The sequence below is a fragment of the Musca vetustissima genome, unplaced genomic scaffold, assembly GCF_032173495.1.
Source record: "Musca vetustissima isolate MV318-11 ecotype Yass unplaced genomic scaffold, APGP_CSIRO_Mvet_v1 utg63188, whole genome shotgun sequence".
Taxonomy (NCBI): Eukaryota; Metazoa; Arthropoda; class Insecta; order Diptera; family Muscidae; genus Musca; species Musca vetustissima.
In genome coordinates this window covers 31,257-171,401 of record NW_026874872.1, presented here as the reverse complement: position 1 = coordinate 171,401, position 140,145 = coordinate 31,257, and the positions used below count along the sequence as shown (strand labels likewise).

General features: G+C 34.9%; 4 protein-coding genes across 5 annotated transcripts; 3 read left to right on the top strand and 1 right to left on the bottom strand.

Moving 5' to 3' along the window:
- The first annotated feature begins 548 nt into the window (after positions 1-548).
- Positions 549-12,722, top strand: LOC133337369 (opsin Rh1-like). Of its 2 annotated transcripts, none has more exons than XM_061545600.1 (6): positions 549-567; positions 649-715; positions 2,812-3,302; positions 3,364-3,511; positions 3,578-3,855; positions 12,550-12,722. In XM_061545600.1, the coding sequence occupies exons 1-6, from the start codon at positions 560-562 to the stop codon at positions 12,671-12,673; spliced, it is 1,116 nt and encodes a 371-aa protein (XP_061401584.1). In that variant the 5' UTR covers positions 549-559; the 3' UTR covers positions 12,674-12,722. The 2 variants fall into 2 exon arrangements, with proteins under 2 accessions (XP_061401584.1, XP_061401582.1); XM_061545598.1 differs by lacking the exon at positions 12,550-12,722 and adding an exon at positions 3,938-4,176.
- Positions 12,723-18,601: 5,879 nt separating this feature from the next.
- LOC133337371 (opsin Rh1-like) lies at positions 18,602-21,975 on the top strand. Its single transcript, XM_061545602.1, has 6 exons — positions 18,602-18,609; positions 18,682-18,745; positions 18,967-19,457; positions 21,308-21,455; positions 21,513-21,790; positions 21,849-21,975. Exons 1-6 carry the CDS (start codon positions 18,602-18,604, stop codon positions 21,973-21,975), a joined length of 1,116 nt encoding a protein of 371 aa, XP_061401586.1.
- Positions 21,976-25,806: 3,831 nt separating this feature from the next.
- LOC133337367 (mitogen-activated protein kinase kinase kinase 15-like) lies at positions 25,807-52,984 on the bottom strand. Its single transcript, XM_061545596.1, has 9 exons — positions 52,793-52,984; positions 44,791-44,985; positions 33,653-33,813; positions 32,694-33,588; positions 32,090-32,632; positions 30,484-31,085; positions 30,298-30,423; positions 29,097-30,227; positions 25,807-26,150 (listed from the first exon to the last, which is right to left on the bottom strand). Exons 2-9 carry the CDS (start codon positions 44,848-44,850, stop codon positions 25,832-25,834), a joined length of 3,837 nt encoding a protein of 1,278 aa, XP_061401580.1. The 5' UTR covers positions 44,851-44,985; positions 52,793-52,984; the 3' UTR covers positions 25,807-25,831.
- Positions 52,985-60,971: 7,987 nt separating this feature from the next.
- LOC133337368 (CD82 antigen) lies at positions 60,972-119,198 on the top strand. The gene is made up of 5 exons (XM_061545597.1): positions 60,972-61,055; positions 114,627-114,821; positions 115,670-115,849; positions 118,683-118,898; positions 118,957-119,198. The coding sequence occupies exons 1-5, from the start codon at positions 60,990-60,992 to the stop codon at positions 119,104-119,106; spliced, it is 807 nt and encodes a 268-aa protein (XP_061401581.1). The 5' UTR covers positions 60,972-60,989; the 3' UTR covers positions 119,107-119,198.
- The last annotated feature ends 20,947 nt before the right edge of the window (positions 119,199-140,145 follow it).

Sequence of the window (140,145 nt, the reverse complement as noted above, 5' to 3'; positions counted from 1 at the left end):
AAAATCGACCCCACCTTCCACACTAATATAATTGCAGCATTTAAATCTTTTTGTCCGACTGTCTGTCTGTCCGTCAACACCTTTATGTTGTTGTTGTTTGTGTTGACATTTCTTTAAGCCACCTTGAATAATATTCATATTTTGTATATGGCTAAAAGAAAAACACGAAAAGAAGCCCTAATTAAATTGTCTGCCGACGACTATTCGATGTCTAGCCGACCGTTCATAAGCTATAAAAATACCTATAAAACTTGCAGCGGTCTCAAGAAATTATCGCAGATGGTAAATAGCCGCGACGAAGATTCGAATAGTCCGAGCCGGTGAATTTTACCAACCAAAGTTTCGTGAACGTAGGGGCGACGAACATCAACATTAATTTACAAGTGGTCCAGAAAAAAAGCTATGAGATTTTATTTATGAAAATAATTTGCTAACTTTTTTTCACATGTAAATTAATCGCGACGTGATTTTCTAAAAAATCAATCCCAAAAAACCAACAACGTAGAATTTCAACAACCAAAAGGGACTTCTAAAACAAACCCAAAAGAGAACATCCAAAATGGAAAGGTGTGTTAGAAAGTGTTTTAATTTTTATTGGAGCTGATGAGGTGTTAATCATATAATATGTATGGGTTCTCATTTTCGCAGATTCGCTGAACAGCCCCCAATGGGACCACACTTTGCTGCCCTCGGCAATGGATCGGTAACAGATAAGGTGGGTATTGTGATAAAGAAAATCGAATACATTGGGAAAAAGAGGTCCATCGAAACAAAGACAAAAAAAAATAATCTACGCCTTGAATAGCCCTGAAAAAATATTCTGTAACAAATCTAAGCAAACATTTTTCTTTAAAAAAATCTACTTTCAGTCTAGGCCTAAAAAAATATTCTTTAAAAAAATCTACTTTCAGTCTAGGCCTAAAAAATTTTTCTTTAACAAATCTACGCCTTAAAGATCCCTGAAAAAAATATATTATTCTAAAATCTAAGCCTTGAATAGCTCTGAAAATAACATTTTTTGGAATATTTTTAAAAATTGCACTCAATGCGCACTGGAAAAAATTTTCTTTAAAAAATCTACGCCTTGGCTAGGCCGGAAAATTTTTTTTCTTAAAATAATCTACGCCTTGGCTAGGCCGGAAATTTTTTTCTTTAAAAAATCTACGCCTTGGCTAGGCCGGACAATTTTTTTTCTTAAAAAAATCTACGCCTTGGCTAGGCCGGAAAAAAAATTCTTTAAAAAAAATCTACTTTCAGTCTAGGCCTAAAAAAATTTACGCCTTGAATATCCCTGAAAAAATATATTATTCTAAAATCTACGCCTTGAATAGCTCTAAAAATAACATTTTTTAAATAATCTACGCCTTGACAAGTCTCAAAAAAATTCTTTAAAAAATCTACACCTTGAATAGCTTGAATATTCTTAAAAATTGCACTCCAATGCGCACTGAAAAAATTTTTCTTTAAAAAATCTACGCCTTGGCTAGGCCGGAAAAAAATTTTCTTTAAAAAATCTACGCCTTGGCTAGGCCGGAAAAAAAATTTCTTTAAAAAATCTACGCCATGGCTAGGCAGGAAAAAATTTTTCTTTAAAAAATCTACGCCTTGGCTAGGCCGGAAAAAATTTTTCTTTAAAAAAATCTACGCCTTGGCTAGGTTGGAAAAAAATTTTCTTTAAAAAATCTACGCCTTGGCTAGGTTGGAAAAAAATTTTCTTTAAAAAAAAAATTTTTTCTTTAAAAAAAAATTTCTTTAAAAAATCTACGCCTTGGCTAGACCGGGAAAAAATATTCTTTAAAAAAGAAGAAAGAATATTTTATTAAAAATCTACACGTTGTATATCCCTGAAAAAATATTCTTTAGAAAATCTACCCTTGGATAGCCCTGAAAAAATATTCTTTAAAAAATCTACGCCTTGAATAGCCCTGAAAAATATTTTATTTAAGATCTATTTACGCCTTGTATAGCCCTGAAAAAATATTATTTAGAAAATGGCCGGAAAAATATTCTTTAAGAAATCTACGCCTTGAGTTGGCCGGAAAAATATTCTTTAAGAAATCTACGCCTTGAGTTGGCCGGAAAAATATTCTTTAAGAAATCTACGCCTTGAGTTGGCCGGAAAAATATTCTTTAAGAAATCTACGCCTTGAGTTGGCCGGAAAAATATTCTTTAAGAAATCTACGCCTTGAGTTGGCCGGAAAAATATTCTTTAAGAAATCTACGCCTTGAGTTGGCCGGAAAAATATTCTTTAAGAAATCTACGCCTTGAGTTGGCCGGAAAAATATTCTTTAAGAAATCTACGCCTTGAGTTGGCCGGAAAAATATTCTTTAAGAAATCTACGCCTTGGATAGCCTTGAACAAATTCTTTAAAATATCTATGACTTGAATAAGTCTGCAAAAATAGTATTTAAAAAATCTACGACTTGAATAGGCCTGCAAAAATAGTATTTAAAAAATCTACGCCTTGGATAGCCCTGAAAAAATATTCATTAAAAAATCTATGCCTTGACTAGCCCTGAAAAATTTTGTTTCAAAAATCTACCCCTTGAATAGCCCTGAAAAAATATTCTTTTGAAAATCTACGCCTTTAGTAGCTCTGAAAAATATTCTTTAAAAAATCTACGCCTTGACTAGCCCTGAAAAATATTCTTTAGAAAATCTACGCCTTGAATAGCCCTCAAAAATATTCTTTAAAAAATCTACGCTTGATTAGACCAGACCAAATATTGAAAAAGCCTACGCTCTAATATAGTCCTGAAAATTTTCCAATATCGATAATTCCATAATCTATTATCTCCCACATTACAGGTAACACCCGATATGGCTCATCTAATCCATCCCTATTGGAATCAATTTCCCGCCATGGATCCCATCTGGAGTAAAATTCTAGCTGCCTACCTCTTGACCATCGGTATTCTGGCATGGATCGGTAACGGTACTGTTATCTACATTTTTGGCACAACAAAATCTCTGCGTACACCGGCCAATTTATTGGTCATCAATTTGGCACTTTCCGATTTTGGCATGATGATTCTTAATACCCCTATTATGGGTATTAATTTATATTTTGAGACCTGGGTCTGGGGGCCATTGATGTGTGATGTATATGCTGGATTGGGTTCAGCATTCGGTTGCAGTTCAATATGGTCCATGTGCATGGTTGCCTTGGATCGTTACAATGTCATTGTAAAGGGTATGGCCGGTCAACCGATGACAGTGAAATTGGCCATATTTAAGATTATTTTCATTTGGCTAATGGCCAGCATATGGACATTTGCACCAGTTTTGGGATGGAGCCGGTAAGCTGACAGAGAAAGGAAAAAAATTTATTTAAAAATACAAAACAATGTTCCATTGCAGTTATGTGCCCGAGGGCAATCTAACTTCTTGCGGTATTGATTATTTGGAACGTGACTGGAATCCACGTACCTATTTGATCTTCTATACCATCTTTGTCTATTATGTGCCATTGTTCTTGATCTGCTATTCTTATTGGTTCATCATTGCTGTAAGTATTTGGAGAGAGGGGGAATTTCTACTTGAAAAGATTTTGATTTTTTTGAATCTGCCCTAGGCTGTATCTGCTCACGAGAAAGCCATGCGCGAACAAGCCAAGAAAATGAATGTCAAATCTCTCCGTTCCTCTGAGGATGCTGATAAGTCTGCTGAGGGCAAATTGGCTAAAGTTGCCTTGGTCACCATTTCCCTGTGGTTCATGGCCTGGACCCCATATCAAGTCATCAACACCTTGGGTCTATTCAAATATGAAGGTTTGACCCCACTGAACACCATCTGGGGTGCCTGCTTTGCCAAATCGGCCACTGTCTACAATCCAATTGTATATGCTACTAGGTAAGAAATAAGCCATAAAGAAATATATATATACTCACGTTGTCTCTTCCTCAATTTTCTCTCTCTCGCTCTCTCATTACAGCCATCCTAAATATCGCATTGCCTTGAAAGAGAAATGCCCATGCTGTGTCTGCGGCAATGTTGATGATGGCAAATCGGGCAGTGATGCCACATCTCAGGCCACTGAATCCGAATCCAAGGCATAAATTTCCAATCGCACGGAATAACTACTACGGCTTCCTTCGACCACGATCTCCACGATTAATAAATTAATTAACTAACCACCAACCACCTCTCTGTATAAGACACAACAATAACAATTTAGAAACAAAAATGAGAACATATATATTTGAAGAACAAAAGAAAATTGTAACTTGTAACTAATACTACTCTACTATATATAAATACAATTACAACTACTATTTTTTTTTTATAAATATACACCTCGGAGATATACAATGTGACGTGTGATAGATAGACAGTTAGCTACATGGCATCCTGGCTTTTACCACAACTCAAAATCAAGGAACTGATAATTATTGTTAAAATAATACGGAAATGGAAACTGCAGCAACAGAACGAAAGCTTTCGCATAATAGTAACGAATTATGTACTTAAAAAAAATATTTAGTAATTTTATTCAAAAAGTGTTGTATTTGTTATAGGAAATTATTAAACAATTTATTTTTTTAGTTTTGATTTTTTGTGTTATATTTGAATTTTTAGTTCGAAGAAAAACTCTGCAATGTCACTAAAGACGAAAAAATACAAAAAAAAACATTCAAGAACAAGAATATAAAACATTACACACGAAATTTGAAATAATATAGAAGAACATGCATACAACCACTTAAAGATGGTCAAGCAAACGAAAAATAATTTTTAGAAATGTGTTTTATTTAAGAAAAAAAAAATCTGAAAAAATATTCTTCCAAAATATTCTTTAAAAAAATCTACGCCTGAAAAAATTTTCTTAAAAAACCTAAGCCTTAAATAGCCCTGAAAAAAATATTCTTCAAAAGGCCCTAAGAAAATATCCTACGCCTTAAATAGCCCTGTAAAAAATATTCTTTAAAAAATCTACGCCTGAAAAAAGATCTAAGCCTTAAATAGCCCTGTAAAAAATATTCTTTAAAAAATCTACACCTGAAAAAAAGATCTAAGCCTTAAATAGCCCTGTAAAAAAAGATCTAAGCCTTAAATAGCCCTGTAAAAAATATTCTTTAAAAAATCTACGCCTGAAAAAAGATCTAAGCCTTAAATAGCCCTGTAAAAAATATTCTTTAAAAAATCTACGCCTGAAAAAAAGATCTAAGCCTTAAATAGCCCTGAAAAATATTCTTTAAAAAATCTACGCCTTGACTAGCCCTGAAAAAAATATTCTTTAACAAATATACGCCGTTACTAGCCCTGAAAAAATATTCTTTAAAAAATCTACGACTTGAATAGCCCTGGAAAAAATATTCTTTAAAAAATCTACGACTTGAATAGCCCTGAACAAAATATTCTTTAAAAAATCTACGGCTTGAATAGCCCTGTAAAAATATTCTTTTAAAAAATCTACACCTTGACTGGCTCTGAAAAATATCTACGCCTTGACTTACTTACTTAGCTGGCTTGTGACAGAACTTACGTTCCATAAGCCGAGCTTAAAAAATATTTCCAGGCACGTCGGTCTTTTACGAAGTTTTTCCAATTTGAAAGACCATTTTCGGCAATGTTGTCTTCGATTTGATCTTTCCATCGTATTCGTGGCATTCCCCTTCTGCGTAAACCATCAGCTGGTTCGTTTTATATGCCTTCTGAGCTGGGAATCTTCATCCATTCTCACAACATGGCCTAGCCAACGTAGTCTCTGCAACTCAATACGTCTAACAATGTCGATGTCCGAAAATAGATGCTACAACTCATGGCCATTCACCGTCAACGCAGATCGGCCCATAGATCTTTCGGAGACTTTTTCTCTCAAAAACACACCAAGAGCTGTCTCATCTGATTGCGCAAGTACCCATGCTTCAGATCCATATAACAGCACGGGTGGTATCAGCGTCTTGTAGAGTGTGAGTTTGTCTGGCGGGAGGTGGCCTTGTTTTTGAGTTGTTTGCTCAGACCATAGTAGCATCGGTTGGCCATCACTATCCTTCTCCGAATTTCAAAACTGATGTCATTCGTTTTATTTATGGCGGTTCCAAGGTATATAAAATCTTTCACTACCTCGAAACTGTAGTTCTCAAGTTGGTCCGAGTCTACTGGACGTCTTGCGCGTTGATACCATCAGCTTGGTCTTCTCGCCGTTTACTGCCAGACTCACTTTGGCAGACTCCTTCTCAATTTGTTCAAAGGTGGCTATTACCGCTCTCAGTGTTCGACCCATTATGTCGATGTCATCGGCGTAGGCGAGTAACATGTATTGTTTGGTGTACAGAGTGCCATTTCTGTTCACTTTTACCTCTCGTTCACTTTTGGCCTTTTCCAGCAGGATGTTAAAAAGTTCACACGACAAACTGTCACCTTGTTTGAATCCTCGTTCGGTATTAAAGGGCTCCGAGAGGTCCTTTCTGACATTAACTGCTGATCTTGTGCCAGTTGAAGTTATCCTGCATAGCCGAATTAATTTTGCAGGAATGCCAAACGCAGACATGGCTTTATACACCTCTGAACGGATAGGGCTGTCGAATGCGGCTTTATAGTCGACGAATAGGTGCAATGTGTCGATGTGTTTTTCGTAGGTTTTTTCCAGAATTTGGAGCAGAGTGAAAATCTGGTCAATGGTGGATTTGCCAGGCCTGAAGCAGCATTGGTATGTCGTCGTTCACACAGTACGCTGCATAGCACTTTATATGCGATGGGAAGGAGACTTATTCCTCTATAGTTAGCACATATCGTCTTGTCTCCTTTTTTTGTGCACGGGACACAGAATGCTGTGGTTCCAATCATTGGGCATGCATTCTTCTAGCCAAATTGTACTAATCATCTGGTGCATGTTCCTTACCAGCATCTGACCACCAGCGGTACCTGCTGTTTTATTATTCTTCGGCCGATTGATTGCTATTCTGACTTCATCTTGGCTAGGTGGTATACACTCAATACCGTCATATATTATTGGTTCTGGGGTATCCTCTTCACCGCTACTATTTGATACCAGAAGTTTTTCAAAATGCTCCTTCCAGATCTTCAACACGCTTTCTGTATCTTTCACCAGGTTTCCTTCTACATCTCTACAGGAGGATGTACCTGCACCAAAGCCTTCGGTTTTGTGTTTTACCCGTTGGTAAAATGTTCGGACTTCATTCTGACTTCTGTACATCTCGATTTGCTCACGCACACGTTTTTCTTGTTCTTTCTTTTTTCTGAAAATACGTTTCTCCTCTCTCCTATTCTCCCGATAGTTCTCCATCGCATTACGTGTTACTACTGTCCGCAGGGTTGCCCTATACGCTGCGGTTTTCATATCAGTAGCATTACGACACTCCTGTTGCTTTTGCTGCAGTTTGTAGGGAGTTGGCAATTCTCTGCCACTGAGCTTCTATATTATTATCGGGCCAAGAGGTGCTTTCGTCTAGCAGTTGGGAAAGTTGTGCGGAGTAGGCATCTGCTATCTGTTGTTTTTGCAGCTTTTCGATGTCAAGTTTCCGTGTTACATTAGATCGCACCTTTGCTGCTACATTAAGACGGGTGCGTACCTTGGGTGCCACTAGGTAATCGTCCGAATCGATATTCGCTCCTCGGATCGATCGGATGTCAAAACACTGGTTGAATGCCTTCCGTCTATCATAACATGATCGATTTGATTTTTCGTTGTTCGATCGGGAGAAATCGAAGTGGCCTTGTGTATATCGAGATGCTAGAATCTGAGGCTGCTAACTACCAATATTTTTTTGCTGTCGCGAAGTCAATCAACCTCATGCCGTTGTCTGATGATTCTTCATGGAGGCTGAATTTTCCGACAGTGGGCCAAAGATATTTTCCCTTCCGATTTTGCATTAAAATTTCCTTGCATAATTTTAATGTCATGGCCAGGGCAACGGTCATATGCTGTTTCTAGGCGCTCGTAAAATATGTCTTTGGTCTGCTTATTTTTATCTTCGGTCGGAGCATGGGCGCAAAAGAGACTGATGTAGAAGAACTTCGCTTTTATACGGATTATAGCAATTCGCTCATCTACAGGAGTGAATCTGGAGACGAGGTATTTTATTCTCCTGTTAACCATAAATCCGCAGTCAAATTCACGTTTCGTTTCATGGCAGCTATAACACAGCCAGTCCCTTTCCATCGCATTTCCTGTAAGGCAATAATATCGGCTTTGTACTTCTTGAGTACATCCGCCAAAGCGAACACTGCGCCTGTTCTGTACAACGCGCGCACATTCCAAGTGCAGATTCGCAGATCGTTGTCCTTTATACGTTTGCAGGGGTCGTCAACATTGGGGGGTTTGGTTTTCGTTTTCTTTGCTTTTTCATAGTAGGTTCGGTTTTCCGAGTGTGGGCAACTAACCCGACGCCTCAACCCTTTTTTTATAGTTCTTATGGGTGAACTCGCTGCACATATTAGCTCATGTCGTGATGAAAATAGCTACCCCAGGTGGCACCACGGGGTCAGTGTCCACAATTGAGATGAAAGAGGGACCAAGATAAGCCTGGACTTCGACACGTTAATCATATTAATCTAAGCTCTGGCTAGCTTAGAAAAAATATTCTATTCTCTGTGACTAGCTTTAAAAAATATTCTTTAACAAATCTACGACAGTCCCTGATAAACTATTATATTATGGGACCACACTCATATAATTGCAGCATTTAATTCTATTTGTTAATCTGTCTTGAATTAACATTTCCTTAAGCCACCTTGAATATAATTTGTATGTGTTTGTTGTTGTTTTTGTAAATGGCTAAGAAAAAGATAAGAAGCCTTAATTTAATTGTCTTCGATTACAATTCGTCTATCTAGACAACAGTTCTGAAGCTATAAAAATACCTATAAAACTTGCAGGTGGTTTAAGTAATTCTTGCAGATGGTAAATAGTCGCGACGAAGATTCGAATAGTCCGAGTGACTTTCTTTTAGGCGGGAACGACGAACATTAACACTAAACAAGTGGTCGCGGAAAAAAAGATATGAGATTTTATTTATGAAAATAATTTGCTAACTTCTTTTCACATGTAAATCAAAAGCGAAGTGATTAAAAACCTATAAAACGGTCAACAAGTATCCCATTAAAGAGTCTTCTGTAAAACCAATAATAACGAATCCTCCAAAATGGAAAGGTGTGTTAAGCAGTGCTCCCTTTTTCAGGAACTGAAGAGACGATAAACATAATTTTGTTTGTATTTTCTAATTTTCGTAGATTCATCGAACGGCCCTTAATTGGACCACATTTTGCTCCCCTTAGCAATGGATCGGTAACAGATAAGGTGGGTATTGTGTCAACGAAAATGACATATAGAAAAAATAGCTTTGTCTAGACCTAAAAAAATATTCCTTAACAAAAACTACGCTCTGCCTACTCCTAATCTACGCCTTGAAAAACTATTCCTTAACAAAATCTACGCTCTGCCTACTGCTGATCTACGCCTTTTCTAGCCTTAAAAAATATTCTTTAAAAATACGCTCTCCCTACACCTGATCTACGCCTTGTCTAGCCTTGAAAAATACTTTTTAAAAAATCTACGCCATGTCTAGCCTTGAAAAAATACTGTATTCTTTAAAAATCTACGGTCTGTTGGGCTTTAAAAAATTATACAAAAAATCGTCCCAATAATAAACCCTGAAAAAAACATACTTTAAAAAATCAGATCACCGATAAGACTACCAAAAACATTTGGAACATTTACATCTACGCATTGATGGGCCCTAAATAAACTTTTTTTTACAAAATTGACATTCTGATGGACTCTAAAAAATTTTCTCTGCAATAAAATAAAAATCTTCGCTCTTATAAAAATATAGTTTTTTTTAAATCTCCCTTGGAATCACAATTGTATAACTCTATAATCTCTTGTCTCCTCCACTTTTCCTCCCTTACAGGTAACTCCCGATATGGCTCATTTAATCCATCCCTATTGGAATCAGTTTCCTGCCATGGAACCAATTTGGAATAAAATTCTGGCTGCCTATCTCTTGACCATTGGTATTCTGGCATGGATAGGCAACGGTACTGTTATCTATATTTTCGGCACAACAAAATCTCTGCGTACACCGGCCAATTTGTTGGTCATCAATTTGGCACTTTCCGATTTTGGAATGATGCTGATGAATACACCAATGATGGGTATTAATTTATATTTCGAGACATGGATATGGGGACCGTTGATGTGTGATGTATATGCTGGTTTGGGTTCGGCATTCGGTTGCAGTTCGATATGGTCCATGTCTATGGTTGCTTTGGATCGTTACAATGTCATTGTCAAGGGTATGTCGGGTCAACCGATGACAGTGAAATTGGCCATATTTAAGATTATTTTCGTTTGGGTCATGTCCAGTATATGGACATTTGCACCCGTTATGGGATGGAGCCGGTATGCTGAAATACTGAGAACAAAAAATTATTTTATTTGAAAATTAATTGTTTTTTGCAGTTATGTACCTGAGGGCAATTTAACTTCATGTGGTATCGATTATTTGGATCGTGACTGGAATCCACGTACCTATTTGATCTTTTATACCATATTTGTCTATTACATTCCATTGTTCTTAATTTGCTATTCGTATTGGTTCATCATTGCTGTAAGTATTTGGAGAGGGGGAAATTACACTTGAATAGATTTTGATTTTTTAATCTGTCCTAGGCTGTATCTGCCCACGAGAAAGCCATGCGTGAACAAGCCAAGAAAATGAATGTGAAATCTCTGCGCTCATCTGACGATGCTGATAAATCGGCTGAGGGCAAATTGGCTAAAGTTGCTTTGATCACCATTTCGCTGTGGTTCATGGCCTGGACCCCCTATCAAGTCATCAATGCAATGGGTCTATTCGAATATGATGGTCTGACTCCATTGAACACCATCTGGGGTGCCTGTTTTGCCAAATCGGCCACTGTCTACAATCCAATTGTCTATGCCACCAGGTAAGTGATAACTAAAACCAGTAAGGAAAGTAGTAAAGTCGAACTGGGCCGACTATATGATACCCTTTACCACTTTGGATATATTCTACTTATGTATCCTAACAGACGACGCGTTTTGGTAATATATCGATATTTGAAACGATTTCAGGGAAACTTGCCAGAGACTAATTTATATTACTTCAGTACGTTGTGTCAATCGGTATGTCTATGGATCTTTTCACGAAGCTTAGCAATATCATTCTAGACTTAATACAGTACCCTATATCAAAATTCGTGAAAATCGAACGATATATAGGGACTTTAGTACACCAATTACATAAAATCGGACGAAAATATATATGAGAGCTATATCTAAATCTGAACCGATTTTCACGAAACTTTGTACACATCATTCTAGACTTAATTCAGTACGCTATGCCAAAATTCGTGCAAATGAAAAGATTTCCAGGGACTTTGGTGCACCAATTACCTAAAATCTGGCGAAACTATATATGGGAGCTATATCTAAATCTGAACCAATTTTCATGAAACTTAGTACACATAATTCTAGACCTATTTCAGTAGGCTATACCAAATTTCGTGCAAATCGAAAGATATATAGGGACTTTGGTACACCATTTACCTTAAATCGGGCGAAACTATATATGGGAGCTATATCTAAATCTGAACCAATTTTCACGAATCTTAGCACACGTCATTCTGGACTTAATTCAATACGCTATGCCAAAATTCGTGCAAATCGAATGATTTTCAGAGAATTTGGTGCACCATTTACCTAAAATCGGGCGAAACTATATATTGAAGCTTTATCTAAATGTGAACCGATTTTCAAGAAATTTAGAACACGTCTTTCTAGACTTAATTCAATACGCTATGCCAAAATTCGTGCAAATCAAATGATTTTCAGGGACTTTGGTGCGTCATTTGCCTAAAATCGGGCGAAACTATATATGGGAGCTATATCTAAATCTGAACCGGTTTTCACGAAACTTAGCACACTTCATTCTAGACCTAATTCAGTAGGCTATACCAAATTTCGTGCAAATCGAAAGATATATATAGACTTTGGTATCCCTTTTACATTAAATCGGACGAAACTATATATGGGAGATATATCTAAATCTGAACCGATTTTCTCCAATTTCAATAGGGTTCGTCCTTGGGCCAAATAAGTGACATGTGCCAAATTTAATCCAAATCGGATCATAAATGCGACCTGTACTTTGTTCACAAAAATACATGGACGGACAGACGGACGGACATGCATAAATCGACTCAGAAAGTGATTCTATGCATATTCTCAAAAGGAACCATGGGTCTATCTCGATTATTTTTGCCTGTTACAAACATATGCACAAAGACATAATACCCTGTACCACAGTATGGTGAAGGGTATAAAGAGAGGAAATGAAAAAAATATATATTTATATGGAACTTACCCTATATGGAACTATACCCTTAAAATTTGTTGAAACATTGTTATATTAAAAATCCAAGGTCTTGAGAAAATATTCTATAATAAATCCACTATCTGAGGACCTAAAATATGTTCCTAATCATTTCCTTTCTATTGATTATCACAATAGTCACCTTGTCTTTGTCCCACAATTTTCTCTCTCTCTCTCTTTACAGCCATCCTAAATATCGTGTTGCCTTGAAAGAGAAATGCCCGTGCTGTGTCTTTGGCAATGTTGATGATGGCAAGTCGGGAGGTGAATCCACATCTCAGGCCACTGATTCGGAAACCAAGGCATAAAAATCAAATCTCACGGAATAACTACGGCTTCCTTCGACCACGATCTCAACGACAAAGTAATGAGCGATCTACCGACCGAATAGCACCGCATCTCTGAATAAGACTCAATAATTACAAAAAAGGAAAATATATATTTTCTTTTGAAGAGAAAAAAGGAAACTATAACATGAAACTAATACTAATTTTTATTAATACAATTGCAACTACTATTTTTATACACCTCGGAGTTATACAATGTGATGAGAGATAGATAGCGCCTGGGCATTAACTACAACTCAAAATCACGAAACTTATCAAGGATTATTATAATACGGAAACTATAGCAGCAGATACGAAAGCTTTTGCATAATTGTAATGAATAGTACTTCAAATGTACTCAAAAAAAAAAAAAGAGAAAAAAAACGTACACACACATAAAAAGTGTCGTATTTGTTATAGGATATTATTACAAAATTTTTATTTTATAGTTTAGTTTTTTATGTTTTATTTTATAGTTTAAACAAAAACTCTGCAATGTCATTAAAGACGAAAAAATACAAAAAAAAAAAACAAAAACAAGAATTATAAAGAAAACTATATACACTAAATTTGAAATAATAAAGAAGAACATGCATACAACCAAAGATGGTCAAGCAAATGAAAAAAATTACAAATGTGTATTTTTGTAATAGATTTTGAGAAATATTCTTAAAAGGGTCTAAAAGGAAATGAAAAAAACAAATCAAAATAGCTGGCTCTATAATAACAAATCTACGTTTAGTTGGTCCCTTAGAAATATTCTTTAAAAATCTACGCTCTGACTGGTCTAAAACATTATTTTTTATACCCTACACAACTATGTGTTCAGGGTATTATAGCTTTGTGCAGCCCCAAGAGTTTGTAACGCCGTGAAATATTGGTGCTAGACCCACATTCAAGTATACCGATACTTGAAGGTGGGTCGACTAGCTGAGTCGATCTAGACATGTGTGTCTGTCCATTATAATTTGTAAGCACGATACAGGCCACAGGGGTCTTCATTGGGCAGAACCCATCCTACATGCAAAATTTCGTGAAGATTAGTCCATATCTTCACGAAATTTTGCATGTAGGATGGGTTCTGCCCAATGAAGACCCCTATTGTTTTTGGGAAAGACCGGTTAATATTTAGGGGATGAAATTGACCAAATACTTAATTTTTTCCGTTTTTCTGGTCTCTTCAGAGGTCGCAATTATGGCCCAAACATCACATGGAGAAGGGGTTTGGGCCAAAGAATAAGCATGCCTGTTTTGATAAAGATCGGTCAATATTTAGCGGGTCAAATGGACCCTGAGTTTTGTGTGAAAAATTACAAAATTTGTAATCGATTGCGTGTATATTTACCTCTGAAGGATATAGACCCGAGAAGTTGATAGTATATCCAAGAGGAGTGGTTGGCCTTTAAATTGATATCAATTATATTGTCGTATGTACTCGGATGTGAGAGTTACACTTAAATATTCACAGGTGCTTACGTATTCAGATATTATTTAGTAAACCATTACCACACTGGAGGGCGGAAATATAGCGCTGATCGCATTGAAATCTTCCATGATGTTCTAGTTATGATCAAGGACAAGGACAACGCCTGTAATTTTCGGTGATGATCAGATAACAATTTTGGGATGAAGTGGACCAATTTTTTATATATAGGCCACAATTGTAAGCCGAACATCACAACACAATCCACGATGAAGGAAATATGGACAAGTAATTAGAAAGACTGTACTGAATATGAGTAATATTCGGGAAATAAGTCTGTGTAAGTCTGTATAAGAGGGTGAAACTATCGATATATTGCCCAGGCTCGGAATAAAAATCCGCAGAAAGTTACAGTTCCGTGGTTGTAATCTACCTTCATATCCGAAATAATATTTGGCCCAAGAACGAATCCTAATGAAATTGGGAAAAATCGGTTCAGATTTAGATATAGCTCCCATATATAGTTTCGTCCGATTTTATGTAAATGGTGCACCAAACTTCCAATATCGGTCCGATGTAGACAAAATTTTGCGCAGATTACTGACTTAGGTCCAGATTGATGTATGCGAAGTTTTGTTGAAATCGGTTCAATGGTTTATATAGCTCCCATATATAGTTCGTCCAATTTTATGTAAATGGTGCACCATACTGCCAATATTGGTCCGATTTAAACAAAATTTTGCAAGAGTACTGACTTAAGTCCAGATTGATGTATGCGAAGTTTTGTTGAAATCGGTTCAGATTTTTATATAGCTCCCATATATAGTTCGTCCGATTTTATGTAAATGGTGCACCATACTGCCAATATCGGTCTGATTGAGACAAAATTTTGCACAGAGTACTGACTTAAGTCCAGACGAATGTATGCGAATTTTGTTGAAATCGGTTCAGATTGTTATATAGCTCCCATATATGGTTTCGTCCGATTTTATGAAAATATTGCACCATACTGCCAATATTGTTCCGATTGAAACAAAATTTTGCACAGAGTACTGACTTAAGTCCAGACGAATGTACGCGAAGTTTTGTTGAAATCGGTTCAGATTTTTATATAGCTCTTATTTATAGTCTTGTCCGATTTTATGTAAATTGTGCACCAAACTCCCAATATTGGTCCGATCTAGACAAAATTTTGCACCGCGTACTGAATTCAGTCCAGTTTGACATCTGTGAAGTTTTTGTTGAAATCGGTCCAGATTTAGATATAGCTCCCACATAAAAGTTTGGCGGATTTCATACAAATATTACACCAAACATTTAAGTCTTCCCGATTGACATGCATTTTTTATCTATAAAAAATATACGCTTCGATTAGCGTAGAACAAGATTCTTTAAAAAATATACGTTGTGTTTGGGTCAGAAAAAAATATTCTTAAAAAAATATATGCTCTGGTATGTCCAGAAAATATTACTTAACTGGTTTATTACAGAACGGTTGTTCCATAAGCCGTTCTGTAATAAGCCAGTCTTGTAAGGTGTGAGTTTGGTCTGGCGGGAGGTGGCCTTGTTTCTAAACTGCTTATTTAGACCATAGTAGCATCTGTTGCATCTATCCTTCTCAGATTGTGAAAACTGATGTCATTCTTTTTATTTATGGCGGTACCAAGGTATATGAAATCTTTAACTACCTCGAAGCTGTAGTTCTCAAGTCCCACAGTTGGCCCGAGTGTACTGGTAACATGTGTTATTTGGTGTACAGAGTGCCATTTCTGTTCACCTTTGCGTCTCGTATGAGCATATCCAGCAAGATGTTAAAAATATCACACAACAAACTGTCACCTTGTCTGAATCATCGTTCGGTATTGAAGGGCTCCGATAGGTCCTTTCCGACTTTAACTGCTGACCTTGTGCCACTTAAAGTTATCCTGCATAGTCGTATTAATTTAAGACATGTCTTTAAACACTTGTGAAAGGATAGGGCTGTCGAATGCGGATTTACAGTCGACGAATAGGTGGAATGTATCGATGTGTTTTTCGTGGGTCTTTCCCAAGATTTGGCGCATAGTGAAAATCTAGTCAATGATGGACTTTTTAGGTCTGGAGCCGCATTTGTATGGTCCAATAATGTCATTGATCATTGACTTTAGTCGTTCACACAGCACACTGGATAGCACTTTATATGCGATGGAAAGAAGGCTAATTCCTCCTTAGTTGGCACATATCGTCTTGTCTCCTTTTTTGTGCACCGGACACAGTATGCTGAGGTTCCAATCATTGGGCATGTATTCCTCTAGCCAAATTGTACTAATCAGCTGGTGCATGTTCCCTACCAGCATCTCACCACCAGTCTTGAATAGTTCGGCTGGTAACCCATCGGCTCCTCCTGCTTTATTGTTCTTGAGCCGATTAATTGCTACTCTGACCTCATCTTAGCTAGGTGGTATACAATCTATACCGTTATCTCCTATTGGTTCTGGGGTATCTTCTTCACCACCACTATTTGATACCAGAAGCTTTTCAAAATAATCCTTCCAGATCCTCAACACGCTGTCTGTATCTGTCACCAGGTTTCCTTCTTCATCTCTACAGGAGGATGGAGTCTACTGGAGTGAATCTGTAGACGAGGTATTTTATTCTCGTATTAACCATAAATCCGCAGCTAAATTCATGTCTCGTTTCATGGAAGCTATAATACAGGGCGTAATCATCTGATTTACTTACGCCAGTCCCATTCCATCGCATTTCCTGTAAGGCAATACTTTGTACTTCTTGAGTACATCCGCCAAAGCGAACACTGCGCCTGCGCCAACGTGCGCACATTCCAAGTGCAGAGTCGCAGAACGTGATCCTTTATACGTTTGCGGGGTAGTCAACATTAGGTGGGTTTGGTTTTCTTTGCTTTTTCATAGTAGGTTGGGTTTTCCGAAAGTGGGCAACTAACCCAATGCCTCAACAAATTTTTTATAGTTCTTGTGGGTGAACTCGCGGCACATATTAGCTCACTATTTCATCGGGTGATGGAAATAGCTCCCCAGGTGGCACCGCGGGGAGGTCAGTGCCCACAATTGAGATGAGCCAATCAGAGCCGTTGCTTGGTATCTATCATCCCCTACGCCACTCCGCTCTGATAAGCTTTGAAAAAATATTCTTTAAAAAATCTACGCTTTTATAAGCCTTGAAAAAATATTCTTTAAAAAAATCTACGCTTTGATAAGCCTTGAAAAAATATTCTTTAAAAAATCTACGCTTTGATAAGCCTTGAAAAAATGTTCTTTAAAAAATCTACGCTTTGATAAGCCTTGAAAAAATATTCTTTAAAAAATCTACGCTTTGATAAGCCTTGAACAAATATTCTTTAAAAAATCTACGCTCCGACTAGCCTTAAAAATTTACGCTCCGTCTAGTTCTGAAAATATTCTTTAACAAATCTACACTTTAACTACGCTTTGACTAGCTTCGAAAAAATATTCTTTAAAAAATCTAAGCTCTGATAAGCATTGAAAAAATTATCTTTAAAAAATCTAAGCTCTTTTAAACCATGAAAAAAATCTATGCTCTGACTAGCCCAGAAAAAATATTAAGAACATTTTCTTTCTTCAAATAGAATAAAATTTACCTTTTCAAGTTCAGCTGCTACGTATTCAAGAAAGAGAATCCCATCTATTAAATTCAACTATTGTATCTTGGGCAGAACGATTCGAAATTTATTTACTACTGAGGTTTACTCTCTATTTGCGCCTTCTTGTTACTACTGTTGGTCTTACTCAATTATTTCTTCGGATATACACATAAGAATCAGTGTAGCGTTTCAATTTGTTGACGAGATTTTTTCTCTAATCCTCTTAGGTCGGTGTGAAAATCAAAGATAATCTCTTATTGCTGATAGTAAGCCCAGAATGGTAGTTGTACATTAGTGTGGAGTAAAAAAGTTCAGAAATATTTTCAAACGTATTTAAAATTATAAGCCTTCAAAAAATATATTTTGAAAATCAACAACGTTTTTCTGGCGCTCCTCAAAAGCATTTCAAAAATATTTTTTAAAAATCGAAGTCCTTAGAAGTAATGAAAACGTCTACATAAAAAATATTTAATAAATCAACGTCTTTAAAAGTATTCAAATGTATTATTAAAAAAATCGATGAGGGGGTCTTCGAACAAATAATTTTTATATTTTTTTAAACCAACCCTTATCAAAAGTTGTTACCCATGTTAATATCCAATAATTGCTTAGTCAAAAAGGTCAAAGGCAAAAGATTAAACACTAAAGGCAATGAATTAAATCCCCTAATTAAATTTCCAATCACAACAATTGTTCGGAAAAGTTTGTCATGCTATAAAACTTGTGGATTTGCCAAAAATGTTCATCACAATTGTCGGTCTTTTGGATATCAAAGAATACACAAACTTATTCGTGGGCTGGCAGTACAAAAATAAAACGGACAAATGATTTACTAGTTTAAGGACCAATTCCAGGAAGATTGGTCAATATGGAAATGTAAGGATAACCGGTAGATATATCATACAGAAAATAATATTTTCATTTCAAATTAATTCATTTATTTTCTAGATTTGCCGAACAACCTTTTGGACCACGTTTTACACCTTTAAATAATGGCTCCGTAACGGATAAGGTATGTAAAAAACATTAACTTGGAGGCATTGGGTCGTATAAATAACAACGTTACTTATACGCCACGAAACCTTTCAAATGTGGACAATAAATTTTCTGTATCCAGGAATTGTTTTTGTTGAACTTTGGTTCCTTAACTTTAAATGCAAATATGTCAAAATTGTCGATGTGCTATAATTCATTTTTTTATTTACTTGTTCTGATTCCATTGCTCAATTCCAGGTCACCCCCGATATGGCACATTTGGTCAGCTCATATTGGAGTCAATTTCCCCCCATGGATCCCATTTGGAATAAAATCTTAACCGGATATCTAATAATTATCGGTTTAATGGCATGGTTTGGTAATGGTACAGTTATATATATTTTTGCCACTACAAAAGCGTTACGAACTCCAGCCAATTTATTGGTTATTAATTTGGCAATATCGGATTTTTGTATGATGATTTTGAATACCCCATTGATGGCAACAAATTTATATTTCGAAACATGGGTATGGGGACCAATGATGTGTGATATTTATGCTACATTCGGTTCGGGTTTTGGTTGCAGTTCCATTTGGTCAATGTGTATGATTGCACTGGATCGTTATAATGTCATTGTGAAAGGTATGGCGGGGCAACCGATGACAATACGTTTGGCAATCTATAAAATAATATTTGTATGGGTCATGAGTGCTGTGTGGACATTTGCACCGATTATGGGTTGGAGTCGGTGAGTAGAGAGGATAAAACTATTAGAAATACTCTTTTAAAAATTAAAAATATTATTTTAGAAATCTATGCCCCTATAGCATTTGAAAAATTATTCTTTTAGAAATGTACGTTCATATAGGCTTTGAAAAAATATTCTTTAAGAAATCTACGCTTCTATAGCCTTTGAAAAAATATTCTTTAAGAAATCTACGCTCCTGTAGCCTTTGAAAAAATATTCTTTTAGAAATCTACGCTCCTATAGCCTTTGAAAAAATATTCTTTTAGAAATCTACGCTCCTATAGCCTTTGAAAAATATTCTTTTAGAAATCTACGCTCCTATAGCCTTTGAAATAATATTCTTTTAGAAATCTACGCTCCTATAGCCTTTGAAAAAAATTATTTTAGAAATCTACGCTCCTATAGCCTTTGAAAAAAATTATTTTAGAAATCTACGCTCCTATAGCCTTTGAAAAAATATTCTTTTAGAAATCTACGCTCCTATAGCCTTTGAAAAAATATTCTTTTAGAAATCTACGCTCCTATAGCCTTTGAAAAAATATTCTTTAAGAAATCTACGCTCCTGTAGCCTTTGAAAAAATATTCTTTTAGAAATCTACGCTCCTATAGCCTTTGAAAAAATATTCTTTTAGAAATCTACGCTCCTATAGCCTTTGAAAAAATATTCTTTTAGAAATCTACGCTCCTATAGCCTTTGAAAAATATTCTTTTAGAAATCTACGCTCCTATAGCCTTTGAAATAATATTCTTTTAGAAATCTACGCTCCTATAGCCTTTGAAAAAAATTATTTTAGAAATCTACGCTCCTATAGCCTTTGAAAAAAATTATTTTAGAAATCTACGCTCCTATAGCCTTTGAAAAAATATTCTTTTAGAAATCTACGCTCCTATAGCCTTTGAAAAATATTCTTCTAGAAATCTACGACCCTGCAGCATTTGAAAAAATTTCTTTTAGAAAGCCTCTAAAAAAATGTTGTTTTAGAAATCTACGGACAAATGGGCTCTGAAAAATATACTTTTAAAAATCTATGCTCTGATGAGCTCTGAAAAAATATACTTTTAAAAATCTACGCTCTGATGGGATCTAAAAAAATATACTTTTAAAAATCTAGGCTCTGATGGGCTCTGAAAAAATATTCTTTTAAAACTCTAGGCTCTGATGGGCTCTGAAAAAATATTCTTTTAAAAATCTACCCTCAGATGGGCTATGAAAAAATATACTTTTAAAAATCTACGCTCTGATGGGCTCTGAAAAAATATACTTTTAAAAATCTAGGCTCTGATGGGCTCTGAAAAAAAATCTTTTAAAACTCTAGGCTCTGATAGGCTCAGAAAAAATATACTTTTAAAAACCTAGGCTCTGATGGGCTCTGAAAAAATATACTTTTAAAAACCTAGGCTATGATGGGCTCTGAAAAATATACTTTTATAAATCTACGCTCAGATGGGCTATGAAAAAATATTCTTTTAAAAATCTACCGTCAGATGGGCTATGAAAAAATATACTTTTAAAAATCTACGCTCTGATGGGCTCTGAAAAAATATACTTTTAAAAATCTAGGCTCTGATGGGCTCTGAAAAAATATTCTTTTAAAAATCTACGCTCTGATGGGCTCTGAAAAAATATACTTTTAAAAATCTACGCTCTGATGGGCTCTGAAAAAAATTCTTTTAAAACTCTAGGCTCTGATGGGCTCAGAAAAAATATACTTTTAAAAATCTACGCTCTGATGGGCTCTGAAAAAATATACTTTTAAAAACCTAGGCTATGATGGGCTCTGAAAAATATACTTTTATAAATCTACGCTCAGATGGGATATGAAAAATATTGTCCTCCCTATTAATTTTAGTTACGTTCCCGAAGGCAACTTAACATCCTGTGGCATTGATTATATGGATCATGACTTGAATCCCGTGAGCTATCTAATAGCCTATACCATATTTGTGTATGTGTTACCACTATTTCTGATTTGCTATTCCTATTGGTACATCATTGCGGTGAGTTATCTTCCTGAACTCTTCAATAAGTATTGAAGAAACTATTTTTCCTTTCAGGCCGTTTCAGCACATGAAAAAAACATGCGTGCCCAAGCCAAGAAAATGAATGTGAAATCACTGCGCTCTTCAGAGGATGCTGAAAAGTCAGCTGAGGGAAAATTGGCCAAGGTGGCTTTGGTAACAATTTCACTTTGGTTTATGGCCTGGACACCGTATACAATTATCAACTGCATTGGTTTGTTCGGTTATGAGGGTCTAACACCATTGAATACGGTATGGGGTGCTTGTTTTGCAAAATCAGCAGCGGTATATAATCCCATTGTTTATGCGACAAGGTAATAAATCGTGATCTAGAAAATTTAGAATTTGTTAATACTTTGTTCATGGTTCTAGTCATCCCAAATATCGTCTGGCCTTGAAAGAAAAATGTCCCTGTTGTATCATTGGCAAAGTGGATAATGATAAGGTGACTGGAAGTGATTGCGGTTCTCAGGTGACTGAAGGAGAAACAAGGACATAAACAACTTCATGGAATATGAATTTCATATATTTCACGATTTTCGGACTATGAACATCACCTATTATTTGTAATTATATAAACTTGTTAAAGCAATGTCATTAAAGACCAAAAATCCAAAAAAAGATATATAAGAACGTCTAAAAAAAGACACGAAATAAAATACAATTGTGTGTGCAAAATGAGTTTTATTGATATATACATGTTCGGATGAGTGGTCAAGGAACTCGACGAAGGCTTGGCAATCTTCATTTAAAAGAGTGGAACTCATGTTGTCCGAAATCAACATAAATAGGTACCACATGCAGTGTAGTCCTAGTCCACTGGGCATGTGTTACATATCGATTCTTCCCCAATAATGTTACATATCGATTCTTCCCATCCTAATATTAGACATGCTAAGAAGGATGGTCCCTGAGTATAACATTCCTACGATCTCGCTCTAGATCAATAACAATTCTCCTGAGGTGTTCTGGCGATGAAAACTGGTAGCTCGTGTTGTAATTTTTGGGTCTGATTTATAAAAGCTCAAAAATAGCTCATATCAGCCGCCCAGGTGTTGAACAGTGTGGATTTGTTGGCGGACATTTTCATATTCCTGAGAGCTAAGAAACGTACAAGATCAGCTATGCAGATATTTATCCTCTCATATATGCTATCAAAAAAGGGTCCGGACGCCATGATCCTACAATGATCCCCCCATTGTGGTTGTGGAAAATCGGAAAGGTAGAGATTGAACAGTTCAGGAGAAATGACCCCACTATGCTCAAGCTGAATTTTTGAGTTTTATGACTTTTTAGGGCGAAGGATCATTCATGTAAAGGTTTTTATTAATTTACATGATCGAAGTTGCAATGAATTCCTTTTTTCATAACGTTTTCGCAGTATTTTGCTACACTTCTCCACATTTCTTGCGATTCCGACGTTTCCTTTTTTATGTTTTCTCGAGATACCTGGCCAATTTCTGTTTGCAGTCTTCCTTAACCAGATCCCAATCGAAGAAAGTTTGATGGCATTTTCAATACAACTTTCACCTTTATAATATACACATAAGATACATGTTAGCATGTACAGATATTTTCGGAAATACTAGTGTTCGGATAGCAATTATTTAAAATAAAAATTACGCTTTTCTGCCTCCTACTCGTCCATTTTCTCACATCTGGTATGAGCTTTAGGGCTCACCTTTCTCTGCTTTTGTTTTCCCATCGTGTTTGCCATTTACTCATAGTTTCCGATCATAGCGATCTGTCCATCGGTTCCAAGAAAATCCAGTTTTTGCCATAATGTAAACAAAGTTTTTCGCAGTTCCGTCATGAGATCAATGGAGATCACACCCGCTTTTACCGAAACTGCCCGTGCTGACACTGAGTGAAATGACGACGCCACTATTAGTGTAAAAGTTCTGCGAATAAATGTCATGTGATGTGCTACACTTTTGAAGTTTCTCCCCAAATAAAGAGAGCTCTCTGAGCCATAAAGAAGGATGCGCTTATTAACTGGCTTGTGAGCTTAAAAAAGATTTCCAGGCGCGTCGTTTTCCACTTGATTTTTCCATTGAATTCGTGGCCTTCGTCTTCTATGTGAACCATCAGCGAAGCTCGCTTTTATATGGCTTTTGAGCTGGGCATCCTCGCTGCAGCTCGATGTCCGAGAATAAATGGTACAACTCATGGTTCATTCGACGGTGATATTTACCTCACGCATATCGGCCCATAGATCTTTCAGAGAATTTTTTCTCAAACACTCCAAGAGCTGCCTCATATGCTTGCGCAAGTATACATGCTTCTGATCCATACACCAGCACGGGTAGTATCAGGACTTGTAAAGTGTGAATTTGGTCTGGCGAGAGGTGGCCTTGATTTTAAATTGTTTACTAGACCTGTATCTGTTAGCCAACACTATTCTTCTCCGAATTTCATAACTTATGTCTTATTTATGGCGGTACCGGGATATAAAAAATTTTTGAATATCTCGAATCTGTAGTTTTCAAGTTCCACAATTGGTCCGAGTCTACTTGCACGTTGATTTTTCCATTGAATTCGTGGCCTTCGTCTTCTATGTGAACCATCAGCGAAGCTCGCTTTTATATGGCTATTGAGTTGGGGCATCCTCGCTGCAGCTCGATGTCCGACAATAAATGGTACAACTCATGGTTCATTCGACGGCGATATTCACCGTCGACACAGATCGGCCCATATATCTTTCGGGGAATGTTTTTCTCAAACACTCCAAGAGCTGCCTCATCTGCTTGCGCAAGGACCTATGCTTCTGATTCATACACCAGCACGGGTAGTATCAGCGTCTTGTAGAATGTGAGTTTGGCCTGGCGAGAGGTGGCCTTGTTTCTAAATTGTTTACTTCCTTCTCCGAATTTCATAACTTATGTCATTAGTCTTATTTATGGCGGTACTGGAATATATAAAATCGTTGACTACCTCAAAGCTGCATTACTCAAGTTCCACAGTTGGTCCGTGTCTACTGGACGTCTTACGCGTTGATACCCTCAGATTGGTCTTCTCGCCATTTACTACCAGACCCACTTTGGCAATATCCTCAATTAGTTCAAAGATAGCAGATACCACTCGCAACGTTCGACCCATTATGTCGATGTCATCGGCGTATGCGAGTTACATGTGTTGTTCCTCAAGCTACAGCTTGTTCGAGTCTACGGGACGTCTTGCGCGTTGATACTATTAGCTTGGTCTTCTCGCCATTTACTATCAGACCCACATTGTAACATGTGGTGTAGAGAGTGTTAACCGTTGCCTCTAGTATGACCGCATCGTTTTTACATCCTACTAGAAGGATGGGGTTGCATGACACAATTAAAATATGATAATATACTCACGAACAATTCGGTTGATACAGTTTAGCCTGATATGCAATACCCTTCCGAATGGGAATCTATTCCTTCTGGAATGTAGATCCAATTATTGTGAAAGATGCGAAGAGTTTGGATGACTTTGGAGTGTAGGTCCAAATGTTTTAATTTATTTTGAGGATCATCCATTGAAATTATAACTTTAAATGCAAATATGTCAAAATTGTTTCAAATTGTTCTTCAATCCAATTGAAGTGGTAGATGATTCTCCAGCTAAAACTGCAATTAAGAAAATAATACTCAAAAAAAGTATGTGTGAGAAACAAATACAAACATTTAATAACAATTAAGGCCATTACTATTTTTTAAGGTAACAATGTTAATAGAAATTTCAAATTTTCAATTTTTTTATTATTTTTTTTATAAATTTGTTTGTTTTTCAAAAACAGTATTTCATTCAAAATTGTATCATTTATTATTACTTTAAACTTAACAGATTTTTTTGTTTAGATCAGCTTTAACTTCTGTCGAAGGCACAAAGTCAATATGGGGCAGGGCAGGGGGTGATAGGGAAGCGGGCATGGAAGAAAATTTATATTAAAAAAAATATATAAGTTTTTTTTTTCACAAAAAGAAAAAAATTAAATAAGCATTTAAAAAATAATAATATAAAAATTAAATTAAACAATTATAATGTTAGGCAAAGGGGGAAGGAAAAATGTAGTAGAAAGTTGGGAAATAATTAATTAATAATAATTTAACAATTAAAACAAAAACAAATAAGAATTATTATTATTACTTTCAGAGTTATATCCTATTTTCTTTAATAAAAATAAAGAAGGAAAAACTAGTATTGTTTTATTAAATGTGCGTTGCATTTTCTTGTAATTTCTTTTCATTTTTGTATTTTTTAAATAATTAAAAAAATACAAAAATAAACTTAAAAGGAAAGTGAGGTTAGGGATAAAAAACAAAAAAGCTTTTTTTCTTTTTTAACAAAAAAAGAAAGAATTGTTGTTGTTTTTTGTACAGAACTTATTCACTACACGAATCATATTCACTGTCACAACGTTTGCTACTGTTACGTCTTAAGGAGCTGCGTGTTGGTTTATGATTTAAGGCCACAGAATTATTATTATTGTTGTTGTTATTGCTGTTTGTTGTTGTTGTAGTAGTGTTATTGTTATTTAAATTATTTAACATGGTATTATTGCTATAGGCAATATTATTATTTACATAGGAAGTTGAGTTTGTCAATTGCCGTTCATCTGTCGAACTACTGCCGATATTCATTGGCACTGTTTGTGCCCGAATTTGTGTGATTAGCGACCATAGGCGTACTTCAATACCCAATCTGAAATGAGAAATTAATTAAAAATAAAATAAGTTCAGATAGTTTTCTTTTACAGGTCTTATTTAAAAAAAGAAGATGAATACAAAGACATATTTCATAGTTGTAGATAATCATCTGTAGTTCTCATTTCAGAGAAGAGAATCCGAAACAATGCTTTGTATGTATGTCAACATTTTCCGAAGGCCAAAAGAGCTTTAGCTCATAGAAATTCTCTAACTACTTCTTCTAAAAGGTGGATTTCTTATTTAATATTTTTATCTATGAATACAAGAATTCTCCTGCCCCCTTCGATACCTTCAACCATATCAAGCTATTCAAGGACATAGAAAAGACCACATTTCATGTTTGAAACGTTGGAAAATCAACTATATGTCGAAGACCGAAAGAGTGAAACATGAAGTTACCCAATATGGAGGGATTTTATCGGAACTGTTCAACTTCTACCTTTGTAATATTCCACAAACATTCGCCAGGATCAATTATTTATGATATATGTGTGATGATAAACATACATCTTTATCGCTGATCTTGCAAGACTTTTCCATCTGAGGAATATGAAAATGACCGCCATCAAATCCACAGCAATGCTGTTCATGACGTAGATGTCTGAAATGAAGCTACCAGAGAACATAATAGTCGATGGAGAACAGTCGAAAGCTGGAATTCTTATTAGAGGAATTCTGCCCGCAGGAATGAAGCGTTTAGTCCCTTTTTAGAATAGTTTCACGGAATATCTTCTCACCCTTTCTGGCACATACGTATGGCGGCATAGGACTTAAGGAGTCCTCAATGAATTTTGTGAAGTCGTGTCAGTTGGATTTATATATCATGAAAGTACGCTCATCGCTCTACAGTGACAAGGATGGGAATATGGTCGGAATTTAAAGCGACCATGATTTACCAGGAAGTATACGGAAGGAGCCATGAACTAACGATGCAAATGTCCGGATATCTCGAACACCTGGCAGCGACTCTGGTAGATGATTCCTCATTGATGGAAGCAAAATCGGACTCGTATATCTGGTATGCAATAAAAATACCGTGAGGATCATTTAGAAATCCATATCTCATGAGGAGCGTTGAAATCGCCAAGAACAATTTTATTATCGCCATGCAGCAGATGGATGATGCTTGGATGACAACTGGTCCCAATATTGTTGACGCGCGAAATATATACTTTCGGAATGCACTGAAATGCTCAAAACCTCCAGGAAACGATCAGACTGGGAAAGAGACGGAGGGGAAGTCAGGGTATATCTGACATGTAGCTGAATGTTGAATGCGAGACCCCCACCATGGTCCCTATCTCTGTCTCGCCGAATGATGTTGCGGGTCAGTTTTGTTTCTTGCAAGGCAGCAATGAGGATGTTGTTTTCATGCATAAAGATTGTGATCACAATTCCCTTGTTCTAAAGACCATAAAAATAAAATTTCATGATTAGGAATGAGGTATTTGGATCACTCCCCTGCATGGACTGCTGCTGTAGGTGCCCTTGTCGAGGCAGGCGGATGAAATTTTTCGGGGAACTGTAAACCTATAACGCTGTTGTCTGGATGGGAAGTTTTGAGCATTCGAAGTTGGAATTGAATGACTAGAAGAAGTGCTAGTCAGAACACTAGAATGAATTCTACTTAATGAATGGCTAGGCGGAGTGCTAGGAAGAGAAGCTAATAATAATAGAATAACTAACTTGACTACCAGCATGAACACAAGTGGTATTACTACTGGATGAAGAACTAGACGGATTGCTAGCCGTAGTACTGGAATCACTGGTAAAATAACTAGTCGGACTACCAGCATTGGAACAGGCAGAAGTTCTGCTTTACGGAAAACTAGCTCTAATACTACCGGATGGAAAGCTAGTCGGAGTGCTATCCGTAGTACTGGATAGACTCAACTGGGTTCTAGCGGATATTACAGCAATCGGCTACAAAGCCGGAATTCCAATTTCTGTGTGAACGAAGGGTGGTACATCTTCTCATATGGCACCAGTTACTGCAACCATTGCACCTTACAAATGTTACGTTTCTCCTTATAATTTCCCCGCAAACCGAACACTTCCAATCGGAGTTCTGAACAGATTACAGAGAAGGGATGGAATTTCTTGGGGTTGTTGGACAACAGCTGGCAATTAAGTTGTGCGACCAGTTGCGGTGTAAGGTGAGACCTGAACACCTCCTAATGTGACACCAATTGTTGCAAACATTGCTTCGTACTGAGTTGGAATTAGCAGCGATACGTAAATGACACACAGAACAAAACCAGGACCTGGGTTTTGTTCAACGGTGACACGAATAAAATGAATAGCAAGCAAAGCTGTCGATATGAGTTATTCACCCGTGGAAAAAACTTTCGTTTGGAACAGCTGTCGTTGAGTTGACAATCCCTGGCCGAGTCGAACTCGGATCGTTCCGGAGCGTAGATCCGATTGTTATGGGAACAGGAAATTGCAACCTTCCTGAATTTGGATACAGAGGAGAAGAAGACCATGTATAACGATTTCTTTTTCTGATATTTAAGTTGTTACAACAACAATTCTCCCACAAAAAAGTAAATTTCTTTTTTCTACACAACTGGTACTCTTCAATTAAGGAAGACTATCTGATATTCCACCATATAAAAGCCCTTCTCGTATTCTTCCGTTAAATAATGCTTTCGATATTCCAATCTTCTTTAAATTATGACCGCCGATCCGAACTCTAGACAGTAAGTTATTATGGTCGTTATCTTTATGAGTGTCTTAAGCCATATCACGTCTTCGACTTTCTTTATAAAAGATAAGAACTATAAGACCTTCGTCTTCTGATATTTTCTTTAAAAAAATCTACAAAAATCTTTTAATAAATTTCCATAAAATATATTATGGTCTCTTTCGAAGATTGCCCAAAGGCTTTTTGACTAAGGACGGCTCTTCTTTAGAATATTTCTTCCTCTCATTTGCTTACCTTAATTCCAAACGCATTAAATCCAATTTATCCATATTGTAAATAAAATCTTCATAGGAGAATCCCTCGTTAAGGATAACATTTTTCGATATTTCATCGACATCATTGCGGGTTAACCATTCCTCGAGTTGTTCATCGACTTCCTGTAGACCACCATTGTATATACTAAACGAACGCCTTGCAAATTGTCTCTTATATTGACGATTAGGCTTCTTACTACCCGCCGAGCTGTAGCGTGATCTTCTAGTCCTCTTACGACCCATATAGAAATGAGCCAATTCTTTGCTGATATTCTGCAGAGCTTTAAGACTTTGTTTTTGATGTTCCAAATGCTGATAATGAAATTTACGATTTGATTCTTTAATGTCACGCAACAGCCGTACACATTCGGTGGAAGAAAAACTATTACTATCTTCATCCATTGCTGGTGTAGTGCTTTGGGCATGAGCCGCTTCATAGGCGATCATTTTCTCTTGACTATCTGTCGATGTGTGTTGTTGATTGTGTACACTTTCGTCGTCGATAAGTGAGGGATCTTTACCCAGTAGATTGGCACCCAATTCGGGAGAGAGAATCATAACACAAGCCTGTACCGCCTGTTTGACTAAATTATCCAAAGCAAACATCCAATGAGGTTTGATGGAGTGTAATCTCAACACTGAGATAACGGCATCTTGAAATGAATACAAGGCCAAATGCAAATGATCCAATGCAGCAGCATCATAGTTGAGTTCTTCCTTTAAGCTATTTATGCAAGCCTCTAAATGTTTCTCTTTTTCATTCATAATATATTCTCGTATGCCACTTAAGAGTTTTTGCAATTCTGCTTTGGTTAGGGCCACAATATTATTGTGTTCTTCATTCAATTTTTCCAACCATAAATCGCATATTTTTGACTCATCCGTCGTCAGGACTTTGGAGAGAGTAGTACGACGTTGAGATTCTTTTTTGAGATGATAAAAATCATTAGTTTCACTGGTCTCGGAACTGGCACCGGTGCGCAAGGAGGGTGTGGAGACTTCAATTTCGGGTGACAGCAAAGTGCCGGAAGAGTTACGACGTTCCATTGTCATGGTAAGCGATTGATGGCTGGGAAGATTTTCAATATCAACGGAGGTACTGTGGAAACCTCTGCAAAAGGAGGAGAATAACAGAATTAAATAAAAATAAAGTATTCAAATGAATCCCATTGCCAACTTACTCTATCTCTGGTGTTGTGGGGGTATTACCAGATTTGGGCCTGCTAACCAAACGATCAGCTGGCACTGAAATACTGCGATTGAAATCTGACGTTGAGGGTGGTCCTAACCTCAATTTGCGATGTTTACTAAAAAGAAAACAATTCACCTTAGAAAAATATCCTCAATAAATCGCATTCAAAACATACTCTGTCAGGAAGGGATCTTCCAGTAGCTGGGCTGCCGTTGGCCTTTCATTCTCCTGGATGGCAAAACATCGAAGAATGAAATTCTTAGCAGCCTGTGATAGCTCATCGGGTATTGTTGGATGCTTCTTGTAGAATCCCACCTTAAACATTGCCGCCTGTGCTGAACCCAATTCAATAAATGGCCTCTTCCCCGTTGCCATTTCAACATTTGTACAACCAAATGACCAAATATCAGCAGCTGGACCATAACCACGAAAACCCAAATCAATTACTTCGGGGGCCATATATTGGAGCGTACCCGTAAAGGTTGAAACCATTGGATTAATGCCAGCCAAACGTTTCGATGTACCAAAATCGGAAATTTTCACCACACCGCTATATGTATTCACCAGCACATTATCACCTTTGATATCTCGATGTACGATTTTCTGTTCATGTAAATATTTAAGACCTTCGAGGATTTGTTTGGAATAAAATGCCATTGTTGATTCATTATCCTTCAGGGGGCCCCATTTCTTTTCCAACAGATCGGAGAGTGAACCACCAGGAACTTGTTCCATAAAGATTTTGAAATAGCCATCTTCGGAGAGGGAACCCAGGTACTGAAAAGAAAGAAAACCAGTTGGGAATGTTAGATAAAATATCTCTGGACCTAGGATTACATATAGACCATCAACAGAAGGAAGAAAATGTCTCCATATAGAAAGCATAAGTGTGTTTCCATTAGCAGACCAAAAAAAACCCCAAAACGTTTTCATCTTGAAGACCTCCTCAGCATTTCTCTTAGAGTTCCAGAATTTATTCACTCATATACAGCAAGGTTCTTTAGATCAGGGTCAAATTGTGGAAGGCCATAAGGGATTGTAGAAAACTAGAAGTGTCCTCTTTTAGCGAACCATATAACTAGGGGGATCATTTAGAGAACAATAAGAATACTTCTTTTAGATGAAGGATGACCTCTTTTTTGTGGACCAGAAATATATTTTCAAGGAGACGAAGCATTTGAAAAGCCACAAGCATATTCTTTTCATTACAACCGGGCCTCATTATATTTAAGGTGTTCCGAAATTTTTCCTTGAAAATGATTTTATAGGACTGATAAGGACTTTTTTGTATGGTCACATGGAAAAAGTCCTCCATAAGAGGGTTTTATATGAGCACAATGAACTTCTTTGGAAGACCAAGGGGATCACCCTTTAGGAAATAAGAATATTCTCTTTTTAGAAGTAGAAGGACCTCTTTAAGGGGGACCAGAAACATATTTTGTAGGGGACAGGCAATTTAAGACTAAAATGATCGGCGAGAATGTATCCTTTGGGAGAATCAGAGTTTGGGTAATCTCAAAAGGTTATTGTTCAATACCAGTCTATTTTTTAAATATTTTCGTATAAATCCAGAAGGGCCTTCTTATGAGGACCAGAAATGCATTTCTATGACGATCAAAGAACTTTAGAGAACGTCTGTTTATGAAAGACCAAACACTGATCCTTTCTACAGGTCAGGCATTAGAAGATCAAAGATTCTCTAAGAAGATGAATAATTTATTATTTATTTTTATATCTGCTTATAACTCCATTTATAACGTTCTATTATATTCCAAACTTACCCTCACAATATTACGATGCCTCAGCTGTGAATGCAATTTAATCTCTTCATGCAGTGGTTGGACTTCTTGTGAATTCTTTTCGGGCACCTCCTTTATGGCTATTCTAACTTGTGTATGTTTATCTCGAGCCGCATAGACCGTACCATAAGTACCTTTACCTAATATTATTTTACGATTTTGATCATCATAATCATATTCGTATTCAATTTGAGGTGTTTCTTCTTCATTCAGATTGACAAAGACATCTTGATCCGACACCATTTCTAATATTAGCTCATAGAAACGTTGACGACATTCGGTGGAGGGGAAATAAATTTGAAAATCATCTGAATTATGATGAACATAAAGGTAAGCACAACGATCGTCACGCTTATACAAGCTAACCGATTTAATCTGGGAGGCAGTGAAAACAAAATCATGGACTTTTTTACATTCATTTTTGGCATGCGCGAGGCAAATGTTGATTATTTGTATGGACTTCTCCTCGGCGTCCATGTTGATGTTGACATAACTGGGCATATAGATTTTTTGGGGTTCCAAAATCTAAAAAGGAAAATCACAATTAAATTTGAATTTCAAAATTATTGTTCTTTTGCTCACTCACCAATATGGGAAATCGTATATTACTTATCTTACTGCTATCGGTGGCATCCAAAAAGAAATCCATCCAAAATTGAAATATTTGCTCCTCAATGGTGGGCTGATGATCATCGCCCTTTTTGCGAAACCGATGTATAAGACTTATGTTCCCAATGGTGGACTTTAAATACCACCCCGGTGGTTTCAGCTTAAACATACATTCCGCTGCCTTTATGGCCTTGGCATAATCTTCAGCTAAGACAGATATTTCAAAAAATGTTGCCACATCCCAATATTCTGTTAGCGAAGAAAGGCTACCCTTTTTACCAATTAAATTGTTAAGAGTCATTCCGATGTGTTGTAGCTCTTCCGTATTGGAAAACTCTTTACCATCGATAACCAAAAGGGTGGCCAAATTAATGCCAGCATATTCATTTGGCTGAACCTCAAAACTTTGACGATACCATTTAATGGCATTTTTCAAACTGACCGTATCTGTGTAATCGGATTCAACAAATATATCCTTATAGATACGACCACAAAGGCACAACATATCAGGAAATTCATTTTCCTTCTTTTCCAATGCTTTAAGCGACGATTCTAAGGCTTTTTCACGATCACCTTTCTTGTTTCGGCGATTTAAGGCGAAGGCATAGAGAAAACTCATATTTCCCGTTTCCACATATTTCCTGGTGTTTGGAATATTCTTCAAATCATTTACCAAACACACCATGGCATCGTAGTCTTGGACATCTCGCAGTGAACACATAAAACTGTGTACCACTTCTCCTGACAACACATGACCGTCATCCAGACGTTTGCGCATTTCATGCAGAATACTTTGTAATCTCTTTGTGTTGGTGGCATAGGTTTCACGGGCTTGTCGCAAATCAGCCAGGAATTTTTCACGCATGTGAGCCCTAAAGAAGAGACGAGAAGATAATTTTAGATAAGGTGGTTGTTGCTTATTTTATGTTTACTTACTTTGACTGAATTTCCACATCTTGCAGCAGACGCTTAAGCCTCGCCTGTAATGTGGGTAACTTTGTATCGGCCGGTAGTTCTTTGTTGAAATTTGTCAGATTACACACACCATATTCCGGATTGTATTTGTACGATAAAAATGTGTAGTTGGGAAATGAGAGCTGCAATTGAAAGATAACAAAGATACGGGATTTGGTAAGATAATATTTCTACGTATACTGAGGTATTTTCTCACTAAAAAGGGTCTAATAAAGCCTACCCCTTCACAGGAAAGCTTTGTTAGATCTTTCTCTATTTATTTTATTTATTTATTTATTTAAACTCTTACATGTACACAAAGCCTTCTTTGGCCAATTATTATGAATACATTATGCAAAATCGTTGATATATGGCACTACTCTAAAAACATGGACATTGAGAAATGTCCAAAAAAAAACTTAGAACAAAAAAATTAAAGTAACTTAATAAGATACAAAAAAAATAATAAATGAGATCAAAAACTTCAAATATCTTATGTTTTAAAACTGATATGAAAAAAATAAATAACCGCTTTGCGCTCAAAAATTATAGTGCATATAATGGACTATCGATGATTCTAAAAAGAAACTAATCGAAATGTCTAAGAAGACGTTTAGAGTATGTAGCCGGGGTAATGCTAAAATCTTTCAACTCATTAGGCAAATAATTGAATAAGCGTGCTATGCGAACTGGATATGAATTATTCATGAAATGGTGAATAATAGGAATTTAGACTTCGTATTTGAAAAGGTATGCTTTTTGGAATGTTTATTTTGAAAGGGGTCCCCTTATGTGATGTAAAAAGAATGTCATTTTTATGAAGATGGGATCCTGAGGATTAGCACGATTTCCAAATAGGATTTTCTTTTAAAATACTGATACCGTATTCTTTGAGGATCTCTAAATAGAATTATAAGATTTTCTCTATTTAGACTTCGAGTTCGAAAAGGTAAGATTGTGTTTCTTTTGAAAATTGTAAACAAAATACAGGTCGCATTTATCATTCGATTTGGATGAAATTTGACACAGCTCATTTATTTGGCCCAAGGACGAACCCTATTGAAATTGGGGAAAAATCGGTTCAGATTTATATATAGCTCCTATATATATTTTCATCCGATTTAAGGTAATTGGTGCTCCAAAGTCTCTATTAATCTTTCGATTCACACTAAATTTGGCATGGCGTACTGAATTAAGTCTAGAATGATTTGCGTTAGGTTTCGTGAAAATCGGTTTAGATTTAAGTATAGCTTCCATATATATTTACGTCCGATTTTATGTAAATGGTGCACCAAAGTCCCTATATATCTTTCGATTTGGACGAAATTTGGAATAGCGTACTATAATGATCTGTGCTAATGTCCGTTCGAGGCAACACTGACATGAAATTGTTAGGATGCATATGTAGAGTATACCCAAAGTGGTGAAGGGTATCATATAATCAGCCCAGACCGACTTAACCACTTTCCCATTCTCGATTTTAATTTTTCAAGATTTTCAATGGAATGGTAAATCAATTCCAATGCTTGTTAAGGAGTGTAACTTTGCACATATATATTTGAAGATTTAAAAGGGAAGAAAAATAATTTACAAAAAATGTTTGTTGTTGTTTTTTGTAATTAAAGAAAAGTCCTTATAATTGATGGCGGGCATGATAACTCCTCACTGGAACATCGGAATCCGAAAATTCCAACGGTGTTAGAAAGAGTACATGTCTGGCTCTCGTATGAACTAGGATTATTGACTTCGCTCTAAAATTATATAAAATATTAAAATATTTTTGGAAAATCGCCGATTTTGGACCAAAAACCAAGTTAATAAATAAGGAAGATCTTCACCGATTGGCTTTATCCTAGTTCATACGATAGCTATACATTCACAGAGAAACGTGTAAAAATTTGGAATCGATTGGGTCATTAGTTTTTGAGTTATCGTGCCCGCCATTCGCAAAAGAGAAACACGCGTTTAAAGTTTGAGAAGCCCTTTAGCCGTCCCTTGATGCTGACACAATAAATCGGCTATATTTTCAAGAGTTATTGAAATTTTCACTTGAAATTTTGTAGGGAGACTCTTGAATTAGTGTAGAATCGAATTAAATCAGAAAAATTTTTGACCCAGAGAATGGAGGGGTCCCCTTAATGGTTTAATATGATTCTCCCCTATTACTGCCGTCAAATTACCTTATTCGGCTTGGGAGCGTATGATTTACATTGAGGAATAATAATAATAATACGCCTACTGATATTCAATTATTATTACTAATACGACACAAAGTTCAATTCCGTACGAAGCATATATATAAATTCACTGACTTTTAAAATGTATACAGCTCACACAAAGTATAACTCCGCACATTTTAGATATTTTTTTCAACCTATTATGCACAACCTATTATCTTTACTAAGCCTAGATCAAGTCCGAAGATGGTACCCATTGGTTTACCCCTTCTGGTACCTACCCCACAAATGGTCAAAATTAGCAATATTTATAAACTGAAATAAATGGCGCACGAAATATCCAATTTTAAACAAACTTTGCACAACCTATTATCTCTACCAAGCCTAGATCAAGTCCGAAGACCCATTGTTCCACTCATTCAGGTACTTCCGCCACAAAATTGTGCAAAAAAAATAATTTGATAACATCACCCAAACGGACTATCCTATTTGAACCAAACTTTGTACAACCTAGTATATTTAGTAAGCCTAGATCAAGTAGGATGATGGTACCCATTGGTCCACTACTTCTGGTACCTTCCCTTTTTGAGAATTGGACCATTATAAATCCCACATATGGCGAAAGTAATGTCCGATTTGAATCAAACTTTGCACTACCTAGCCTAGATGAATTCTCTCCCTGAAAAGGGTTAGTATTTTATAAAATTATAAATTTTATTAAATTAAAACAAATTGAATAACCAATTTAATCAACATTAAATCTGAAACCTCTTTAATAAAAATATACATTATATAAAGCGTATGATAAAACCTCTGTGAATTTCCGAAGACCTCCGCAAACCATTAGGGTATTATCTGTCGGCAACACCGACTGACACTTTTTACTTATTTTTAGTTACTCGTCGTTGCGGAGGGTATAACATGTTTCTTATTTTGGATTTCTATGGACTGAAGATCTGTTGTGATGTAATCTATAGACTGGGGATATCCTTTTCATGATATTGGTATTATTTTCTATAGGTAAAACCAGTTTTGAAAGACTTCCATCGCTGAAGTCTTAGAGAAAAACATCTTGGGGCCTTGATTAAGATTTTTATGTACTTATGAACGTATTGTAAATTCTATCAACCTTTTTGAGGTCTTCTGTGATCTTTCTTTTTGGTATTTTGAGAAGTGTGAAAAGGATACCTTGCGGGATAAATCTTGCTGATGAATATTATGGAAAATTAACATTTATATATTTATATAGATAAAAGTCTTTTGAAGATCTTCTATAGATACCAGTCAATATGGAAAAAACTTAACATGCAAGAAGACACGAGATTTTATATGGGAATAAAATCTTATTGGGGTCTACTTCGGTAGAAAACGAATTTTTCAATTATACGGATGTACTCCACCCCCGCGTATGCCTTCTAAGAGCCATCAGAAAAAATATGAAGTTCGGCTACACAATCAGGCTTATATTTGACCCAGCGAGATATTTGAATAGATTTAACACCCTGATATGTTTCAACGAAGTTCTGCCCATCCTTTTCCGTCGAATACGGAAGAGAATCATCCCAATCATATGCGTTGCATAATAATTTTTGCTACTATAATTACTGGGCTTAACCAACCTCTAGGATCAAATAATTTAGCAATGGCGGAAAGCACTTCCCGTTGGGTATAATTAGGTTTGTAGACAAGAGGCTTGACATTAAAGTAAAAATATCCAATTGAGCATTCCATCTAATGCCTAGAGATTTGGAACTACTTGTTTCCACGAAATTAAGAATTTGAGAATCTATTGAATGTTTGAGGAGAAGTGGCTTTAGGATAGAACGGATATTAGATGTCCATTTTCGTAATTCAAATTTGGCGGTACCTAAACCCCTAATAAGTTGGTCTCTCGATCTATGTGCAGTCTCCAAGTCATGATATCCCGACAAGACGTCGTCAACGTACATGCACTTCCGTAGGATGTGTGCAGCATGAGGAAATTGAGATTCAATATCATCGGCCAACTGTAATAGTGTCCGAATGGCTAAATAGGGAGCGCAATTAAATCCAAACGTTACCGTCTGTAGCTCATAATCTTGGATAGGATTATTGGGAGAATCCCTGAAAAGAATTCTCTGGAGACCCGTTTGACCAGGATTTTCTTGTATCTGTCGATACATTTGAGTAATGTCACAATTAAAAACGTTTTGATATAATCTCCATCATAAAAGTAGGAGAAACAAGTCAAGTTGAAGGGACGGACCGACGTGCAAAATGTGGTTGAGGCTTTTCCCATTTGATGTTCTGTTAGAAGCATTAAAAACAACCCGTAGTTTTGTAGTTTGTTTATCTGAGTTGATGACCGGATGATGAGGAAGATAACAAACTGTAGCCTCATATGGTCTAAATTTAAATATTCAAGAACTACTCCATCATATATTTCTTTAACGTAAGGTTTTCTAAGGAGTTATGCCTCATTGCGAAGGAACTGTTGTAGTAGACAATTTGTCCTCGAATGTCTGAGATCTATTTGGCCGTTAAATTCGGGTTTAATTGGGAGAGATACCACGTATCTGCCATTAGAGTCCTTATATGTTGTGCGCTTATAATTATCTTCACAGTATTGGTCCGAAGGAGACAATAAAGATCGCTTTGGAATTTCTTCTAATTCCCAAAAACGAGGGACAGTCTGGTTAAGAAAAAAATTTACCTTCATCTATCGATAAAGATCTCCCAGAGATGGAAGTCAATATAGTGATAGAATGTCTTCTCTGAGGATATTGTTAGGTTCTTTTTCATTTTTTTTTCAAATGACATATCTAACAGATCACCACCTTCGTTTCAGTCATTTCTGCAATGGTCAGTGGGAAAACCACCCCACCGAGACATGAAATATTATTAAAGCAGTACAATTGCGGTTTTGAAGTTGCAACAGATGTAAAATTGTGACTTGCCTTCTCTTAGCCCATCTGTGTACATTTTTCTCGTTCGCTTTCAATTAGCAAATGTAAATCTCAATGGCAACGTACTTTAACAAAGAACGAGAATTCGGAAAAAATAACCCTACAGAACTTCTATCGGAATATGAATGACCTATCAACAATAAGAAGTTGTGGCTTCCATTTTCATATTTATAAATTAAATTTTTTTTTCGCAACTTGAGTAAACAAAAAAAATCCCCGAAGAAATGACCAATGGCCTATAACAAAAATAAAAATAATAATAAACAGCAAACAAAAAAAAAATGATTTAAAACTCAGGCTAAAGTAAATTATAATGGATCTGGGTACTAATGCCGCGCGCGCACTCACTATTGTAAACAAAACCAAATACGTAGAGCAAAACAGAAAAACCGCAATAATACAAAAAATATATATGAAAAATATACAAGAAAGACAACACAAAAATAAACCAAAGCAGCAAAACAAATGTAAATAAACAACAAAACAAACACAAAGAGAAAAAATGAATAATAATAAAACCACGATATAAACAAACACCCAGAAGACTGAATATAGAAGACAGGCAGAAAAAGAAAAACAATCATAACAAAAACTAGTTTTTGAAAGCGGGCGGCGGTATATGGAGCTTCAGATATCATCGAAGTAAACAAATGTCCAGATTAGGTTACAACAGTGTACGAACAAATGATAATGATAACAAACAAGAAAAAAACGAAATAAAACAACAATTTGCAACCCACATGAAATCAAACGAAAAAAAAACAAATAACAGAGATTATGGAATTGACAGTCGTCGGACGGAGTACATAATTTACAATAACAACAATAAAAAGCCACAACAAGTCATAAGTGTTATGCACGAGAACGCCAACAATTTATAATAAACACACAAAAAAAAAATTAACGGGTCAACACTTGAAGCCATCAAGCGGCGTCAGCGGCTAACAAAAAAAAAATTGTAAAATTCAGAGAGACATGGGGGTATTGTATCTCTAAGCTAGAAATCTGTTACTAGTGATGATGGCTTTCGTTTTTATTTTACTAAAAGAAATATGAAACCGGTTCATTATTTAGTACACAGTTTTTTAACTGGAAGATCTGCAATACGATTTAAGATCTTCAAAGGTAAATTTAATATTGAGACCGGGGTTAGAAGATCCACAGAAGGTATTCTATGGACAGAAGATTTTTAAAGTTTATAGAAGACAGCGGAAGAGTTGAATTGAGTCTTTATAGACGAGCTGAATTGAGACTTTATAGACGAGTTGAAGGGAGTCTTTATAGACAAGCTGAAGACAGTCTTTATAGACTAGCTGAAGGGAGTCTTTATAGACGAGCTAAAGGGAGTCTTTATAGACGAGCTGAAGGGAGTCTTTATAGACGAGCTGAAGGGAGTCTTTATAGACGAGCTGAAGGGAGTCTTTGTAGACGAGCTGAAGGGAGTCTTTATAGACGAGCTGAAGGGAGTCTTTATAGACGAGCTGAAGGGAGTCTTTATAGATGAGCTAAAGGGAGTCTTTATAGACGAGCTGAAGGGAATCTTTATAGACGAGCTGAAGGGAGTCTTTATAGACGAGCTGAAGGGAGTCTTTATAGACGAGCTGAAGGGAGTCTTTATAGACGAGCTGTAGGGAGTCTTTATAGACGAGCTGTAGGGAGTCTTTATAGACGAGCTGTAGGGAGTCTTTATAGACGAGCTGTAGGGAGTCTTTATAGACGAGCTGTAGGGAGTCTTTATAGACGAGCTGTAGGTAGTCTTTATAGGCGAGCTGAAGGGAGTTTTTATAGACGCGCTGAAGGGAGTCATTATAGACGAGCTGAAGGGAGTCATTATAGACGAGCTGAAGGGAGTCTTTATTGTCGAGCTGAAGGCAGTCCTTATAGAGGAACTGAAGGTGGTCTTTACAGACGACCTGAAGGGAGTCTTTACGGACGAGGTGAATGAGTCTTTATAGACGAGCTGAAAGGCAGTCTTTATAGACGAGCTGAAAGGCAGTCTTTATAGACGAGCTGAAAGGGAGTCTCTATAGACGAGCTGAAAGGGAGTCTCTATAGACGAGCTGAAAGGGAGTCTCTATAGACGAGCTGAAGGGAGTCTTTATAGACGAGCTGAAGGGAGTCTTTATAGACGAGCTGAAGGGAGTCTTTATAGACGAGCTGAAGGCAGTCTTTATAGACGAGCTGAAGCGGAAGTCTTTATAGACGAGCTGAAGCGGGAGTCTTTATAGACGAGCTGAAGGGAGTCTTTATAGACGAGCTGAAGCGGGAGTTTTTATAGACGAGCTGAAGGGAGTCTTTATAGACGAGCTGAAGGGAGTCTTTATAGACGAGCTGTAGGGAGTCTTTATAGACGAGCTGAAGGGAGTCTTTATAGACGAGCTGAAGGTCGTCTTTATAGACGAGCTGAAGGTCGTCTTTATAGACGAGCTGAAGGTCGTCTTTATAGACGAGCTGAAGGTCGTCTTTATAGACGAGCTGAAGGTCGTCTTTATAGACGAGCTGAAGGTCGTCTTTATAGACGAGCTGAAGGTCGTCTTTATAGACGAGCTGAAGGTCGTCTTTATAGACGAGCTGAAGGTCGTCTTTATAGACGAGCTGAAGGGAGTCTTTATAGACGAGCTGAAGGTCGTCTTTATAGACGAGCTGAAGGGAGTCTTTATAGACGAGCTGAAGGGAGTCTTTATAGACGAGCTGAAGGGAGTCTTTTATAGACGAGCTGAAGGCAGTATTTTATAGACGATCTGAAGGGAGTCTTTATAGACGAGCTGAAGGGAGCCTTTATAGACTGGCTGAAGGGAGTCTTTATGGACGAGCTGAAGGGAGTTTGTATAGACGAGCGAAAGGTAGTCTTTATAGACGAGCTGAAGGCAGTCTTTATAGGAGAGCGGAAGGGAGTCTTTATAGACGAGCTGAAGGGAGTCTTTAGAGACGAGCTGAAGGGAGTCTTTAAAGACGAGCTGAAGGGAGTCTTTATAGACGAGCTGAAGGGAGTCTTTATAGACGAGCTGAAGGGAGTCTTTTATAGACGAGCTGAAGGCAGTATTTTATAGACGATCTGAAGGGAGTCTTTATAGACGAGCTGAAGGGAGCCTTTATAGACTGGCTGAAGGGAGTCTTTATGGACGAGCTGAAGGGAGTTTGTATAGACGAGCGAAAGGTAGTCTTTATAGACGAGCTGAAGGCAGTCTTTATAGGAGAGCGGAAGGGAGTCTTTATAGACGAGCTGAAGGGAGTCTTTAGAGACGAGCTGAAGGGAGTCTTTAAAGACGAGCTGAAGGGAGTCTTTAGAGACGAGCTGAAGGGAGTCTTTAGAGACGAGCTGAAGGGAGTCTTTAGAGACGAGCTGAAGGGAGTCTCTATAGACGAGCTGAAGGGAGTCTCTATAGACGAGCTGAAGGGAGTCTCTATAGACGAGCTGAAGGGAGCCTCTATAGACGAGCTGAAGGGAGTCTCTATAGACGAGCTGAAGGGAGTCTCTATAGACGAGCTGAAGGGAGTCTCTATAGACGAGCTGAAGGGAGTCTCTATAGACTAGCTGAAGGGAGTCTCTATAGATGAGCTGAAGGGAGTCTCTATGGACGAGCTGAAGGGAGTCTCTATAGACGAGCTGAAGGGAGTCTTTATAGACAAGCTGAAGGGAGTATTCATAAAAGATCTGAAGTTTAGGATGTTTTTATAGAAGAGCTGCAACTCAAATATTCTCTGCATCTTTAAAATATGATGTAAAGGACATGGGAGCCTTCTCAGCTTTTCAAATGGCCTAGGAGTAATTATTGAGTACAAGGCAAGGGAATATTTATAACCGAGCGATAGTGTTCCTATACGATCACAGTAAATCTCTGTCTCAACAAGCCCTCAGGAAAAACCCAGTCGGCAGAATTTCCACCTTGCGTACAGTAGCTACCCCTGCCGATGCCTTTTTCAAGTTGGCGACAAATGAAAACCGCCATACTGACAAGATAAGTACGAGCAAGAAGGCAGAAAATCTGATTGAAGTGACTACCGCTACACCAGTTGCAGCTGTTCCTAAAGAAATACAATCCTCATCACAGCAGCCTTAGACAATCAAGTATGAACCTTCTAAGCCAATGCCAACAAATTCTTAAACAACGATGGTTTCGGATGACCGGAGACCTAACCCCAAATGGGTGTATAAGCGATAGCCATTAACTGCTTTTTCGACCGCAATCAAGTAGATGAGATTAATTGAGGAAAACCAACCTTCTGCAAAAAATACGTCATTACTGCGGACACTTCAAACCTTCGGTCTAATAAGCGTGAATATTGAAGGAATGTGGGAAGAACACCACAAGACGAAATCCGGACCAAGTGATAATGTTTCATATGAACCTTCTAAGTCAATGCCAACAAATTCTTAAACAACGATGGTTTCGGATGACCAGAGACCTAACCCCAAATGGGTGTATAAGCGATAGCCATTAACTGCTTTTTCGACCGCAATGTCATGAAATCAGTAGTTTTTTATTAATATTCCTTATAAATCGGATAAACGTTCAGTGATTGGTGAACAAAATCGGACGAAATATATATATTACAGTCTAAATATCGTCTAAACATTAATCTACAGGTCGGACGAATGTGATCCTCCATGTTCCTGTTTCCTTGAGTCTCAAAGCACACCTTGTTGCCTGGAACCTAACCGTAAGGTACATTGACTGGAGATTTAAGATTATGTTCAATGCAGCTTGAAGTTATAAGGAGCGATTCCGATCACTGCACACAGTTTCATATGGTCAAGAGTGTTTATATGTCGGTGAAGCGCATGTCACCATACAAGACATCCATAAGTTAGAATAGGAAGTAGCATACAGCTAGTGTGCAGTCTAAATCTCGTCTACATTTGAATGGGGTTCATTTTTGAAAAGTCATATATATGATTGAATAGAAATTTCATTCTTGGGGAACCCTCTAAGTGGAAGCTGGGGAACTATTACTCCAGAAGAATGATCTGAAAATATGGACTGACAAGGGCAAATCTTATTTTTGATATTAAAGGAAGTCAGTTATTTGATACTGCAATACTAAACTTTCAGTACCCTAAAAATATTTCTTTGATTATTTTGAGAGAATCGATTGGATCGGAACCAAGTAACCGGATTTCATCATAATTATTTATAGTTTCATTTATTCCGCTTGGAACAAAAAGAACCGAATGAATGCCAACACAATTACAATGTCAATCGAATTTTTCAACACTTTTGTGAATGGGCAACAGAAGATGATGATGGTGATGAACTCTTCTCTAGAGATATGGATCGGACGACGGAGCAGCAGCAACAGCATCAGCAGCCCCAAACGAAAGATTCAATGAATGAAAGAATGAATGAAGAAATGCCAAACAACAAGACACACACAGAGACAGACAGACATGAATAAAGACAAATCAATGCTGGTGGGGTTATTTCTATAATTAAGTGGTTCGGTCGAACAAATGTCGCCATAAATGTAAAGACAAAGATGCTGGCTGGCTGACTGCCTAGCCGGACGACTTGCTGGTTGGTTAGATGGTTTGTTGGCGGTATGCCTATCAAAATCCTGTTTTTGTTGTTGTCGTCGTTTCGCGTAGATGCCATGGTCGTCTTTTTTGTTTTTGTTTCGTTGACTGCTTGGCTGCTATTAGTTGAGATATTCGAAAATTGATAAATAGGTGATAATCAAAAGGTGTAAAGCACAACAACAACATCATCACAAACTTGTAAATTTTCTATTTCAATAACAAAATTTTTTTTGGTGAGTGGGAGGTTGATTTTGTTTGGGTAGACGTAATTAAAAAACTGTTTAAAGACCCCCAGCGAGCAAACAAGCAACAACAAAAGTAATGCATTTCTAGCATGGCTAAAAAAGGTGAATTTTGTTGTTCGTTTGCCGCTTATTTTTTTGTTTAACTAATCCAAAACGGAAACATTTAAAAATCGATTTTGGTAACCAATATTTTTACTTTTTATGGAATTTGTTACGATTTTGAATATTTTCTTACCTTTAAGCTTAGTGTCTGCTTGGAGTTAACATCATTATAGATTAATATATTCTCTTTCATATTGAAAGATTCCCGCACGCCCAAATGATAGGATAATGATCGCTGATGTGATTGTATGCTTAAATCAATAACAGCCACATCGGCATTGTAAAATGTTTCCAATTTTTTCGTTTCACCAAAATCCAATTTGTCGAACTGCAAAAGGAAGAGAAATGAAATTAAATTGTATTTTTATAAAAAACTTAAATTAAATTTAAAATCGAAATCTAGAGATCTCGCAATTTATAGAATAATTTTATATAATAGCTGAAGGTGTTTTACAAACGTACTGAAGCTCAGGAAGTCTTTATAGACGAGCTGAAGTAAGACTTGATAGATGAGCTGAAGAGCCCTTTTCGACGGATTGAATGGAGTCTTTTTGGATGGGTTGAAGGATGCCTTTATAGAGTTGAGTTGAAGGGATTTTCATAGATGAGCTGAATGGAGTCTTCGAAAACGATCGAATGGTAGTATTTATAGACCATCTGAAGCCATTGAGAATTTATAGAAATTTTTTAAATAAGAGAGTATTTATTGACAACCTGAAGGATATGAAGAGAGTATTGGTAAAGCAGCTGAAGCCCATGGTACCTTTAGGAATATCTTTATTAACTAGCAGAAGACAAATGAGTAGTTATAGACGAGCTAAAGTGGGGGAGCTTTTATATGCGATATGAAGGTCAGGAATTTACACGCGAACTGAAAAATACTGAAGAAGATTGTATAGACTTGAATTTTTTTATAGACGAGCTGAAAGAAATATTCCCTGAGTCGTTCTTTCCTAGCTTATAAATCAAAGTACATCTAAACAATGTTCTGAATATCTAACTCTTGGCTGATTTAGTTCGATTTGGTTTGTTGGAGCTCAGGAAGTCTTCTTTAACCCTTTGAGCCCCGAATTTTTTTCCGCAATCTTAGAACAAATTTCTGTTCACAAATTAAATGCAACTATCCTAAATAGGATATGCACAAAATTTTACATCGCTACATCCTTGCATTCGGGAGATACTGTACATTCCTTCTGAAAAATAAAAAATTATTCTCTATATTCTGTTTTATAAGAATCAAAAATAATTCTGATGACAGAATTCATACATTTTGAATACGAAGCGATTTAAATAATTTGGACTGTATACACAAATTAGTACTGTACACATTTTTACCCTTTTCTCCATATTAAAAAAGCTCAAAACTTTACCAAAAATTTGAATTTTTTAGATTTTTCTTGTGATATGTTTCGTCCATAATCAGGACTTGACATATGAAATCCAAGGAGTATATATCTACTAACAGCATTTTGAATATACGCTCTAAAACTTGTTGTTGCCTGTGGGCAACATTGGACCACAATGGGTTAAAGACCAGTTGAAATTCTGGTAGTCTTTTTAGACGAGTTGAATTTCAGTGTGTCATTTTAGACGAGCTGAAGCTTACGGAGTTTTTATAAAGCAACTGAGGATCAGGGACTCTTTATAGACGTGCTGAAGGTCAGGAGTCTAAACGTTCTAAAAGGAGTATTTTTAGAAGGGAGTCTTTGTAGACGCAGACAGTCTTTATAGCCGAACTGAATGCCAGCGGCTTCTACTAATGATCTGGAGTACGCAAAGTATTTCCAATAAATGCAGAACATTTTAAAGACTATTAAGATCGAATAGTTTAGGTCCGGCAGTCTTCGTAGACAAGTTGAAGTTCTGAGATTTGTTTATGAAGACCAATTTATAAAGAGACTATATGATGACCAGTTTATGGTGGAACTGAAGGTCTGAGAGGTTTTATACGGGAATGTGTGTTTTTAGAAGAGCTATAAGCTTTAAATGAATCAACCTACCAACCAACCATCCTACTTCAGACCATCTTCTTTGGTATAAATTCTAAAAACAATCACGACTGAGGAGTTATACCAATTATCATTCTGCTGGCGTTTTTGAGTATTTTCAAAAGACTCTTGTGAATGATATTTTCTCAAGATATCTTTACGGCAATATGCAATTTTAGAAATCTACTTGACATTCGTTAACGATAATTATTCTCACGTATGAACCTACTGTGTTCCAGTTTAAAAATTTTGGTATTTTCTAAGGTAAATGGACCATTGACAAACTGCGAGCTTGCCTTCATTTAGGAACTATTTCGTCATGATACTGTTGTGTGTTCTACGATTCCTTCTCGCATTTGAAAATAATCCAAATCATTTTCTCCTTCTGAATCGTTAACCGCAGATTAAGTATTATCCCGTCCAACCATGTATGTGTTTTGAATACAGGTATTTCAATACATTTTTTATATAGAAGGCATTTACTGGTCTTCTATAGATACATTGTCTTATGCTAGTCCATATGTAGAATCATTATCGTATTAAAATCTTTCATATATGGAAATAATCATTCAATGCATTTATTAATTTGAAGCTTCTTATCTACACTATTGCCTTACGGGACTATATTTTAAAAATATAAACTTAAATGCTTTTTCTTCGTCTCCTTGTAAATGTCTTCTATAGAAGAAGACATAATTTTACAGCTATTCTGTAGATTTTCTACTTTACCTCAATGCTATAATTGATGCTGTAAATATCTGACTGAAAATCTTTTGAACATACCGTTGATCATAAATACCCATTATTTGTTTTGCTTTCCAAAACGAAATAAAAAAATAAACTACATAAATTTTACGTTGTAATTGTATCGATTCTGTTTAAATCAAGTGTAACAATAATTTAAATTGCAAATCTACGGCATGGTCTGTTTGTATTGGCCGGCCACCAAGATATTTACGAGCCATGCAGTGTATTCCATTTCAATTTTGCAAATCTACAATGGCAAATTGAATTGAATGCATTTCAGACGGTCGGTCAAACATAACTATTTATTGAATTGTTGAAAGTATAGATCGATTTAATTGGTATTTTTTTCTAAATCTGCAACCAATCAATTTGCAACCTTAAACTCAAACGAGTGACACAAAAGCGAGACATTGTAACAAATATTTCGTTTTTATGCAGGAAATTCATTTAAATTTCAAATATTTTTTCCAATGTAGATTAATTCTAAGAAAAAAAATAAACAAGTTAAGGGTGTGTTTATACCCTTCACCACACTGTGGCACAGGATATTATGTCTTTGTGCATATGTTTGTAACAGGAAAAAGGAAACGAGATAGACACATGGTTCCTTTTGAGAATATGCATAGAATCACTTTCTAAATCGATTTATGCATGTCCGTCCGTCCGTCCGTCTGTCTGTCTGTCTGTCCATGTTAAATTGTAAACAAAGTACAGGTCGCACTTATGATCCGAATTGGTTGAAATGGGTCACTTATTCGGCCCAAGGACGAACCCTATTGAAATTGGGAAAAATCGGTTCAGATTTAGATATAGCTCCCATATATATATTTTACCGATTTAATGTAAATGGTCCCTATATATATTTCGATTTGCACGAAATTTGGTACAGCCTTATCATTTAGGTCTAGAATGATGTCTGCCAAGTTTCATGAAAATCCGTCCAGATTTAGATATAGCTCCCATATATAGTTTCGTCCGATTTCATGTAAATGGTGCCCCAAAGTCCCTATATATCTTTCGATTTGCACGAAATTTGGCACAACGTACTGAATTAAGCCTAGAATGATGTGCGCCAAGTTTCGAGAAAATCGGTCCAGATTTAGATATAGCTCCCATATATAGTTTCGTCCGATTTCATGTAAATGGTGTGCCAAAGTCCCTATATATCCTTCGATTTGCACTAAATTAGGCATAACGTACTGAATTGAGTCTAGAATAATGTCTGCCAAGTTTCGAGAAAATCGGTCCAGATTTAGATATAGCTCCCATATATAGTTTCGTCCGATTTCGATTTGCACGAAATTTGGTACAGCCTAATCATTTAGGTCTAGAATGATGTCTGCCAAGTTTCATGAAAATTGGTCCAGATTTAGATGTAGCTCCCATATATAGTTTCGTCCGATTTCATGTAAATGGTGTCCAAAGTCCCTATATATCTTTCGATTTGCACGAAATTAGGCATAACGTACTGAATTGAGCCTAGAATGATGTCTGCCAAGTTTCAAGAAATGTAAATGGCGCACCAAAGTATATCCTTCGATTTTCACGAAATTTGGATTTATAAGTAAATGAAGATATCGGTTTAGATTTCGATATTTTGCTTTAAATTTATTTACATAATTTCCCATTGTAAGAAGCAACTCTATATCTGACCAAAATTTAGTATAGGTTGCGGAATGAAATGTTTATTTTAATGTTAATGGTGCTTCAAAAATGCGACGTTCGTTAGGATCCCATCGGTTGAATATACCCATAGTGGTGAAGGGTATCATATAGTCGGCCCCGTCCGACTTTACTACTTTCCTTACTGGTTTTTTATTATCTTTCACGTCCACCTAGTTTTTTCGTTGTTGTTATTCATTGTAATTGACAAGGAATTTGCAATTTACTTAACAAAAATCGATTTAAGGTATGATCTGGCTTTAATAATATTCTCTTGTGTTTTGTTATTATAATTTGAAATAATTTAAGCTTTGACATGAACACCTCGATTTGGTTTTTTCTCTTTTTTGCGTTCAAAACTAAATTCAGTAGTTAATGGACTACATGGATTTTAATTGTTTGCTGTCTAGGCATGTACCACAGCGCATATTTTTTTTATTCTGTCAATTTTAATTTATGAAATAGTTTCGAAAGATTTTTCCCAAGTCAATAAATTATTTTTGTTTTCAATTAATGCAGTACGTTATACAATACAATGATGGTGTATCATGCTGTTTGGAAATTTAATAAAAATTGGTAAACAAAAAAAGGAAGATCAGAATAGAAATCAAAGCACAATGACAGGAGTTCTTGAATGTATCAGCAAAATAGATGTTCTAGAATCTCTTATCTTGTAACATTTCCCGAAGTACATCAGTCCATTGAACTTTAAAACTTATAGCTCACATAAGTGGGATTTGGACAAAGTCATTGCAGAAAAGGAGTACGGGTTCTCATTGCTGTCATATTGATGTAGATGTCGCAGAAGTCGTTATAACTATATGGGGATTGATGGAATGCTAATAAGCAGAATCATTAATTAAATGGTCGGTCACCTCAGGTTGGAGTTCTTTCTTTGCTGATAATTGAGATCCTGATAAAGCTTGAAAATATTAATATAACGGGTTTTCCCTATTCGGTCGATTTAGTCTTGTTGATCGGTGATAAATTTCTGCCCATCATAACTATGTCAAATAGTTCATAGGCAAATGATCTTGAGGACAATCCCACAAATACAGAAATGATACACTTCACTAAGAAAAATAAGATTCACGACTTCCGATTGCATACGTTGAATGAAATGATTTTTTAATTATCATTAGATGACAAATTGATCGGAACAATACTATCCCACAAAGAGGTATCTAATAACACTTTACTCATTCAATAACCCCTTAGCAAAGGGCTGAAGATTAAAACGGGAAATCCTACAATAGTTTACTTACTTATGGATGTCTTGTATAGTGGCATGCGCTTGGCAGACAAAAAAAAACACTCTTGACAATATTAAATTGTGTGCAGTGATTGGAATCACACTATAACCTTCTTTGAAAATAGTCATAAATCTCCAGCCACTGGACCTTGCGGTTAGGTTCCATTCAACAGGATGTGCTTTGAGACTCGCGGAATGAGAAACGTTGGAGGTCAGAGTCGTCCGAGCTGTAGATTTATATTTAAGACCACCTATTGGCTATTACATTGACCAAAAATCCGTAAAATCTCCTACGAGAAAGCCTACAGCAGAGAGTCTTAATAACCTGGGTGCATAACTTCAACATCCATATGGTTTTAAGATTTTACGACGTAGAACTACCTCATCACCAGGATCATAACACTGATGGGTAATATCCCTCATGGTACATCAATAGGTTAGATTATTGCCGGGTTTATTTGTATTTTTGCTTATAAATACTACCTTGTGTTCAGATCAATAAATACACCGAGTCATTCAACTCATTTGATAAATACGTATTGAGCTTCAGCTCGCCTATAGATACTGTTTGGCTTCCAGCTCGTCTATAAAGACTCCCTTCAGGTCGTCTATAAAGACTCCCTTCAGGTCGTCTATAAAGACTCCCTTCAGGTCGTCTATAAAGACTCCCTTCAGCTCGTCTATAAAGACCCCCTTCAGCTCGTCTATAATACTCCCTTCAGCTCGTCTATAAAGACTCCCTTCAGCTCGTCTATAAAGACTCCCTTCAGCTCGTCTATAACGACTCCCTTCAGCTCGTCTATAAAGACTCCCTTCAGCTCGTCTATAAAGACTCCCTTCAGCTCGTCTATAACGACTCCCTTCAGCTCGTCTATAAAGTCTCCCTTCAGCTCGTCTATAAAGACTCCCTTCAGCTCGTCTATAAAGACTCCCTTCAGCTCGTCTATAAAGACTCCCTTCAGCTCGTCTATAAAGACTCCCTTCAGCTCGTCTATAAAGACTCCCTTCAGCTCGTCTATAAAGACTCCCTTCAGCTCGTCTATAAAGACTCCCTTCAGCTCGTCTATAAAGACTCCCTTCAGCTCGTCTATAAAGACTCAATTCAGCTCGTCTATAAAGACTCTCTTCTACTCGTCAATAAAAACTCCTTTCAACTCATCCATAAAAACTCTTTTTAACTCGTCTACAAATACATCTTTCAACTCATCTATACATACCATTTCAACTCGCCTATAAAAGACCCACTTCAGCTCGTCTATAAAAGATCCACTTCAGCTCGTCTATAAAAGACTCCCCGTAGCTCGTCTATAAAAGACTCCCCGTAGCTCGTCTATAAAAGACTCCCTAAAGCTCGTCTATAAAGACTCCCTTCAGCTCGTCTATAAAGACTCCCTTCAGCTCGTCTATAAAGACTCAATTCAGCTCGTCTATAAATACTCTCTTCTACTCGTCAATAAAAACTCCTTTTAACTCATCCAAAAAAGCTCTTTTCAACTCGTCTACAAATACATCTTTCAACTCATCTATACATACCATTTCAACTCGTATATAAAAGACCCACTTCAGCTCGTCTATAAAAGATCCACTTCAGCTCGTCTATAAAGACTCCCTTCAGCTCGTCTATAAAGACTCCCTTCAGCTCGTCAATAAAGACTCCCTTCAGCTCGTATATAAAGACTCCCTTCAGCACGTCTATAAATACTCTCTTCTACTCCTTTCAACTCATCCATAAAAGCTCCCTGCAGCTCGTCTATAAAAGACTCCCTGCAGTTCGTCTATAAAAGACTCCCTGCAGCTCGTCTATAAAAGACTCCCTTCAGCTCGTCTATAAAAGACTCCCTTCAGCTCGTCTATAAAAGACTCCCTTCAGCTCGTTTATAAAAGACTTCCTTCAGCTTGTCTACAAAAGACTCCCTTCAGCTCGTCTATAAAAGACTGCCTTCAGCTCGTCTATAAAGGCTGCCTTCAGCTCGTCTATAAACGACTCCCGCTCCCTTCCCCTGATCTGTAAAGACTCCCTCAGCTCGTCTCAAATGAATCCCATCAGCTCGTCTATAGGGACTCCTTTCAACTCGGCTATAAAGATTCCCTTCAGTTCGACTACAAAGACTCCTTTCAACTCTTCTATGAAGACTCCTTTCAACTTGTCTATAAAGACCCCATTAAGCCCGTCTTTCTGGTCTCCTTTCAGATCCTCCAACAAATTTGTAATTTCTTCCGACTTTGACGAACAATTGGAATAAAGTTTTCTTATTGGATTTTTCCATTATTTTCTGATAATTTTCCTTTCATAACTCGATTTTCTTATTGGATTTTGAATTTGATATTCTTCTACCATTTGAACAATGTTATTTTTCCATTAGATTTAGATTAGAGATTTTTTTTATCTTTGGCTATATGACTTCCAAACCACTTGAAACCGGTAAATTCTAACACTAAATATAAAATAATCTCTCTCGTTAACATGCAAACACCATCATGCTTACCAGGACACGTTGAAAATTTGCACCCACAGCCTGGACGGCTTGTTGAATTTCTTCCAGGGCACATTCTCGATCTTTGAGATTATCGCCCAGCTGTGTGTCTATAACGCAGACAACCGTCAACTGTTGTTGTGTTGTCCATTGTATTGGCTGCTGTTGTTGTTGTTGTTGCAGCTGGAGCTGCTGCTGTTGTAGTTGTTGGATTTGTTGTTGCTGTTGTGGTTTAGCGTTAACCACTGCTGCATTGCTAGCCATAATTCTAAAAAAATTATTATGTATGTATCTTTTTGTTGTTGTTTTCTTCTTCTTCGTCTCCTCCTCCTCCTTTTGCTGTTGCGGCTGTTTGCCTATATCTTTCGTTTCGCGTTTATCTTTTACTTATTACGTTAAGGAAAAGAGTTTGATCTCTACGAAGGCGACGACTGCGAATGACTACGACAACGCGATTTCGAATTCCAATTCACATTCACACACAATTTGCGATATGCTATTATTTTTATTTTGATTATCTTGTTAATGTTGGTGCTACTGTTGTTGTTGATAGTTGTGTTGTTGCACTTTCTGAATTATTTCTTTTGCTTCTTCTTCATTGACTTCTACTATTCTTGCTATTATATTTATGGATTAAAATCAACGCAAAGATTCCACCACACAAACACACAGTGGCACGCTCTGCTTTGCCTGTGAACCGTTTAAATCATTGAAATCGAATCGTAACAAACAGGCAGTCAGATGGACAGCCTGGCTGGCTGGCTGGCTGATAGTCAAAAAGAAAGAAATCGAAATCAATTAAGAGGAGGCAGGCACACACTTGAATTTTGTTTGTGGAACACTACACACAAAACAAAAACACACTTCCACTTATTCTTCTTCGCCACTACTGCTGCTGTTGCTGCTTCGTCTTCACCCTCTCACAACAACAACGATGTCGACGACGACGACACATTTGACATTTGGTCGGTCGTTTAAAGGGGGCCCCGATTGGATTGTGGGGGAAGTTTTGCGGAACTTTTTTCAATATCTTTCACTTTTTTCCAATATATCTATACACCTTTTTCACTTGAAGATTTTAATTTTCACTTTTTTTCTTTCTTAGCACTTGATTTTCCATTACATTTCATGAAAATAGCGAATTTTCTTCAATTATTTTTCTTTATAAATTTTACTGTGGTATTTTTGTACGATCCGAACGTACGTCTTAACACTTTTTTCCTCCTAGCCACTTATGTATGCTTTATGTTTGACATTAGGGTTACTTAGATCGACTTTCGACCTTATTGGCAGTTCTTTCATATTCACTAGTTTCTTAGGTGGCCTTTGCATTATCTTCGTAGTGCATTCATTCTAATAAACGGTTACAATTTAAATTTGAAAAGTGAACAAAAAATATGGTTTAATGCGGGTATTATTTCAAAATATTTAAAGGGTATATAGAGGATTATAAATCATAGAGAAACGCAAATAAATAGTATAAAAATAAAAGTAAATTAAAACAAAAATAGGTTATTCATATTAGGGATCTCTAAATCGAATTTTGACCGTTTATAAATATATTAATCTAATAAGAATGCTGGTGTTATTATTTCGCAGTGAATAGTCATGTATATATTTTAAGGGAATCAATTGGTCTGTTTGTAAAGTTGAAAAGTACGTTTAGATTTACGAAATCCACTTGATTTCAAATGTCAATTCCATAGCGTATACGTCAAATATAATCAACGGGATTTGTGAACAGGATTAATGGAATTGACGTTGGAGATCGAGTGGATTTAGTAGTCTTAACATAGCCTAAGGCCAAATGTTATCAACAGTTGACTGTTTTGAATTAAAAATGGCGAAATCGATTCGTTACTAGTTGTCCTGTTAAATAAACCTAGATCAAAACATAATCAAAGACATAAAAGTATAAAGATAGGACATTTCATAGTCACGAATAAAATATAGATGTCGGTGGGGTATAACATTATGTTATGTCACGATATGGTGACATAACATAATGTTAAATTTTGAGTGAAATGATTTTTATATTCTCTGAAATTCACTGGAATTTTGACAAACAACTAATTTTAAAGAGACAGATATAAAAAATATTCTCACACAGTTGAGCACTTTTTTCACAAAACAAAATAAAATACATATAAAGCTGTGAAGCAAATTTTCTATATATTTATAATTTTGTTGAAGCAAACAATTGAAAATTACAACCGGAATCAAGGATGAACCCAAAACGCAGTATATCTTGTACACCATCATAAGTGAGAATATAACGAACGCCAGTCAATAATACCAATCTACAAATATTGCCGAGTACACAGCTGTTTGATATCTCATTGAGTATTTCTCTGTAATTTTGTTCCAAGAAACATCTCCCACCTATGGTATCCAAAGACTTTCTACCCCATGAAGTGTATCTGATGTTGCAATTGTAACACATAATGAAGAAAAATTATAAGTAACTGCGGTCCTGGACACTTTATAATTTACCAATATTATAGATTAAAAGTGATGTCTAAATTCAAATTTAGTTGTTTCTTTCCTTTTCTTATCCAGAAGGATTTTAGGTAGAAATATTAAGATGAGCAATACATATTACCTATTTTCATTTTTTACAAACCTTTTGACCGATTTATTATTCACCACCACATTGTCTATATTTTGTGGAGGATTTTATGGAAAGAATAAACTATATCCTCCATGTTCGATGTTTAGGAAACATTTATAGATATTTGGAACAAATCGAATATTTCCTTCGAGAGTAGATATTGGGTCTGTTTCAGTTTTTCGACTTTTATACCCTCCAATGTAATTAACATTGTCATTTCGTTTGTAATTCCTCGAAATAACCTGGCTATATTTTCGCGTTTTGGGTATAGCGAACTTCCATAAAAAATGATTAATATAGATCCAAGTTCAGGGTAGCCCCCATACAATTGTACCCCCAATCTTCGGTATTTTTGCCATGTTTTTAATCGGAATTTGTTGTAATTTCATTTTCTCCTGAAAGATCATGGTGGAGGATAAAGTTCGCCCCGGCCGAACTTAACCACTTTTTATACCCTCCACCATAGTATGGAGGGTATATTAATTAAGATAGATCGCCAAAATTTTGTTGTCGTTTGTCTGCAGGCAGGTCAATTTCGAAGATGGGCTATATTGGCATAGCTCTCACATAAGGGTACCTCCCAATTTTCGGTTCTTGGTTTCCTGGATTCTTATTAGGTACCAAATTTCCCCACTAAAAATTATAAATATAGGTGCACTTTTTTTTTGTAGCTCTTATAAAACGGTACTCCCATTTTCACTTGGGGGTTTTGAGCGTATTTTTCGACTGAGTTGGATGTAATTTAGTGCTTCGAGTTTTTATTGGGTAGCAAATCTCTCCACAAAAAAATATAAATATAGGTTTTTTTTTGGGTAGCCCCCATATAAGGGTACTCTTTAATTTTCGGTATTTTGGGGGTTTTGAACGCGTTTTTCAACCGAATTCGCTGTAATTTGGTATTTTGTAGTCGTATATGGTAACAAATCTCCCTACCAAAAATTTTTAATATTGGCCTCCTTTTAGGGGTAGTCCCCATGTAACCCCCTTTCAGTTAAAATATGAACTTCTAAGACGATTTAGCCATCTTTTGTAATCAATCCGTCTTCTAAGGATATCGTGATAAAAAAAAACTCCAACCTGACGATGATGAAATACAACGGCCAGCATTTAGGCAACTCCCCCATATAATGATACCTCCTGAAGGAAAGTATTGAGATAAAATATTGGGTTCGAAATTGAGCTATTCGGTCATTAATTAAGCAAATATAATCATAATTCCCAATATTCGCTAATTCCTACCTTTGTAATCAATATTGGCCCCCCTTTAGGCAAAGCCGCATGTAAGTTTGTACTCTAAATTGCAGTCTTTTGAGGATTATATACACATGTTCCACTCGATTTTTTCACTTGTCTACGGGACGGGCGATTTTTTACCATTTTGTGCGATTTGGGTGTACCACCGTTCCTAGGCTGTAATCGTCCGCTTGAGCAGTATTTTATGAACCAACGCCGTTGTAAAAATAATTCGTCCACTATGTTTGTATTTTGACAAATTCAAATTAAGCTTTTAATTTTTGAAAAAATGGCAAGCATTTGTTGAGACTATCTATAACATTACACTCAATGTTGGGAGCCATATTTTTTCTGAGAGAGCTTTCAAAATATGCATTTTTTTCTAGTCGACTTCAACACCATCTATATCGAAAAATTGACATTTTTTTGGAAAATGCATTTTGTCCAGTCTTTACTATTACAGGTCTTTGACCAGAGGTAGTGGACCGATATCCCCCATCTTCGAACATAAACTAAGTTTGGAAGAAATATTAAGATGTGCTAAGTTTAAATGAAATGGGTTGCTGCCTTCGAGAGTTATAGTGCTCACCAGCCAGGCATACAGACTGACAATGCTCGGGCGGACGGACGGACATGGCTAAATATACTTCAAATCTTCTGAAACGGATTTGGTCCCAAGAAACACCGTATCAAAGTGTATATACCCTCATTAGCCTAAAGACTTTGTAAATAATTTTTTATCTCATGAGTCACACCAAGCCACTTGCGATTATTAAGAAATATTGCATAGTTTACTGACAAATACTGGCCTTCGAGGCATTTTTTTTTAACAAATGGTTAACTGTCAAAGGCAAAATTCCGATTTTAACGAAAAAAGTAAAAAATTTTCAACATAAATTCGACAAAAAATGTTGAGGTCTCTAGCTGAAGGACAAGATAATTTTAATGTCGTATATTAATAACATAAAATGCATGAAATAATCCGCTTCTCAACCAGGTTGAATATCAAATTTACAGCCCTTTGGCCCCAGATTACATGAATAACTTTTATGGCGTAATTTCATACATATGGATCTCTAATTTTAAGAACCATTGGTATAAGGAAATAAAAAATATATTTTTATTTTATGTATTCACTCCTATACTACAACAATGGAATGTAATATTTCATTTATTGGTTGCAATAAACCATAAAAAGATCGAATTCTGTCAACTCCTAACTTACCTTTGGTACCTCTGGTCACAGCTGATATTACACATCATTTATGGGATAAAATCGTTTAGTAAAATAGGTGGCAACTATTTAGAGTTTTTTCAAGTTCTCTTTTAAAACAATAACGGTACTTTCCACATTACCAAAAGCATTTGCTTAGTGCAACAAGTATTTTTTTTAAATGCCTAGAGAAGAACTAACTATTGAAGAGCGAAAATAATGATTAATAATCATGAAATGGGAAAATCCTATTCCGAAATAGGGAAAATGATTAACAGAACCAAATCAGCAGTCCAAAAAGTGGTTAATCGATACAAAAAAGAAAATATAATTGAAAATAAACCGCGATCATTCGAAACTAAATTTGAATAAAAGTGCTCAAAAACTCAACATTCCTGATAATTATTACTTCCAACAGGACAATGATCCAAAACACACTGCTATTGACGTTAAGAAATGGATCGTATACAATATACCACACATGCTGATAACACCTCCACAAAGCCCCGATTTAAATTCGATTGACCAACTGTGGGATCATCTAGATAAACAAATCTGAAACCATACAATTTCCAATAAGCCCCAACTCAGAATACAAATACAGAATGAGGTAAAATACTATAAAACATGTATACATGTATACACTATAAAACATGTATACTCAATGCCCGAACGATTGAATGAAATTTAAAACTTAAGGCATATCCTACCAAATATTAGGTAAGTCAATTTTATTGTAAAAATGAAGTAATATTAAATAATTCATTATTTTTGTCCAGGGGTACCAAGACTTATGCTGTGCAAAAATATGGACTTGGCACTATGTCGATTTTGTTTTAATAAAAATGAAATATTACTTTAATTTGTTGTAGTATAGGATTGAATACATGAAATAAAAAATATATTTGAAATTTTGTGAATTACTTTTTGAGGAATTACTGAAGTCATAGAAAGATTTCCTTAGTAATAATAAAGAAGATCAGAATGGCATCTCTGTTCTACCTTCACAAGAGCGACATCTGTTGCATACCACTAACAGTATATTGATAATAATCGTAATCGTTTCATAACGATAACACTATACATTTCGGTTGAATTTAACATCGCAAAAAAATACTATTTCAAATTAAAATCTAAATCAAAAAAGTATTTCCATCGCCAAGTGTGCAATCAAGTTTTAATCGATTATTGTCCATAAATAAATTGCAGATTTTCACTATTAGCCTTAATACATGTCATACCGTAGCAAATAAATAATTCCTTTAGTTTAAATGACCGTTTCATTACCGTCTATGATTAAAAGTATCTAGATTATAAGTATACTATTCCCGAAGCTGCAAAGTTCGAATTTCTTTTCGATTTTATAAATTTGAAAAGTTTTAGCTTCTTTTTGAATATGGGAACAGACAAAAATTTTCGTCCAATTTTACTACAGAAACAGCTCCAAATAATAAAATGAATATTGTATTCAGATATTTTTTGAAATACATTCTTCTTCTTTTTAAAAATGTCAAAATGAGTTGTTTTCTGAATGAAGTATTTTTTTCAATTACCCTGCAAATTATATTTTCGATTTGTCATCAACTTAAATTTACCCCTCAATCGATTAGTCCAAATGTCGACCTTCATCACCCTACATCTGCCCAAAAGAAACGATAACACCACCGCCAACAGAAAAAAAATCCATCAGTTGAATTCACCATGAATCGAAAAACCATCTTCAGATAGAAACGAGAGAACGAACTGAACGGATAGATTTTGAAAGTAAGGCAAAAATAGCAAAGTATACAGAACGACTGAACGACAACGGACGGTTCGATAAGATACAACAAAAACAAAGAAATTAAATAGCAAAAAAATATATGAAATAAAAATAATAGCAGAAGCAAGTGAGCGAGGATGTTATTGCGGGTGTTTGGTGAATGAAACAAAAAGAAATAAATAAAAAAGTAATCAAGTGTTTTATTTAAATATTTACGTGAGTGTGTGTGTGGAGATCTACTTTAAAGGACTTTGCAGAAAATAAATAAAGTCAGTGTGTGTATGTTCATTCGTGTGTGTGCTTGCAAAAAGGAAACGAAAAAAAAACAGTATATTTCTTCTTCTTCTATTTTTGCTCATTATTAAAAGAGGTCAAAGGAAGAAGCAGCAGCAGCAGCAGAGCGACAGGCAAATTTCAAACAAAAACAGTGCCAGGAATAGGAGTTTATATCAAAATACCCATGCACTAACAGCAACAACAACACACCGTACTGCTAAACAGGCAAACCAGTAAGAACAACAACAAAAACAACTGCTACACTACACTACTACTGCAGGAAATCAAATAACAACATCCATTGCATCTCTCCTTCTCTCTCTCTCTGTCACACTCTTTAGGGAGAAGTGAGAGTGCATTTGGCAAACAAAAACAAAGTGCAGCAAACAATAACAAAGTAATAACAATCATAATTATTAGAATAACAACAACATCAACGACGACGACGAAGGAGGTAGCGAAAACAATAACAACAACTGTATACGCACTCGTATGTTAAACAGATGTGTTGATGGACGTGCATGATTATGTTGGTTGCTGGGGAAAACTCTCTGTTAAGGGGGAGGGGGAAAACGGTTTTATTGAAAAGTGAAGTTGTTTGAAGTTATTGGTGTTGTTGTTGCTGTTTTTCTTGTTGGCTGCATACAACAATTTTTGCGTTGTGTTTATGCAGTGTATGTGTGTGTGTTTGTGCGTGCCTGTTTGTTGGAAAATTGCCTGTGGGCTGTGTGCGTGTGTCTGTGAATGGGCTGCCTCTAATAGACAACTAACGAACGCACAGAGTTTATTCTGCCAACGTTGACGTCAACGTCTCTGTCTTCGTATCTACCATTCAAGTTATAACTTTAATTTTGTGATTTTTTAATAGTTTCTTTTACGAAAAAATAAAGTGTTTGTGTGTTTTTATTTAAAAAAATATTAATTTTTATTCTTCTTTTAAATAAAATAGTTAATTTTAATAAAAAGTGGTAATAAAAATTGAAACAAAAAATAAATAAAAAAACAACCAACTTTAACTGCAAAACGGAAGCTGCTGTATCTCTTCTCTGCTCCCCATCTTCTTACATCGTATTAGTTGCCCAGTAGTCGTAGTAGCATCACAGCATTACCAAAAATGGGTCTCAACGGTTGCTGTTCATGTGTGAAATTTTTAATGGTCCTTTTTAATATATTATTTTGGGTAAGTAGTATTTTTTTTTGAAATTTCTTCCTTCTCACACTCCCACATCAAAAGTTATATTTATTCTCCACCCCATTCCCCCTCCCCCCCTTAGCAATTTGATATTTTTAATCATTCATGCATCATAATTTCTGGTATATCATTTAGGCAGACAGACAGAGCAGAGCCAGCCAAAACCCGCCATTGGCCATCGTAGTAGTCGTTTTTGAAGCCTAGAGATGATGGAAAATCTCATTGGGCTATGTTGTTGGGTTTTTCATAATGTAATCCGTATTGACCCTTTTTTTCCGAAATTTTGTTTTTGTTGTTGGAAGTGAATGGCTCTGTGTGTATGCTCCACTATGGGTTTGTTTTTTTTTTTTGTTGTTGTTGTAAAACTCCCCCACCTTAAAATCATATTTGATTGTACTGCTCTCACACTCTCTCTTCAAACTCCTTTCTCTATAAATATCTCATCTCTCTGGTTAATGGTGCTGCTGTTATGCTCATCTCTTGTGTTTATATATGAGGCAGAGTTGCCAATTGGCGATTCCAATAAATTAAATAATGGCCAAAAATGGACTAAAATGGGGCATTATTTATGCGAAAAAGCCAAATATCGTATCGTAAAATGTGGATAATTATTTTTATTTTTGGTAGAAAGATTTGCTACCCTATTTGAAGTCAGTTCAGATGAAGAATTACCAAAATTATGAAAATTTAATTTATACTTGAGTAAATTATTATTAAAATAATAGACAGTGGCGCCCAATGTGGAAATTACCATCTTTCTAATACGGAAGTCTAAAAAGATCGATTTTTTTTGAAAATGTTAAAGGAATTTATTTTTCAGTGGTCTTTAAAAAAAGAATTGTTAACAATATTTGAGAGATTTTTGGTTAACATAAAATGGCGCCCAAGGAGGATATTACTCATAACAATATATTTTGTAAGGCTTCGACAATGATACCGACCTTTTATACGAGTTAGAGGGATTGACAATATTACTAGGAATAATTGTTGATATTATGAATGGGATTTTTTTACGAATAGAAAAATGGCGCCCAATAAGGAAAAATGGTGTCCAAGGAGGAAAATACTTATTGAAATAGTTTTTAAGACTACGAAATTGAATCCGAAATTTTATACTAGGCAGAGGGCTTGCAATATTAATATAATTATATAATATATTCAAATGATATTCTAATGTAGGTCATTTGTGTTAAAAAAAATGGATTTACAAATTGGCGCCCAACGAAGAAATTACCCAAAGCAATCTCACTTCCATGTTCTGTACTTTGAATTGACGCTAATAATATGAATTATTTGTGTGTTTATGCTATGAAAGTGATTGTTATACAAATCGAAAATGGCGCCCAACGTATGTATTTAAAAAGTTTAATCATAATGCATCTCAATACCTTACAAATGTTGTGAGGTATTGAAAATATAAAAAAAAATAATTTCTTAGTAAATCCATCATAGGAATGGTAAATGTTAATTTATGAAAATAATAAGCCCATACATTGAGGATTGCTCTACGATTGGAAAATGGCACCCAAGAGTGGCTTAAACAGTTTCGAGGTAACTTAATATACTTTTTTGAAAAAATTGAGCCCGAATGATAGACAATATTAAAAGGAATTGTTGATGATCTTAAAGTTCGGATTATTACATTAAGATCGTCACGTTATTAAATGGCGCCCAACGGTTTAAGCAGTACTTTCATATTTCTAATATTTTTTTTGTGAAAAAAACCCTGGGTGATAGACAATATAAAAATTAAATGTGATTGATCATAAGGAACAAACTTATTATACGAATGGAAAATGGCGCCCAATGTGTAGCTTGTACTGTATAAACATATTTTCTTTAAGAACAATGGAAGGGAAATTTTGAATTACATACTGGAAGAGGAAGAAATTAAGAAAGTTATTATTAAAAATGTATCCATACTCTTCAAAATACCGAAATTTGGCAGTTACCATTATATGGGGGCTATCGTAAAATGTGGACCAATGTTGATAATTTTGAAATACCAAAAATTATAGAAAATACCAAATTATAGCCTATCCTAGTCTAAAAAAACGTGTCCATACTCCCCAAGATATCAAAGTTTGGGATATACCGTAAAAAGTGGACCAATATCAAACATGTTCAATAGGAAGATTCGGACCTGATAGACCTCAAAACCAATAAACCAAAACCTCGAAACCAATAAAAAAAATGTCCAGGTGTGGTGATCTTGTGTGCAGTTTGTCCAATGTAAAAGACCATGCTTTGATATGTCATCCTCTACTTGATCTTTCCATCGAATGGACTCGTAGACTCGCTTTTATATGGATTTTTAGATGGGGCATCCTCATCCATTCGCACAACATGGTCTAGCCACATTAGTCACTGCAGCTCGATACGTCTTCTCTCAAACACAGCATGAGCTGCCTCATCTGCTTGTGCAAGTAGCCATGCTTCAGATCCATATACCAGCACGGGTAGTATCAGCGTCTTGTAGACTGTGAGTTTGGTCTGGCGAGAGGACTTGCTCTTGAATTGCTTACTCAGACCATAGTAGCATCTGTTGGCCAACACTGATGTCATTTGTTTGGTCTGGCGAGAGGACTTGCTCTTGAATTGCTTTCTCAGACCATAGTAGCATCTGTTGGCCAACACTGATGTCATTTGTTTGGTCTGGCGAGAGGACTTGCTCTTGAATTGCTTACTCAGACCATAGTAGCATCTGTTGGCCAACACTGATGTCATTTGTTTGGTCTGGCGAGAGGACTTGCTCTTGAATTGCTTACTCAGACCATAGTAGCATCTGTTGGCCAATACTGATGTCATTTGTTTTATTTATGTTGGTACCGAGATATATAAAATCGTTGACTATATCGAAGCTGTAGTTTTCAAGTTCCACAATTGGTCCGAGTCTACTGGACGTCTTGCGCTTGGTCTTGTCGCCATTTACTGTCAGACTCACTTTGGCAGCTTTCCATCTGCATGTAAAAAGTATCCCTATAAGAGGTCAGTCTTTCATCTATATAAGATCAGCTTTCCACCTACAGATGACCAGCCTCCCGTCTGTAGGGGGCCAGCCTTCCTCCTATAAAAGACTCTGCCCTCTATCTACAGATTACCAGTATCACACACGTCAACCCCTAATTAAAATCTCTGTATAGCATTTCTAGATCCCTTACCCTATTATCTTTGACCTCTATCTCCGGATGGCCAGCTTTCGTTTAATAAATCCAGCCTTCTCTCTCTTATAATAGGCAACCCTTTCACCCATAGAAAAACCAGTTTTTGAATAATGTGTACCAAGGTATTACGGTTCAAATTGTCTATATTGTGTGTCCATCCTGCGAATAGAGTGTGCCAATCTATATAATATCCCAAGGAATTCCTTCTTGTTCACCTCTATATTTCAGATGCATTCCTCGAATTGAGTGATGGCAACCCCGTTCTCTTTTCCAAAACAGCCTCACTAGCACACACAGCATCACTTGGATATTGAAGTTGAATCCAAAATCTCTACCACACAATTCTCTTTTACTCGTTCTCACATTTAATCAAATGACAATGTCCTGTTTTTCTTGTTCTTCTTCTTCTTTTCGTTGGTTTCTTGCCCTGTTCCATTTTGTGGGTGGCTTAGCCAAGATTACCACATTAGTATCCCATCCATGCATATTCGCCACATGGAAAAAATCCCATTTCTTTAATTTTACAATCCCGCGAGAACAGGAAAAAAATAAAACGAGGAAGTAGAAAAAAAAAACAGATTCATTACATTTGTTTGTGTGTGTGTGTGAGCGAGGGGGTGTTAAAATTGTGGACCAAGCCATTTTTTATGTTGGCTCATTAGAGGATTAGTTTTGAAAATATATGGAAAACTATGCTCACACACAATCGCAGGAACATATATTTTTTGACAGATGTTAGTGGTAAGGTGAGGAAGTTTTGGAGACTTGTTGGCGGAGTTGGGTACTTAGATAATAAGTGATATTGTGGAGGATAAAATATAATACTTTGGGGATGTGGTTGCGGATTTATTGTCCATGGTCTTTGAGACAAAGTTATAATGGAAGAAAATAACATACAAATATAAAAAATAGGGATCATAATTTTTTCAATCTGAAATATTTTCAATTTGCAATTCCTTTTGTACCACTTCGAAATATTAATCGGAGACCCCAAATTCTGTCTATAGTATGCCACCATTTCATTTTCATGTCGAATATCGGCCTTCCACCAGTCCTCCATCTATAGAAGGACGGATATCCATCAACTGCAGAAGGCCAGGTTTCCACCTACAGATTACCAGCCTCCCATCTTTATAAGACCAGAATTCCGTCTATAGAAGGCTTGCAATCTATAAAAAAATGACCAGTCTTCAACCTATAGTAATATAAAATCCATAATTGAACTGAAAGAAGGCCAGCCTTTCATCTATAGAAGACCGCGCTTTCAATTGTAGGAAATCTGCTTTCCATCTACAATCTTGCGACATTTATCCAGTCTATCTATAGGAGATCCGACTTTCAACTGTATAAGGCCAGCATTCCACCTACAGCTTACCAGCCTTATTCATATTTAACATCCCATCTAGGTCTGCATTCCACCTATAGAAGGCTTGCTGTCTATCTACTGATGGTCAGCTTCATCTTTTCATCCACAGAAGTTCAGTTTTCCTTTTATTGAAGGACAGCCCTACGACTATAAAAGTCTTGCTCTCTATCTACAGATGACCAGCCTATCGTCTAAAATGCCATAATTCAATCTGTAGAATTCAACCTTTCCATGTAGAGAAGGCCAATCCTTCAACTGTAGAAGGTCAGACTTCCATCTACAGATGTTCAACTTTTAATTTAGCGAAGGCTACCTTTCCATCAACAAAATACTTGATCTCTATCTACAGGTCACCAGACTTTCATCTGTAGAAGTCCAGCATTTTACCTATAGTAGACCAGCCTATAAATTGCCATCCTTCCACGTATCGGACGGACTTCCCACTATTGATGGTCAGCCTTTCATCTACCGATGTACAGCCTATAAAATTCCAGTTTTTCACCTATACAAGTATTGCCCTCTATCTTCAGATGACTAGCCTTTCGTCTATAGAAGTCCAGTCTTCCATCTATAGAAGGCCAGTTTTCCATCTTTAGAAGTCCAGTCTTCCATCTATAGAAGGCCAGTTTTCCATCTTTAGATGGACAGTCTTCCATCTATAGAATACCTGCGTTCCATCTATAAAATACCAGTCATTCCACTATAGAAGGTCAGCCTTGCATCAACAGATGTTACTTTCTATCATGAGATGACTATCAAAAGGCCATTATTCGACATAAAGAAGTTCAGCCTTTCGTCTGTAGGTGAACAGCCTTATTCTATATAGAAGTCCACCTCTCCAACTGTAAAGTGCCAGCCTCTCGCCTATAGAATGTCAGATTTCCACATATAGTAGAACAGTCTTTAACCTATAGAAGGCTTGTTTTTGTTCCTTGCAAGAATAGACCTCCGTCCATAGAAGAAGCCCGTCTGCGTTCCTTCTATAGGAAGCCAGTCTTCTATCGATTGATGGTCAATCGTTCATTCACAGAGGGCTAAGGTTTTACATATAGAATGCTTTAATTTTAACTATAGAAGATCATCCGTCTATCTACAGATGGTCAAATTTCCGTCTGAAGAAATCCAGTCTCCAAGCTATAGAAGATAAGCCTATAATCTACAAAGAGTCACACTTCGACCACTATAAAGTCCGTCTTCCGTCTATACAAGGTTAAACTTCTATCTAGAGATGGTCAGCCTTCCAGTTTCCTTGTTTTGTTAATCATTGGTCTGTCATCTATCGTTGAATAGAAACAACGACGCTTGCAATTTGTGTGGCTTATTTAGTGTTGTCATTTCCCTCTGAATGGCGTCTCACGTCTCACAGGGAAGGATTCTAAGTGAGGAGCTACATTTCGAAGATGGACACTTGCTTGGCTTCGCTTCCATCTATAGAAGAACATCCGTCTGTCTACTGATTGTCAAGTTTCCGTCTAAAGAAGACCAGTCTCCAAGCAGTAGAAGATAAGCCTTCAATCTGCAAAGCGATACTTTTCGATCTTCACAAGTTTCGTCTCCCATATATACAATGTTAAATTTGTATTTGCAGATGGCCAGCCTTCCATCTTCCACAAAGCATTACCAGATTACTCCATATTAGCTCTTGTTTCGTTAATTATTGGTCCGATGTGGCCTCTTCTAGTTGATGGGGCTGTCATCTGCCGTTGTCTAGAAACGATGGTTGGGGTTCTTGCTTATTTAGTGTTGCGATTTTCCTCTGGGTGGCGTCCCACCATTCGAAGTTTTCGAAGATGAACCTGCCTCTAGATGAAATTTATCCGAAGTCCCCTGCCACCCTAAAAAACATCATCAGCAACAAAAGATAAATATGCCAGGAGCTGGCGCCACCTAGAGGAAAATGTCAATACTAAACAAGCGAGGACCCAAACCGAGGCAAGTTTTTTCTAGGCAACGATAGATGACATTTCCATCACCAGATATATGCTACAGTAGACCAATGATTAACGAATAAAGAACTAATGTGGAGTCCACAATGTAATGCATTGAAGAAGCTGGAAGGCTTGCCATCTTTAGAAAGAATTTTAACCGTGTATAAATGAAAGACGGACCTTTTAAAGATAGAAATGAAGCTCTTTGTGGATTGAAGGCTTATTTTCTATAGCTCGGAGAAAATTATTTTCTAGACGGAAACTTGACCATCTGTAGACAGGCGGATGTTCCTCTATAGGTAGAGGAAAATGACGATACTAAATAAGCGAGGACATCAACCACGGCAAAACTTGTAGGAGGCGTTATTTCTAGGCAACGATAGATGGCAGCCACATCCCCTAGGACAGGCAACAGGAGACCAATGATTAAGATATCAATGGATTGAGATAGCAATGCTTTGTAGAAGCCCTATGTTCTCTCCCAACAGGAGTAACAGGAGAAATAAAAATTTATTTGTTAACCGAACTTTATTTTTGAAAAACTTGGAATTTTATATAACATTCCTGGTTTATCGAGGCAGAACGCCATTTATCCTTTAATTCTTTTACCGCTCCTGACTACAGGGTGTGTTCTGTTATAGGTTATAAAAATTTGTTATTAAATTTAATTAATATTTTCTGTTTTATCCTCAAATAAATGTTTTCGCTCCTGCTGATCAAAAATTCCACACCTTATATCAAACGCAACACCACAACCAACCACAGGTCGGGTAGGCAGGCAGTCCCACTGCATAATTAATTAAATTCCATAATACACCAAGCAAAGCTATTACTTGTAATATTTCTGTTCTGTTATTTTCGATGAAAGACCCTCACACTCCCCCTATATTTCATAGTCATTCATTTTACGCTCATTTGTACGCTCCTCATTTACCGAAACATAACCTATCCCTACAAATAATAAAAAAAAACAACATCGACAACAACATCAACATAGATATTAAATAATAGCTTGTCCTATTTACAAGAGTTTGCTCCCGATTTTTCATGTTCCTGTGCTGGTCGGGCAGGCATACGAATACAATTCATATTTGTAGTTTTATGTTTTTTTCTGTTGTTGTTGTTCCTTTTGCGTTCGCGTTCGTGTTATTATTTTATTTTTTCTTTGGGTGTGTGTGCAAAAGGACATGCATTCTATTGAAATTACCAATATCTGGGTTGGCATTTTTTCAAAATCAATGAATTGTGGCGTTTTGAATTTTCATGATGGTAATAAAATGTTGAGGATGGTTCGTTCGGTGGCATATTTACACGCAACATAAAATATTTGATGGGAAATAAATGTATATTTAATATTCAAATGAATGCTCTGTTCCAGAACCAGCAAGAATTTGCTACAAATCGAAATGTGTTTAATTTTTTTTTTTTCAAAAACCTGGCGATACACAGCTATTCTGTTCCCGTACTGCAAGAATCTACTCGATTTTGCTATTTTTTTCGATATCATAAAGGAAAATTCGTTATCGTAGTAAAAAGTAGTAAAGGGTGATTTTTTTGAGGTTAGGATTTTCATGCATTAGTATTTGACAGATCACGTGGGATTTCAGACATGGTGTCAAAGAGAAAGATGCTCAGTATGCTTTGACATTTCATCATGAATAGACTTACTAACGAGCAACGACTGCAAATCATTGAATTTTATTACCAAAATCAGTATTCGGTTCGAAATGTGTTTCGCGCTTTACGTCCGATTTATGGTCTACATAATCGACCAAGTGAGCAAACAATTAATGGGAATGTGACCATGTTTCGCACTCAGTTTACTTTTTTGGACATTAAACCAACCACACGAATGCGTACAGTGCGTACAGAAGAGAATATTGCGTCTGTTTCTGAGAGTGTTGCTGAAGACCGTGAAATGTCGATTCGTCGCCGTTCGCAGCAATTGGGTTTGTGTTATTCGACCACATGGAAGATTTCACGCAAAGATCTTGGTGTAAAACCGTATAAAATACAGCTCGTGCAAGAACTGAAGCCGAACGATCTGCCACAACGTCGAATTTTCAGTGAATGGGCCCTAGAAAAGTTTTCAGAAAATCCGCTTTTTTTATCGACAAATTTTGTTCAGCGATGAGGCTCATTTCTGGTTGAATGGCTACGTAAATAAGCAAAATTGCCGCATTTGGAGTGAAGAGCAACCAGAAGCCGTTCAAGAACTGCCCATGCATCCCGAAAAATGCACTGTTTGGTGTGGTTTGTATTTGTATTGTAATTTTTCAAAGATGCTGTTGGACGCAACGTTACGGTGAATGGCGATCGCTATCGTTCGATGCTAACAAATTTTTGTTGCCAAAAATTGAGGAACTGAACTTGGTTGACATGTGGTTTCAACAAGATGGCGCTACATGCCACACAGCTCGTGATTCTATGGCCATTTTGAGGGAAAACTTCGGAGAACAATTCATCTCAAGAAATGGACCGGTAAGTTGGCCACCATGATCATGCGATTTGACGCCTTTAGACTATTTTTTGTGGGGCTATGTCAAGTCTAAAGTCTACAGAAATAAGCCAGCAACTATTCCAGCTTTGGAAGACAACATTTCCGAAGAAACTCGGGCTATTCCGGCCGAAATGCTCGAAAAAGTTGCCCAAAATTGGACTTTCCGAATGGACCACCTAAGACGCAGCCGCGGTCAACATTTAAATGAAATTATCTTCAAAAAGTAAATGTCATGGACCGATGAGATTTTGCAAATTTTATGCGTTTTTTTTTAAAAGTTATCAAGCTCTTAACAAATCACTCTTTACATTCTTGCAGTACGGGAATAGACCTAGTATTTTTACATAAAATATTATCGATAACTAGGATTCTTTAAAATATATTCGATAAATACATAAAACATTATCGATAACAAGGTTTAAGTTAGAAAATATAGTCGACAAATTTATTTTTATTGAAAATCGAATTGATAACTTATTGTTCGATAGAAATTGCAAACGATAACTGGCTTTCCTGTACATAAGTTCATCGATATGTAGGATTTCTATAAACAACATAATGGATAATTAGGCTTTTTATACAAAATCGGGGCAATAACTGAATTTTCTTTAGAAAATACCTGTTTGATTATGATCTTTAATATCGATAAGTAGTATGTATGAAGGAACTTTTTTTTTATCGATAACTGTCTTTTATGTATAAATTTCTAATTGATAGTTGTTATTATATACTAGTCGATTACTGAATTCTCTATAACGATAACTAAATCTTCTATAAGAGATTCCATAGATTACTATACGTTTTTATTAAACATTCATGTCGATAACTAAATATTTCTTGTCGATAATCCAGGTATCACTACTAAATGTAGTCGAAAACAAGTTTTTATAAAGAAGGAAATCTACTTTATAACTATGTTTTTAAAAAAAATCCAATCGATAACTATATTTCGTTGTAAAATATTTTCGATAGAAAGGATCGATAACTAGGTTTTCTTTGGAAAAAAACAAACGATAACAAGATTTTTTTTTAAATCTAATCCATAACAAGATTTTATGTGAAATCGATAACTACGATTCTTATTCTTATGTAGAAAATATATTTGCTAATTAGGGTTTCTTTAGAAAATGTTATCGATATCAATGTTTTCAGTAAAACCTCCAATCGTCAACTAGATTTTCTGTAAAATATATTCGATAAATAAGATCGACAACTACATTTTCTTTAGAAAACACAACCGATAACAGTGTTTTTGTTTTTTAATCTAACCGATTACAAGATGTTATGTGAAATCGATAACAAGGACTCTTATAGTAATTTCAATCGATAAAAATGTTTTATATAGAAAATATATTCGATAAAAAGTTTTTTTTTTTAGAAAATGTTATCGCTAAGAAGGTTTTAAAAATCGATATATAATTTTTATTAGCAAAAGTAATCGAAATTTTATCGATAACTATGATTCATTTAAAAACCCGGATCGAAAATTATGTTTTTTTTTATCGAAAAGAGAAGCGATACATAGAGTTTTACGTTAGAAAATGTTATCGATAACAAGTGTTTCTGTAAAAAAAATGTAACCGATAATTTGATTTCCTATAACAAATCTAATCGATAAATAAGATTTCTTTAAGAAAATCTCAATATAAAGGTAAGCGATAACTTGTGTTGTGGTTAAATTTTTAGTTTTTGTTTCAAAAGAAAATCGATCCGATAACTAGATTATTTACTAATAACCTACTCGATAAGTAGATTTTTTATATCGAATATAATGGTTAGGCATGCTTCTCTCGGAGAATCAGGACGATATGTAGGATTTCTATAAAAATAACTCGATAACTGCGTGTTATATGTAAAAAACTTGGATTTCTATATAACTCAATTTTATATTTGATTTTATCGATATTTTTCTGATTATTTCTGAAGACTAATTTGTTTATAATTCGATTTGTATATAATTTCATCGTCAACTAGTTCTTATTCGACATTCTCGATAATGTAGATTCAACACAAATATCTTGTCGATAATCCGATATTATATTAAAAATCTTGTCGATAAATACATTTTGTATTTGAAATGTAATCGATAACTACGTTTTCTTGAACTAATTTTGACAATAACATTTGATCTGTTCCTGTACTGCAAAAATCTACGAGTTTTTACAATTTTTTTTCGATATCATAAAGGAAAAAAGTGTTATCGGAGTAAAAAATAGTAGATTCTTGCAGTACGGGAACATACCAATTGTGTTTCTATAAAAGATAAAGTCGATAACTTCGACTATATGGAAAAATCTTCTCGATAACTCTATTTTCAAATTCGAGATTGTACAATATCAAGATTTTCTATACAAAATCGTACCGATAACTGAATTTTCTCTAATAAAATCCGTCGATAACTATCTTTACCATACAATAACATATCGATAATTGGCCTATATATACAAAATACTATCAATAACCCTATTTATATTAGAAAAAGCTCATCTTTAACCATTGGTCTGTACCCGTACTATACGAATCTACTATTTTTAACTACGATAGCAATTCTGATATCGAAATATCGAAAATCTTCTCGATAACTCGATTTTCAAATTCAAGTTTGTCCAATATCAAGATTTTTTATACAAAAACGTACCGATAACTGAATTTTCTCTAATAAAATCCGTCGATTTTTCCTTTATGAATTTATTAAAGGCCGGGGGTATTTAAAAAAAAAAAATATCGATAATTGCATATTCGAAATGAAAATATTATTTCCATAGAAAATGTTATCGATAATTACATGACTTACATTGTTTCTGTAGAAGCTGCACAATGGCTGACAACTATAACGAATTTTTTTATATGGTATTAAAAATTATAGTAAAAATTAGTAGATTCTTGCACACGCAAACCAATAATTTATTTATCGATAATTAAAGTTTCCCCCTTTTTAACAAATTTGGCTTCAAATCTCAATTTGTTCACATCTGTATCCATTGTTACTTTTTGCCTGCTGTCCAATGATCTCGACTTTTCCAACAACAAACCATTTTTTGTGGAATTGTTTCTTCGCTTTTTCCCCATCCCAGTGGGCTCCTCTTGTCATCATCCATCCACTTGATTCTCTTTTGTTTCTATTCCCCCTCCCCCCATTCTTTTGGAAATTTTTACACATATCAGCAAATGACACTAGAAAATGATTGCTATCCACGGAAGTTTCTTTCCTATCAACGATGAAAATCAACGTCAAACCTTCGGCCGTGGCGTTTTTACGTTGACGTTGGTGTCGCCAACATGACGACGACGATGATGATGATGGTGGTGGTGACGAAGACGACGACGACTGTTGTTGTCTTCGAAATCTAAGCAATTTCAAGCCATATCGTAAAATACTCATCCATCCGTTTATCCATCCATCCAGCCAGGCAGCCATCCAAACAACCATTCAACAACCATCCGGATACTTGCCACTTCTATGTTTGGTTAGGTTCTGTTTTTTTTTTTTTTTGGTATTTTTTCCCGTCTGGTTGACGTCTTGCCTTCTTCAAAACAAGAAGTACAACCACAACAACTTTTGCGAAAGAAGAAAAAACAATTTCAGATTTTTTTTTTTTTTTAAATAAGGAAGAATTGTTTTTTTGTGTGCTGCTTGGCCTGCCCGCCTGCCTTGTTTATGCCACCTATTGTCTTTGCATGGTTTGTTGTTTTTTTTCTACATCAGCTCCGCTCTGCCTACGTTTTCATGCCAACTACTACAATTCATGGCAGCGAACACACCGATGAGTAAGCCTGGAAGTCTGCCCTGTTTTGCCACAGGAAACCTCAAAACAATAACAATAGGGCATTAACTTACTCCAACACTCCATCGACGATATGTTGGGCCAGTGGAAGTCATCCTGCTCCCTCCCCACAGATCTCGTGCTTTATTCTTTTTATAAATATTCTTAGCATTTTGGTTATTGTTTTCCAGATCCCCTATAATATTTATGTTCGCTTTTTTGTTTTTAAATGTCAGTGGAGGAGTATAAAAGTTGTAAATTGTTTGGAGGGCTTCCCCTTCGAAAGAAAAAAAATATGTATTTGGGAGGTGGAAATTATTTTCTCAACAAAGAGATTCTATAGGAAATTTGAACGTGGATTTTTCAAAATTTAGTGGACAACTTTATGTTAGCAAGAATCGAAATTTTAAATTTTGGATTCTCATCGAGTAGAAAACCCAAGCCCAAGGTCCGTGATAGGTCCCATATTCTTGTACCCCAAACATTCGGTATTTTGCGGTCTCAACATTTTCCCCATAGAAAATTTTTTGGGGACCTTCCAACAACATTTTCCAAAAAAAAAAATCTTTTGGAACCAGTCCAAATTGTCCGTATTGAAAATCTTCTGGCGACCTCCCAATTTTCTCTATAAAAAATCTTATGGAGACTTTTACAAATCTTGTGAAGGCCTCCCCTAATTATCCGCATAGAAAGTCTTGTGGAGAGAGGAGTCCAAATTTTTGTATAGAAAATTTTGTGAAGGCCTGTGGAGGCCTTCACATTTTTGAAAAGAAAAGATTGTGAAGACTTCAAATCTTGTGAAGACCTCTCCAAATTATCCGCATAGAAATTTTTGTAGAGACCTCCACATTTTGTATAGAAAATATTGTGAAGACCTCTAGATTTTCTATACAAAAACTTATGTGGAGACTTTGACATTTTCTATTATAAATCTTGTGGAGACTTCTTCAAATTGTATGCATTGAAAATCTCGCGGAGACCTTCACATTTTCTATATTTCAAATCTGGAAGAGAACTCTACACATTTTTTGAAATATAATATCCTATGGGGACTACCCATTTTCTTTTGGAGATTTAGATACTTTGTATATATTATTTTGAGGATTTGTGTCTCTAAGAAAGTTTGTGTTGAGGATTGTGAATACATTAATAAATACATTTTCTGTGGAGACTTATATTGACAAATCTTCGGAGAGTTGTGGAGATTATTCTATTGTCTATTTAAAAAGACGTTGTGGAGATTAAGGTTTCCTAAAGAAAACATTCGAGTAAACAAGTTTTTCGATAGAATATAATGTGGAGACTTGTGTGTTTGTAAAAAAAAAGTGGAGACTTGGCTTCCCTTAAGGTTTCCCAAAGATAGCATTCGAGTAATCACATTTTTCGATAGAATATATTGTGGAAACTTATGTGTTTTGGGTCTTAGGTTTTCTATAAAAAATTTTGTGGAGAAATTGATTTTGTTTTGAAAATTTTGTGGAGACATAAATTTTGTATTGAAAATATTGCAGATATTTAGATTTTCTGCTGCTAATATATTTTGAAGACATATGTTTTATGTGGGAAATATTGTGCAGAATTAAATTAGTGGAGACTTATGATTCTCGTCAAAAAATTGTGTAGAAATAGTGGAGACTTGAAATTATGAAATATTTTTCCAAATTTCCTCAGAAAATTCATGGAGATCTCTCCACATATTTTCTATAGAAAATGTATGGGGAGATCTCTCTACAAATTTTCTATAGAAAATGTATGAAGAAGTCTCTCCACAAATTTTCTATAGAAAATGTATGGAGGTCTCTCCACAATCCCTAACACACAATCACTCAATCCCCACACTCCACACACAATTTTCTATACAAATATATATATATGTCTCCACAAAATTGAAATCTTTATTTACTATTAAAGAATTTGGAGAGGTTGTAGACATATTTTTTGTATAGAATATCAAGTAGAGACTTATGTTTTTTATGGAGACCTAAATTTTCTATTGAAAATACTGTGGAGACTTATATTCTATATGTAGTAAAATGCTGTAGAGATTCAATGTGAATGTCTCCACAAAGTTGCCTATAGAGGTCTCCAGAAATTTTCTATAGAAAGTGTTTGGAAGTCTTCATAAAAATAAAATTTGTAAAAAAAGAAAGTCTCCAAAATATTGAAATTGTGAGTTAATATGTGGAAAATTTCGAGAGTTTCCAAAAAATTTTCTTTATAGAAAATATCGAGATATCTCCAAAAGAATTCCTATACAGAAAATGTGGAGAATTCAGTTGGCGATGATTTGTGTAAAATATTGTGTAGACATATCATTTATCCGGTAGTACAAAATGAAAAAATTCGCTGTTGCAAACATAAATGTACTGTTAACAAAATTAATTTAGGGGGGGGGGCGGTGTGGCGCCCCCCTTCGTACTTCCCTGTATATATATATATATATATATATACCATAATACAATATTATAGAAAATTTGGAGAGGTCTCCTTAAGGTGTCCGCTAGATTCTCTTCTGATTTTTGTAATAAAATTGTGTAGGGTTTTTATAGAAAATATTGTGGAGACTTCAATTTTTTTTATTGAAAATGGTGTGGAGACTTGGGTTTTATATAGAAAAATATGATTTCGGTAATAAAAATTATAGAGATGCTTAGGTTTTCTATAGGTACTGTAAAGGAGACTAACATTTTACACAAAAAAAAAATGTGGAGACTTAGATTTGTAAGATATAAACAAATTAAAAGTTTTATTTTTTGTATACAATTTTGTTGAGACTTATTATTTCTATAAAAATTCTTGTGGAGACATGTGTTTTTATTGTAAATATTGAGGATACTTATGATTTATATCGAAAATCATACGGAGATTTAAAAAAAAATATTAAAAATTGTGTGGAAACTAAATTTTTATATAGAAAATATTGGCTAAAATTATGTTTTCTATAGAAAATGTTGTGGAGACTTATAAAAAATCTTGTGGACTATTATGTATTCGTTAAAAATTCTTGTGGAGACTTTTGTTTGTATAAAGAACTACTTTTTGTGTAGCAAATTATGTGGAGACTTATTATATAGAAAATAGTTGCCAAAACTGTTTCCTATAGAAAATGTTGTGGCGACTTGTAGAAAATCATGTGAAGGTATATGTATTCGTTAAAAATTCTTGTGGAGACTTATGTTTTATATGGACAAATTTGTCAAAACTTATATATTCTATAGAAAATGTTGTGGAGAATTATGCTTTTTATGTATTTATTTTGTGGAGACTTTTGATTTATGTCCAAAATCGTATGGAGATTTTAAAAAATATTTTTTGAGTCTTAATTAATTATTATATAGAAACATTTGTCAAAACTTATGTTTTCTATAGCAAATTTTGTGAAGACTTATAGAAAATCTTGTGGACAAATATGTATTCGCTGAAAATACTTGTGGAGACTTATGTTTGTATTAAGAACTAATTTTGGTGTGTGGAAATTATGTGGAGACTTAATTATTATATAGAAAAAGCTGGCAATACTTATGTTTTCTATAGGCATTTTTATGGAGACTTATAGAAAATCATGTGGAGGCATATGTATTCGTTAAAAATTCTTGTGGAGACTTATGTTTGTATATGGAACTACATTTTGTGTTGGAAACTATGTGGAGACTTAATTATTATATAGAAAAAGTTGTCAAAACTTATGTTTTCTATAGAAAGTGTTGTGGAGACTTATAGAAAATCATGTGTATTTCTTAAAAATTCTTGTGGAGACTTATGTTTGTATAAAGAACTAATTTTTGTGTGCAGAAATTATGTGGAGACTTAAATATTAGAAATAGAAAATTTTGTGGACAATTATGATTTTCATGGAAATTTTTTTTGGAGAAATATGTACTTGTAAAAAAAATTGGAGACTTATGTTTTATTTAGAAAATCTTATGGGGACTATGAAAATGATTTAAAATTTTGGTATGTTTCCAAACTGCAGGAATCTACTAATTTTTACTATTTTTTCTGGTATCATAAGGAAAAATTGTAGTAAAAAATTTTACATTCTTGCAGGTTCTGGAACAGACCAATTGTGTAAAAAAATGATTTTTAGAAAGAAAGTCATCTGGAGACTTATTCTATAGAGAAATTTTGGGACAATTTATGGTATCTATAGAAAATCTTTGTGGAGACTTATGATCCCATTAAAAATGTCATGCAGAAACGAGGGTTTCATATGGAAAAAGTTTTCGATTGAAGACACGGTATTACCTCATTTTCTCACTTTCTCACTTTCTAATTAAATTTTAAATTCATTGAAGAATTTTAATTTTTTTTTTTTAAATACAAAATTCTACCTCAACCACCAGTTGTGACAGATGTTTCTGCAAAAATAGTCTTCTTCTACACTTTGCTTATATTTATATACATTTTCCGTACATATGTATGTACATGTGTCTGTATGGAATGGAAAAAACTTTAAAAATATATATCAACATTTTATGTTTATTTTCCACATATACACAATTTGTTTTTTTTAGTTTTCTCGATTTTTTTTATTATTTATTTATTTTGGCATTCATGTTGGGCGCTGCAGTCGATTTGCCAACGTCATTTCTGCTCCACCCCTCAACAGCCCCTTCTTGGCATCAGTCAACAACCAATTGTTTATCCTTTAAACAAACCAATGGGGGCAAAAAATAATCCATGGCTATCAGAGATAGGTATAGAGTTAAATAAATAGCTTATATGGATCCGTGTATAAGTTTTTATTTAATATTTGCAAAATAATGTTTGCTTGATATGTATGATGATCAATGGTCGTCGTTGTTTCTGCTGTTGTTATATTTTTAATAAACATTCATAAATTAAAAAAAAATACTGAAATATAAAAACCATCATCAGTTTCGTCGTCGTCATATCAATGAAATTATCTCCCTGAATATGGACCTGGGTACATGTGTGTGTTTGTTTGGCTATGTGAAAAAGTATAATATTTTTTATAATAAATTTATAAATATGAGTCATTCCGTAAAGAAAAACAAAAATGACACACTCAATATGTGTGGAGACTAATTGTTATCGGAAATGGTATTTTTTAGTTTGGAAAATTAACGGAAAATATTAAAAACCCCACTTTAGGTGGAAAATTATTAAATCCGTTTTTTTTTCTGTAGAAAACTATTACGAAGTGTTTTTTTAATTTCTATATTAAAAATACAGTGGAACCTTTCATTTACCGAACGGTTTTGCAAGGCTTTTAGTCTTTAAAAGTCTCCAATAAATTTCCACCTTTTTATGGACACCAAGTTCTTGCTAACCCCCCTTTTATTCTGAGTTAATTGAGGTTCCACTGTTATTTTTCAAATTTCATATAAAAATATACAGTATCTTGAAGAGTTTAATGTGAGTTCCTGCCAATAGACCTACCTCACAGTGGCTGCGCCACAGGCGGAAAAGCGCCCACCAGCGCTCCAGCACCGAAGTACTGTACCAATTGGAGAGCATGCAGAAGGCACACTCTCCCCCTTGGTGAGGGGCGAAACCACAACCCCCGCGATGCTCACCAGGGGGCCACACCAACTGTCAGGCTGGATCTACAGATCCAGGGGCACCTGACACCCGCGGTACGGAAAACCTCCGCTCAGGCTCGAGACCGAAGCCTCTTCCAGTTTGACGCACGTCCGGGCTGGTATCCCAAAACAACAATATGCAACGACGATAACCGCAGGTGGCAAGGAAAAACCTGGCCACAAGCAGTGATAAATACACAAAAACACAAACAATTAACATGCTGTCCTCACGGACTGCACCAAGGGCCCCAACGGACCGCGGCATCGGACATCACAACACAAACAATGAACCAAACTGCCCTCACGGACAGCCTGCACTACATCCACAGGACAAGTGAAGCACACGAAGTGGACACCACGAACCACCCACGATGCACATACGACCGCAGGCAGACCATACACCACCTACAACTGCCAACAGCCGCCGATCACCGCACCAAGACCAGCACCGCCACCCGGTGCACCTACCCACCACCACCCGGTGCAACCAAACCACCCAACTGCAAGGGGGCTATGTACGAGGACCACCTCCACTAAGTACTGTCCTTCTCCTAAATGCTTCACGAGCAAAACTACTTAAACAACTAAAAGTCCGATCGTCTTCAAGTGCCCTACTGAAATCCCACCCCGCCCCTCCATTCGATATACCCATACTTGCTAAATCTCTAATGTCATCATAGTAACAGCATTCCGTCAGTATATGCTTCCAGTCCTCAGTCATCCCGCACCCACATAAATCCGTCTGGGCAAGGCCTCTTTTATGCAGAAAAGCATTGAGAGAGCCATGCCCCGTCAGTAAGAAACCAGTACTTAAGCCGAAGCGAAAGTCTGGCCGGTCCACTACGAACGTTGCGTCACGAATAAATTCGTACGTCACCCTCCCTTTGTCACTGTTCGTCCACCTAGTCCTCCACCTATCAACAACACAGTCCCGAAGGATAGTGCTGTACCGCCTACTCTCCCCATCCACCAAATCAGAAGGCCTGAGCCAATCATCCTCATCCAACTGCAAACCACGCTTAAGCTTATACAAAATAGCCCTACATCTCACTTCAAGATCAAGCGGCGCGGCGCCAAGCAGCACTTGCAACGCCTCTGTTGAAACAGTGCGACACACTGGCAAGCACGCTAACATGACGACCCGCTGACACGAAAGGAGCTTCCTCTGCCCGAAGACAGAAGAGGCATATAGGTGCACCATAAGTTGCGCAGGCAACAAAAAGCCCACCATATATGATACGTACAGAGCGCCTACTCAAGCCCCAATCAGTCCGCAAAACACGCCTGATGGTCCCAACGACCGCTGTCAGCTTCTCTTTCAACCGATCAAAGTGTGGAAGAAAATTCAAACGCTCTGACACCGTTACTCCGAGATATTTAACAGTACACCAATACCTTATGCCGCGTTCACCAGCTCGAATGCAGGGAGGACGACTGCGTGCCAACCTGCCTTTCAACAGCATCAGCACCGTCTTCTCAGTAGCCACCTCCACTCCAACTCGGTCACTCCAAGCCTGCACAATCTGCATAGCCTGCTCCCCACGATTTTCAAGTTCAAGGCGACTATCCCCTTCAATCATGATGAGCAAGTCATCCGCATATGCGCAAACCTTGAAGGAAGCAGCCAACTCCCGCAACAGGGGATCCATCATGAGGTTCCATATACATGGACCACAAATGGAACCCTGTGGGCAACCCCGCTGCACATCCCTCCAGACCGAAGCACTGGCTCCCACGACACAAGCCTTCCTATCCCGGAAATAACTTGCCCAAAGAGCAATCTCCCTACACCCGACCTCTGACAACCTTGTGAGCACGCTATCCCATAAAAGGAAGTCAAATGCGCCTTTAAAATCCACAAATATGCCAAGGACATATTTGGAATTTGACCCGCTCAGGCTATCCTGCAGGCTGTACAGTAGAACCTTTCAGTTACCGAACGGTTTTGCATGGCTTTTAGTCTCCAATAAATTTCCACCTTTTTTATGGCTACCAAATTCTAGCTGATCACAAACTATTTTTTGCTACCCGAGGTTCCACTGTCTGTAGCTGTGACTATCTGGCCATTATGTCGGCATATTGCTAATTTATATGCCCTTTTTCGGTTTCCCCCCACAGCCATATGTGGTGGTCTACCACCCTAATGGGTGGCCAGTCGATCGCTCATTCTATATGTATGTGGTGTGTGTTCATGTTTAAATTTATAAATATTTCATTGAATACCATAAATATAAACAATTCTACATACATTGTACATCCATGTACATACATATGTACATATTCATTATAAGAAAAACATAAAAATTAAAAAATCCCCTCACAAAAAAAGAAATAATTATTGGCGCTATGAAAATTTGCCGTTTTGGTCATGAAACCATCATTTCATCGCCAATGCTAAAATACTTTTGACACAAGCCATTAGAATATTAATATAACAACAACAACAACAACAAAAACCGCAACAACAACAACTAATACCATAATGTAAACATTATTCAATTGCGTACATACATATGAGTATGTATGGTTGTGTGTACATACACTTAACGTAAACAAAGAATTACGCAAACTTTTTTAACAATTTAATTTTTTTTTGAAAATTTGAAAAATTATTAACTTTTGAAATGGTCTCCACAAATTTTGAATTTTTTACTAGAAGATATGGGAGGTCCCCTAAAGAAAATAAGAAGTCTCCACAAGTTTTTTTTTGTAGAAAATAGTAGATTTTGGCAAGATTGACTATAGAAAATGATCTCTACAAAATCTTAAATAAAAAATATAAAGTCTCCAAAAATTTTTCTATAGAAAGTAGGATATATCTACCGAATTTTCTACTCGAAATATGAGGTCTTCAAAATATCTGTCTATATAAAATGAAAGATCTCCATAGGATTTTCTACAGAAAATGGAAAGTCTACACAAGTGTTTCTATAGAAAATGGTAAATCTTAAAAAATTTTGTATACAAAATAAGTAGTCTCCACAACAATTTTCTGTAGAATGTAGGAGGTTTCCATAAAGGGGGTTTCCACAAGATTTTCTATAGACAACCGGGAACGTGGAAAGTCTACAAAATCTTGTATAAAAAATGGGAAGTCTCCGCAAAATTTCTTGTGGAAAGTAGGGTTTCTCCATAAGATTTTCCATAGAAATTGTGGGAAACTCTACCAAATTTTCTACACCAAAGTGGGAGGTCTCTACGAGATTTTCTACAGAAAATGTTGGATCTCTACAAAATTTTGTACAAAAATAGGGAGTTTGCACCATATTTTCTATACAAAAATAGAAAATCGTCTACACCAAATAAGAGATCTCCACAAGACCTGTCCCTTTAAAATTGAAGTTCTCCACATGATATTTTATAGAAAATGTAAAGTCTCCACAAGATTTTCTATAGATAATGGTAGATTTCTGAACATTTTGTATAAGAAATAGGACGTCTCCACAAAATATTCTATAGAATGTAGGAGATCTCTACCGAATTTTCTACGCCAAATATGAGATCTCCAAAAAATCTATCTATATAAAATGGAATGTCTCCATGGGATTTAGTACAGAAAATGGGAGGTCTCCACAAGTGTTTCTATTGAAAATGGTAAATATTAAAAAATTGTTTATAAAAAATAGGAAGTCTCCACAAAGATTTTTTGTAGAAAGTATGATGTCTCCATAAAGGTTTTCTCTACTAGATTTTAGAAATAGGCCGAACTCCACCAAATTTCCTACACTAATAGAAAGTCTACAAAATCATGTATAAAAAAATGGGAGGTCTCCACCAAATTTTCTGTAGAAAGTAGGGTTTTTCCACAATATTTTCCATAGAATGGGAGGTCTCCACCAAATTTTCTGTAGAAAGTAGGGTTTTTTCCACAATATTTTCCATAGAAATTGGGGGAAACTTTAACAAATTTTCTGCACCAAATGGAAGATCTCTACCAGGTTTTCTATAAAAACTTGTAGATCTCTACAAAATTTTGTACAAAAATAGGGAGTTTCCGCCAGATTTTCTATAGAAAAATTTGTATAGAAAATTGTCTACACCAAATAAGAGATCTGCACAAGACCTGTCCATTTAAAATTGAAGTTCTCCACATGATATTTTATAGAAAATGTAAAGTCCACAAGATTAGATGGTGGATTTCTGAAAAGGTTTGTATAACAAATTAGGAAGTCTCCACAAAATATTCTATAGAAAGTAGGAGATCTCTACCGAATTTTCTACGCCAAATATGAGATCTCAAAAAAATCCATCTATATAAAATGGAATGTCTCCATGGGATTTTCTGCAGAAAATGGGAGGACTCCACAAGTGTTTCTATAGAAAATTGTAAATCTCAAAAAATGTTGTATAAAAAATACGAAGTCTTCACAAAAATTGTCTGTAGAAAGTGTGAGGTCTCCATAAAGAGATTCTCTACAAGATTTTCCATAAAAGAATGCTCTACCAAATTTTCTACACTAGTAGAAAGTCTACAAAATCTTGTATAAAAAGTGGGAAGCCTCCATCAAATTTCTTGTAGAATGTAGGGTTTCTCCACAAGATTTTCTATAGAAATTGAGGAGAACTCTAACAAATTTTCTACACTAAATCGAAGGTCTATACGAGATTTTTATAGAAAATTGTAGATCTCTACAAAATTTTGTACAAAAAAGGGAGTTTCCGTCAGAAAATGAGAGATATTCCCAAGATTTTCTATAGAAATTTGTAAATCTCTACAAAATTTTGTATAAAAAATAGTAATTCTCCACCAAATTTTCTGTAAAAAGGGTTTCTCCACAATATTTTCTATAGAAAATGGGGAATTCTACCAAATTTACTACACTAATAGAAAGTTTACAAAACCTTGTATACAAAAAATAGAAAGTCTCCACCAAGATTTTCATTAGAAATTGGGGGGAACTCTACCAAATTTTCTACACAAACGGGAAATCTCTAGATATTTTCTATAGAAGAAAATTATGTCCAAAAAATAGGGAGTTTCCGTTAAATTTTCTATAAAAAATAGAAGGTCTCCACAAGGGGGTTTCTCCTCGAGATTTTCTATAGAATATGGAAGGTTTCTACCAAATTTTCTTCACCAAATACGAAGTTTCGACAAGATTTGTCTACACCAAATAATAGGTACCCACAAGACCTGCCCATACAAAATCGAAGGTTCGCAAAGGATCTTTTATAGAAAATTGGAAATTCTTTAAATTGGCATTGGAATTCTCTAAATTTTTAGTATAAAAAATAGGAAGGATTCCTCCTCAAGTATTTCTGTAGAAAATGCGAGGTCACCACAAAATTTTCTTCACAGGATATTTTAAAGAAATTTAAATTCTCCAATTTTTTGTATAAAAGATATAAAGTCTCCACCAAAATTTCTGCCCAAAATAGCAGGTCTCCACAAAGATTTCTCCTCATGATATACTATAGAAAATGGGAGGTATCTACAAAGTTTTCTACGCCAAATAGGAAGTCTCCACAAGATTTGTCTACACCAAATAATAGATCCCAACAAGACGTGTCCATAAAAAATGGAAGGTTCGCACAAGATATTTTTTAGAAAATTTGAATTCTCCAAATTTTTATATAAAACATAGGAAGTCTCCAGTAAATTTTCTGCACAAAATAGGAGGTCTCCACAAGGATTTCTCCTCAAGAGTTTCTATATAAAATGGGAGGTCTTTACCAAGTTTTTTTTCTCCAGATTTTCAGATTTTTTTTAGAAGATTTTCAATCGCAGTCTCCAATAAATGTTCTATAGAAAATGAAACAACTTCTATAGAAAAAAGTCTCTATAGAAAATAGGAGGTCTCTATAAGGGTTTCTCGCTAAGATTTTTTATAGAAAATTGGGTGGTCTCTACCAAATGTCCAACACCAAATAGGAGGTCTCCACAAGAGCTGCCTATATAAAATGGAAGATCTTCCTAGAATTTTCTACAGAAAATGTAAGGTACCCATACGAGTTTCTATAGAAAATCGTAAATCTAAATAATATTTTGTACAAACAATAGGAAGTCTCCACCAAATTTTGTACAGAAAGTAGCAGGTCTTCATAAATTATACCAAATTTTCTACACTAAAAAGGAAGTCTCCACAAGATTTGTATATATAAAATGAAAACTTTCCACAGGATTTTCTATAGAGGCCTTCAGAAGATTTTCAATTATAGTCTCCAATTAATCTATAGAAAATGTTCCGAGGTCTCCACACAAAATTTGCTATAGAAAATGTTTGCGAGGTCTCCACACAAAATTTTCTATAGAAAATGTTTGCGAGGTCTCCACACAAAATTTTCTATAGAAAATGTATGGAGGTCTCCACACAAAATTTTCTATAGAAAATGTATGGAGGTCTCCACACAAAATTTTCTATAGAAAATGTATGGAGGTCTCCACACAAAATTTTTTATAGAAAATGTATGGAGGTCTCCACACAAAATTTTCTATAGAAAATGTATGGAGGTCTCCACACAAAATTTTCTATAGAAAATGTATGGAGGTCTCCACACAAAATTTTCTATAGAAAATGTTTGCGAGGTCTCCACACAAAATTTTCTATAGAAAATGTTTGCGAGGTCTCCACACAAAATTTTCTATAGAAAATGTATGGTGAGGTCTCCTCACAAAATTTTCTATAGAAAATGTATGGTGAGGTCTCCTCACAAAATTTTCTATAGAAAATGTATGGTGAGGTCTCCTCACAAAATTTTCTATAGAAAATGTATGGTGAGGTCTCCTCACAAAATTTTCTATAGAAAATGTATGGTGAGGTCTCCTCACAAAATTTTCTCTAGAAAATGTATGAGGAGCTCTCCTCACAAATTTTCTTTGATGATGAAAGGTCTTCTATAGAAAATGGGAGATCTCCACTAAATTTTCTACAGAAAATCGGAGTTATCTGGAAGATGTTCAATTGTAATCTCCACTAAATTGAAGGTCTCAATTAGAAAGTCTGTAGATGTCTATTCAAGATGTGAATAAAAGAGCTCTCCAAACGGGTTTCTACTCAAGATTTTCTATAGAAAATGGTAGACCAAATATGAGGTCTTCAAAAGATTTGTCAATATGGAATTGAATCTCTCCACAGAATAATCTATAGAGGTCTTCAGAAGATTTTCGATTGTAATCTCCAACAAATTTTCTATAAAAATGTATGGATGTCTCCACGAAATTTTCTATAGAAAATGACAGGTCTTCTATAGAAAATGGCAGGTCTCCACTAAATTTCCTAAATTTCAAGTCTCCAGAAGATGTACAATTATAATCTCAACCAAAATTCTGGGTCTCCATTAGAAAATCTGTAGTGGTCTCATCAAGATTTGCATTTTTAAAAATCTGGAGAGTTCTCCTGAACGTTTTCTATGTGGAAAATGTCAAGGTGTATCAACAAAATTTTCTATATTAATAATATGAGGTCTCCACAAGATTTTCAATATAGAGATATATTATATAGAAAGTGTGTAGAGGTAGCGAGTGTGTATAAACAAATTATGAGATCTCTCAATAGTTTCCATAAGTCTCCACAAGACATCTTATATGTGAAGGTCTACAAAATATATTCTATAATGATAAGTCTTCACAAGATTTTCTAATACATATAAATGTGGAGAAGTTTAGAAATGGTTCTATGTGAAAAATGTGGAGAAGTCTCCGCAAGACAATCGACAACAAATATAAGTCTCCACCAAATAGTAAATGGGAGGTATCCACCAAATTTTTTTACTATTTTTGTTTTCAAAACATACCTACTATTTTCTATATGTGAAAATGTGGAGAGTTGTCCACAAAATTATCAACGCAGAACATGTGGAGAATTCTCTTTAAGAAATTTCTATATACAAAATGTAGAGGTTTTTATATAAAAAAATATATGGAAGGCTATCCACAAGATTTCAACCGGATTTTCTCTACAGAAAATTAAAGGTCTCCAGAGGAAATAAAAAGTCTCCACAAAATTTTCGATATAGAGAAAATGTGGCAAAAGAAATCTCAACATAGAAATTAAAGGTCTCTACAAGATGGAAGGTTCACACAAAACAAAGTTTTATATACAAATGCGAGGTCTCCACAATATTCGATATAGAAACTCTTAGAAACGTCGTTAGAATCAATAACAGTACCTCCCAAATGTCGGTATTATGGGCACGTTTTTAATTTGAATTGCCTGTAATTTGGAATTTTGGGGTGCTCATTGGAGTATGTTTCGGGGTTGGCCACATATAAAGGTGCCTCCCAAATTTCAGCAATTTTCGAAGTTTCAGCACGCTTTTCCAGCAAATTGGCCGTAATTTGGTTTCTCATTGAGGTGTAAATCTTCCTGAAAAAAATTCAATAATACCGAAATTCTTTGTTTTTCGAAAAAAAAAGCTCTACAACCCTGGCCAACCGAATATTTATACCCTACACAACTTTTTGTGTGCAGCCCCAAAAGTTTTTAACGCCGCGAAATATTGGTCCTAGACCCACCTTTAAGTATACCGATCGTCATATCTCGACTAGCTGAGTCGATCTAGACATGTGTGTCCGTTATTGACCAATCTCCACGAAATTGTGCATGTAGGATGGGTTCTGGCCAATGAAGACCCCTATTGTTTTTGGTGAAGATCGGATTATATTTAGGGGATGAAATGGACCAAATACTTAATTTTTGTCTGTTTTTCTGGTCACTCCAGAGGCCGCAATTACGGCCCGAACTTCGCGAAATTTTACATGGAGAAAGGGATCGGGCTAAAGAATACGCATGCCTGTTTTGATAAAGATAGGTCAATATTTAGCGGGTCAAATGGACCCTGACTTTTGTGTAAAAAATTACAAAATTTGTATTCTATGGCGTATATATTTAATCTTGAAGGACATAGACCCGAGAAGTATATCCAAGAGGAGTGGTTGACCTTTAAATTGGTACCAATTATATTGTCGTAGGTACTCAGATGTGGGAGTTGCACTTAAATATTTATAGGCGCTTACGTATTCAGATATTATTTAGTAACCCATTACCACACAAGAGGGCGTAAAAATAGCGCTGATCGCTTTGAAATTTTCCATGAGGATCCAGGTATGGTCAAGGACAACGCCTATAATTTTCGATGATAATCAGATAATAATTTTGGGATGAAGTGGACCGAAAACTTAATGTTTTATGTTTTTTCAAGTCGATCTATAGCCACAATTGAAAGCTGAACGTCACAAAACAACACACTGTGAGATTCTCTTCACACAAGTAATTGGAAGGGCTATACAGAATATTAGTAATATTTTTTGACCTCTAGACGGTCAGGAGGATGCAAATATGGCGAAATATTGCCCAAGCTCAGAATATAGAACCACAGAATGTTATATTTTCGTGGAAGTTGTGTAGGTTATAATATGGTCGGCCCCGTTCGACTATACTGCTCCGCTCACTGGTTTTCTATATTTACTTGTTATTTATATTAAATTGCACAATTATTTGTATAACGAAATTCTGATGTTTTTTTTTTCTAAATTTATTACATTGGGAAATATTTTCAATTGTTGTTGCTGATGTCGGTTTTATTTGCCCAAAAGAATTGAAGTACTTGAGGCTTATTTTTCCAATTTTCATTTTTGGAAAATATAATTTTTGCTTCGTTAGCTGCTGCTACACTCTCATCCGTCAAGAGTAAATACAAATTTGTTAGTTGTACAATTACAACAAAAACAACAACAATTATTTGTTTATGTAATGGACCCTTTTTGTGTGCCGATGCCTTTTTTGGAAAATATTTAAACATACAAACTCACGCACACACATACATAGAGAGAAACAGCATTTAAGCGATGCCCCATTGTCGTCCATTGAATGACCATTTTCGTTCTGTGTGTGTGTGTTGTGGATCGATAACACCGCGGCCCAATTTGCCACTTGAGGCAGTCAGGCAGCAGCACGAACGAGTGAGTGAGTGACACTACAACACGAGAGGAGGACAACAATTTTTGTGGAGTATTTCCACCAAAGAGACAGCAGATTTGCTGCCTTTAGCTTTGAAACGAAAACTAGGTCAACTTTACAACAGAAATGATTACAAAAGTCAAGCAGCAGCGGGAGCCTGCCTGGTGCTAGTGCTGCTGCCGATGATGATGGGTGTGTGTGTGTGAGGTGGCGCCCAAAGTGGGGTAATGTTCGTTTATTCTTTAATTTTTTTTTTGCTGAGAGATTCTTGGTAGTGGGACAATAGTGCCTGGAATAAAATATTGTGAATATGGTGTTGTTGTTGTTGAGACTACTAACTGGGTTTAGTGTATGTACGAGTATGTTTGTGTGTGTATGAGTATGAGTTTGAATTGTAGTTCTGCTGACAGCGATTTTTTTTTGTCACAGCCCCACAAACACTTCTGTGATATTATTACAAATTTGATGGAACATTGAACCCAATGTTGTGGATGACAGATTTCATCCCACACACAGCACAACAGGATTCAATACAGGAGAAAAAAATAAAAACAAATATTGAATAAAAGAGGACTATTTGAAAATAGGACATGTAACTTCGATAACTATTAGCAGGAAGTTATTTATAATAGATAAGTGAGAGATTTTTTTTCGCTCGCAAACATCTTGACATTGTTGTCTAAAAATCATTTTTTTGTTCTAAAAATAATATTCGAATATGTCATTGTTTTAAATACAGCCGACAGTGGCAAACTGTGTTTTCAAGTGTAGACAATTCAATTCAAAAAATTGAAAATGTTTTGTATTCGATGCCACACACAATTGGAAACTATCCAAACAATTAAAAAACATATTTGTCAATAAATAAATATTGTGTTTATTGTTTTTTTCGGGGGGTTTGAAATTTGTTAAAAACCAAATATGTGACTCATAAAAATGCATATAGAAATTTGAAAAAAAAAAAATAGAAATATGTATAAAAAATTTAAGTTCGGCCATACTTTTTGGAATATTGAACTGAATCAAACAAAAAATGACCTCGACTTATATTGAAAATATTCTGTAAAGGAGTTCTTTACTCTCCCAGACCTCGGTATGCCTAATTACAGTCACTTCGTCATCCTACTCACCTTGGTTGGAAAATGCACCCAGATCCATTTAAATTCCAATAAATGTGATTGGAACTCAATTAGGAGGATATACCCAAATATCGGCCAGTATATTCAAGTTTTTATACCCAATATATGTATATGATACCCAATTTTGATAACCAATATATATGTGGGCAATCCCCAGGCATGTATCTATATTGAACATTTTTGGTAGAAAGATTTGGTACCCATGAAAATGACACCAAATCACAGCTAATTATGGAAGATAGGGCCTACCCAAAAATCACCAAAGTTGATAAATTTTTGAAGGAAGATGTGACACACAATCGGTCTGTTCCCTTACTGCAAGAATCTACTAGATCTTACTATTTTCTTCGATATCATAAAGGGAAATTCGTTATCGTAGTAAAAAGTTGTAGATTCTTGCAGTACGGGAACAGACCAAATGTGAACTTAAATTTCAAAATGACAGTCAATTCCAAAATACCGAATATTGGGTGGAACTCGAAACATGGGCCAATGTTGATAATAGAGAGAAAACATAAATATTGATCATTGTTTTTCTATAGACAGCCTTGTTATCGATTACATTTTTATATTAAACGTTGTTATCGATAATTTTTCTATAGAAATCCTTGTTATCGACAATGTTTTCTATACAAACACTTGTTATCGATAGCGTTTTATATAAAAACGCCTATTTATCGATAATTCTGTCTATATAAAACCCTTCTATGCGAAAGCTTGATATCGATAAATGTTTATACAAAAACAACTCTGGCATCGAATTTGTTTTTTATGGACAATCTTGTTATCGATAAGAAACCCTTATTATCGGCTATATATTATATAGACAATCTATTATCGATAATGTACTCTAAAGATAACCCTTTTTATCGATTATTTTTTTCATGAAATTATTACTATCGATAAATGTTTCTTAAGAAAAATGTTGTTATCCATAATTTTATCTCTAGTAAACTTTGTTATCGATAATATTTTTACATGAAAATGTGCTATCGATTAAGTTTCTACAAAAAAACTTTAGTTTTTATAAATTTTCCAATGGAAAACATTGTTATCGAATATTTTGTTTATATAAAATGGGTAAACTTGTTATATAAAATCATTTTCTTTATATATAAAACTTTGTTATCGAATGTGTTTCTTATGGAGAAAAAGGCCTTATTATCGGTTATATATTATATAAAAACTAAATTATCGATGGTGTTCTCTATAGATAGCCTTTTTATCGATTATGTTTTTTATGAATATATTATTATCGATAATAATTTCGTAAGAAAAATTTTGTTATTGTTAATTTTTTCTGTAGAAAGCTTTGTTATCGATAATAGTTGTATATAAAACCATGTTATCAATAAATTTGTCTATAGAAAATCATGTTATCGGTTATGATTTCTATAAAAAAATTATCGATAATAAAAAATTATCGATAGTTGCAGGAAATTTTAGTTATCGATCATGTTTTCTATAGAAAAACCTGACTTAAAGGTTTTCTTTAAAAAATAACTTATTATCGATCATGTATTCTAAGGGTTTATAAGGGTCGATAAAGTTGTATATAGAAAAACCTGATATATATTTTTTTCTAAAAAAAACTTATCGACGATAAGTTTTTTTTTGTTTTCTATAGAAAGTCTTATAACCGATAACATTTTCTTTGGCAATTTTTTATCGATAATGTTTTCTATAGAAAATTATTTAATCGATAATTTGTCTAAAGAAACTAATATTATCTTTAGAAAATCGTGTTATAGGTTATGTTTTCTACTGAAAACCCGTTTCCCCATAATTTTAGTTGAAGGAGACTTTGTTATCGATCATTTTTTCCATTTGTTATCGAGAATGTTTTCTATAGATAAACATGATAAAATGATTTTTTCTATAAAAAAAAACTTATTATCGATAATGTTTTCTATAGAAAATTATGTAATCGATAATTTGCCTAAAGAAAATCATGTTATCGATAATGTTGTCTGAAGAAAATCATGTCATCGTTAAGGTTGTCTATAAAATACTATGTTATCGATATTGTTTATGTCAGAAAAATTATCGATTATGTCATCTACTGATATTTTTATGGAAATTGTTCTTATCGGTAATATTTTCTATGGCAAATTCTATCATCGATAGTTTTCAAGGAAAATTCCTACTTTTGAAATCAATTTCTTTGTTCAAAACCTTTTTTATCGACAACTTTTTCAATATAACACTTTTTAATTCTTGTTTCCGTATGAAAATCCATTAAATCCTCATTATCGATAATGGAGTCAAAAGAAACCCCTACATTCGATCATGTTGTTTCAGAAAATTATTAGTAAATTCTGCGGGAAGACTTATAATGGATTTGTTTTCGTTAGAAGACCATATCGATTTTTTTTTAATTTGTATAATAAAAATATTGTTATCGATAAATATTTTTTAGAAAAATCTTGTTATTATGAGAATATTTTTTGACTCGAAAACCTCAACGACCCTGAAATTTGTTATCCAAATTGTTGTTATCGATTATATTATCTACGAAAAATTTTATTATCGATAATGTTTTCATGGAAAAAGCTACTAACGAAAACAAAGACATAAAAGTATAAAGATACGACAATCGATACGTCAACAATTTCCAATAGATGGCTTTTCCTCTGTTGTTACGATATCATAACAACAACGCAAACAATATTAATCGTTTTAAACGCTATATCGCAAGCTTATAAAATAAAAATATATTTTTTGAGTATAGATCTCTAATTTTATTTACATTTTATACACACATTATCGCGTATTTGCATTTTTATTGTTAACATGCCTCTGTTATGCCTGATTCCCCCTGGATATTTTTTCATAAACTATTTTGTCGAAATGCATTTTGTCAAGTCTTTACGGTTTCTATGTCTTTGACGAAAATATTTTCTTGAAGGAAAACCTCATTATCGATAATATTTTCTTTAGAAAATCTTGTTATCGCTTATGTTTTTTACAGAAGACCTTGTTATCGATAAAGTTTGTCATAGAAAATCTTGTTATCGTTGATGTTTTCTATGTGTACTTGTGTGTATCTATCGAAAATTTTATTATCGGTAGTATTTGCGATAATAATCCATATTTATCGTTACAAATTTGTAGGGTTATCTCCCTGCCGGCTAATGCATGTCTGTGCTCTCCTGCAATCACATTTTTTGCTGCATGTGCTGTACCATTTTAATTTAATTTTATCTTAACTCAAAAATCAGCTTACTTATCTACTCTCAAGCAGCATACATACATCGATACATACACACACACATTATGGCAGACAAGACTACAACAATATTACATGGCTTGTGCTATGATTATGATTCGGTGGATTAAAGACTCAGCGATATACTCGGCAATGTAAATTATATGCAGACGTAACTACCTACATATTTACATACGAGTACATATTGTCACATAATTATATGTGTGTGTATGTTTGTATGTATGGAATTTCTGCAAAGCAAGTCTGAAAACCAACCGCCATGTGCCTTTTGGGCAAACAGCTGTAGTCGACATGCCTTCAATGCCCAGAATTTTATGTTGCCGTTGTAGTTGTTGTTGTGAATTTTCCACACAAAAACCAAATAAATATGGAAAAAATCTCTTAGCAATTTATGCGGGGCTTACCAAACTATGAACCCACACCAACAGACAGCCTATAATCATTTTTATGAGAAAAATCCCACAGTTTTTTCTGCAGAACCTCACTTTGTGAATATTCACAATAATGACAAGTGGTCGGATGGATGGTTGCTTGGTTGGATGGATGCATGGAAGTATGTCAAATATTTCAAGCAGGAAAATCTCAGCTTATAGTTGGAATATGAATGTGAATGAAATGAATGAATGTTTGTAAATAATTGGTATGTTGCCACCAGGCGGAGGCTGTGGAAGCCTGGCTGGTTGGCTGGCATTACAAAGAGAGGCGAGCAGAAAACAATAAAAGCAATTCATTCAGATTATTTTTTTATGTTCTTGTTGTTACAAATATTTCCACAAACAAAAATTGTTCTTCAATTTCATTTCATTTCAGTAGTTGTGGTGATTGTTTTCGATTCTCATTTTTTCCTTTTGTGCCCTTATTATTATCATTTTTTTGTAATACGAAAATGTTTTCCATGTTCTTCTTTTTTTGTATGGTTTGGCATGTTGTTTGTGTGGATTTGTGGTGACCGAAAGATTATATCCGGTTTAAAGGCCTGAAAGTGTGCCAAACTCTTTAGAACGCATGCCAATATTCATTCGAGAGCTCAACAATAGTCCTTTGCTCTCTTCATCTGTTTTTGGTCTCTCTCTCTCTTTTCGCTCGTTAACATAGTTGCCAGGCAGGACATGTTCAGTGTATAACATACTCTCTGCTCTGGTTTTACAGCCTTGTATGTGTGAATGTGGCTGTGTGTGTGTGTGTTTGTGTTTGTGTAATTTTGTAATGCTTGCTTGTTCTTATTTGCATTGTCTCCATATCATTGTATCCGTTTCAACTCAAACAATTCAACATACAACAATGATGATGACGATGATGTCGACTAGTACAACTACAATTGCACTTTTGTATGATAATTTGTTGTTGAGGTTCTTTTTTGGTTCAGGATGACAGTGTTTTCTAGGCGAGGAAAATTAAAAAAATTCAAGATTTCTGGTATTAAGGCATGCTTGATTGTCAAACACTTAACAGAACGTAACTCAGACCATCAAACTCCTATGAAGCCCGGTTTGAAAGTCAAACACTTTACTGAACATAAATCGTACCATCAAACTCCTCTATAAGAATTATTTCAATCTTCAAACTTCGCTATACATATTAGTACGGTCATCAAACTCCTATATAGAGAAGAGATCGATCTTCGAACTCTTTTGTGGGTATGCATTTGTTCTTCAAACTCCCCTATAAATACGAAGTTGATCATCAGACTTCTATGTAGAGATGCATTCGATCTACAACTACAGTTACACCTTGGATGATAATTTGTCGTTGTTGTTGTTTTTTTGGTTAAAGATGACAGTGTTTTCTTAATGAGGACAAATTGAAAGTCCAAATTCTTTGATGGAAACTAATTTGTGCCTGAAGTTTTTGTATGAAGCCCGGTTTGCACGTCAAACACTTTACTGAACACACATCAGACCATCAAACTCCTTTATGAGGATTATTTCAAATCTTCAAACTTCGCTATACAGATGAGTACGGTCATTAAACTCCTACATAGAGATGAGTTCAATCTTCAAACTCTTCTGTGGTGATGAATTTGATCATAAAATTCCTCTATAAATACGAAGTTGATCATCAGACTTCTATATAGAGATGAATTCGATCTACAACTACAGTTGCACCTTGGATGATAATTTGTCTTTGTTTTTTTTGGTTAAAGATGACAGTTTTTTCTTGATGAGGACAAATTGAAAGTTCAAATTCTTCGATGGAACCAAATTTGTGCCTGAAATTTTTGTATGAAGACCGGTTTGCACGTCAAACACCTAACTGAACATAAATCTGGCCATCGAACTCATCTATGATGAATATTTCAATCATCAATCATTGTATGAAGCCTGATTTGCACGCCAAACACTTGACTGAACATAAATCTGGTCATCGAACTCATCTATGAGGATTATTTCAATCATCAAAGTTCGCTATATAGACGAGAAGTCATTAAACTCCTACATAAAGATGAGCTCGATCTTCAAACTCTTCTGTGGAGATGAATTTGGTGATCAAACTCCCCTATAAAGACGAATTAATCATCCGACTCCTATATAGAGATAAGTTCGATCTACAACTACAATTGAACCTTGGATGATAATTTGTTGTTGTTTTCGGTTAAAGATGACATTTTTTTCTTGATGTGAAAAAAATTTCAAGTTCAAATTCTTAAATGGAAACAAATTTGTGCCTGAAATTTTTGTATGAAGCCCGGTTTGAACGTCAAACACTTTACTGAACATAAATCGGACCATCAAATTCCTCAATAAGGATTATTTCAATCTTCAAACTTCACTATACAATTGAGTGCGGTCCTATACAGAGAGAACTTCGATCTCAAACTCTTCTGTGGGGATGAATTTGGTCATCAAACTCCTCTATGTAACGAATTTTGTCATCAAACACCTCTATTTTCACGAAGATTATTATCAAACTACCCAGTAAATATAAATATGATTATCAAACTCATCGAAATCTTCAATATCCTGGAAATGAGTACGGCCATCAAACACATCTATGAAAATGAGTTTGGTCATCAAACATCGTTATTTAGATGGTCAAAAGCCTCTATGAATTTAATCGTGATCATGAAACTACCATGTGCAGATGAGTTTGTTTATCAAACTTCACTGCGAATATGAGTATGATCCTCGAATTACACTACGAATATAAGTTTGATCACCAAACTCGACTACGAAGATGAGTTTGATCACCAAACTCTTCCATGATGATGAGCTTGATAATCAAACTCCTCCATGATGATATGTTTGAACATCAAACTCTTCTATGATGACAAGTTTGGTGATCAAACTCTTATTCGAATGCATTGGTCATAAAACTACTCTATGAAGGCACGTTTGATCATCAAACTCATCATTATAAAGGTTAGGTTAATCATCGAACCTCTCTATGAAGACCAAGTTGATCATCAAACTTCCTAATAAATAAAAATTGAATCATGAAACTGCTCCATGGAGATGAGGTTGATGATCAAACTATTTTTATGATGGAGCATTTGATTGTCATACTAAACTGTGAAGATAAGTTTAATCATCAAACTCCTCTAGGGAGATGCATTTGGCCATCAAACTTCTCTATGATAATAATGTTGATTATCAAACATGAAATTTGATTATCAAACATGAAATTTGATTATCAAACATGAAATTTGATTATCAAACTCCTTTATGATGATGAGCTTGACCATCAAATTTTCCTATGATGATGAGTTTGATCATCAAACTCCTCTATGGAAACGAGTTTGAGTTCTAAAAAGTTTGAACATCAAATTCCTATATGAAGTCAAGTTTGGCCGTCAAACTCCCCTATGAATACAAATTTGGCCGTCAAACTCTTCTGAAGATAAGTTTGGCCTCTAAAAATACATGTTTGATCATCAAACTCTTCTAAGAAGATAAATTTGGCCCTCAAACTGCTCTAAGATGTCAAGTATGGACATCAAACTCCTCTATAAAGTCAAGTTTGACCATCAAACTCTTCAATGAATACAAGTTTGGTAATCAAACTCCTCTATAAAGACGATTATGGCCGTCAAACTTCTCTAAGAAGACATGTTTGATCATCATTCTCTTCAAAAAAAAAAAAAAAAAAAAAGTTTGGCCATCAAAAACAAGTTTGACCATCAAAATCCTCTATGACAACAAGATTGGCCATCAAACTTCTCTACGAGGACAAGTTTGGCCTTCAAACTCCTCTGTGAAGACAAGTTTGGAGAAGATTTTGATCATCAAACTCCTCGATTAAAAAAAGTTTGATCATCAAACTCCTCGATTAATAAAAGTTGGATCATCAAACTCCTCTATGAAATCAAGTTTGCTATTCCATCCTCTCAATGAAGTCAAGGTTGGTCTCAAACTTCCAAATAAATACAATTTTGGTCATCAAACCTCCTATATGAAAACAATTTGATCATCAATCTCATTTAATTACACAAGTTTGATCATCAAACCTTGTCTATGATAACGGATTTCATTCTCAAACTCCCAAATAATCACAAGTTTGATTATTAAACTTCACACAGAAGACGATTTTGGACGGAATTTATCTATCAGCCTATTCTTTTGTTTGATGTTGTTTGCTACAAAAACACAGTGCCCCACCAAATCAACAAATCCTTTCTCATCATACAACAACAAACATACTGCACCGGCATGCTGTTGCAGAACAAATGCCATAATGTAAAAATGTACAACAATGGCGGCACGAAAAAAACCCTGTCAAAGTGTAAAAATGCCGTATCTGTGTTAAGCGGTCAAACGACACACCTTCTTGCCTGCAACTACAACAAGCAACAACAACCAACAGACACGGATACTTTCGCTAACAAAACGAATACCTTCCTATGGGCCATACCGCACACAGGCACACAACCAAACATATATCCAACCAACATTTTTTTGGTTCAGAAAAAAAAGAAAAACCAAGAAAATAACTGCAATAGTACACATATCCGAACATACACACTCGTAACCAACATCATACCTACCTACACACATTCTCATTTGCAATTGTGGTAGAACGAAAGAAAGGATTTCATTTATGTAGGTTCCTTCTTTTCTGCATTCGTTTATTTTTTTTCTCTTCCAATTCTTCCTCTTCTGCTTTGGCTTCGTTTTCCAGTCATTACACTGGCCTACAAACATGGCAACCAACCAGCCAGCCAACATTCGACGTGATTTAAGGACTAATGGTTGGTTGGCTGGCTGGCAGTGTTGGCCCAAATGGGAGTTGTTTAAATGCCTGCTGTCATGTTTTTAATTGATGATGATTGTCGTTTCGGTTTGGTTGTCGGTTTGATGGTCGTTTACTTTCTTTCCATTCTTTAAATAGAAACTTTTTTTTCGTAACACCACTTGTCAGTTCGAAGGAACTTTTGTCGATGACATGCTGGCAAAGGAAGTATGAAATGAACTTTTGAAAACAAAATGTTGTATCCATGTTGGTTTTGTGTAAAATTGTTTACAACTAGGCCACAATCGAAATGCATTAACTGGTAAACATGTAATGGAGAAATCTTGTTGCATTAAATGAGTAGTTTGATGGCCGAATTGATATTAAGAGAGGAGTTTAATGGCCATAATTGATTTGATAGGGGATTTTGGGGATGAGATTTAAGGGCATTGGGAAGTTGGATGATTAGACATGCATTTCTCATCTTTAGAGAAATGTTTGAGGGTTTGACTTATCTTCAGGGAGGAGTTTGATGGAGAAACTCGTCTTTGCAGAGAAGTTTGATAGTGAAAATTGTTTTGACAGATATGTTTGATGATCATACTCGTCTCCATAAAGGAGTTCAATTTTGAAACTTGTCATCATAGAGTAGTTTGATGATCATACAAGTCTTTATAGACGAGTTTGATGACCAGATTCGGTTTCACAGAGGAGTTTGATGTTTATACACGTATGCATGATTTGATGATCATACAAGTCTTTACAGAGGAGTTTGATGGCCAGATTCGGGTTCACAGAGGATTTTTATGTTTATACACGTATTCATAGAGGACTTTGAAGACCAATATAATATTCTAAGAGGTATTTGATGATCATACTCGTCTTCGTCAGAAGATTTTGATGATCATACTCGTCTTAATAAGGGAGTTTGATGTCCAAAATCGTATTCAAAGAGGAGTTTGATGATTAAATTCGTTTTCACAGATTAGTTTCATGATTATACACGTATGGATATAGGAGTTCGATGATCAAACTCGTCTTCTTAGAGAGATTTGTTGATCGTATTCGTCTTCATAGATAACTTTGATGTCCACACTTCTCTTCAAAAAGAAGTTTGATAATCATATTCGTTATTATAGAGGAAATTGATGGTCGAACTTTACATTGAAGAGGAATCTGATTATAAAATCGTTTTTATAGTTTTGTGACCAACACCGTCATCAAAAAGAAGTTTGATGGTCAAATTCATCTTCATGCAGCAGTTTGATGACCAAAACTAGGCTTCACAGAGCAATATGATGACCAAAGTCGTATTCATAGTTAAGTTTGAGGATCATACCTGCCTTTATAGAGCAGTTCGATGGCTAATATAATAGTTTGTTGGCTAAACTCATATTCATAGAGGAGCCTGATGACCAAACTAGAGCAGTTTGACGTTCAAACTCATATTAAGAGATGAGTATGATGGCAAAATTCCTCTGCACAGTGGAGTTTGATGAACATACTCGTCTTCATAGAGGAGTTTGATGGGCAATCTAGAATTCGTAGAGGAGTTTGATGGCCAAATTCATCTTCACAGATGAGTTTGAATATTTAACTCGTTTTCCGAGTAGTTTGATGACTAAAACTCGGTTTCACAGAGGAGATGGATAACCAAAGTCTTATTCATAAATAAGTTTGATGATCATACGCACCTTCATAGAGGAGTTTGATGGTCAAACTGGTTTTCACAGAGGAGTTTGAGGGTAAAAATTGTCTTCATAGAAAAATTTGATAGCTACTTTCAGAGGAGTTTAATGGTAAAACTCGTATTCATAGTTGAGTTTGATGATCATTTTCCGTTTTAATAGAGGAATTCGAAGGTGAAAATCGTTCTCATAGACGATGCTTTGAGCATGATGCTGAGATGATGCTATTATAGCTACACCCAGAGGAGTTCATGTCAAAGTCGCCTTCATTGAAGAGTTTCATGATGTTCCACACCTTCAAAGATGAGTTCGATTATCATCAAAGCCTCTATAAAGAAGTTTGATGGTCAAATTCGTCATCATAGAAAAGTTTGATTATCAAACTCGTCTTCATAGTGGAGTTTGATCTCTCTTCTATGAGAGTTTCATGATGTTCCACGCCTTCAAATAGGAGTTCAATTATCATCAATGCTTCTTTAGTGAAGTTTGATGTTCAAACTTTTCATCAAAGAGAAGTTTGGTTATCAAACTTTTCTTCAAAGAGAAGTTTGGTTATTAAACTCGTCTTCTTAGAAAAGTTCGATTATCAAACTTGTCTTCATAGAAAAGTCTGATGGTCATTTTCGTTTTCATAGAGTAGTTCGAAGGTGAAATTCGTCTCCGTAGAGGAGTTTGATGATATTGGTAGCATTTACGTAGAAGTTCGATGGTCAAAATGTCCATCATCAAAGAGTTTGATTACCAAATTCCTCTTCATAGAGGACATTGATGATCAAACTTGTCATCATAGGGAAGATTGTTGTGCAAACTCGTCTTAGCAGAGATTTTTGATGAACTATTTTCATCATCATAGGGGAGTTTGATATCCATACTCGTTTTCGTAGAGAAGTTTGAAGGGGTAACTCTTCACCATAGATGAGTTTGATGAATAAACAAACATTGAGAGAGATGTTTGATGGTCAAACTTGTCATCATTGAGGTATTTGATGGCCAAACTTGTCTTCATAGAGGATTTGGATGGTCCTACTTGTCATCATAGGCGATTTCGGTGGCCAAACTCGTCTTCATAAAGATGTTTGATGGTGAAACTCCTTTTCTTCTTAGAGAAGTTTGACCGTCATACTCGCTTTCACAGAAGAGTTTCAAGGGGTAAATCTTCGCCATAAATTAACTTGATATTTCGCCATAGAGGAGATGATATTACATGCACTTAGATAGAAGTTTGAGGATCAAACTTGTCAATATTGAGAGGTTTGATGGTCAAACTTGTCTTTTTGAGGAACTTCAATTGTCCAATTTTTTATCATAGATGGTTTTGATGATCAAACTCGTCTTCGTAAAGGTGTTTGATGGTGAAACTTCTCTTCTTCTTAGAGAAGTTTGATCGCCATGCTAGTTTCCGTAGATGAGTTTCAAGGGGTAACTCTTCACCATAGATGCGTTTGATATTTCGCCATAGAGAAGATGATTTTATAAGCACTTAGAGAGAAGTTTGATGGTAAAACTAGTTATCAATGAGGTATTTGATGGTCAAAGTTGTCTTCATAAAGGAGTTTGAAGGTCAAACTTTTCATCATAGACGGTTTTGATGGCCAAACTCGTCTTCGTAAAGAGGTTTGATAGTGAAACTATTCTTCTTAGAGAAGTTTGATTGCCATACTCGTTTTCATAGAGAAGTTTGAAGGGGTAACTCTTCGCCATAGTGGAGTTTGATGATATTACAAGCACTTAGAGAGACGTTTGATGGCCAAACTTGCCCTCATTGAGGAGTTTGATGACCAAACCCATCTTCGCAAGGGTGTTTGATGGTGAATCTCTTCTTCTTAGAGAAGTTTGATCGTCATACTCGTTTTAAGGAAGGGGTAACTCTTCGCCATAGAGTAGTTTGATGATATTCTCAGCATTTACAGGCAAGTTCGATGGCCAAACTGGTCTTCATAGAGGTGTTTAATGGTGAGATTAATCTTCTTAGAGAAGTTCGTTTTCATAGAGTAGTTTGAAGGGGTAAATCTTCACCATAGATGAGCTTGATGGTATTGTGACCATTTAAAGAGAATTTAGATGGTCAAACTTGCCATCATAGTGAAGTTTGATGACCAAACTTGTCTTCGTAGTGGTATTTGATGGTCAAACTCTTTTTTATAGGGACTTGTCTTCGTAGAGAAGTTTGATATGAAAATCCTTTTTCTTAATAGGAGTTTGAAAGCCAAACATGTCTTCATAGAGGTGTTTGATGGTGAAATGCTTCTTTTTAGAGAAGTTTGATCGTCATAATCGTTTTCATAGAGTAGTTTAAAGGGGTAACTCTTTACCATAGTTGAGTTTGATGATCAAATTTGCCATCATAGGGAAGTTTGATGACCAAACTTGTCTTCGTAGTGGTATTTGATGGTCAAACTGATTTTCTATAGTGACGACTTGTCTTCGTAGAGAAGTTTGATATGAATATCCTTTTTTTTACGGGAGTTTGATGGCCATTAATAGAAGTTTGAAGACCAAACATGTCTTCCTAGAATAATTTAATGATCAAATATAGTTTTGAAGAGGGTTTTGATTATCAAATTTGTCTACAGAAATGACTTCGATAATCAAACTCACCAGGCGCGAAAAGTTTGATAAACTATCATATAATTATATCCTATCCTTATATTTATACCCTTCACCACACTGTGGTACAGGGTATTTTGTCTTTGTGCATATGTTTGTAACAGGCAAAAGGAAACGAGATAGACACATGGTTCCTTTTGAGAATATGCATAGAATCACTTTCTGAGTCGATTTATGCATGTCCGTCTGTCCGTCCGTTTGTAGATGTTAGATGAAATTTGGCACAAGTCACTTATTTGGCCCAAGGACAAACCCTATTGAAATTGGGAAAAATCGGTTCAGATTTAGATATAGCTCCCATATATATTTTCGTCCGATTTAAGGTAAATGGGGCACCAAAGTCCCTCTATATCTTTCGATTTGCACGAAACTTGGCCCAGAGTACTGAATTAGGTGCAGAATGATGTGTGCCAAGTTTCGAGAAAATCGGTTCAGATTTAGATATAGCTCCCATATATAGTTTCGTCCGATTTAAGGTTAATGGTGCGCCAAAGTCCATATATATCATTCGATTTGCATGAAATTTGGCATAGAGTACTGAATTAGGCCCAGAATGATATGTGCTAAAATTCGTGAAAATCGGTCCAGATTTAGATATAGTTCCCATATGTATTTTCGTCCGATTTAAAGTAAATCGGTCTCCAAAGTCCCTAAATATCTTTCGATTTGCACGAAATTTGACATAGCGTACTGAATTAACCCTAGAATGATGTGTGCTAAGTTTTGTGAAAATCGATTCAGATTTATATATATCTCCCATATATATATTCTTCCGATTTAAGACAAATGGTACACCAATATCCCTATTTATCATTTGATTTGCACCAAAGTCCCTATTTATCACTCGATTTGAAATTTTGCACAGCGTACTGAATTAAGTCTAGAATGATATGTGTTAAATTTCGTTAAAATCGGTTTAGATTTAGATATACCTCCAATATAAATGGTGTACCAAAGTCTCTATATATCTTTCGATTTTCATGAAATTTGGCATAGCGTAATGAATTAGGTCGTGGAAATCGGTCCAGATTTAGATGTAGCTCACATATATATTTTCATCCGATTTTATGTAAATGGTGCACTAAAGTCCCTATATATCCTACGATTTCCACGAAATTTGGCATATCGTAATGATTTAGGTCTATGTCTAGTTTCGTGAAAATCTGTCGAAATTTAGATATAGCTCCCATATATAATTTCGTCCGATTTATTGTAAAATGTGTCGTCCGATTTTACACAAATTTTGCACAACGTACTGGAGTTAGAAAATTTTGCACTACGTACTGAAGTTACTATAACATAATGTGTGGCAAGTTTAGTTGAAATCGGTTAAGATTTAAATTGATTTAAATAATTTTGTCCCTGGTCCTTAAAAAATTTGACGTCTGTTAGGATTCAATCGTTGGATATACCCAACGTGGTGAAGGGTATCATATAGTCGGCCCCGTCCGACTTTACTACTTTCCCTACTGGTTTTTAACTGCTAATTTTCTCATCAACATCTGTTTTCATCGAAAAATTCTGAAAAGAGTATGACCTCCAAAAATTGCAACATTATTCCCATTTTTTTTCTATTAATAGTTGGCTTTCACACACTTTGTCGTATAAAAATAGATGTTGTTTTTTTTTTTTTGGATGAAACATATGTATTTGCGTGTTTTTGCAGTCTTTCCATTTTCTATCAGAAAAAAAAAACAACCAAAACAAAATTAAAAAAAGAAAAACTGTTGTTGGCAAAATTGTGGCATAATATTTGAAATGTTATTTATGGTGACAGAAAACGTATAAAATTGAAACGATATTTTTTCATGGCTGGCTGTCTACGGCCAATGCTAAGTATTTATCAAGGATTTCAGTTCAGGTTTTTTGTTGTTGTAGATTTCCCTTGTTGTTGTTGTTTCTGTGTGTTAGTATTTTAGATCATCATTTTAGAATAAAAACTGAAATAAAATCACTGCATCATCAAAATATTGCCGGTGATGATGATGATGATGTCGATGCTGATACACAGATCATACTGGGCGGCTGCCATTAGTCATGATGCAATTTTTAACAACAAAAAATGGGAAACATTAACATTTCTTAAAATGTAAATAAAAAAATAAATTTTATTCAAATAATAATATTATTACATATTTAATGAGGTAAGAGAATTTATCTTACCTATCATCAGGTGCTTAATGGGTTGTATGGGAATTTGGTAGCACATTTTTTCTTAATAGAATTTTTTTTTGTTGTATTTACACCTCATTTCCATAGATGTTCGTTCATTCGCATTATGCATTCAACATGTGTGTGCCTGTGTTGCCATGTGTTTTCGTCATTTGGTCGATCCATAGATCGATCGAACGGCCGGTCGGACGCCACATGTCGATTGCATGGGATGCATATTTAATATTCATCAGATTTTCTCTCTCACCCCATTGATGGTCACCCATTCACTCACTCTTCGCTGTGTTTTCTTTTTCCTCCCAATACCTATCGGGAGAGATGACTGTATAAAGAAATGCACGATTCATTTAGAACGTTAAAATATTTATAATCAGTATGATGTAATTATGAACTAATAATATCGAATTATACACAAATATTTTTTAATATTAATATTCAAATGAGTCAAGTATGGCATACAAAAATAATGTATGCAGTTATGGAACGTGATAATATTTTGTTCGTGAGGAAGACGATTTTCAATGTGTAATTCTTGGTCATGGGAGAATACGACTCTTTTTCATAAAGTTTGGAAGTGTTTGATGATTACAACAATGTTCAAAATGAAAAGCTTGATGGTGGAAAGAGTCTTCGCAAAGGAGTTTAATAAAACTCCTCCCCATAGACGAGTTTGATGCTATTATAAGTTCACACAGATAATGGACAAATTCTTCTTCATAGAAGAGTTTCATGATGTTCCACACCTTCAACTATGAGTTCGATTATCATCAATGCTTCTATAGAGAATTTTAATTATCAAACTCGTCTTTATAGAGGAGTTTGATGGTTATTTTCGTTTTCATAGAGGAGTTCGAAGGTGAAATCCGTCTCCATAGAGATTTATGTTATTACAAGCATTTACGGAGAAGTTTGATGGTCAGATTTCTCATCATCATCATCGAGTTTGGTTGCCAAATTCCACCTTCATAGAGGACTTTGATGATCAAAACTCGTCACCATAAGGAAGTTTGATGTTTTGATGATTAATTTCATCATAGAGAAGTTTGATGGCTATACTCGTATTCATATAGGAGTTTGATGGTTAAACTTTCATCTATAGGGGAGTTTGATAATATTGCATGCATATAGAGCAATGTTGAACAGAACTAAATTAAGAGTAAGTTCATGAGAGCGTAACTGAGAGATCATCAACAAAAATAACTGACGCAAGGAGAGACAAAGAGAAAATGTGTTTGGCAATCACCGCTATAGTACTATTTTGTGCATTAGTGATATAGAGAGAAGTTTGATGGTAAGATTTGTCATCATTGAAGTGTTTCATGGTCAAACTTGTCTTCATAAAGGAGTTTGAAGATCATATTCATGTTCATAGAGGAGTTTGATGATCATACACGTATTCACAAAGGAGTTTGATAGTCAAAATCATCTCCATGGAGGAGTTTGATGGCCATACTCATTTTCATAGAAAAGTTTGATAGTCTAATTTGTTTTCATTGATGAATTTGATGGCCTAACTTGCCCTCACTGAGAAGTTTGATTCTCAACTTAGTCTTCAAACAGGAATTTTGTAGTGATACTCTTCTTTACCGAACAGTTTGATGGCAAAACTCGTTTTCATACAGGAGTTTGATGTTTAAACTCGTTTTCACAGAGGAGTGTGAAAGACAAACTCGTTTTCACAGAGGAGTTTGATGACAAAACTGGACTTTGCAGAGAAGTTTGATGATATAACTCAGCATTATGAAAAAGTTCGATGCTCATTATCGTCTTCACAAAGTGGTTTGATGACCAAACTAGTTTTAAACGAGAGAGATGTTTGATGACCAAACTCATATTCATGGAGAGGTTTGATCATCGACGTTTGTTTCGTAGAGGAGTTAAATGGCAACACTTGAAGTTTTATAGCCAAATTCGTCTTGACATAGGAGTTTTATGACCATAGTTGTTTTATTAAAATAGTTCGATTATCATTCTCGACTTCACAGATGAGTTTGATGGCCAAAATTTTCGTTATAAAGAATTTCGATAGCCAAACTCGTATTCATAGAGACGTTTGATGATCATATTAACATTCACAAAGGAATTTGATGACCAAACTAGTTTTAATGGAAGAGTTCGATTGTCAAACCCGTCTTCACAGTGGAGTTTGAGGGCCTTACTCGTCTTTTTGAAAAAGTACCATGATCAAAAGCGTCTTCACAGTGTAGTTTGATGGTCAAACTCGTTTTAAAAGATAAGTTTGATAGGCAAATTGGTATTTATGAAGAAGTTTGAATATGAAACTCTACTTCGCAGTTTTTATACAGAAGTTTGATGGCCAAATTCGTACTCAAAGTGGACTTTAAGGGGCCAAAGTCGTCTTCATAGAGGAGTTTGATGGCCACTCTCGTTTAATTAGAAGAGTTCGATAATCAAACTCGATTTCCAAGTGAGTTTGACGGCCAAACTCGTTTTCACAGACTCTTTTTAATAGATTAGTTTGCTGATCAAATTGGTCTCCATAGACATGTTTGATGTCCAACCCCATATTCAAGGAGTAGTTGGAACCTCAAACTCTTTTTCACAGAGGAGTTAAATGGCAACGCTCATTTTTATACAAAAGTTCGATGGCTAAATTCACAGAGGAAATTGACGGCCGCAATCGTTTTATGATTGGATGATCAAACTCTATCTCACAGAGGAGTTTGATTACCACACTAGTTTCCACAGATGAGTTTGATGGTCAAAGTGAGATGTTTGATGGTCAAAATTTTATTTATAAAGCAGTTTGATGTCCACATTCGTTTTTTAAAGGAGTTGGATGGTTAAAATCGACTTCATGGCGCAGTTTCATTGCCAAACTCGGCTTCATAGAGGAGTTTGATGGCCAAATTCGTTTTAATAGAAGAGTTTGATAGTCAATTTCGTATTCCACTTCTTTGATTATGTTTGGTCCTCGCAGATAAGTTCAATAACCAATGGAGGAGTTTTGAACAAACTAGTTTTCACAGAGAATTTCGCCAAAGTCGCCTTCATAGAGAAGTTTAATGTTGGATACTGAAATTTCATGATCATACACATATTCGTAGAGGAGGTCGATGACCTTGTCATCTTTGAGAAGCACGATGATTATACCCTTCTTTATAGAGGAGTTTGATGGTAAAATTATTCTTTATAGTAGCGGTTTGATCATCGATAGAGGTGTTGAATGATAATAAACTATTTACAGATGAATCTCTGACCTGATCATACAAGTTTTCATAGAAGAGTTGGATCAATACAAATGTCTTCATAGGGAAGTTTATGTCTCCATAGAGGATAGAGATTATAAAATTCATCTTTACAAATGAGTTTTATGATCATAGTCATTTATATAGGAAAGTTCGAAGATAAAACTAGTCATCCTCAACAAGTTTGATGGTAATAGATGAATATACGTAGGTTTTTTCATGATCAAAATCGTATTTGTAGATAATTTGCATGATATTACACGTCTTCATGGATGATAATAAAAATCTGCATATGGAAGTTTGAGGATCCTACTCCTCTTTTTATTGGGGTTTGATGATCAAACTCGCCTTCATGTAGAAGTTTGATAGCCAGTTTATTATTCATAGCGAAGATTGATGGTCCAAAATTTCTCCATAGCAAATTTTAATTATCGAACGCAATTCGATGTGTGAGTTTGACGGCTCAACTCTTTTTTTAGATGTGTTTGGTGGCCAAATTCCAATTTATATAATTATTTTATTTGGCGTATCAAACTCGTCTTCACAGAGGATTTGGATTATAAAATCCATCTTCACAAAGAATTTTGATAATCACACACATTATAATCAAACTCATTTTATTAGTAAAGTTCGATGATGAAACAAACTAGTTATCCTCGAGAAGTTTGATGTTAATAGAAGTCTACACGAATATGTTTGATGATCAAAATCGTCTTCGTAGAGGAGTTTTATGATATTACACGTCTTCATGGAGGAGTATGATGTTAATAAAAATCTGCATATGGGAGTTTGATGGCCATACTCCTCTTTTTAGTGAAGTATGATGGTCAAACTCACCTTAACTTAGAAGTTTGATAGTAAAACTATAATTCATAGCGAAGTTTGATTGACCAACACTTATGCATAGAAAGCCTTAATGATCGAACGCGATACGATGAATGAATTTAATGGCTAAACTCATTTTCATTAAATGGGTTTGATGGTCTAACAACAGTTGTATGATCAAAATTATGTCTGCATAGGAGTTTGATGAAAAAACTATTCTTTATGTATTCATTGATTGTCAAACATTTGTCAATACAAAATTTAGATGACCATAGAAATCTTTTATCGCCGAACTCAACTCTTTAAAAAAAGTTTGATCTCTAAATTAATATCTATAGATTTGTCTGATGTTCGAACTCATGTCTATAGAAAGGTTGTATTGTCAAACTCATAACTATATGAGAGTTTGTTGATCAAACTCTTCCCTGCAGGGGAGTGGTTACAAACTGTTCTACTTCTATATAAAATGTTAGTCAAATTTTTCTCAGTATGAGAGTTTGATATACCAAATTCTATTTATTCAAGACGTTTATATTCAGACTCTTCAGAATTTTATATACCAACTTTTTTTCCTCTTTCTTTTTAGATATACAAATATTCTTCTTCACATTAGCTGTGTAAAAATTCAAAATTTTTGAAATTAATAAATATCACTTTGGGTTAAAACCCCCATAAATTATAGAAATCACATTCGAAGCGAAATATTAAATATAAATTATGGTATTTATAAATCTATAAAAAATATTTTCTCTATGGCTTTTCAAAACCACTTGGAAATTTTCATATTCATCCAGTGTTACAATACCACAAATAGTATTTAGCTTCTAATTCCATACAGAATAGAAAAATATTCCAAAAAATTATACAGTTCTATTTATGGAACTCTCACGGCCCTCCTCCCACTACTTCAGACATTTCCCTGCAGTCATTCAATTAACAATTCAACGTCAAATCGCATTCGAAAAACGTCTCAATTGATGAATAAAAAGATGTTGGATGTGTGCGCGCTTTTCATCAAACTTTGTTGTAAAACGTTTTTCACACACACAGAAACATGCATTAGAGTCTTTTGTTGTTTTTGTGGAATTTCCATAGGAGGCGGAGGAGAGGTTTTCATGTCTTTGTTGCATTTGTGAATTCGGTTCCTAAGTTTTTTTTTTTTGCTGTTGTCCGTGCTTAATTAGTATGACGCTCTATGATGAATAGTCACAAATACAGTCGAGGAGGGGTAGTAGGCATGGAAATTCTGCCATTTTTCTAATGAATAAATTTTCTTATTTTTTTCTGTTTGTTTTGGGGGAGTGAGCCTTCCGACAAAAAGCCAGCCAACTTATTTTTGGAATACCGCGACGGCGACAGTTGTTTCTATTTTTTACATTTTCATCAGCATCCATCCTCCCGTGTGCTCTGCTTTTGTTATCTTCATTCAAAGATTCTGAAAAAAATCTTTGTTTATTTTGTTTGTTACAGTCCTAATTTATTCACGGAGGTTTGTTTTTGTATTCGCTGTTTTTGTTTTTCTTTTGTTTCCTCCAAAAAATAAAATTTGTTTAGGGTTTCGTTTATGTGTGGCCCACTTTTCAGCATCGTCGACGTCGTTGTTGTTTTTATGTTTTCTTAAATGTTTTTCTCGTCTAAATGGTAATTAATTTGAGTTGTAAACACACCAAATTGTGCATCCATTGCGCGACTATGTATTTTTTATGATGGGTTGTAAATACGGCGGGCATTCCGCATCGGTTTTTTTTCGTTGTTTGCACTTGCTGTCGTCGAGTGTGCTTTTGTATAGGGTTATCGCTTGACATCAGAGGGAAAATTTTTTGTTTGGTTATGTTTAGGAAATACTTAATTCTTGTGATAACCTAATTTTCTGGAGAGGAAATGCCGAGGAAGCTGTGCGATAAGAGCTAAGATAAATAAGTGATAATAAAAAAAAGAAACAGCAGTAACAACAAATTACGAAAGAAACGGATTTTTTTAATATAAAGGGGAATATTGAAAAAAAAATTAGAAATGTAACCAATCATATTTTGTTAAATGAGAAAGAGTTTGATGATCAAACCTTCAGGGTAAAAAGTTTGTTCATCAAACCTATCAATTGATACCAATTTGGTCTTCAAACTTATCGATGGAGAAGAGCATGAACTACAAACTCTTCACTGGAAAAATATTTGGATATCAAACTTCCCATAGAGAAGATTATTGGCGTCAAACTCATTCGTGGAGAATAGTTTGAGCATCAAACAGCTCTGTGGAAAATAGATTAGCTATCAAACGTCCCTATAGAGAAGATTTTAGCCTTCAAACTCATCCAGGGAAAAATTACTGGGCATCAAACTACTTTATGGAAAAATATTTGAGCATCAAACTCCTCTATGAGGAAGAGTTTGAGCATAAAACTCCTCAAACTCTTCTATAGAGATAAGTTTGTCCATCAAACTTTTTTATGGAGGAGGAATTTACCATCAAACTCTTTTAAGGGAAAGAGATTGCCAATCGAACTTCACTCAACTTATCCCTGCAGACGTAATTGGCCATAAAACTCCCTTATGGAAAAATATTTAAACATCAAAATGCTATATGGAGAAGAGTTTGAAGATCAATCTCATCTATGAACAATAATTTGACCATCGAACTAGTCTAGGGAAAATAAATAAACCATAAAACCCCTCATTGGAAAGAGATTGGGACTCAATAGATAAAAATTGGACTCAATGACCATTGACCATTGACCATTTACCATTGACCATGACCATTGACCATTTAACTCCTCTATGGAGAAGAGTTTGGCCATCAAACCCCTCTATGGACAAACATTTGACCCTCAAACTCCTCTATGAAAAAAGAGTTTTTTTCTCCAGCTTTCCTATGGAAAAGAGATTGGGGATGAGTTGGACCATCAAATATTTCACTGTAAAAAATTTTACCATCAAACTCTTCTCTGTAAAAAAGTTTGACCATTAAACTCTCCAATAGAATAAAGTTGAATCATTAAATTATCCTCTGGAAACGAGTTTGACCATCAAACTCCTTTATTGAGATGAGATAGACCATCAAACACTTTTATGGAAAATAGTTTGACAGTCAAATTATCAAACTCTTCTACGGAAAAGAGTTTACCATCAAACTCTCCCCTGGAAATGAGTTTTGACCAACAGACGCTTCCATCAAACTCCTCTATTGAGAATTGTTTGACCATTAAACTCTTGAATGGATATCAAACTCCTCTGGGGAGAAAAATTTGAACATCAAACTCCTCTGTAGCATTAAGTTCGATCATCAAACTCTTCTGAAGAGAATATTTTGGCCATCAAACTCCTCTATTTATAAAAGTTGGCCATCAAACTTCCTCAAAAAGAAGATATCGTCCCACAAACTAGCCAATATGAAAGAGTCCGACCATCAAACTTCATCATAAAGAAGAATTCATGTCTCAAACTATCCAATAGAAAATAATCCGACCATCAAACTCACATGTTAATAAACTAATCTATAGAGATATGTTTGATGTTTAATCTCCATTGTAGTAATGAGTTTGCTGATCAAACTTCTTCATAGAAAATTAATACGGCCATCAAACTTCCCCATTTAGGAGAGATCGGCCCTTAAACTACTTAATTGTAATGAGTTCGAGCTTCAAATTTACATTTGAAAATTAAATTCGGCTCTCAAACTACTCAATATGAAAGAGTTCGATCATCAAACTCCACAATAGATATGAGATTTCTCATCAAACTTCTATATCCGAATATCGATCGACCCTCAAACTACTTAATAATTATGTGTTCGACCTACAAACTTTCATATGTAGATGAGTTCGGCTCTCAAACTACTCAATATGAAAAAGTTCGACCACCAAACTCCTCTATAGAAATGATATAAGTCGTCAAACTCCTTTATGCAGATAGTTTTGACCATCAAACTACTGCACAGAGATGTGATTGGCTATCAAACTTCCATATAGAAAAGATTACGGCTATCAAATTTCCTCATAACGGAGGGATAGACTTGCAAGCCACTCAATAGGAAGGAGTTCGACCACCAAAGCATTAATAATAAGAAGGAGTTCGATCATCAAACGTTTTCATAATGATGAATTCGGCCGTCAAACTAATGAATTTTTAAGAGTCACACCATCAAAATCACATAAAACGATGAGTTTCGCCATCAAACTCCTCTACAGGGATGGCTTTAACCAGCAAAATCCTCATTGGAGGTAGGCATGACTATCGACCATCATCAAACTGTGTCCGCAGATATGAGTTTGGCTATCAAACTTATATATAGAAAAGATTACGGCTATCAAACTTACTCACAAAGGAGGGATAGACCTGCAAACTACTACATCGAAATAGGTTTGACCATCAAACTACTCCGCAGAGATAAGTTTGACTATCAAACTTCTATATAGAAAAGATTATGGCTATCAAACTTCCTCATAAAGGAGTGATAGACTTGCAAACTACTCAATAGGAAGGAGTTCGACCACCAAAGCATTAATAATAAGAAGGAGTTCGACAATCCAACGTTTTCATAAGGATGAATTCGACCATCAAACTAATATATTTGTACGAGTCCGGCCATAAAAAACACATAAAACGATGCGCTTCGACATCGAACTTCTCTACAGGAATGGTTTTAACCATCAAACTCTTCACTAGAGGCATGTATGACTATCGACCATCATCAAACTGTGTCCGCAGATATGAGTTTGGCTATCAAACTTCTATATAGAAAAGATTACGGCTATCAAACTTCCTCATAAAGGAGGGATAGACTTGCAAACCACTCAATAGCAAACCACTCAGACCTCCAAACCACTTAATAAGAAGCAGTTCGATCATCAAAAGTTTTCATAGGGATAAATACGGCCGTCAAATTAATAGATTTGTACGATTTCGACCATCAAACATCGTATATGGACATCAAACTCCTGTACAGGATTGGCTCTAACTATCAAACTTCTCTTTAGATATAGGTTTGACAATCGAACATGTATATAGCAATGTTTTCGCCAATGAAACTTACTCATAATGAAGAGTTCAACCTTCAAACTCCTAAATAAGAACCATCAAACCCGCATATTGAAACGTGACTGAACTTCAAACTTCTGTGCAGTGTTAAGTTTGGTTCCTCAAACAATTGCTAAGTCCAGATTTAATATTCAAAATTTGCTAAACCCAGAAGTCTGAACATCAAACTCCTTCATACATACGAACTGTTCCTTCTGCTAGGCAGACTCTTCCAAACTTCAGACACATTTTTAATATTTTTATTTTTTTCCTATGAATATTTTGAACCTTTTGTCTTCACCTAACACATCCCTAATAATCCTCTTGTTATTTTTCTTATTACAGATAATCGGTTTGACAATTGTTATTGCCACGGCATGGATGCTGACAGATCCCACCTTTGTTCTGTCCATGACACAGACCTATTATCACTATTACATAGCGCTCTATGTGATCTTGGGTATTGGCGTTCTCATTACCATTGGTGCTCTCTTCGGTTGCTGTGGTGTTCTTAAAGAATCGCAATGTTTGCTGGTGTTGGTAAGTGGCAAAACAAGAAAACAACAACAACAATAAACTAATTTATGAAGTGGTGGCTAAGACGTTGACAATCCTTTGGACCACCAAAACAAAAAATTCCGCAATAAACAAACCCATAATTAAAATTCCAAACAAAATTTTTTATCCATAAAAATTTGTGTAAATATTTTGTGAAAATTTTACCGCCCAGTCAAAATGTGTGAAGGTGTGGGTGGTTGGTTGTGTGTGACAAATGGAGGCGTTGTCAGTCAAACAAAAATCAACAAAACACAAAAATCTCCAGCAACAGGTTGTTGCCCGCATAGGAAAATGAACTTTAACTGATTTTTATTGCTTTATGAACAGCCAACAAATGTTGCATGTGTAGCAGCCAACCAGCCTACCAGCCTACAAACCGACCGGCTGGCTGACTGGCTGGCCGTCTGGTTTGGGCTAGCCGTTGCCGTTTTTAATCGTTGATGTCGAAAGAAATTTGTTACAACGGCATGGTTGTGCAGCGACACCACCCCCACAATTATGGAAGTCATTCATTAACAAAATAACACAATAAACCCTCAACAACAGCAACGACACACACTTACACTCCTCTCATACACAAGAAAATGCCTCAATGGATTTCCCAATTTGTTTGTGTTGTATTCCCCCCACTCACTGACTCTACATGTCACTCCTCTCAAGTTCCCAATGCTTTACGTTCTTTTTTTTGTCATAATTTCGGCTTGATTAATTTTCTTTTAAATTTGTTCTCGTCTCGTTGTTGTTGTTTTTTTCATTGCCTTATTGCCGTCTTATCTCTTCGACTGACTTTGCTGACCTTTTTTTTCTCTTCTTCTTCTTCTCTTTTTCAGTTCTTCTGTGTGATACTGGTGGTAATGGTGGCACAAATCGCTGCCGGTGCCTGGGCATTCCACAATAAAGACAAACTGGATGATATCGTTCGAGCCTCTGTGAAATATTCGGTGCAGGAGGAATATGGCCAGTCGAGTATGAGTTCGCGTACAGTGACATTTGATACCATACAAAAGAATGTAAGTATGCTTGGAATTTTTGGAGTTCGGCGGGGGAAACAAATGTAGGTTAAATGAAAGATAAGAGTGAGAACCCTACATTTAGACATTTGAATGTAGGGTCCAAATACATTCACTTCGTCAACAACAATTTAGTGACCTTTAGCGCGTCTATGAAGATTCCGCGAGCCTTCAACAGGCTCCCTGGGCTTTTTTTAAAGTTTGGACAAACAATATAAAGACCAGGGGACCAGCGCTATAAAGACTACCTTAAGTTGGTACTTCTATAGAGACATCCTTCAGTTATATTAAAACACTCCTCAATTCGTCTCACTGCCTATCAGATTTTCTATAAAGACTTCCAAGTCTTTAGTTTGCTGAAACAGACTACCAAGTCTTCAATTCTAATTAGATGAACCAGACCTCAAATTGCCTATAAGGAAGTATAAAACGCCAAGCCTTGAGATAATACATATAAGGCCTCAGATTATTTTCAAAGATTCCCTGGCCCTCAGATGGTCTAAAAAATTTTCCTGGACTTCAGTTTGTCTTTATAGACCTATAACAATTCACTTCCGCTGGACTATAAAAATTCCATTCAGTTTGTCCACAAAAATTTCCTGACCTTCAGATATTCTGTAAAGACTCTGAGGCATTTATTTAGTTCGCCTATAAAAACTCGGAGGTCTTCAGCTCGTCTATATAGACTCTCTGATACACAGAATGTTGTTAAAGAATCCCTTCAGGTCTATAAAGGCTTCGATTTCAAGTCACTCCAGATAGACAATACGAAGATCAGGGACTCCAGATTCGATAAAAATCCGACATAAGGAAGTATTTTCCAGTCAGACCGCCTTTAAAACATCCCAGGCCTTCACATCTACTATAAAGACTTCCAGGTCTTTACTTCTTCTATATATACTTCCAAGCCCATACAGTTAACATATAGGCTCTCAGGCCATAAAATTGTCTATAAAGACGTTAAAACGCCAAGCATTAATCTCGTCTATTAAATCTATCAGACCTTCAGATTCTCTTTAAAACTAACTGACCCTTAGATCGTCTAAAAGACTTCAGTTTGTCTATAAAGACTCCATAGATTTCATATCGTCTATAAAAAACCCCATCTCTGCTGATCTGTAAAGAATCCATTCGCCTTTAAAGAGTCCGAGGTCTTCAACTCGTCTATATTGACTTCCTAGTGCTCAGTTCGTCTCAGTTCGGCACATGAAGATCAGATCATTTAAAAATACCATAGAGTCAAAAAAGGCTTCCTAGTCTTCCGATCGCCTACAAAAACTTCATGAACTCCAGATGCCGTGGACTTCAGTGCGAATCCAATCAATAATCCATTCAGGTCGTCTATAAATACGACTCTCTCCCTCGCCTCTATAAAGACTTCATGGAATTCCGAACGTCTATATAGACTCCCTGGCCTTTAGATCGTCCATAAGGACTACTTGGTCTTCGGATCGTCTGTAAAAACCTCCCTTCATATCGTCTCTTTATATACCCTTTACTTCGTCTATAAAGACACCCAAACCTTCAGGTCGCCTATCAAGGCTCCTTTGCCATTAGCTTTCCAATAAATACTACCTGCCTTTCAGCACGTCTATAACGACACCCTGACTTTCAGGTCGTTTGTAAAGACTTTCTGGAGTTCAGAACGTCTATCCATAAGGACTACTTGGTCTTCGAATCGTCTGTAAATGACACCCCTCACTTCGTCTACAGAGAGATTCTTCAGCTCTATAAAGACAGACACTTAGTATTTAAAGACTTCCTGGCCTTTAGTTCGCCCATAAGTCCCCTGGCTTTAGAGCCTTTCAGTTCCTCTCTATAGAACTTCTATAAAGACTTCCATGCCTTCAGATCGTCTATAAATGCTACTTCAGGTCGTCTGTAATGACCTCTATCCGCTTAGGCTAAAGAGATCTTTTGCACTTCCATAAAGACTCCCATCACATCGTCTGTAAAGTCTTCCTTGCTTTTAGTTCGTCTCCCATGCTTTTAGTTCGTCTCTCCGACTCCCTGGTAGCTCCTCTCTAAAGACATTTTGGAACTTTCGAACGTCTACACAGACTCCCTGATTTTCAGATACGTGGTCATCGAATCGTCTGTAAATACCACGCTTCACATCGTCAACAAAGAGCCCTTTTAGTTCCATAAGGTCTCCATCCACTTCATCTATAAATACGTCCTAACCTTTAGTTCGCCAATAACGGCATTATGGTATTCATCTCGTCCATCGAGACTCCAATCCGCTCATCTTCCTATAGAGGCTACCTTCAGCCTGCCTTCCTTTAGTAATCCCGTTGAGAGACCGTCCAGCTCGAATATAGAAATCACCACATCAGCTCGCCTATAAAGGTTCCAATCAGCTCGCCTATAAAGGCTTCCATCAGCTCGCCTATAAAGGCTCCCTTCAACTCGTCTATAAAGGCTCCCTACACCTCGTCTTTATGCAGTAATCCTATTGGGAGACCCTCCTACTCAAATTTAGAGACTTCCCTCAGAATCCCTTTCATGTGCCAAGCTCGCCTATATAGGCTTACTTCAGCTCGCATACAAAGTCTCCCTTCAGCTCGCCAATAAAGGCCCCCTTCAGCATAAAGGCATCCTTCAGCTGGGCTATAGAGGCACCATTCAGCCGGCCTATAGATGCTCCATTCAGCTCGTCTTTTCTATAATAGTTCCCTTCAGCTCACATATAAGGTCTTCCTTCCCCTCGCCTCTAGAGGATCGTCTATTGAGACTCAATGAATCACACCTATTGTGGTTGCCTTCACTTCCCTTCAGCTCTGATATAATATTTTTCTTTTCACATTTTAATCTGTTTCTTTTTCTTCTTTAGCTCCAATGCTGTGGTGCTGATGGTCCGGCCGATTGGGCAACCAGCCGTTTCAATAATGTGGATCGCACAAATATTGTCGATATTGCCATCTCATCGATGAATGTCTTCTATAACATTCCAGAATCATGCTGTAAAGATGAATTGAAAGAGAATGTGTGTGAAATGTCGAGGAAATTGAAATTCGGTGGTACCCTCAATCCGGCCATACATCAACAGGTGAGTGGATCTCTTTCTCTAAAAGAAAAACATAATTAATTCCCCTTTTTCCTTACAGGGCTGTGTGGACAAACTCATCGAGGTGATCTATGAAAATTGGGTATTGCTGTTCGGCATAACCGGTGGCATTGTCTTGCTGGAATTGTTGGCCTTGACCTTGTCCTTGAGCTTGTGCTGTGCCGTGAGAAGTCAGCAATACAAGGCCTGAGAATTACAGAATTCCCATAGGGAAATATCAGACGATGAAAAATACTAACCGTATTCTATAAGGCAGCAGCAGCTGCAGCAACAACATCAGCAGCATCAGCCGCAGCAACATCAGTCACAGCGACAACGTCATCATCAGCAACCACATGAATTGCAACAAAGACAACAGCAGCTGCAACAACAACGACTGCAACAATATCATCAGCAACATCAAGAAGAGCAGCAGCAACAGCAGCATTATCAACATCAACATCAGCAGCAACATCATCATCCACACCGCCATCATCACCATCAATATGTTGAGCAACAACAACATGTACCGCTGCAACATTTCTATTGAAGGAACACCAAAAAAGAAGAAGAATAAAAAAAGAATTATATTGAGAAGAAAGGAAATGATAGAAAATTAGAAATTTAAGCAGGCCATACAGATAGAGACGCAGTCGCCAATTTGCTAGAAATCTACATTTTGTGAAGGAGAACTGAAACATTTCACATCCTTCTCCTTTGTCCTCCACAGACAATTAATGACTCTTTGCATAACCAAAAAAATGAAACACACAAGTATTCTTTTCTAAAGGAATCTCATGTATTTTTTCTTCTGTCTTACTCTCGAACACTTCCAATAGATAAAGGAACACAAAACATAACCAAAATGGAAATCTCTTGAAGCAAAGCAATTCACAAAAACAAATTATTTTATAATTTATATAAAACAAAAACACAAATTGTATTTTATTAATTTTTATTGTATATAGTCTAATACAAAAAGAAACAAAAATTGAAACAAATCTTAACTTAAAAAGAAAACTCACTCTAAAACAAAAACTTTTCGAATATTTAATGAAAACATAACCTTGAATATTACTTAAAAATAATAATAATACCATTTTCATATAGCATAATATCTAATATAAAAATATATAATTGAAATGAAACGCCCCTCTCCCTCATATAGAAAAATATTTAAACAAAAAACCAACACAAACAAAGAAAAAAAATGTCGCATAAATTAAATATAAGAAAATGTCTTTTTTGTTAGTTATTAAAAATATTTAAAACAAATGAATGAAAGAAAGTAAGAAATGTAATTTAAGGGACTAAATTAAATTTATTGAATGAAAAAATATGAAGAAAAGAAAAACAAGAAAAAAATATATATTTATAAAACACAAACACTACACAGTTTACTTTTTTTTAATTTTTGATATAATTTTTTACTTTAGAATAGAAAAATTAGGGATTTGTTTTATAGATATGTCTCCAAGCCTTTTAAAATTAGGTGTTATCTTCAAAAAACCCCACAATATGTTACTGTTACAGACTCTTTCCAAAATGTCTAAATAATTCAAATCCAAACAAATGAAATTGTTTTACCCACAATCCCTAGCACCGAACTACTAATGGTCACAAATTCAAATCTTTATCAATTCGATTTGTATGTACACATTTATGTATAATTTAGAAATCGTAACTATGTGGAAATAAATTTGACATCTGAGTACTCCATTTCGGAGAATTTTTTTAAGGTCGGAACCAGAAGAAATTTGTTATTAGGATAATAATCAAACATTCATAACTGAAACATGGAAAATGCACAATGAAACATGGAAGCATATGATAACGATAATATGGAATATTGTACGGCGAATATACAAGTCACCAGACTAACACCTAAACTGAATCAAAGGTTATAATCGATATGAGATATAGAATAGGCATCCTCCAGAGACATGCGCTCTCTGGAGGATGCTAGAAATATAACCTCAATATATCTGGTCTTAAAAGATTCGATTTTTTCTATGAATCTGAAAGATTTTTGAGTTTTCTAAAGGGAAAGCAATCGATACAGCTGTATCCATGGATGCTTATATAATATATCTTTTAATAAAATTGTTTCCAAACACAGAAGCGAGGATTTTCTCAACATTTTTATGTAGGCTTCCGAAGATGCTAATATTTAAAAAGAAAATATTTTCAGGCTACCTCAAAACGAGGATTTTTAAAGAATATTAATCAGCCATCCAGAGAAGTATAGATTAAATATATATAAATATAGATGGCACTCGAGAAAGCGGATATTGGACATATGAAGAAGAGTAATTTTTTCAGGCATATTTTAATGACATTCAAAAAATCGTGATATTTTAAGTACACTTTTGTTTATCCAAAAAGTTTTTTCCGCTTTACTCCTCCTCCAACTAGTCTACTTTCTATTTGGTATAGAAGGTAAAGGACCATATATCAAGCGTAGACAAAGTCTAAAAATCTTTAAAAAATCGACTTCAGCTTTAATAAGTTAATATTTTGTGTAGATCCGCTAAGACTTGATAGGTTATTCGCATACGAAGAATTTCGTCTAATTTGATAATTGAAACACATGTGGGTTAAGCGAAGGCTTAAAAATGTTTATTTAGTAAAATTTTATTTTTAAGCCCGTGGGCGTCTTCTCCGAAGACGAACTGATCGAAGATCTATTAATAAGGTCACCCAGGTAGCAATCGAAATCGGAAAACAGCTGTTTTTTTCTCAATTCTAATGTCAAAAATTTGAACTTTGTTTACGTTTTCATAATGGAAGTCAATTCACAATAAGGAATTTTGACAGCAAGCTTGAGTGGCTGCTGATATCCAGATGGTCTCCCTGGGTGACCTTATCTATAGGCTTTGATCAGAATCCTTGTTAGTCCAGTGCAAGATCTATTAATAAGGTCACTAAGCTAGCGAAAGTCAGTTGTTTTTGTTTCACATGCATAATGTCAAAATTTTTTATCCAGCTGGTCTCCATGGATGACCTTATTTATAGGCCTTGAGACAGTTAAAAAAATAGCAGTGGCTACAGTATTCAAGTAGAAACTATATAGCGACCATTATATATTAATAGGGTCACCCAGCTAGCGAAAGCCAGCAGTTTTTTTCCCAAGTCTAATGTCAAAAATTTGAATTTCATAATGGAAGTCCATTCACAATAATGTGTTTTGACAGCAAACATGAGAGGCATCGGTTATTCAGCTGGTCTCCCTGAGTGACCTTATTTATAAGCGACCACAATATGCTGAAGTAGGTAGTGCAATATCGACATTGTAATAAATTCGTTAGCTTCACAATATTTCATGTTCTGAGTTAATTGAGAAATTAGGTCTGAACTGTAATTCAGAACTGAGTGACTGATATCGTTACCATTACTTCAAGAAGTGCTATAGCATTTGATGGCATTGAGATAGTATGGTTTTCGAAAGTTTATATATAATCGGACAGCTTAAATTATATTGCCGTCAAGAAAACTCGGCCTTACTTTCATGGTCCATAACGTATAGAGTGTAATAGTTAGTTTTGGGCCATGAAAACAATCACGATTCTGTATTATATTCAGAAATGTTTGTTAGCAGCATAAATTCCAAAATCTTAGCTGGCGGGTGTCAAACTTGTAGATTGAATTAGTTTCATAGACGCATTAATAATTCTTCTGATGTATTTGTAGAAAAATTGAAACAGGATCCACATGTTAAGTTCATTCTCAGGTTATTTTTATTCCCTATGTTCTAAAAGGATTACAAAGCGAATCCCTTTACAATAAAAAGTACTAAACAGACCCATACACAGGCTTATACGATCTTCTCAAAAAAATGTCAAATCTCACAATTGATTAAACTGGGTCTGAAAGGGTTATGCTGAAACAAATTTTAGAGCAGTGTTGAACAGAACTAAATCGAGAGTTGGTGTGTGAGAGCGTAATTGGGAGATCATCATAAAAATGACTGGCCAAAACAGAAAAAAAGAGAATGCGTATTTAGGCATCATCGCTATCGTACTATTTTGTACATTAGTATTTTAGAGCTAAACTTATATTTTGTTGTTAGATGATTGAGATGCCTTCGGCGGATACCTTTGAGAATGGCAGTAACGATCAGTAGTCAACCGGCTTACGTGGTGGCTAAAGGCTTATTATAGCCTCAACTAGTATATTAAATACCAAAGACATGCGGAAAATACATAATACTTACTGTGGTCTAGGAAAAAGAGGTTACAAATAAAAACTACAGTATATATCGGTTATAAGCACATCTCATATAAGAAAAAAATCGCATTTAAGAAATCTCCGGCTTTTTTGAGTTTCTTATATCCGATATCTAAATGGTAAATACAATGTTATGTTAAAAAAGAGCGTGAGACAAATCCGAGATGAGATTACCTTGTTTTGCAAAACTAGATCAGTGGGCCTATTCTGTAACTTATAACAACTATCGGTATTGTTTAAATTTCTTTTGCTATTGTAAAAATAACAAAACCAATTAACTTGTTGTAAAATAACAAATATGTAATGTTGTTAAATAGTTACACAATATACCTACAGGTTGACACAACTATCACTATTTTTACTCTACGATTTAAATGGTCTTTATCATTTAAATCATAGAGTAAAAATATATATCTGCCATAAAAACATCCATCAATATATAATTCATTCAAAAAGAGTCATTTTTAAAAAAGCATGTGGGATCGCTTTAGATACAATATTGTGGGATTTATTCGCCAGCAAATATAATACTAATTTTAATTTCTTTCAATTAAAAAGTCCAATTTTGATACATCTTTTTTTAAATCATAAATGCCAAGTCTTTTGTTTACATGTCTTCCGCTTATATTTTTATAAAATATTACAAAGAATATTATTTTAAATTAAAAAAAAAAAAATGCCAAACTAATTTTACATTTTTTACATGACTAATCTTTTTTACATTTTTAATGAAAATATGTAATTATTATTTGTCAGTATTTTTTCGTTTAAAGAATATACACACATTCCACAAGTTCAAAAAATTATAGCTCAAAGAAACCATACAAAATTGTTGTCCATTGATAAAGAAAATAAAAGTAATTTAACCTAAACATCGAACTCCCTGAATAATACAAAAGAAAAACCTAATAAAAGGAAATAATTCGAATTCAAAAACAAAGATTCTAATTTGGAATATAATTAAATACCAAAATAGTTATATACAACAAACCAACCATAATTTAATTTTGATTTACAATTCTTATATTTTTTTTAATATTTAAATTCTTTACTTATATAAAGAAATTAAAATTGTAAAATTAATGAAATCGAATAGAAAAATGTTGAGTTATATTTAAATTCAAATAAAGGAAACTATTTTTCAATTTTAATGTTTATTTTTAATAAAAAATACTTGATATTACCACCTCTCAGACCGAGTTCACAGATTGTAAAATTGGGCTATTAATTAGAATTTAAATGGCATACATTTGGACGTTATTTACCAAGATCTATTAATAAGGCCAGCCCACAAATGAAGAAAACATTGTCTGTAAAGGAAACTATTATCCAATCTCAATGTTTATACATATTTAATAAAATCCGTTATTATAATACCAGCACCTGTCAGTCCAAGTTCACCCAGAAAGCTGTCATTTCTCAGAACAGCTGTTAATTCTCAATTTAAATGCCATAAATTTGGATGTTATTTACGAAGATCTATTAATAAGGTCGTCCAGCAAGCGAATGTCAGCTGTTTTTTCTCAAGTATAATATCAAAACTTTGGACTTTGTTTGTATTTTCATAATGGAAGTCGATTCAAAATAATGAATCTTGACAGTAAACTTGAGAGGCAGCTGATATCCATCTGGTCTCTCTGGATGACCTTATTAATAGGCATTGTTATATACTATTAAGGCCAGGGAGAACAGCTGGATGTCAGCTGCCTCTCAAGTTTGCTGTCAAAATCCATTATTGTGAATTAACGTTCGTTATGAAAACGTGAACAAATAGTAAAATTTTTTAATAGATCTTTGTTTACATTTGAACAATGTGATGTCTATTCACAATAATGTATTTTGATAGCAAACTTGAGAAGCATCTGATTTTTCCAGGATGACCTTATTAATATTAACAGAACTTGTCACAGATGTAAAATTTGGTTACGCACAACATCTATTAACAATGTCATCCAGAAAGCTGTCACTTGTCAGAACAACTTTTATTTCTCCATTTAAATGTCATGAATTTGGACGTTATTTACGATTAAGGTCTATTAATGCGGTCATCCAGAGAGACCAGCTGGATATCAGCTGTCATTCAAGTTTGCCGTCAAAATCTATTATTGTGAATTGACTTCCATTATGAAAACGCAAAGAATGTCTACATTTTTGAAAATTAGACTTGAGATCTTGTTTAAATTGTAAAATTTGAAGTCTATTCACAATAATGCATTTTTACAGCGAACTTGAGAAGCATATGGTTTTTTTCTGGGTTACCTTTTAATAGACCTTGGACAAATACAAAATTTGGCTACACGCAAGGCCTTTTAATAAGGTTAAAAAGCTGTTGAACTTTATGTTTAACTTACTGGCATTTTCATAATGTGAAGTCCGTTCTCAATAATGGTCTGCAAATTGGTCACATATATTGGGATGTATATAAATAGTTATCTCCGGTCAACTTTTTAGATATTTCTGAGAGGTGGCGTTAAAGGGAAACATGAGGCATTATTTTTCCGTTTTGTATTTTGTAGTGAAAATATTATATTAAACAAATGTCACAAATAGACCTTTAATACTCCCCCCAATAATAAAAACCTGTGTAAACGTTAGACAAACTTTGCTGCTTGATTTGTAAAGTTGCCAGACCACATAAATAATTTTATTTTCAAATTCTGATAAAATTCAAAATAACTATATGCCTCAATATCCGACAAATTCGCACAGAATTGCGTCTTTTACAATGAAACGTCTTTGTCGTATAAACAAAGGAATTGACAATCTAAATGATGTGGTTTATTAATTGATAAAATAATAAAATGCAACTCTGGTTTTGTACGAAAAATGCATCTCTTTCTAGGAGTGAGAAATGATCCAATGAAAATATGCAACCAAGATCTATTAATAAGGTTATCAAGATAGCAATTGAAATCGGAAAACAGCTGTTTTTTCTCAAGTCTAATGCCAAAAAATGTGGACTTTTTTACGTTTTCATAATGGAAGTCAATTCACAATAATGCATTTTGACAGCAAACTTGAGAGGTATCGATTATCAGCTGGTCTCCCTGGGTGACCTTATTTATAGGCCATGTATGCAACATTCTACATAAATATAAAAGTCAGGATAAATATATTTATGCTAGGGCTTATTTACACCGAACGTGTCTTATGTTAAATTAATCACAATTTCTGTAAAGCGTACATGGTGTAAATGTATTCATTAAATATGTTGAAATTGAATTAATGTTTTTGACATTTGAGTACCAATTTTTTTGTTTAAATAAACTTGAATGCATTCAATTATTTACGTTGAATGTCTTCGTAAACATTCAACAGCTGACTGGCCTTTATATCATCTCAAGGCATGTATAAACGGTGTTGTATATAAACCTATTTAACATGGTAACCAAGTTTCTTATGTGGCTTGGCAACTTTATAAATCGTACACCAAAAGTAATTATTGTCTAACCTAAAATAACCTTAAATTTGTAACTGTTTACCTGCTTTTTTAGAAATGAAACAATTTATTTACACCGTTGATCAAATCAAACTAAATCAAAAAAAAAAGAAAACACATGATAACCTGTCTTTATTTTTAATTAATTATATAGTATAAATAAAAAATAAGTATTAATTATAAAAATATATATTTAGAATTTTATGTCATAAATTTTAAATAGATAAATAGTATGAATACATATATGTAATTTGTTTTTTAATTACAAAATATGAGCTAATTTTTTCTACACCCTATTAAGAGGTTAATTATTTATGAGAAACGAGAAGAAAATGTTATAATTAACTATTTACACAAATGAGTAAATATTATTTTGTTAAAACAAATTATGTTGTAAATTAGGTATATAATTATATTTAAATTATTAAAATTTGAAAAAATTATTTGAAAAGAAAATTGATATTAACTGCCCAAAAAATATATATACTAATTTATAAAAGTACCTTTCTGATAGTTAATGCTATATTGACATTTAACGTGTTTTATAAAAAATCAGCATTTATTTGTTAAATTGTCAAATAAATAACGATTTCCATAAAACACGGGCATTGTAAATGTAATATGAAAATACGTTTACATGTAGGTCCTTGACATTGTAAATACTTTATCATGATTTATTTGACGTATATTTTTATACACTATACGTCAGATTAATAATAATAAAGCAATTTTATGGTGTAATAGTGAGAATTAAATTACAATACCATTGCTTATTAGATGTACTAAAGACATATTTAAAAAGCTAGACGAATCAGCTGATCTGTTGGAGAAATCAGCTGTCAAAATAGTTGATGTAATTAAAATAAATAAATACAAAAAATCTTTGGAAAGAACATTTGTGAATTCTAGTTCAATTTTAATGGGCGATATATTTCTTAATTTTTTTCGAAATTAAGTTTATGCGAAAAAAAGTTGTTCAAAATACAACTCTATACAGCCGTTTCTTGTTCGAACAGATTTGCTGATGGATCTACCTTATTAAATCTGTTGATTTTTATTTATTTTATATGTTCATACTTTATTATTATTTTTAATTAGAATCATGTATTCAGCTATGTGTTGGAAACCAGATCATAAAATATAGAGGAATGTTGAAAAAAGGTATATATTAACTGACCTTTAGTTGCTCCAAAGTCGCGTTTAGTCTAATCCTTCTAAATCGACTCGATTTCTAAATTAAGTTACTAAATTCGAACTGTTTAGGCTAGTATTAAAGAGATATAACATCAGTCAGCTGATGTTTATTTACTTATACATACACATTTCTACTTCCACTTTCTACTTATGGTTGCTTACTTACTTAGCTGGCTTACGACAGAACGGATGTTCCATAAGCCGAGCTTAAAAAAAGGATTTTTAGGCGTGTCAGTCTTGTGCGTATCTTATCGAATTTGAAATACCATTTTCCGAGATGTTGATTTTAACTTGATCTTTTCATCGGATTCGTGGCCTTCCCCTTTTGCGTGAACCATCACATGGCTCGTTTTGATATGCCTTTTGAGCTGGGACATCTTCATCCATTCTCACAAGATGGCCTAGCCAACGTAGTCGTTTCAGCTTGATCCGTCTGACTATGTCGATGTTCGAGAAAAGAAGGTATAGCTCATGGTTCATTCGACGGTGATATTCACTATTGACGCAGATCGGCTCATAGATCTTCCGGCGAATTTTTCTCTCAAACGCACCAAGAGTTTCCTCACTTGCTTGCGCAAGTACCCATGCTTCAGATCCATACAATAGCACGGGTAGTGTTAGCGTCTTGTAGAGTGTGAGTTTGGTCTGGCGAAAATTGGTCTTGCTTGTGAGTTGCTTACTCAGGCCATAGTAGCATCTGTTGGCCAACACTATTCTCCTCTGGATTTCAAAACTGATGTCATTCGTTTTATTTATGGCGGTACCAAGGTATATAAAATGTTTGATTACATCGAAGCTGTAGTTCTCAAGTTCCACAGTTGGTCCGAGTCTACTGGACGTCTTGCGCGTTGATACCATCAGCTTGGTCTTTTCGCCTTTTACGGCCAGTCCCACTTTGGCAGACTCCTTCTTAAATCGAACAAGGTGGCTGTTACCGCTCGCAATGTTCGAACCATTATGTCGATGTTGTCGGCGTAGGCGAGTAACATATGCTGTTTGGTGTACAGAGTGTCATTTCTGTTCAGATTTGCATTTCGTATGATCTTTTCCAGCAGGATGTTGAATAGGTCACACGACAAACTGTCACCTTGTATGAATCCTCGTTGGGTGTTGAGGGCTCCGAGAGGTCCTTTCCTACTTTAACTGCTGACATTGTACCAGTTAATGTTATCCTGCATAGCCGTGTTCATTTTGCAGGAATGCCAAACGCAGACATGGCTTTAAACACCTCTGAACGGATAGGGCTGTCGAATGCGGCACTATAGTTGACGAATAGGTGGAATGTGTCGATGTGTTTTTCGTGGGTTTGTTCTAGGATCTGGCGCAGAGCGAAAATCTGGTCAATGGTGGATTTGTCAGGCCTGAAGCCGCATTGGTATGGTCCAATAATGTCATTGACCATTGGCTTCAATCGTTTACACAGCACGCTTTATATCACTTTATATGCGATGGGAAGGAGACTTTTTCCTCTATAGTTGGCACATATCGTCTTCTCTCCTTTTTTGTGCACGGGACACAGGATGCTGAGGTTTAATCATTGGATATGAATTCCTCCAGCAAAATTGTACTAATCAGCTGGTGTATGTTCCTGACCAGCATCTGACCACCACTCTTGAATAGTTCGCCTGGTAACCCATCGGCTCCTGCTGCTTTATTGTTCTTGAGCCGATTAATTGCTATGACCTCATCTTGGCTAGGTGGTATACACTCTATACCATCATCTCTTATTGGTTCTGGGGTATCTTCTTCGCCGCCAATATTTGATACCAGAAGCTTTTCAAAATTCTCCTTCCAGATCCCTAACACGTTGTCTGTATCTGTCATCAGGTTTCCATCTTCATCTCTATAGGGGGATGTGCTGCGCCAAAGCCTTCGGTTTTATGTTTTACTCGTTCGAAAAATTTCCGGACTTCATTCTGTACATCTCGATTTGCTCACGCTCACGTTTTTCTTGTCCTTTCTTCTTTTTCTGAAAATACGTTTCTCCTCTCTCCTTTTCTTTCGATAATTCTCCATCGCATTACGTGTTGCTACTGTCTGCAGGGTTGTCCTATACGCTGCGTTTTTCACATCCACAATATTTTTAATTTTTTCAGCAGATGTTATTTTTCTGTTGGACAACTATTTTGAATTTTAATATAAACAAATGGGAATGTGATGTATTTTTTGGCATAAAAACAGTGTTGTATTTTATGTTACTTCGATTACACACATGATTTCTAGGAAATCGAGGAAATTAGTGGATGTAATTTTGAGCGGTAAAACGTTGCAAAAAATGTTTATGAAAACGTGCAAAGGTCACCCAGCTTGCGAAAGTCCGCTGTTTTTTTCTCAAGTATAAAGTCATTTGGCTTTTGTTTACTTTTTTATAATGAAAGTCAATTCACAATAATGCATTTTGACAGCAAATTTGAGAGGCTACTGGTCTCCCTGGACGACCTTATTTATAGGTCTTGCTTGGATACGTAAACAAACAACAGCTGATTGTTAACTTTTTATCATTTTTTATAGGTTAAACAACGTTTAGTACTTTTGTTTAGAAATCCTGTCAATTTAGAAGGCATAGTCTAAACGCTCCTTCAATTTCCATCACATAACTGATTAATTAAATTGTTTTTGTTTATTTTATACATTTTATTTTAATTTTAAATAAATTAAAGCAATTGTTACGACACAGATAAACAAATTTACTTTAACTGTTAGACTTTGAAAATTTAAAACAAAAAATTAATAATAAAAAAATCATTAAGAAAAAAATAAACATAAAGTTTGCAAAACACAAAAACATTTATAGAAATTTAATATTCGAAAAAATACAGAAAAACAACAACAACAACAATTAAACATTTTATATGAACTCTTTAAAAAGACCGAAATAAAATAATACATTTTTAATACAGCCAGGATTCTTACATTTAAAAAAAATACACAAGAAATAAACTTTTTACAACAACAGAAAAAACATAAAGCACAATAAAAATGAAATAGCGAAGAAACTGACAAAAAAAAAAAACAGTATATATATACATACACATATAAATTGATTTAACTGATTAATAAATAAACTTAAATGGGGGCTCTGGTAGATTATTTCAAAATTGAATTTGTAATTTTTCTAATTATTAACTTCGAAAATTTAGAACAATTTTCCGAAGAAAAGAACATTATGACAATTTTTTAACATTATGACAATTTTTTTGGGGGAGATAGCAGAAGGTATATACCTGTATCTGTATATCTGTATAGATATTTAAGAGTGCATCGCAAATTAATATATATCTATATATCTGCCATTAGGCAATTGTTGGCGGAATGTCTCTTATATTTTTTTAAAGTATGACTTTGTTATTTGTTTTGCGTCATGTTGGGCGCCATGATTTCATCTAAATTAGGAAATTAATTTCGATTTTAAAAAATTAAAGATTTTTCAACATTGTGATAATCTTTTGAGGATATATCAGATCCTCATATAAAATTTTCTTGGTTTCAAATGTTGAGACTTCGTTAGAAGTTGGGGTTGGTAGGTTCCATCTTCAATCAATCATATCGGATGATACATAATATTCATATGATATTTGAGGATTAAAAAAAAAATATTTGATCCATTGTAGAATATGTACGAGAAAGATATGAAAGATAATAGATACTCATCCCGCATGCAATTATACACAAAATAGGTCGTTCGATCTTGATCTATGTTTGGAAAAATATTACGAAATAATAGTACCCTTACATTTAACCGGATTTCGTTAACCCAGTGGGTTTCAATTGTCAATTCCTTTGCATATACGTCAAATAAATCCTCATAAAGTAGTTTAACCCGGTAAAAAGTTCTAATGTACAAGTGGTTTAAGTTTGGTTAAAATTTCGTTCCTGAAACAGTTTGATCTTTTTCGGTTCGCTCTACAAATGGGACTAGTAGGTTAATAATTTAGTTTCATGGTTCATTCGTGAAAGAAACGGACATGGTACCGATCGTTCCTTTTCAGGAATGGCTCATTTGAACAAGTTCGTACCCGAACGATCCAACACAAAAGGATTCCTAAAATCTGTGAGTGAAATATGTAATTTTTTTATACTAAAAATTTTACTACGATAACGAATTTTCTTTTATGAGCTCGCCGAAAACAGTAAAATCTAGTACATTCTTGCAGTACGGGAACAGACCAAGTTATTTTAGAAATTGTAAATAGTACCCATCTCCGGAATTAGAATGTAATTGTATAGGATTTTAATTGGTACTAATGGCATCAAGATTTAAATTTGGAACTAGAATTGAGTGGACTAAAATCTTAAATTTTGATATGGAGGTCGATGCTGGAGTGATGGTGTAAAGTGATATTAAAAATTCATAGAAAAATGCATCATGGGGTACAAAATATATTAGTACTGATATGATGTATTGAAATCGATTTTTTCTCTTTATGGTTGAGATTAGAAGCCGATTTTGAAAATTCGTACTAGGGGACTATGAAAGGAACAAAATTTATTAAAATTAGTATTAAGTGAAGGTATAAATCCATGAAGTTTGGTATTACAATTATGGTTGGGACTGTGAGTTTGCGATTTCAAATTGAGCAATCTCGTTCTTGAAGAGGTTCTCTCTTTTTCCATTCGCTCCGTAAAAAGAACTATGTCATTCATTAAGTTCCATAGCTCACATTAGTTCAATTGTTCATTGGTACACGTCCGTAAAAATAGTACCCATTTCACAAAAACTCGAAAATGGAATAAGCGCCGGAACTTGAATATACGTCTGTAGGATTTCAATTGGTACTAAACAATTTTTAAATAAATTTCACAAAGTCCGGATTTTTTAGATCTCGAACTGTGACGTAAATGTACGCCACAGTTTGGTACTAAAATGCTATCAAACATACTTGAGTGGACGTGTAGAACTAAAATTTTAAATGTTGGTTTGGGAGTCGTTGTTGGAGTAAAGGTTTGAAGAGATATTTGATGTTCATAGTTAAAGTCTGGGGTACAAAAAATATCACAAATAAAAAAAATAGATGTGAATTGAATATTGATATGTAAATTAATTTCTGAGATGGCGATTTTGTAAAATTCGTGCTATAAGTATACAAAAATCTATCAAATTGATTAAAGTTGGGCAATCACGATACCGAAATAGGTATTACTTTAGTTCAATATTCCCTTATAGTTCAGTTGTTCACTGGTACACGTCCTTTATGGACGAAAGAACTTGACCTAGTACCGATCGTTCCTTTTTCGAAATAGATTCTTTGAACTAGTTCGATGCGAAACCCCTCAGCTCCATGATGGATTCAGACATGGCAAAATAAATAGGTAGTCCATTTAGCTCAGCTGATGGCTCGATTAACTGTCAAAATGCGTAATTTGTACTTGAATACGATGTGCAACGTTGCCAACCATGTGAAATATTATATGGAAATATTTGACAGATGGTCGAGACAAAAATAAAGGTTTTTGTTTTGACACATCACCTTATTATTGCATCATGGTCTCAGATAAGGATGTAGTTTTGTAATTCAACTATTTCAATTCGAAACTCCAATTATTCCATTTGTAGTTTAAATAATTTCATTTGTTTGCGGAGTTGGTCTTCGAAAAGAGTATGGTTTTGTAATACGAGTCATGCATTTGTAGTTCAAATATTTATATTTGTAATTCAATAAATTGCATTTGTAATTCAAAACATAAAAAATAATTTCGAAATAAAATGTTTTGTATTTCAAATTTAATAATTTTAATTATAAATGAACTGTTTAATATTACAAATGGAAATTTAAACATAAATGATTTGAATTACAAATAGAATTCTCGACATAAAAATTATTCATTTTATTCAAGTTTTAATTCATATAATTCTATTTGGAATTAAAATTATTACACTTATAATCAATCAATTTTGTACTGGAAGCTTGGAATTTCAAATAGATATCTTTGAAAAACTGATGAAATAATAAAAATTTCAAATGGAATAATTTGAATTACAAATGTATGGCTTGAAGTTACAATCATAGTGCTGGAATTTCAGTTGAAATGTTTTGAATTACAATTGAAATTTTTGATTGAAAAATAAGAATTTTCTTAATTTTTAAATACCTTTCACAAATAATTTTTAGAATTAATTTTAAGAATTTTATGCCAGAGCCTCAAAAGTTTAACGCATTTAAAAAAGTCAATAATAAGTGTCGTTTATAGAATTAACTGAAAATTATACAAGCGAAAAAATATACCATTGATACTTACATACATATACACATATATTGAACCTTTAAAATCCTGCAAAACTTTTCTCACAAAAATTGAAAATATAATATAAAAAAACCAGAAACAATAAAACCATGAACTCCACCAAACAAACACACACATTTGCATTAAATGAATAAATAAATACAAAATTTATAGAATTAAATCATAAATAAATTATGGGAGTACTGAAAATAAAAAAAAAACAACAGCAAAAAACATCCAATATTTATAGGAAAAATTCACAAAAGAAGAAAAAATTAATATAAAAACAATAGAAAAAACAACATATGGATTTAAATCTAAAGTAGTTTTCAATGTCATTGTCGAAATAAAAAACAAAAAACAAATAATCATAAAATATTTGAACCGCAGAAGAAGAAAAAACCGCATTCATTAATACACCACAGTAATTCAGTTCTATTTGTATTATGTGGTGGCGAATATTACCAGATAAAACAAAAAACCGAAAAATAATAAAAATTCATTGAATTAAAATATATAATAGAAAAAAGAACTCATTGTAATTGAAAAAAAATGCAACAGAAAACAATGCAAAGAAATTAATATATAAATTCAAAATAAAAAAATGAGAAAAAAACTTCTATAAATTTATTGAAAATAAATTACAAAAAATAAATCCAAATATTTTATTGTGTGCTTTTTAATTTATTCAAGGGGTAGGGGTTTTTATACCCTACACAACTATGTTGTCAGGCTATTATAGCTTTGTGCAGCCCCAAGAGTTTGTAACGCCGCGAAATATTGGTACTAGACCCACCTTTAATTATACCGATCGTCATATCTCGACTAGCTGAGTCGATCCAGACATGTGTGTCCGTCCGTCCGTCTGTTCATTATAATTTGTAAATATGATACATGCTACAGTTATGGACGAATCTTCACGAAAATTTTGCATGTAGGATGGGTTCTGGCCAATGATTGTTTTTGGTAAGGATCGGTTAATGTTAAGGGTATGAAATGGACCAAACATTTATTTTTGTGTGATTTTCTGATCGCTCCAGAGGCCGCGATTATGGCCCAAACATCGCAAATTTTTACATGCAGAGGGGAATCCGGCCAAAGAATAAGCATGCTTGTTTTTATAAAGATCGGTCAATATTTAGCGGTTCAAAATTTGTGTGAAAAATTACAAAATATGTATTCTACAGCGTATATATTTACCCCTGAAGGACATAGACCCGAGAAGTTGATAGTACAATCCAAGAGGAGTGGTTGATCTTAAAATTGATACCAATTATATTGACGTGTGTATGCGGATGTGGGAGATACACTTAAATATTTACAGGTACTTACGTATTCAGAAATTATTTAGTAACCCTTTGATCGCTTTGAAATTTTCCAAGAGGATCCAGGTATGGTCAAGGACAACGCCTATAATTTGCCGTGATGATCAGAAAATAACATTGGGATGAAGTGGACCGAAAACTTAATTTTCGTGTCGACTTATAGGCCACAATTTAAAGCCGAACATCACAACACAACCCATGGTGAAGGGAATCTGGACATGTAATTAGAAGAGTTATTGCCCAAGCTCAGAATGTAGTACCACAGAAAGTTTGATTTTCGTGGAAGTTCTGTAGGGTATCATATGGTCGGACCCGTCCGACTATACTGCTCCGCGCACTGGTTTAGAAAATATTTTTTCGAAGCATCAACAAGGTGTGGATTTATCTATACTAATAAAAGAGTAAAGTGATTGACTGACTGATTATACGACTCATCAAGGCACAGACGAAACGGCTGAAGCTAGAATCTTAAAATTTTGGGTGGGGTCACTCTTGGTCCATAGGTGACAGATAAAGCTGGGGTTTTGGAAATTCGTACTAGAACGGTACGAAAAGTTCTAAATGCGATACCATTTGTATTTGGCGAACCGGTACCTCTAGAACTCTTAAATTTTAAATGAGGGTGACTGATGAAGTGTAGAATAGATATAGCAAAGGGTTTTTTGGCCATTCGGACAATATAAGTATGCGAAAATTACTAAATTTGGTACAAAACTTGAAATTAAGAATGCGAATAAGGGTTGTGAGATGTAGGGTATATTTAAAGAAATGGTTTTGAAAGCGTGTACTCATGTGTACGAAAAGTACTATATGGTACTATATTTGGTACAAATTTAATTTGGGATTGGCGATTCACTTTAAGAAATTAATAATTATGGGTACTAAATGGTACTAAATTTGGTACAATTTGAATTTTAGGTGAACCAATAGAGCTAGAATGATGATATTTGGAGTCATGACCACTGTTTTGGTGTAATATTGAAATATGTAAAAGTTTTAGAAATTTGTACTAATGTGTACTAAATTTGGTACAATTTGAATTGTGCGTGAACCGATAGAGTTGGAATCCTGAAACTTGGATTTGAGATTACTGTGGGGATGTAGGGTTGGGGTATGTAGGAAGTTTTAGAAATTTGTACTAAGTGTACTAAATTTGATACAATTTAAATTGTGGGTGAAGCGATAGAGTTGGAATCCTGACATTTTGAGGAGGTGTAGGATTGGGGTATGTAAGAAGGTTTGAAAATTGATACTACCATGTATTAAATTTAGTACGATTTGATTTGTAGGTGAACCGATAGAGTTGGAATCCAGAAATTTTGATTTAGGAACACTGTGGAGTTGTAGGATTGGGATATGTAAGAAGATTTGGAAATTCATACTACTGTGTACTAATTTTGGTACAATTTGAATTGTGGGTGAACCGAAATAGGTTGAAATCTTGAAACTTGGATTTAGGATCAGTGTGTGGGCATCATCAAGCCGTGGATTTATTAAAAAAATATTTTTTCGAAGCATTAACAAGGCGTGGATTTATTAAAAGTTATTTTTTCGAAGCATCAAAAAGGTGTGGATTTATTAAAAATTATTTTTTCGAAGCATCAACAAGGCGTGGACTTTTTAAAAATTATTTTTTCGAAGCATGAACAAGGCGTGGATTTATTAAAATTTTTTTTTTCGAAGCATCAACAAGGCGTGGATTTATTAAAAATCATTTTTTCGAAGCATCAACAAGGCGTGAATTTATTAAAAATTTTTTTTTCGAAGCATCAACAAGGCGTGGATTTATTAAAAAATATTTTTTCGAAGCATCAACAAGTCGTGGATTTATTAAAAATTATTTTTTCGAAGCATCAACAAGGCGTGGATTTATTAAAAATTATTTTTTCGAAGCATCAACAAGGCGTGGATTTATTAAAAATTATATTTTCGAAGCATCAACAAGGCGTGGATTTATTAAAAATTATTTTTTCGAAGCATCAACAAGGCGTGGATTTATTAAAAATTATTTTTCCGAGCATCAACAAGGCGTGGATTTATTAAAAATTATTTTTTCGAAGCATCAACAAGGCGTGGATTTATTAAAAATTATTTTTTCGAAGCATCAACAAGGCGTGGATTTATTAAAAATTATTTTTTCGAAGCATCAACAAGGCGTGGATTTATTAAAAATTATTTTTTCGAAGCATCAACAAGGCGTGGATTTATTAAAAATTATTTTTTCGAAGCATCAACAAGGCGTGGATTTATTAAAAATTATTTTTTCGAAGCATCAACAAGGCGTGGATTTATTAAAAATTATTTTTTCGAAGCATCAACAAGGCGTGGATTTATTAAAAATTATTTTTTCGAAGCATCAACAAGGCGTGGATTTATTAAAAATTATTTTTTCGAAGCATCAACAAGGCGTGGATTTATTAAAAATTATTTTTTCGAAGCATCAACAAGGCGTGGATTTATTAAAAATTATTTTTTCGAAGCATCAACAAGGCGTGGATTTATTAAAAATTATTTTTTCGAAGCATCAACAAGGCGTGGATTTATTAAAAATTATTTTTTCGAAGCATCAACAAGGCGTGGATTTATTAAAAATTATTTTTTCGAAGCATCAACAAGGCGTGGATTTATTAAAAATTATTTTTTCGAAGCATCAACAACGCGTGGATTTATTAAAAATTATTTTTTCGAAGCATCAACAACGCGTGGATTTATTAAAAATTATGTTTTAATACTTACTTCATTCCACTACTTAATTTAAAAACATTATAATTTTATTTTTTACAATTTACGTTTTATTAAATGTATTTTTCTTCAATAATATCAATTACTTGTCTTTTTCATTGTTGTTGTTTGTTTTGTATTTTTGGGTTTTATGATAATTTATGAAAAAAATAATTCTATAACAAATATTGTACATTACTCGTAATTCAATTGTGGTTTTCTTGTATTTTTTTCATTTCTTTTTATTTTTGTTTTATTAATATTTTATTGTTAATTTTTATTTATTTATTTGCTTACTATACGAGAGTCATTATAGTTTGGAGTGTTTTGTTGTTGTTGTTTGTTTATTCTTGTAGTTTAGCTCATTCGTTTTCGTTTATAGGAAAATTAAAAATGGTTTCTTTTAACTAAAAAATCTTCTTCTAAATAATAAAATAGTTACTTAAATATATAGAAAATGTATTTGTAAATAAAAAATCAGGTATTTTCTTTATTTGAATTGCCAAAAGCGCTGTTATTTTGTAGGCCAGTGTTGTGGCGGCGGTGGTTGTTATTTTGTGTTTTGTTTTAGTTTTGCTTTTAAAAAATAGTTTCTCTGTTTAGTTGTGTGTAGTGGTGGTGGTTTATAAGTGTTTGAAAAAAAATTAATATAAATATTTTTACTAAAAAATTTACAAAGATTTTTTATATAGAGAAATATAGTTTTAAAAAATATATATTTATTTTGAAATCACTAACCACAGTTTAAGTTTTCTTCTTTTTCAATTAAAGAAAATATATTTATGAAAACAAAATTATAAAGAATTTAAAATGTAACCACCACAAATAGTTTAGAATAAATGAAAATAAATATTTCTGTAATTTTGAAAATGTTTTCTAAATTTCTTTATTTGTTCGGAACTTTGAAAGAATTTCCTTAGAATATTTTCTATATTTTAGGTAAATTGTTAAAATTGGTAATATATCACAAGTAACAGGGTGCGTCATTTCATACTGTAAATTAAAATAGAGAAGCAACGTTGCCATATTTTGCAACCAAAATATTTACCCAGACTTGGAATTAAAAAACATATATTTTTTCCAACGACCTTTTTAAATAATAATTTAAACAATATTTTTTAACAAGAGAGAGTCTAGGCTCTGATTAATGATTATTTTCCAAGGGCTATCAGAGCCTAGACCTTAATTATTTATTATTTTTTCCAAGGACTATCAGAGCCTACGTGTGGATTTTTTAAAGATTTTCTTTTTCCAAGGTCTATCAGAGAAGTGGGGAATTCGTTTTTACCAAGGACTATCAAAGCCTAGGTTTAGATTTTTTAAATAATATTTTTTTGCAAGGACTATCAGAGCCTAGGCATGGATTTTTTAAAGAATATTTTCTCCAAGAACTATCAGATCCTAGGCTTGGATTGATTAAAGAATATTTTCTCCAAGGGCTATCAGAGCCTGGGCGTGGATTGTTTAAAGAATATTTTCTCCAAGGGCTATCAGAGCCTAGTCGTGGAATCTTTAAAGAATATTTTTAACAAGGACTATCAGAACATACGCTCTGATTAATGATTAGTTTTTCCAAGGACTGCAAGAGCCTAGACGTGGACTTTTAAAATAATATTTTCACCAAGGACTATCAGAGGCATTGTTTTTGAGGAATATTTTTTACCAAGGACTATCAGACCCTAAGCGTGGATTTTTAAAGAATATTTTTACAAAGATCCTAGGCGTTGATTTTTTAAAGAATATTTTTACAAAGGACTATCAGAGTCATTGATTTTTTAATGCTTATTTTTCTAAAGGACTACCAGAACTGAATTTTTAGTGATTATTTCTTCCTTAGCCTCTAGATCGTATATTTCAACAATCCTTCATTTCAGCTCGTTATAGTCAGAAAAAGACATTTGAATTTACTTCTGTTTATAGGAGAACTTTGAATAATCTTCTGTGGAAAATCTGTGGAATTTAGGGTAAAACTCTAAGAAGTTTACAGAAGTTCTAGAAAGGGCTTCTATAATAATTAATCTCGTGGGTAGAGATTGCGTGGACTTTTATAAAGATTTCCTATGTCCCCAGTTAGGCAGTCTTTAGTTCGTTTAAAGATTCTCTCCTCAAGCTATAATCAGAG

Bases quoted from the DNA above. Each gene is read 5' to 3' on its own strand.
- LOC133337369 (XM_061545600.1), top strand. The intron at 716-2,811 runs GTGGGTATTGTG...CCCACATTACAG, and splicing joins ATGGATCGGTAACAGATAAG to GTAACACCCGATATGGCTCA. The intron at 3,512-3,577 runs GTAAGTATTTGG...AATCTGCCCTAG, and splicing joins CTTATTGGTTCATCATTGCT to GCTGTATCTGCTCACGAGAA.
- LOC133337371 (XM_061545602.1), top strand. The intron at 21,456-21,512 runs GTGAGTTATCTT...TTTTCCTTTCAG, and splicing joins CCTATTGGTACATCATTGCG to GCCGTTTCAGCACATGAAAA. The intron at 21,791-21,848 runs GTAATAAATCGT...TCATGGTTCTAG, and splicing joins CCCATTGTTTATGCGACAAG to TCATCCCAAATATCGTCTGG.
- LOC133337367 (XM_061545596.1), bottom strand. From the start codon at position 44,850: ATGAAAGAGAATATATTAATCTATAATGATGTTAACTCCAAGCAGACA. The intron at 33,589-33,652 runs GTAAGTAAACAT...TCTCTTCTTTAG, and splicing joins GATGTGGAAATTCAGTCAAA to GGCTCACATGCGTGAAAAAT. The intron at 31,086-32,089 runs GTAAGTTTGGAA...CTTTCTTTTCAG, and splicing joins GGCATCGTAATATTGTGAGG to TACCTGGGTTCCCTCTCCGA.
- LOC133337368 (XM_061545597.1), top strand. From the start codon at position 60,990: ATGGGTCTCAACGGTTGCTGTTCATGTGTGAAATTTTTAATGGTCCTT. The intron at 114,822-115,669 runs GTAAGTGGCAAA...TCTCTTTTTCAG, and splicing joins CGCAATGTTTGCTGGTGTTG to TTCTTCTGTGTGATACTGGT. The intron at 118,899-118,956 runs GTGAGTGGATCT...TTTTCCTTACAG, and splicing joins ATCCGGCCATACATCAACAG to GGCTGTGTGGACAAACTCAT.